Source organism: Polyodon spathula, chromosome 4 (assembly GCF_017654505.1).
Source record: "Polyodon spathula isolate WHYD16114869_AA chromosome 4, ASM1765450v1, whole genome shotgun sequence".
NCBI lineage: Eukaryota > Metazoa > Chordata > Actinopteri > Acipenseriformes > Polyodontidae > Polyodon > Polyodon spathula.
Window position 1 is genome coordinate 36,450,779 of NC_054537.1, and position 144,179 is coordinate 36,594,957.

Here is a 144,179-nt window from a genome sequence, read left to right on the forward strand (position 1 = left end):
TAAGTAATTAAAAAAAAAATGCCATTAATATCTGGATTATAGAACAAAGAGTAGTATTATGTTTGTTCTAGGGCACTTGTGTTTTCATAATAAATATCTTCCCCCTTTTTAGTCACAGACTCTGATCCACTAAGCATTTTACAATGGATGCTTTTCACAAAAACAGGTAAGAATCACAATCCCAGAACTTGCTTATTTTTTTTCTTCTAAATTATCATATTAACAGCTTTGGGATTACTGTGGATAAAAACAATTAAAAAAAAAAAAAAACATAAAAATATTTGTAAAATATTTTTAAGTCTACCAAATAATCTCATACTTTAACATGGTCACTACATTTACCAATGATGCATTCAATGCCCCAAAGGCCTCAAATCTGTACATGGGTCATGTTAATGCATTAAGTTAATATTTGAATAATGTGATGACTTTATTGTCACTGTTGCTCTAACTCATTACTTCGATATGGCCGATCTGAGACAAAAGTGACAAGCTATACAGTGTTTCTATAGTAACAACACATTGAATATTTGAGGTGCTGAGTTATAATCTCAATGCATGCGTGAAAAGCAAGGTCACTGTTCATCATGTCTCAACAAATATACATTATGAATACATGATGAACATGACTTTGTGGACATGGCCATCCTTCCGCCCACTGAAGATTCAAGTCAAGTTACTGACAAAGATTCCTACAAGTCTGATGACAAAGTTGAAGGCAATCCTACTCATCTTCCTGCCAGGATTCTTCAAGCTGGGTTGATGCAGGAAATGATAACCCAGTGTTTGATCCAGATATCCTTTTAAGTCCACGAAAGGATACAATCACCTTCCATACCGTTGCCGTTATTGGAGTCTTCAGATCTGCACAGTGACCTGGTTTCACATGCTATGAGCTGCAGATAACTTTCACATCAATAACGATCGTTTTTACAAGCTCAAAACTATGTTTGATCTTTTGAATGAAGCATTCAAACAAAATGATCCAGAAACCAATTTCAGTATTGATATGTCAGTGTTTCCATATTTTGGAAGGCATGGATCAAAAGCGTATATTAGCAGAAAGCCAATTCAAAATGGCTTTAAACTTTGGTCTATTGCATCTCCTCTTGGCTATCTGTATCATGCTGAGCAATAATGTGGTTCCAGTACACACATCCCTGACAGTGGTCTTGATAATTCAAGTAGACCAGCCAATGATGATAATGCATACATGGGAGGTGTCGACAGGCTTGACCAGAACATAGGAGCCTATCACATATGTATAAGATCCAAGAAATGGTGGTGGCCGTTGTTTGCCTGGGGTATGGCTGCTACTGTAGTGAATGGATGGTTATACTGGAGAGATGGGTAATAGGATACCACTTCTTGATTTCCACAGACAGTGTGCTGTTGTTTTGCTTACAACTGATGGAAACGGTCCTTTCCGCACCCGCTCTTACATACTTCGTGCAGTTATGACAAAAATTCAGCATGACCGCAAGAATCATCTGATCATTCACATGGGAAACAAAAACCGAAGGTGTGCACAATGTCAAGACAGGACCCCCATTTGGATGTGAAAAATGTGATATTGCATTTCTTACTTCTGAGTGCTTTAACAAATGGCACACACTTGAAGTTTAAAAACAGCCGTGAACAGCCAACCATCAAAATGAGAAATCCCTGACCTGAGAAGGATAAATAATTCAAGGCAGTTCCTGCAAACCATTATAGACACTGCCGGCAATGTGTCTACATGACAACATTTTGTAGTGTATAATACAACTTGTTGTTTTAGTGTGATATTTTACTGGAAACAAAGTTCTACTAAATTAGAAATGACATCTTAACTGATTTGATTTAGTATACTATATATATATATATATATATATATATATATATATATATATATATATATATATATATATATATATATATTAGCTTTAGTTAGTAGCTTATTGATCCCAGAATCTCATCAAGCAGCTTCTTAAAGGATCCCAGGGTGTCAGCTTCAACATAATACTTTGTGTTGACAATTTAAACTCAACTAAGTTTACTGTAGTTAAAGGCAGAAATGACTTTGATTAAAAAAAACATAAAGATGATATCTGAGCTGAGTCAATCAAACTATGCAAATTGGTGTCTTACAACCAATAAAAATAACCCATCTACCACAATTTGAAGTCACTGAAGGTCAGCTAGAGGTTATACTAAATACATATATACCTGTATTATAATTTAATTCTTAACATCAAAATTACCCATACTATATGTTTCAGATCTCCAGTGCAAGCAAGAATTTCACACCCGTCACTTTAGCAATCAGGCCAAAAAACAGGGTTATATATATACAAAGCCTCCACTAGTGTTTTCTACTATTATAACAGCCTTGACTTGCATAAAGAAGCAAAAACATTGAATCAAATAGCTGTGATGACTTGATTTTCAAGGTGTCGTATCCGAAGCATAATCAACAAGTACAGAGAAACATTATCTGTAATTGACAAACCGAGGACTGGAAGACCCAAAAAGCTGTCTAACAAGGATGAACAATACTTGAAGGTAACATCCTTAAGGAATAGAAAGACAAGTGTTGAATTGACAACAGAACTGGCAGAAGGCACAGGTGTCATTGTCCATCCATCAACAGTCCAAAGCACCTTTGACTATTGGTCCATTGTCCAGTTTCTGTGTTCTTGTGCATATTTTAGTCTTTTAGTCTTGTTCCCCTTTCTTACTGCAACACATCCTTTAAGTCCTGATTTCAAGAGTGACCTTCGTAATGTTATAGCTTAATAATTTGCTGCATTCTAAGACCTGCAAAAACCTTTGTGAGCCTGACTTAATTTCCACGCAGCACTACAGTATTAATAGGCTTATATAGCCCCAGGCTCTTCAAAGTTGCAACATTCATGCAGATTATGCATCTAGTCCAATAGAAAAGCCTGGAAACAGAGTGCTTCCTTCAGCTGAGCCTGGCTATCCCCAGGGTGCTTTTCCCATGTGTGGCAAGGTCAGCACAGGTGCAGAGTGGAGAAGCATAGAAGCAAGTGGCCTGCTGGCTGGGAGGCTGCCGGTGATGCTGGTGTCCCAGGGGTCTGCACCCCCAGCCCCATCCACCAAGTTGGCAGTGTCCCTTCCCCGATATGGGGCGAGGCAGTCCTGTGGTGGATGTTGCACTGTAGACCACCTCCCCAAACCATTCCAGGACCCAGATGAGGAAAGGTAGCCCACAGAGCTAGTGGTGGAAGTGGTTAACTGCCACTGTGAGCAGTTCTCATCATGTCGCACAGTACCGCCGCTCTGGTTTGCTCAGGTTGTCAAAAGGCACTGTGGCAAGCCTCTGTCCAGATGAATGGCTTCTTTCTGCAGCAACCTGTAGAGGGGAGCGATGATAGTGGTGAAGTAAGCAACAAAGTGGTATGAGGCGAGACCCAGGAACCCTCGCAACCCTCGGACAGTGCTGCTCTTCCCTGGCTCGGTGTGGATGCCCACTCTGTCCAGGAAGGTAACTTCTCGCTACACGAAGAGTCCGTTGACAGAATGGAACTTCAAGCCACCTGCCTTCAGCCATTTCATAATCTTGCGCAGGCAGTGGAGCGCTTCCCTGAAGGTCGTGCATGTACCAGCAGTTTCTTCTTGGGAACCAGAACAACAGGGCCTTCTGAGGACATCTGGCGGTGGCATGCTGATAAACGCGTTTTCAACCCTCACAAGATTGTCCTGGGTGGTTGTTTGTTTCCGCAGGGATAGCCAGAGTAAGGGTCAGGCCCCCCTAGAAGCTGAGGAGCTCCGAAGCGCCTTGCGAGAGCTTCAGCTAACACCTGCTTCTCCTCTGCCACAGCAAACTGCTTCCACTGCCACCCTCGTATCCCAGTTTCCTCTTGTGCTGACACCCCTATCCCCCTGTTGTTTCTCGTCAGCCAAGCCTGGCAGTTCCTGGCGATCCCAGGGTACTTGTCAGGCTTGCGCGGTAGAGAAGCATAACAGCAGAGTGGAGAGGCACAACTCTGCTGGTGCAGACAGCAACAAACAAATCATGCCGCCAGCCCTCGTTACAATACATTATATAAAATGTTATTTAAATGTTAGATTGGAGATACATTCCTTTACACTTGGAAGATCCACCAATACATATTGTTATTTGAGCCAAGCTTACTGATGAATAAATGTCTCTGCCAGTTACCTTCCCCCGAGGTACTCCAGTAGGTTGCTGTATTGTTAACCATGAGAATGGGTTCTGTGTGACACTGTGTGAAAATAAGGAGGGACCCCAGTTTCACACTTCTTCTAGATCACTGTGAAACGTATTGTTACCCCCTGCTTGGCTATTGTACTGTAAATTAGGTCAAGTAGTTAAACTCCATGCAGGAGAGATCTCAACAATGCAATGATAAAAGTCATGTGTTAACTAAAACTACCCACCCTCAGTCAGTATTAATGTACCAACCTGACACATTATTAATACATTCTAGTGATAAACAACAGGGGTCCAGTGGCTACACCCAGGTAGCATTTACCAACTTTTTTTGTGTGGACTAGAATACTTTTTGAGGATAGACAATCTTTACTTTTAGGAATAACGTATGAATCATTTTGTCTTTTCCTCCCACATTTATGATATAGAGACGTGAGACTCAAGAAACTCCCGATAATTTAGATTTACAATTGTAATGCATTATTTCTTTGTCCAATGTAGGTAGCTGTTACTGGAAACAATGACAACTCTTTGATTATTCAAGATTTTTGCTACTTAATCCCCTCATTGTCAGAACACCTTTTAATGTAAATTTCAGATTGTATATAAAGTTAAAAGACATAGTAAGTGATTCATGTCGGTTATAAAAAAAAGGTCAGCTACATAAGTAATTGCAAAATTGTGTGTTCTTTCGGTGTTGTATGTTTCTACAACAAATATATTACTGGCATACCAAACAGACATTCTAAAATTAAACGCTTAGACAAATATCTTCCTGTTTTAATAAGCAACTGTTAAAAATGAATCATATTATTATTTGACATTGTTGGCACATCAAACCAGGTGATACAGCTTATTTAAAGTACACCTTTTTACAAATTCAAATTACTTGAGTAAGCAAGTTAACATGACTGTCACTGGAAAAGCACACATTGTTCCCTTTATAGGATTAGAGTTGAGACAATTGCTTCTTGAGTGGTTTTTAAACTGTTGCTAAAATGTTATTCGGAACACCTTAGTTCAGGGCTATGTAGAGTATTTATAAAACCATTAACAAAAGAGTTACCTGTAAAAACAATGTATAGGTATTCAGTGGTAAGGTTAATATACTGTATCTTAAGGTATTCAAGTTTGGTTCATCACAAAAAAATACAAATACATTTCTGTACTCTTGTAAAAATAATGCATATACATATTTATTTTATATATTTTAGAATATTGTACTAGATACTGTACAATTCAAATTGGTATGGTGCCTTGTGGCAGAGCAAAGCTCTGCCCTTTAAATTGGCAGAGATGGGGTTAACTTCCCCTACCTGCCTGGGTTTATTATGTTCAGGTGGCTGGGGTTGATTAGTTGATTAGGTTGATTAACGATCAATCAGCGCCCAGCCACCTGATATAAAAGGAGGCCTCTGCTTCTCATTTGGGGAGAGGGAGCTGAGGAAGCAGGTTGGGTTTTTTTGGGTTGTTTAGAAAGTTTGAATCCAGTGAAGGCATCGCCCAGCCTGGAAACTGTTATTTTTGTAAGTTTTGCTTTTTATCTTTTTTGTGTTTAAATTGCTTTGTTTTGGCCCTTGTGCCCTTTCATTTTGTGTTTATTTATAATAAAATAGTTATTTTTTTGAACTGCAGTCTGTCTCTGGGCCTCTATCCACTCGCCAGCCTGCCACATTTGTGTCAAAGTGGGATAGCGCCACCTAGAGGCTCAGAGCAGTATTTTTGTTTTGTTTTGTGGAATTTTTGGGATAATTTAAAAAAAAAAAAAAAAAAAAAAATGGGAAAGAGCAGACAGCGGCAAAGGCAGGAAAAGCAGCAGCAGCTGAAGAAATGTAAGCTGCTGCAGCCACCGCTGGAGGACCCGGCCAGCCTCTTCCCCTGGTGTTCCTGGTGTGGGAAGGAGGACCATCGTTGGCGGTCCTGCCCAGACGTGCCACCGGCAAACTGGTGTGGCCGGTGTGAGGAGGACGGCCACAACTGGGCAGGATGCCCCTACAACCAGGCCCAGGAAGAGGTGCAGTGTTCACCCCGGGCATCAGGGGCCACCCCACTACCTCCAGCACCACCACCTTTCCCAGGAGATCTGGGACTGGTTGATGCACCCTGAGGCAGACCTCGTCCACGATCTCCCCATAGTTATCAACACGCTGTGGCGTCGAGATGGGGAGAGGTGGGAACAGTGGGAGGAACAACACCACCCGGCCTCCTTCCCAGAGGTTGCCCTCATGGTGGTTAATTACCTGGCGGTAGACATGGGAGATGCCCCGGTCACTCCAATAAAGAGGGGTGAGCCGCCTTCCCGAGAGCCAGAGAGGGGTGAGGAGCTGCCGTCGCTCCCAGAGCCAGAGAGGGAGGAGGAGCTGCCGTCGCTCCCAGAGCCAGAGAGGGAGGAGGAGCTGCCGTCGTCCCCAGAGCCAGAGAGGGGTGAGGAGCTGCCGTCGTCCCCAGAGCCAGAGAGGGGTGAGGAGCTGCCGTCGTCCCCAGAGCCAGAGAGGGGTGAGGAGCTGCCGTCGCTCCCCAGAGCCAGAGAGGGGTGAGGAGCCGCCGTCGCTCCCAGAGCCAGAGAGGGAGGAGGATCTGCCGTCGCTCCCAGAGCCAGAGAGGGAGGAGGAGCTGCCGTCGCTCCCAGAGCCAGAGAGGGAGGAGGATCTGCCGTCGCTCCCAGAGCCAGAGAGGGGTGAGGAGCTGCCGTCGTTCCCAGAGCCAGAGAGGGGTGAGGAGCTGCCGTCGCTCCCAGAGCCAGAGAGGGGTGAGGAGCTGCCGTCGCTCCCAGAGCCAGAGAGGGGTGAGGAGCTGCCGTCGCTCCCAGAGCCAGAGAGGGGTGAGGATCTGCTGTCGCTCCCAGAGCCAGAGAGGGAGGAGGATCTGCCGTCGCTCCCAGAGCCAGAGAGGGAGGAGGAGCCTCCGTCACTCCCAGAGCCAGAGAGGAGTGAGGAGCCGCCGTCGCTCCCAGAGCCAGAGAGGGGTGAGGAGCCGCCGTCGCTCCCAGAGCCAGAGAGGGAGGAGGATCTGCCGTCGTCCCCAGAGCCAGAGAGGGGTGAGGAGCCGCTGCCGCTCTCAGAGCCCGAGAGGGAGGAGCCGCCGCCGCCGCCGCTCTCAGAGCCCGAGAGGGAGGAGCCGCCGCCGCCGCTCTCGGAGCCCGAGAGGGAGGAGCCGCCGCCGCCGCTCTCAGAGCCCGAGAGGGAGGAGCCGCCGCCGCCGCTCTCAGAGCCCGAGAGGGAGGAGCCGCCGCCGCCGCTCCCAGAGCCCGAGAGGGAGGAGCCGCCGCCGCCGCTCTCAGAGCCCGAGAGGGAGGAGCCGCCGCCGCCGCTCTCGGAGCCCGAGGGGGGGGGGCCGCCTCCGCCACCAGAGGGAGCCGGGCCGCAGTCGCCGCCTCCGCCACCAGAGGGAGCCGGGCCGCAGTCGCCGCCTCCGCCACCAGAGGGAGCCGGGCCGCAGTCGCCGCCTCCGCCACCAGAGGGAGCCGGGCCGCCGTCGCCGTGCTACCTTGGAGATTCGGGGCCCCCTCAACCAAAGAAGGCTTGGGGGCTCCGACATCAACCCCGCCCACCACCACCCACCATAACAGCCCACCCAAGGGACATAATTGGACTCTTGGGGGGAAGGGGGGAGTTGGCCGATTGCGGCCGGTGTACATTGTACATGGGGGGAGGTGTGTGGCAGAGCAAAGCTCTGCCCTTTAAATTGGCAGAGATGGGGTTAACTTCCCCTACCTGCCTGGGTTTATTATGTTCAGGTGGCTGGGGTTGATTAGTTGATTAGGTTGATTAACGATCAATCAGCGCCCAGCCACCTGATATAAAAGGAGGCCTCTGCTTCTCATTTGGGGAGAGGGAGCTGAGGAAGCAGGTTGGTTTTTTTTGGGTTGTTTAGAAAGTTTGAATCCAGTGAAGGCATTGCCCAGCCTGGAAACTGTTATTTTTGTAAGTTTTGCTTTTTATCTTTTTTGTGTTTAAATTGCTTTGTTTTGGCCCTTGTGCCCTTTCATTTTGTGTTTATTTATAATAAAATAGTTATTTTTTTGAACTGCAGTCTGTCTCTGGGCCTCTATCCACTCGCCAGCCTGCCACATGCCTTTATAAATTAAACTGGTATATCTTTATTAAATGGCATGCACAGTGGGGAGCAATCTCATTGGCTAACAAGTGTTCCAACTTGTGCAAATAAGCCACCACACCAGCAAAATTTAGAACTATTTCATATGCTCAATAACACACTCCAGGATGTTCAAATGTTGTCCACTTGGTGTCACCTAGGCATGTGGATATTGGACTAGTTTAAATAAAAGCTGTGGCATTGCTTTGTTTATCTGTTGCCTTGTGTAGTTGTATTTCTTTATTATTATTATTAAGTGATTTAATATTCTGCTATTCTTCTGACTGCTACTCAACTAAAACTGCAAGCTGATCTATCAAGGAGAAAATGCTAACTTCTGTATTCAGCACAAAACAGGCTGCCAATCTCTGGACGTAAGTATGCATTACAAATTTCTCATTCTCATGTTAATGTTTTGAAAGGATGCCTACGTGTTTCTATATCTCTTTCTGTCTAGTTATTAAATTATTTTAACAGATTAGGTCACGCCTCAAGCTACATTGTTCTGAAAGTAAAGGCAGCTGGATGTAAGGACAGAGTAACAGAGTTGATTGAAGTTGAAGTATATTGCATATTGGAAAATTGGACCCTTTTTCAGCTGTTTAGCTGTTTCAAAATCCAGATTATATTTTGAACAAACACTTTTTTAAAAATATATATTCTACAGATCACTGAAATCCCCAAGGAATTTGGAGCAAAAGGCACTCCCTGATCAGTGCAAACAGCTCACAAAGCAATCCATTCAATGGAAATTTATCCCAGGACCACTGTGCACAAACTGCTAGTTTCAGTGTAGGATTAATGGTATCCATTTGTAAGGGTCAGCAATGTGTATTTACACTACTGTTGTGTGTAGATAGTAATAGCATTTCATTACATTACCCTGCTTGTAGCCCTAAACCTAACCTTAACTTTTCTTTATTCAAAGTTATCACTGGGAATGAGGAGCCCTGACCTTAACCTGATTATTATTAAGAGTTATTACAGGCAAAACAATTATGTATTATAAGCTTCCTTATTAAACTTGTATCATATGTAGTAGAAAGCAACATAATTTCTGATGTTTTGTGTGATACACTGATCTCCCCCATTTTACATCTAAAATGAAGTTGTTGCTGCCTTCCTTTTTCAGAATTTTTGAAAGTTACAGTTCTTTTATTTTTTGTTATGTCAGTAACATGGCAGTGGTGTATAGCTTTTTCGACAAAGGCCATTGAGGATTGGCTGAAGGTATGGGCTGGATGAATGTTGTTTTGACGTAGCTGAGAAGGTCCAGTGAAGCTACTGCTCAGACCACTACTGTGTGTTTTCCGAAACTTTAAGAGTGCTGATGGCTTCAAGAGAGAAAGAATTTTGCTAAGTGAGGATTGATAGTTATCCGGACTATCTTGTTCTTCCTATTTTTCACTTTAACCTAGGGAAGATGATGACATGTTTTTGTATTATAATGCACCTGTCCACTGGACTACATGACAATACTTTTTCACTTACTTATACCGCTAGCTTGGTACTAAATTGAGGCCTGGTTCAATCCCAGTTAGCCCATTTTATTGGCCTGAATTAAACTAATCCAAATTAATTGGTTTAACGAGACCCACTTACTAGTTTATTTTACAACAGTTTTAAACCAGTCTTATGAAAACATATGTTCAATTGAAATATTGCCCTAGTGTGTGTTTGAAATGTATGGGCTTACCTGTCTGTCTATATATATATATATATATATATATATATATATATATATACACACTCACACACACACACATATATGTATGTGTGTGTGTGTGTGTGTGTGTGTGTGTGTGTGTGTGTGTGTGTGTGTGTATGTATATATATATATATGTGTGTGTGTGTGTGTGTGTGTGTGTGTGTGTGTGTGTGTGTGTATATATATATATATATATATATATATATATATATATATATATATATATATATATATATATATATATATATATATATAGTTCATTAGAAAAGTCTGGAATGTGGTCAGGTGGGAATTTAATTATTGAAGTCAATTTCCTTTGACCATACCCTATAAATGAACAAAGGAAATGCTGTTTAGAAAGGTGGTTCAGTGAAGACAGTAGGCCCAGCCTGGATGGGAGAGTGTTAGGGTTGCCAACTGTCCGGTTTAGGACACGACATATGGTTTTAAGGGAATTACTCACTGTTCATTGCCATTTGGGTATTTTTATCAAACCAGTCCTTTCAACGCTCTACTGTGCACACGTTTTATTTTTTTAGTATCGGTCCGTTAAGTTTGAGAACTACACTGAAATATATTCTACAATATTATGCCTTTTACTGCTGAGCTAGATCTGATTACTTAGCATCTATATTTAAAAAATAATAATCATACACAGCACAAAAGAGGTGGTAACGGAACAAAATTATATATATATATTTACTATATAATAATAAATGTATGATATTTATATTTTCCCCATATCATTCTTGAATTAAATATTATATAGATAGATAGATATAAAATCAAGATATTTTCTACATTTTTAATATATATCTCTTTTCTAGATATAAAAAATATGCAAATGTGTATATATGTGAAATATATGTTTAATTTATTTAAAATATATAAAGCAACAAAGCTCTTTTTATAACACGAGAGGTGTTATAAAACACATGCACACAGGCACCTCCCCACTCTTGTTTGTGGACACGGACACGGACACACAGAGCTACCTACTTACCTCTCAGAGTGATTTCGCCAATTACTGTAATTAACAAATTACAGAAATACTCCCAAATGAACCACAAAAATGTAAAACAATAACTTGAACATACTGTCACAAAAACAGTAATCAACATCGCAGTTTCCACACAGAAATCCCAAACCTCTGCATGTAAGCAACTAATTTATATGCGTCTGCTCTGGCAATATCCACATACTGTATGACAAATACATATAAAACGAGCAGGATGGGCTGAATGGCCTCCTCTCGTTTGTAACCTTTCTTACGTTCTTATCTTATAATACTCTGTATAATAAATACATTGGTTAATGTTAAATTAAAAAGGTAAATACATGTTTCAATACAATTAAATAATTTATGTACTGTATGGTATATATTTAGTTACTGTTTAATTAATATCTAACGCCAACAACACATATTAGCATCATACATTTCTGGGAAACTTAAGTTTACAATCTTAACACTAGGACGGCTAAGCTGTCAGTTTGACTGTTTTCATTTTTAAAATTTACATTAATCAGCGTTTCTGAAAGATCTGCGGTTGTCCTTTATTGACATTTTCTAAATAAATACCCAGACGGCGTTTGAAAGGCAGGCAAAATAAATAAATAAATAAAAAGTTATAAAACACTTCTACCTAGAACCGTCAGATAAAAGACAAGTGCATTTTGATTATACAGTATTGTAGCGAAATTGGTTTACTCAGGCAGGCGCCTCACAGAGTAGATGGCGGAAAGGAGGGCGTGAACTCGGACCTCTCGCACCAAAGTATATGTTGCTGCTTTCCCCTATACACGCTTTTAAAAATGTTTTATTCATCAGTCAGGGCAGTACCGGCGATCAATTGATCATTCTGCAGCCCTTACACAAATAAAACTGTGAATCTGGCTGCCTACTGTATGTACTATTCAGGACTGTATGGTATAGAAACTATTTTTAGTTTAAATTTCGTCTTATTTGTTTACAGCGTTTTCGTTGTAGTATAGAATGTCTTCAGAAGTATTTTGTACAGATGGAAAAGCAGCGCTGAAGGTATCGACCTTTTTGCCAGCTGACAAATGCAATAGTAACTGGACATTAGTCGGGGGGGGGGGGGGGGGGGGGGGGGGGCTGATCATGAGAACAGTAACCGAATGTGAGGTGTGTGTGTGTGTGTGTGTGTGTGTGTGTGTGTGTGTGTGTGTGTGTGTGTGTGTGTGTAGAACGAGTTTTTGTATAACGGTATCGGTGATATACTTCAGTACAAGAGGTCCCGGGGTCGTACCCGCTTTCTCCCTATCTGTGGATTAACTTACCTTCTGTGATGCTCCTCTCTGCGTTGGCCATAGACACTACAATATAAAGATAACAATATATTGTAAAACAGTTTTAGTTAATTAAACCACTAAATGCGATTAGAAATAGATTCGGGGATGAACAATTCACATCATTTGCCAACTGTTTGAAATAAAATTAAGGGGACCACAATTATTAAATTAAGGGGACCACGATTGCTTTATAATTAACAGCTTTTTCTGAGCTTAATTATGAAACAGAATCAACTCAATTAGTTTACAGGGACGTCACCTGATTAAAAATAAAACCTGAAAACCTCAGGCCCTACTTGTGAGTGTGTATATGTGTGCATTTACTTGTGCCAGAATACTTGTTTTATTTATTTTGAACAATATGGACCTCTGTTAATGGGGCATAACGCCACATAGAAACAAGTTAGCCAACGCGCAATCCAAATACAAGGGATACATGTTTCATACCTATAGTGTTTAATGTAGTTAATACACCACCAAGTGGCAACAAGTTGTATTTGTTAAAAATGTTTGTTCAAGTACAATACAGTAATGACAGTAATCTTCCAAGGCTTTGTACACTTATCATGTTAGGGTTATGGTTAACTCAACCTAACCCTAACCCTAACCTGATTCTAAAGCTCAATTAATTTTATTTCACCCATTTCTCCATAAACAATTTTAAAAGGAAAATAAACATTTTAAATTTTGCGATTAAAATTATTTTATATATATATATATATATATATATATATATATATATATATATATATAAAATATATATATTATGGAAATTTATATACCTAAATAAATACATTGGGTAACCCCATTTATTTTACGATTTGAATAATGTTTTTGTAGGTGGTAGATTTTAAGACACATGCACATTGCATTAGATTAAAAAACGTATTTGTGATTCCCAAAAGACCAGTTTTCAAATATTTGCCTCAATAGTCTGCACAATCTATTCTGAGGAAATGACTCTGAAAGCCCCTTTATATACTGCATGTACCACTTTTGAGCAGGGGGGTAAGTCGTATTGAAGTGCATTGTTTCGGATGAATTGATTCCTTCAAACCAGTCATGTAAATACTCCAATTTTGTAATGCTTTCTAAGGTAAATAATATACCATCTGCAATACAGGGTGAAAATATATGACCTTGTCCCATTATGTCAGAATATTAAACAAATGTCAAATTTGTTTACTGTATTTCCTAACAAGAGTTGGAGTAAACTTAAAGTAATATGAAGGGGAGCAGTGGCTTCGCTTATATAACTGATGCTGTATGGATGATACAAAGATTTATTTTCTGGAATTTTAGATATATATATTTTTTTTAATTACAACAAATGTTTTCATTTTTCATAATCCTATTAAATATATAAGAAGACCACGATTAGTTTGTTTATGTGCATATTAAAATGTTACCATACAAGGAGTATCTAATGACATTTGTCTGTCATTTCTCAGGAGGGAGCTTGAACAGTTCAGCAATATCATATTTGTACTGCTTTCTCTGGAATGTATTACCCATGTTTCCACAACAAATACATCACCTGATCAGAAAGGAATGCTGAAGTGCAGTAAGATTCTAAATTTAATTTAGAGATCAATACAAAGTAAACATTTTAGTTTATGTTAACCCTAATACAGTAGTTTTGGTCATCGTCGAACTCACGTTAGTATGTAAATTAAAACTTCCATGTATTAATAATCTTAACGTTAAAAAGTTATTCCCCAGTTGCAGTTAAAAATAATTTGCATCACACGGTCTCTATTTGTGACCTGATTTTACACTGTTCTGTAATTTCTATGCAGCATTTGTTCTGCTCAGTTACATTTTGCTATCTTCACTTTAGACTCAGATCCTGGATTAATTACAGCATGGTAGTTCTACATCTTCATATTACTTTATAGACCATTTAAAACAGAATGTATACATTTTAATACATTTGATTTAGAGAAAATATTTGAAAATACATATATAAATAGAATTTATAACAAACTGGTAAGTGTTTTTATTTATACCATTTAAAAGATTAGAGGAGGCCAAGCTTACCCTTGTGTTCAGTGTCTTGATTGTAATTGCCTTTGTTTTAAAACCTTGGTACAATCAGAAGCATGACATGTTTAAGAAACAAATTGTGCATGTTGTAGGAGATATGGACTGGTGTGTGAGACAATACAAGCTCAAATAACTTTTATGTATGACATGAGTAGTTTAAAATATTAGTAGTAAAAATAAACACACAATATGAACACAATGTTTTTTACAATCTTATTAGTATCTATTAAAATCTGTGTACAGGATACTACTTATCCTTTGCTGAGGTCCAGTTGACTGTATGTTTCAAACATCCAGCAAGAACAAAGGTATTACTATTTCGTTGACATTGCAGTGATGATGAAGCAATGAGAGCTTAAAGAAATAAGATAGCTTGATGTGAATGCTATGTCAGTTTACATTGATTGTGAAGTTTTGTTAAAATGCAAGCAGTATGTTGTTTAAATGTATCTAACCTTTGGATAACGATACTCAAGAATGTCCTTCTCTCCTAGTCTAAATTAAAAAACACCCATATAAACCTATTCAATCTGCAGATGAAAAAATTATGACTAACTGTGCAACGGCACATGCTGCAACACGCTTGCTAGCTAGAATGCCTCAGCTGCAAAATACAAAGCTCCTAAAGCCCCTTTACATGTACTGCATAAAAAAAATACAAAAAAGTGATTGTGACATTTAATTAATTAATTTAACTATCTTGAAATTCTTTCTGTACAAATATGTATTCCACGCTTGTGAAAGAACAACAATTCAAGAATGACAATTTTAAATGTTTTAATATGATGCTTACATAATGGTTACTTTGCTGTTGCAGACAGGGCAATGTTGTGAACATTTTGGAACTGAAGCCAGGCACTTTAAATATTTTACAAATCCTCTAACTGAGAATCCATACTTCCTATTCTTGCCAGTAATGTATTTTGCATTGCCACCATCAAACGGAAAAATTAAAACCACATGAGTTGATAGCGATCTTTATTTCAGAAGTCTCAGTTTATTACAAAATGTAAAAATCCAGCTAAACCAGGAGTAAGATTGAAAAGGCTGCTTTTTGTTTTTAGAGCAATTTCCACTTTCACATTATTTTTGTATTTCTTAGCAGAATGTTCACTCCACCACCATCATTTCAAATGTAACTTACAACCTTTCAGCTTAATTACACATGTGCAAATTTACCAGAATGACTTGGAGTAGGTTTATAAATATGGTGAAAAGCAAGATTTATTTTTTTGTTTTAAAGCTAAGACATGCAACAACATGTTCTATAAGGTAAAAATCAAGAGACAAACATGATATAACATGAACAAAAAGTTAATTGCATATTTCTGCAATCCATGCTTAATCGTCTTTGTCCTTTGCGCCGTGTTTCAGGATGCGTGTAAACTCAACATAGCTAAAGTTGCCCTTTTTGTCAATCGGTGCCTCTCTGAATAGCTCATCAACCTCCTCATCTGTAAACCGGTCTCCCATTGTGGTCAAGAGCTCTCTCAAATAGTCTTCTTGGATAGCACCTGATTAAAAAAGGATAATGGCTAATCAGACTCACAGATTAATCGATTATTATACTTTACTTCACTGCATCTTGTATTTAAATACACAATAGATTTATATAATATCCAGGAACAAGTTCTTAATCCTGATAACTCTGTATCTTTACAACCTTATTCATTCCTATATAGTTACAACAACGCTACATAATTACATTAACACAAATTAGCAGTCCAACGTTTTCATCTCCAACCTTATTTCCTAATTGAATTCACCCTAATAATTGTTAAGTTAAATCAAACTAATCCAAAATTATAATTATAGTGAAGTGTTTTCATTTACAGTATATCAATTTGTTGGTTATTTGGTTGTAGTATTTTTTAAAAGATGACAATTGAACATTTATTTTGACACAGCAAGGGGAGAGACAGTCTACCCTATGGTAGCAAAACGTTTAAAATAATTTCTTACCTGTCCCTTCTTCATCAAAGCAAGCAAATGCATTTCTAATAACATCCTCAGGATCTGTTCCATTCAACTTTTCACCAAACATGGTCAGAAACATAGTGAAGTTAATGGGGCCAGGGGCCTCGTTCATCATAGCTTCCAGGTAATCCTCTGTTGGGTTCTTGCCTGTTTGCAGATAAAACAAGGTGTACAAGAAACACCAAATTATGGTAGTGGTACCACGAAATGTTACCTATGATCTTAATCCACAGTTTACAGAATAGCAGTTATAACCTACATTAACAAATGTCCATGCAGACGACATGTAAACATTTAAATAGGTCACCATGTTCTAGATTATGTCATGTGCCATAACAATTAGCAGCATTACGTCAAAATGAATGTATTTTGGTAAATCAACTATCATCTGAACAAACTGGCCCTGGTCCAATGTTCTTAAGCCAGTTCTGGCAGAATGCAAAGTTATAACTATATCTTTGTAAACTGTGTACTGCTGGTAAGAGTGTAAATTTAATACTTGTGCTTCCCAGACCTTCTTATGACAAGATGCTGTTCAGTCACAGAACTCAGAATTTCCCTTTAGCACTTACCAAGTGATGCAAGCATGTCGTGCAAGTCCTCTTTGTCGATGAAACCATCACGATTCTGATCAATCATGTTAAAAGCCTCTTTAAACTCCTGAATCTGGGACTGATCAAACATGGCGAACACATTGGAAGTTGCGCGCTGTGGGCGCTTTTTGGTGGTCTTTCCCTTAGCCCTTTTGCTTGACATTTTGGATTTTTATTGACCTGCGGAGATACAAATAATTAGTATGATAAAGTTGGCTTATATACCTGGTATAGTACCCTCTACATTCCAATCCATAAGCGTGTTGTATTCCATTTACAAAATTCAGTTTACTGTGTTTTCACTGTGCGACGTAAGGATGTACATTGAAGAAAAAAGTGGTCACATTGAAATGTATTTTGAACTTAATGCTAGGGCTGGGATTAATGAGAGAAGACAAATAACTTTTACATCTACTTTATACAGTAGCTCTCCTGCATCAATGTGAACATGAAGGCACATAGACACTTCCAGACCTCAGGCTATCCAGAAGAATCCAACTCAGCAGCTGACGCTTCTCCCATATCAACCTCATCCTAGAAACAATTTTAGATTCCAGTCCTGGTAACTCCCTTACTAGAATCAAACCAAACACCACCACCTACTTAATTAACTGGGTCAAATCCAAGAACACAGAACTATGTACACTTCAGACCTAGCTAAACTTGGCAAGTGCCAATCTAATGCTTTGTCACTACAGTATTCCCTTTGCCAGCAGTTCCAAAAAGTATAAAAGGCAATACCAATATTCAACAGTGTGTCTGTTGGATTATCACTGATATGAGAACAGGTGTCCTTTTCAGCAGCTGATGTAGTCCAGTAATACCACATAAACCCTATAAAACGCCAACACGTCATACAATCAAAAGTAGTTGTCGATCTTCCACATTGGAAATCTGGTTGTGCAGTTCTCGTTACTTAATTTCCTTTCATGCCTCACACAGCTATTAGTCTTATGCTGATTTTCACTTAAGGGTTAAGAAAGAATTTGCAGCATTATTGCCTATAACAAGATAACAAACCCGGTGACATATGACATCCTAATAGTATTGTCCTTGCCAATTTCATCTTAAAGTATAAAGATAGACAGAGAAGCTCTTGAAAATAATAATAACATGAATTCACAATAGACAGTAAGCCTATGGAGAAGTTCAACACCATAATTACCACACACCCAAATACTTACCGATCCCCACTCAATTTGACCTGGGCCTACCTGTCATCGCCCTTTTTAAATTTTTTAAATTTTTTTTTTTAACTACAGCAAACAACTTTGTGTTGCATATCAAATACTGTATAGAACAACAACACATGCTTCCCAATTAGTTATTTGTAGTTACATACACTGTTAAATACTACAAAATGCAAGATTAATGCATCTGAGTGTGTTTCTCTGCTTCCCTATTCTTCTGCTGGGCCTCATTGCACAATTCTTAATATTCACCTCGTAAATGTATTACGTATTTCTACAAAGTAGAACAGTGCGAAAAATGCATATAACAAAGGCCGTCTTCAAGGGATTGGAAAACAGTTTCTATAAAAGCAGTACGTTACCTGAAACCCGGTTAGATGATAAACACAGAAACAAAAAGCGACCTCAAAGCTGCACCACCGCCCCAAACTTCCTGATAATGATCGTCGCTTGAGGCAGGAAGCACAGAACGTACCATCAGATATGTGGAAGGGGGGCGGGGGGTATATGGGCACAGTCACTAAATTTTATGATCAACACTTTTAGAGATTTTAACTTTTATTTTTGTGAATAAAATGACATAAATTTTACTATAAATGTAACAAATTAAACTTCTATTCAAAATAATCTTTGTATGTCTTGCTAACTAAGATTCCCCACAAAAAATGTCTTTGGTATAACTCCACGCATTCCTCCGTGTCTACGTACGCACGCTGCGATAGATGCCCATATAAGGAAAAATACAGTAAGGTAACCTGTATGTCAGTAGTGAACTAGGTAATGTTGATATGCCAGTTATTTGACAGTAGTGTAGTTAAAAGATTGAGGGCATGCAAATGGTGTTCTTCAGTTAACGGCAACAAAAATAAGTGCGTCACAAGTGTCAGTTGTCAATTTGCCAACCCAGTTTATTAGGTTGGGCGAACACTTATTTGTGTCTCGTAATCATCGCATACCGATACGTAACTTGGTGCATTGTCATATTTCAGTAAAAAGAAAAAAAAACAATGCGTCTTTGCATATCCGTTTTTGTGCAATAGAAATTTCAAATAATGAACTGTCTTGTCCTTGTAGCAATACATGGTGTATTTGAGAAAATAAGGTTGGGTGCAGAATTTAAACGTGCTGCTACATGTTGTTAAATATTTGAACATCTCGCTTCCTTCCTCAGTAAACGAAAAAATGCTCTGACTGTGAAAGAGGAAGTAACAGTTATTATCACATTGCCTAGCCTACACCATGCGGTTAATTATCAGCTTAACCTTATCTTGTTTTCAGTAAGATACCGCTATTAAAATACTGTATCTGTGATAAAACTGAAAATGTTGAAAACAAAACTTTGCAGGAAACAACAAAATGGGCTAAATTCACTGTTTCCAATGCTGACTAGTTCAGACTCGTTCCAGTCTGCATCAAGCAGCAGCTTGTTTGGAGGTTGAAATCTGGAATTTGACCTGCTCCACCAAAATGAAGTCAACTATACTTTTCTCTATAGATTGACACTGATAGGGTAAATTAGGCTAATGGATGCCTCCATACAGACCCAATAGCATCGTGAAGGTTTGATGTGTAATGGTGTCTCATAAAAAGAACAGATAAGGGTTGAACTCCAAATTGCCAAATCTGCGTTATTACCACAGTGATATTAAATATTCAGAGTGCATTCTGGCCAGTAATACATGGCAGGCACCTTAACATCTCTTTGACCCTAGCTCCATATATTTTAATAGTACCTAATCCCCTTTTGCAATTCAGCTCAATACAGTATTATTCAGTCTAAAATTCTGAAATATACTTCAGTTTATAGTAGCAATACCTTATTTTTGTAGAGGTAGACAGATTCCCCCCAAAATATTGATAATTCTTATAGTTTGTAAATTGTAGAGCTCAGTTTAATGAAAGTTTAGTTCTATGTAAAGCTTCTGGACATTGACACACTTATGCTAGTAAATTATTCCTGTTTCCCCGTGCATTGCACAGTCTGGATAATGTACTACTTTATTTTTATCTCTTGCAAACACAGGAGAAGTTCTTCAAAGAATAGCAGGTATAGAAGTAAGACTCCTATTTCATAGCAGTTTCATCTATTACCGGTTTTATTATGAGCTTGATTAGCCACAGTGTATAGGTAACAAGTATTAAAACTAGGAGTGGATTAAACTTATTATTATTAAGTCTTCCATGGAATAGAGACCAGGGCGCTTATTGAAAAAAAACAAAAAAAACATGAGAGATATTCAGAAGGTGACCCCTATATTTAGAGTGTGACAGCAGCTGGTAACTTCACTACAGAATTCACATGGGGGGATTCTCTGCCATAACATAGTAACTGCAGGGGTGTCATGAAAGACATGACTCTTCTGACTAAAATGGGCTATGACAATACCTGCACATTTGCTTAGTGACTGAGTTGTGTCCAGAATAAACAGATTCAGATTGGGATTGCATCCAATTGAATAATTTACATGAAAATAGGTAACATGAGCAACTGGGGTGTGTTTAAGCAGGTTGTTCAGATTAAGAGACAGTAATGCCTATTCTATAACTGGTTATACTGGTTAAAGGATTTTTTTTTTTTAACAAGCTGACCAGCTCCTTTTATGGGTAAACTAAAAAGACACAGTAACCCTTTTCAGCCTGTAGTCTAGATTGAGGTAGACATCTGTGACATTAGCTTTCCCAGTGACCATAAATAAGCACTGGACTTACCTGTTAAACAGTATTGTGCAACCTAGACCATACAACTTTTGTACATACAAACAGCATACATACAATATTGTTAAATAGATTGGAAGTAGATGAAAAGTTAAATACAGTACCAGAAAAAAATAAATGGAGTTTTGTAGGATGTATGAAAACACCATTGTCTCGTTGTGACAGGACGGAAGCCCTGCACTTGGGTAATTGTGTGTATTGTATTTGAGATTAATTATTGTAAATATGGATTTGTGTAAAGAGATTTTGGGACCGCTGCCGGTCTGCGTGACGCAGCAGCTGAAAGCAATCAGCTGTTCCAGCAGGCAGGTGGGCGTGTCTCAGCGGAGCGTCAGTATAAAAACATAGCGAACACTAGGATCGGGGCTGCTGCCAGGCCTGCCGTTTTCAAGGAACCTCTGATTTATAGTTTGTTGTATTGTGTTTTATTTTTAGTGTTTAGTGTTTGCTGGTAACGTCACATGACATTATTGTTTACTTTTTGTTTGTGTTTATTAATTAAATCCCATGTGCCTGTGTTTGCGTAACAACGTAAATCTCCCTACCTCAGTCTCGTGCCACCAAAGCCAAGTATACCAGGACACTGCCACAATCTTGGAATATAAAAAGTCTGAAATTTTGGTATAAATAAAAAGTAAAACAAACACTGCTGTTAGTCAGTGTTCAGTAATGTACTATAAATAAATATTTGTTGCAAAGTGCTAAAATGAGGAGCGTGAAGCAGGTTTGAGATTCAAAAAAGCAACTCTTTTATTATTAGCACAATCAGGATCAGACCGTTGTACAGCGGCTTCAGTACAGCGACACCATAGGCAAATCAGCAGACAGAACTAAAAGTGACACTACACTTACTAACACTGACACCTCAGCACGCAGGGTGGCCCCCTTGATACCCCACCATCCTTACAACATTGCAACTGAATCTCTTGAATCCCCTTCAAAGTGTCATCTGGAGTTGTTTAAATACTTAAAGAAAAATAAATAATTTATCTGCTCCAATGCTTTAATTATTTTTTAGCCCGGAGACCAGTGGACCGAATTTTGTTGTTGCGTAACTCAGGCAAGTTACTGACCATCGGATGGGGGTTATTTGGTTGTGTAGAACCAAAGAGATATCTAAAAAAGAGGGTCTTTTGCAGTGACGAATAGGGGGGTGCTAGTGGTTATTATATGACATGTAATGACCCTAGACTCCTCGAGTATTTGGGGTGGGCAACAATATCAATATTTTGATATCGTTTGATATTAATAATAATTGCCACATCGCAATATCATGGGATTAAAAAATAAATAAATCACAGATGATTTTAAGTGTATATTTGATCAATTTTACTTGTGTGTGTTTACTTAACCACAACAACTAATTACATTATGAAAATTAATCCATGTGATCTTCCTTGGTATTTTCTGATAATGTTGTGTTGTATTGTTGTTGTATCTATTATGTATTTGCAATGTATTTGTAACAGCACTTATTCTGTATCTAATATGTTCTTAATAGTGTAAATTTGCTAAATAAATAATAACTTCCTCAAGATGTTGGCTGTGGTCTATCTACCCTGCAAACTAAAATGGCGCACAAAGCCTTGTTTTCTGTCTTAGAAGCATCTACTTTCCACTTCCAAGTGCACAAGTTCATTTTCCTGCCTCTCCAAATGAGCTACGCAGGCTTTAGTGAATTAAAACCCGTACATTTCAGTCAAAACACAGGGTAGCCCATTTGCAGCAGTTTTCTGCTTCTCCAAATGAGCTTCCTGGTATTGTTCAATTTTGGTAGTTCATTTGGAGGGGAGGCGCTATTCATCAGACTAGTCTGAAAACCTGTGCTACAGGAGACACGTTTTGAAGGGGAGGCTCAGATTTTCAGAACACCAGCCTGTTAAACGATAAATCTTCGTTTGAATGTTAATTTTTTAACAATACAGTGCTATTATTTTTATGTTTCAGTTCTTTATTGTTAAACCAGAATACAAACCATTGAGATGTGCTTCTCATTGAAATGAATAATTACACCCTACATGCTTGAGCCTGGTGATACTGTGTTTACAGCACAGCGAAATTGAATATTACATTTAGAAAGAAAAAAGTGTTCTATTTTTCTCCAGGAGGTGGCAGTATTTCCTTTTCTTTTAATGGACCCTGTGTTCTGGTTCTTTTTACTGTACCCATTTGCTTTGGGCATTAGTTATTATTCTTTCTCATGGTAGGAAAGCAAAGCTCAAAGTCTCAATTTTGGACAAACATGGTTAAAATGTTTTACCATTTCTGTGGAAGTTCTTTGTAGCTCACTTTATAATGCCCTGTCCGCAACACCCAGATGAAACCAATTCTCGGAATAATAAATATTCCATTCTATACTAATGCACATGGAATATTCAAAGGCAAAAAAAATAAAGATGTCTGTGTCCGTCAGAAATATTTTTTTCTGTGTGAGATTTATATATATTGTCGACGAGGCCGGCAGCGGGATTTACTATGCTGGAGCCACTGCTCGCATTCCCTTCGTTGTCACTGCTGCTGTGAGTCAGGGGCATGGCCTTCCGACTCCCCATTGGCAGGCATGGAGCAGTGGGGGTTGTTTTACTGGAGCGCTCTGACTGGCTCCCTACTAACTATGTGAAGACCATCCACTGGAAAAGAAAAAAACTTTCTTTTTAGGGGGAAACCTTTGGGGCTCCCAGTGGAAAGGTCGTCCCCACACCGGGCACACTAGCAATAGGCTGTTGTGCAGATTTTTCATTCTTAGCCTTTACAGATACAGTTTTCAAAACAATTTTTGCTATATTTTTTTATACACATTTTTTATTGTGATTATGAAACAGGGAAATACAGTATTTCAAGAATTTAACAAAATAACAACAATGTGTTTACATCTGTAGCATTATAATACTATAGATCATATATATATATATATATATATATATATATATATATATATATATATATATATATATATATATATATCGTCTACGATGCACATATAAGTGCCTGCATGCTACTCTCACAGGAGTGACAAATTTGAACTCACTTGCGCTCCGTGTGGAAATGGTGGGATAAGCAGCTGGGTGGTTTATTAGATGCTGGTTAATCTTTGCTCTTGCTGCTGAGTGGCTGCCCCGATTCTGAATGAATGAGGAGTATAGAATGGGGGGGGAAGTCCTGCTCTGGAAACCAACGTGGAGAGATGAGATATGAACTACTGTCAGGATATAATAGTCTGGCGTGAACTGATGAACGATGAGCTGGTGTTGATAGAAAAGTTGGGGAGGTAACGGATACCAAGCAAAGTTGGTATTGTATTCCTGACAGATAGGATTTGATTGTAGCTGGTGCAAGACGTAAAGAGTCCTGCGTGTGCACTATAAAAGCCATAATCCAGTCCTGGTTGCATGGGGTCGGATTAACAAGTCAAAAAGCTTTCGGTTCTAGAACCTTCATATTTTCACTGTTGGCTTAATTAGTCTAACTTCAAGTACAACGTTATGCATAAATAAATGATATGCATTCAAGCAGCCACAACATTTATAGCACAATACTTTCAGAAGTCTTTTGAAAACATATTTTCCATTTCAAAAGCATCATAGTAGCTAAAGTTGCAGAAAACAATTTTGTTATGGGATTAACTGGTTCTAGACAAAAAAGTGCAATTTCCAGAAAACTAAAATTCAAGCTCACTCACAGAATTATATGTAATGGTTTGTAAGTAACGGACAGACTAGTAACCAAATCATATGAAACTTGAAAGGCAATTTACATGGATTTTTTAATATTGTTATTTTACAAAATGCAACATGTTTAAAAAAGAAAACAAAAACACATCTGTATTGGTATCATTTAAAGGGCACAGAATAATGTCAGCCCCTCAGGCAGAGAGACATGGTGAGACTTCAAACAGAAGGAATGGCAGTAATTGTTTGGATTAAAACAGAAGTCAATGACCTTTAACTGTCCCTCTTTAATTTAGTTCAGAGTGTGATGGAATGAAGTCATTAAGTCACCATGTTGTCACATTCCCTGCCTGATAGGATGTTACACGTCCTGTCAGGCAGGATGTCATGTAATAAACTGTTGCTCACTAATGATATGATCATTTGTAGACTGTCCCTTGTTGACATGTTGAATGTATTTGTGAGTTTATAGAGGAGCCCTGGATTGGAAGAGGGGAACTAAAAGATGCCTTCCAGAGTTTACGTTAGTATGTGTTACAGCGTGTTACTAAGAAATTAATAAAATTACTTTCCTTTCATTCCTCGTGGAGTTGTTCATGAACCCAAGAATTATAAACACATAAGGAACAACACATGGTGTCAGAAGTGCCGAATGGAAAGGAAAACCGAGCTGTAAGTGATGAATCACAGTAAGTAGTAAACGCGAAAAAAAATGGATGGATAAATTGCAGCCTCCACCTAGCTTACAGTTAATGTGAAATCTTAAAATTTTAAAAGATTGAAAAGATTTAAACAACGCTTTGAAGTGTATATCTACGATAGAAGCGGACGAAGAGTGAGAAAATGAAAGCAGACAATTTACTGCACATAGTAGGGAAAGAAGTGTTGGATATTTACAGCACATTCAAATTCGAGGTGGGCAAAGAAATGGAAATAGATGCATACCTGCCAAGTCTCCTGATTTTATCAGGAGACTCCTTCTATAGAGGTGTGATGTCCCGTCTCCCAGTGAGACTCAAGAAACTCCTGATAATTTAGACTGCCAATTGTAATGCATTATTACCTTAAATTTTCTCTAACAAGCCCCCGATCCCTTGTGCACAGTCAGCATTGTCGCTCTACAGGGGAAACAGTAACTGAATTAGGAACACGTAGCAAGACCTGTGTGAATTTGATGAGTTAACAAAGTCACTCTTTTTTTTCTTTTTAAATTTAGTCGTTGCCAATTATTTTTGTCATTTTTCTCCTAATCTGAAATGACCAATTATTATTTAGGCTCAGCTCACCACTACCACCCCTGCGCTGACTCGGGAGCGACGAAGAAAAACACACACTGTCCTCCAAAGCGTGTGCCGTCAGCCGACCGCTTCTTTTCACACTGCGGATTCACCATGCAGCCGCCCAGGAGCTACAGCGCAGGAGGACAACGCAGCTCCCGGGCAGCGAACAGGCAAGCCCGCAGGCGTCCAGCCAGACTACAGGGGTAGCTGGTGCATGGTGAGCCGAGGAGGCGAGCCGATTATATACCAGCAGTTTCCACTAAAAAAGATTAATTCATTTAAGCTTGGTTTCCCTGTTATTATAAACAAATACATACTTACAAACATATATTGTACAATATGTTTGAAATAAATATTGTTTTAAAATGTTTTAACCCTTCAGTTGCTACTGTAGGCTTATACACTTTGATGCATATGAACTTGTCAAATAGTCTATTCTAAACATGCACCTATCCCACATGCTTGGGTCACACACACTTTTTGAGCAGCTGTCACTGACAGTGGAACAGTCGTGTTATAAACTAAGAACACTTTAGCAGATGGAGGGTTGACACTATTCTCAAATACTTTGTTTTAGCACTAGGATCAGCCCTTGTTACTATTACAAACAGAAAAGTAAACTGCCTTATGATATGATTCATGTTTGTCTTAATCTTTTGTCAAATAGATTAACTACTGTTAATAATAATAATAATAATAATAATAATAATAATAATAATAATAATAATAATAATAATAATAATAATACATATGGCCATTCGATTTTCTATCAAAATATACTATTGACTTGCGAAGAATAATTAAGTAGCTGGAAGTTTGAATAGAATAGAATAGAATTTAAATAGAAGTGTAGTGTGGAGATTGTGTGGATTGTAATGGTACTTCAGTGCTGAATTACACCCCATCACAAAAAGCCAAAACACAATCAACCAATGCCTTTGTCTTGAAATTTCATACAACTTTGTGTGCAATGGTTGAGCTTGCTCTGTTCATTAAAGTGGCTGAGCCAAGATAGCCTTCTGCTACCCTGCATCTATATTTATCAACACTTCCTGGCCATAAAAGGTCCGGACTGTGGCTCCGACATTCCACTGACTGCAAGAATTATTTTTGTTCTGGACCCTGGGAGTCCAGTCCACAGCCTGTTCCTATCCACCACTTTGCTTGGATTCATTGCTAGTCTCTGGGGTTTTTATTTCTCACTTTTCCATCATTTGTTTATATTTTAGCTTTGGTAAGTGCTGCTATTATTTTTCTTTTCTATCGTCTGTAGTTTTTGTCTGTTACAAAGTTGTGACAGAATTTTAACTGATCAATGTTTAATGACAATCCAAAATGTTGACTAGGCATTTTGCTAATGCATGGCTTTTGGGATTAACCTCTAATTTGTTTTAAAATGTTTTTATATTAACATTTTACTCTTACACTAGAACATAATCAGTAAGACTGTATCAATATCAGCATCTTGATATTTTTTGCACATGACCATTGAGCAGAAAATAAAATCCTGCTTCATGACAACATGATTATTTATATACTTCTGAAAAGGGTTTCTGATGATAGAAGATGTTTCTGTGCAAATCAATACTATTTGAGAGTAAATAAAATAAGACTTGTGTTTATAACATAGTATATTGATAATGTTTCTCTCTCCTAATGTTTGAATAGTGCTTTCCACGAAAGTCACTACTGCAACAGAAGAGTCAAACTAAATAAAGATCATTGACTGGAGCCGCTCAGGATGTCCTTACCTTTCTACCAGAAACACCACAAGCACTATGATCGCGGGTACCGCAGCACGGAGGTGCAGTCTGCGCTCAGCCAGTACCACCTGGATGAAAAAAGCAGCACTACATCCCGCAGCAAAGGGTAAGGGAGGAATCTTTGAACTCAGTGGGCTGTAGTGCAGTGGTGTTTGGTGCTCGAGGCCAGGCAGTGGCATGGTAGGAATGTTTTTTTTTGTTTGTTTTTTTTGTTTTTTTGTTTTTTATTTTTTTTATTTTTTCGGTTTGGAGGACATCAGGGGCAAAAATGAAATCCATTAAAATGCATTTCTGCCACTCAGTTCCACAGGGACAGTGAGAACATTGTTTTAAGAATGATTTCCATTTTGTAAATAGCACAAACTAAAGAGGAGTCTCCAAGGCAAACCAAATACAGGCAAACCAATACACCCCCCCCCCCCCCCAAATTAGTTGTTATTCAGAACTGTAACAGGGGGTTTTGTTACCTGCTACGTCAATTGTGGGTGTCCGCTGAATGACAAGGACTTATTTCAGGACACCGGTCCTATTTCTGGAGGATTTATGATTGAACTGGCATGGTTTATTCACAACACATGCTAAACTAGCAGCGACACAAGTGTTACCTAACTCAAGAATTTTGTTCTGGGAAAATGTGCATCATACCAGGCCATCTTTTAAAAATAAACACTAAAGTAGCACAGCCTTTTTCAGACTATGATAATCCTTATAATCCATGTTGTAAGTATCCACTGCACAATGGCCAAGCATTCAGTAAGCCAACAACAACTAACTAGGTTGTGCAGCTCCAGCGTTATCAGTTGTCTCGTTAAGTTGTATGACATAGAATTGGCTCGTCTTGATGTAGTTCAACATTTGATCTTTCAATGGCGAGTTCTGAAAATCGGCGACTCACTGGCCCTGAATATCAAAGCTTTTCCAACCGACGGGAAGGGCTTTTGTGACAAGGTTTTAACTTTCCGACTGTTTTTTGTGTTCCGAGCAAAAATCAAAAATGGCCAGGAAGGACGAGAACAGTCGCAAAACCTCAATTCTGACAGTATGAGGAACGTTATGCAAATGAAGTGGGTACCTAATTAACATACCCCTGCGCAAAAATCTAATGGATTGATGTGGTCAGATAAAGTATTTGCCATCTAAAACGGTTCCGCCTGTTTCACAGAGTGCTAATGGAGATGAGAACCTATTTCAAACAGGCTCCGTCTAAAATGCCTGATGTTGGTGCTGTGACAATGGTGACGGAGCCCAATGTGCTGCTAGAGATTTTTGCGATTTTAGAGGATGAAAGGGACAATGTAGCTGTTATGCCAAAATGAAAAATAGATAAATAAACAAATACATACATGAATATATAAATACATACATGTTTATATATAATATGTGTTTTTTTATTTCTATATTTATTTATGTATTCATTTATTTATTTATTTTTCATTTTGGCATAAAATATCCCCCATAACCGGGTTCATGAAAATATCATTTAAAAAATGTGGCTACGTTAAAATTAGTTCTATATTATATATCATATTTGCTTTATTATTATGTTCTATTAAATATATCTTCACTTGTTTTTCCATATTTCCTGAACTGTCATATAATACATTTAAATACTTTTTACTTACTATTTTGCCCATTACAACAGAGTTTATTATATTTTCATGTTTGTGCTTATAGTACAATAGCAGCATATTTGCTTACTCTTGCTAGTCTGCTCCAGTAGCTGAATATGTTGTATCTTCTGTACTTTGGCTGTTTACATCCAGTCCCTCTGAACACCTTCAACAGCCACCTCCTGTAACCTCCAGAACCATTTTTTCTTCTTCAATTATTTATTTTGTCTGCCCTCCACCTCCTGTCTTTCTTGCCTCCCTTCTTCGTTTCGCCTCCTTCAGTTTTTGACAAGGTCTGTCCATTTCTTCCTCATATCTCCAACAGTTCTCTGATGTTCTCCAACAGCATTTATCCTGCTTATGACCGACTGACATATTTTTTTCTTGTCTTCGTTTGTTAAGTTAATGGTAAGTTTTCCAAATAAGGTTGATTTGTTTTGTCTTACCATAGGAATTAAAACTTCTGTCTCGTCCTTCGAAAAGTTGCTCTTTCTGGTTACGGTGGCCATGTTTGCTATCACACTTTCTAGCCAATCTCGCTTCTTTAAAAACCCTCGTAGATTGCAGACAGAGCAGTCCCAAGCGACTGTGATGTGCTTCATGAAACACAAGCATCTAAGTCAACATTGATGAAATGGGCCACAGGATAGCTTGTCTCCAAATAGCGTCGCAGTTTGCAAGCTAGCCAGTAAATCGCCACGGACGAGGAGGAGGCTCATCTGCAGTTCCAACAAAGGTAAATCCAAATTTTAAGCAACATTTTTTTCATATTTTTGAAGTTTTTTTGTTTTTTACTTGATGATGCACCTGCACAAACACTCTTTTTATTTCACGCACCACAAACTGATCCATTTTTGTACTGGAAACGTGTACAATGTGGCGAGAACAGAACTCTCAGTGATTCTTATTATAATAACAATCGTTCTTAAACACAAAATTACCCATGATTGGGGCTCTGCTTTGTTAATTGAGGTTTTCCAGACTAAATAAGTTCACGAGTTCTTTTTAATATAATTTTTTCACAATTCAGAAATGTATGTGACTTTAACATACATGCCAACAGTCCCTATATGGCTGGGATAGTCCCAATTTCTGAGCAAATGTCCCACGTCCCGATGCATAGGAAGAAAGTCCTGATATTTACCCATAGTTGGGGGATACGTCTATTATATGATAATAAGTGGGGTTTTTTTTTTGCGAGTGACCCCTCCCATGTATGATACATGAAGTTCAACAGGGGGTCAACATGTTGATTAGGCTTCATAAAGTGAACGATCCTGAAAAGATCAAGAGGGGGGTGGGGTAATTTGATTTGGTGTTAAATTTTGATGACTCCCCTCAGTCACCTTTATGACAATCTCATCTGAGGGGAGTCAGGACATATACCCACTAAACTTCCCTGATGAAAAACAAATGGCAATTCATCGCACTAAATGACACTCTTATACCATTAGACCAAGAGTCAACTGTACATATTAACATTGCTTACATTTACGTGGTGACATTCCTATATAGAGTGAATAGGTATACTACAAACACTGTTTTATCTCCAAACTTTATTATCTAGCTATAGCCAACGTAACATATCCAGTGTTGAGTCCTTGGTATACAGTACACACAGGCAGAATCAATATACACCTCAGTTAATACGAGGTTTATTATATATTCTATCCATCTGTTTAAATGAGGGAACACAATCACGTGTAAAAAAAATGTAATAATGTTAATTCCACAAATCTACATATTGTTTTAACACAATGTTATGGCCTGTAGCAACTTCTGAACACAACCAATGGTTCTGAAATGTATATATTTAAAGCAAGCATACATCAATATTTTCTTGCTTCGCATTGTACTGTGGGCTATACCGCTATCAGTATATATATTGAAACGTGAAAAAAAAGAACTGGCACATGCATTAAAAGACTTGAAATACAAACATACCACTTTTTGACAACATACCATTTTCCGACCTTACAGGGGTCACATTTTAGTAAGCGTACCACATTCTGGCGATGTAGCACTTTCTGGCCCATCACCAGTGTCAGAGGTAAACTAAAAACATTAAAAAAATAAATAAAAATCATTTGAAAGTTTGTAAAATTCACATTTAAAGTTGGCAAAATTCATATTTTCTTTTAATTTTCTTTTTTTTTTTTAATTATTGCTATAATTACTACGCTATTAAATGCTCACAAACACTGAATCGAAAAACCAGTGCTGTTTAATTCAGTAACACAGGACCCTTCATGTTATTTACATACAGAAGTGCATTAAATAGATTTATAAGGTTTAAGAATTTCAGAGTTGGCAGGATATACACGTAATTCAACACTATTTATTTCACCCCTTGGTTTGAATTTTGTTTATTTTGTTTTTCTATTTTTACATGAAGAATATAACTACACAGTTAAATGGCGGAAGATTTGGTTCCAAAGATTGGGTATCTGTTAATTTACACATGTCTTGTCTGAATATTATACAGTAGAGTATATTTGAACTCCAAGAACTCAGATACTTGTATATTAGCTTTCTGAAAGGCCCCCACTAGAAACCAATCACAGGAATTGTACGAGATTATTTTGTGTAATTTTGGCCAGCTTCCTGTTAAGCAAGGAAGGTTTCACTTGTAGGGTGGTGTAAATTGTAGTCTTATTACAGGATGTCAGTTAAGATAATAATTTGGATACTGATACGCTGCGCAGTGACCTGCGTTTAATGATTATTGGCTGTGACTTTATCACAGAAATTAAGAGGTGGCAGTCAACATAAACTAAAACTTCAAAAAGAAACAAAAACTAAAAATAGTGATTGACAGGCCATGGCTTTATTATTGGGATCCTCTTGCATCGAAGGCGGGTAAAAGCAAGAAGTAGATTGGGACAGAAGTTTTGTTTCTTCTTATATACAGTTTTATGCATGTTATGTAATAATTAGTTGTTTTATTACAAAACTGAAACTCGACTTTAATTTATATCTTTCAGTAGAACAATTAGAAATTATGGAAATCACTTTCTTTGTGGTTTTTCAAATTTTTAACTGCCCAAATGCTTTTGTCTGTGAATGTTTATATACACTGTAAAGACATGAAAAACATTGATTGTATTTTTAAGATCAATATAGGATCGAAATGAAGATTATAATGACGTTTGGGACATACTGATAAGCTGTTGCCTCTTTTCTCAAACTCAACTGATGGTTAAAAAACAGCATGACCACTACAGCTGTGGCTTGTGAAATGTTACTGCCTCCTGCTGTTTTCCCCGAGAGGGACATTTATTTTGACCGAAACATAAAGTTCAAATTTGTCCTAGATCTCGTTGATACAAATATCAAAACAATCTCAAACACTTGTGTATAAAGCAGAATGGATTTTAGAAACACAATGTTTTTAACCTGCATGCGGTGAACCTGTTTTTATAATAACCATAACAAACGAAATTATAACAATGGCAACGTATTGAAATCCTTCAGCAATCTTACATTGGTGAAACTTGTGGTTGACAGGCTCAGTTTTCTGCAGTGAAAATTACGAATTACAAAGCCAGAGTTTGATTTTGTAAAGAGATGAGTTTTTGTCTTGTGGCATTTTTGTAAATTCTTTATTGTAGTTTGTCTCTACAATAGTTCTAGAAAAGAAATTCAGACCAGTGGATTGAAGGAAGGTGAAGTGCTGCCAGCAGTTAACCATTGGCCATGTTGTTTTCATTGCAGATCTAGAACTGCCCTCTATTCAGACGAGGTGCTGGTGGAGAGCTCCTCCAAACTGAGCCCACTACCCAAGAGACCAAAACCGACCTACGCTGCTCTGGATCATGAGATCATTGGATATGTGGTGCCAGTGTTCAGAGGCCGGTATGTAATCTGTGGCGTGGAGTATCTGAACATTTAGAGTTGCTCTGAAATGGACCTAGAGGCCAATATATCAAGGACATCATAATTACGGTAATCATAATTAATGGTGTACAGGCTTTAACTTTTAAGGGGCTTATCACTTAATTCCATGGTTAAGGAGAACATGTGTACTGTGCCACTATACTGTGCATTCATCCATAAAATCCATATAAACACAACCTAGATCTGCCAGTTTTAAGTGTTTATGACCTTAATAAAACATATGCTTTTTATAGCCTTTCTTTGCCATATTCTGATTTGTTTCAGGCAAGGTCCTTTATTGTTTTTTTTTTTCTTCACTACAATACTGGGCCTTGATATATTTTAAATGATTATCATCCCCCTGGAGATGCATATACCAGAAGACAAGGATATAGTGGCGAGTTATATCTAGGTAACTGCTTTCCGATTCTGATCATTTTTAGGCCCTTCGTGATCTGAAGTCATTAAGAGATATCAGAAAGAAAGTAAAAATGCAGGAATATGTCTGTCAAGTGGTTTGCAATGCGCAGGTGTAGTGGTGATGCAAGTGCTGGCTCGTAGCGACAGCTTCCAGGTTCATGTTAGCCGTCTAACAATGACAAAACGCAGACAGTTAGCAACAAACAAATAAAACACTTAACACTCACGATATGTAATGGTCAATTCCTTTCTCGTCCCTTGCAATAACCATAACAAAGGAATAGATTACAGCATCACAGCCCCAGATATTCACTCCCCCTGCGATAGCTAGTTCGATAACATCTCCTCCAATCCATGACTGACACATTGCGTACCGCATTAGGGTATGATTTCGGGCATTGTGACTCCACCCCCTTCCTGGAATGAACTGCCAGACCATCCAGTACAAGGCACACTGTTCCTGTTATACAGCGCCCTCACAGATCAGGGAGTAGATTTCTGACTAGGATTCATTCGTTCTCTGTCACACCCTCACACTTATATTGGTCTGTATTTTCATGATTCTGAAGGTGTTGATGGGTTATGAATGTTAGTAATATTCTTGCTATTTAAACAGAATGCAAATTGGTTAATGTTAAACATAAATAAACACAATCCCATGTTAGAACACAATCTGTGCATGTTAGAGTCAATAACAGAGATCAGCTGGCCAGGTGCAATAAATCTGATTTTGATCTAATAGTTTAGCTAATTTCTGAAGAAGAAACCAAGGGTCAGTAAGTCTGTCAGTAAATATACAAGGTTGTCTTACATATATTGGCACAGAAATGTTTTATTAATATCGACCCAAATGTTGAAATATTTTTAAAATACATGAAGGGAAAAACATGTTGTTCCAATAAGTATTTGGGAAAACATCACCCTAAATAATACAGGTCCATGATTACATTATGCCTATCTGATGAGCACTTATTTTCCTCTGTAGAAACTAGCTGTTTATAACTGAAACAAAATAGGGCTCTGTTTTGGCACTACAGTTTTTTAAACTAGTTCTTTTGCCACAGAAATTCTGCCTCTAATCCTCATGGTATGCATCTCAACAAACCACTAAATCCTTGACAATCTCTGTCATTCTCAGTATGGGCATTGGGTCTGACTTTGCACACATAACCACATAGGCTTTGATCTCCTGACTGCGTAAAATCCTTGCCTCCAGGGAGAAGCTTTTGATTACCTATTTTCACATGTCAATTCCAATTACCTGAATGACATTGCATTTTTCTGTTCAGTCGAGAATATGTTAGTGGAATAACAGATACAGAAGAGGAGAGGATCAAGGAGACGGCAGGATACCTGGCTAGAAGGAACCTTTTCACTACCGGTGAAGGTGTCATGGCTATCAGCAAATCCACGGTGGACACTGTGGGGGAAAAGATGTTTGAGAAGAAGTCTAGAAAGGTTGCAATGCGAGAGTCAGCCGAGCACATCAACTTAAACAAGAAGGTAAGGGGGTTGAGCCCTAAAGGCACATCAATTTCTTGTGACTGAGCACATCTGTGCAGTGCAAGGGTGGAATGAGATAATTAGCTGCTAGGACCTGGTGTGAGGTTTAATTGAATTAAACAATTCATGACATGGCTGTAACAAAGCCCCGGTCTACCTAGGCCAGAGCTCTCTATTCCTGGTGTAGTGTAACAACATGGAATTTTGTGCTGTGCTGGAATCGTGCACTTCCCAAACGAGTGTCTTAAACACATGAACCTATTGTACATGGGTCAAAGTTCATACTGGCAGTATATCACAAGACACTGCCTGTTACATTAAATAGTATAATTTAAGTCTAGGCTAGAGTAAGGTACAGTTATTTTCAATACAAGACCATATAGTCTTACTGTAACATCAGGACTGTAATAAACTGACTAGCAAAGAGACAATTTTTCTCTGCCAGCACCATTAAAATGAAAACTGTCTAGGTAGAAAATGGCTGATGCTTCCAAAACTTCCCAGCTTTTATTTCTAGTAAAAGTTAATTAACCCAGCTAAACCAGTAGCTTTTTAATATAATGTAGTTATGTTTTATAACAGCATATTACTATAACATGTTATTATTTAGAATAACTGTCTAATATTTCTAACATCTTTTGTAAAACAGAAAAAAACAAAAAATTTTAGCATTCCGTAATATTGTTATGGCCACCATTATAGAATCCAATAAAGTTTTAATGAGTCCCAGTAACTTCCACCTAATGAAACCTAATCTAATATTATCAGGTATTACCTGAAACGCAAATTGATTTAAACAGTGGGATCTTAATACTGTCACTACTGAAATCATCATTAACAAAAAATAAAAAAAATACATAATAATAATAATAAAAAATTCTCTAATGACAATTAACAATTATAAAAGAGCAAGTAAGCTGATTAAGTGCAGTTATTTCTGTTAAAACATTGACTTGAATGGCATTACAATCTGCCACTCTTGAGGTGAGTCCTATAAACCCTGTTGTGTTGATTTACTTTTCAGATCCACGAGACCATGGAATTTCACAGGAAGCTGAATAAGGACAGTCTATTGCATGCTCCTGAGTTTGTCATTAAGCCCCGGTCCCAAACTGTCTGGGAGAAACAGAACATCAAACTGCACTGCACTGTCTCTGGCTGGCCTGAGCCCCGCGTAACTTGGTGAGCGCACAGGCCACAAACCCTGTTTTGAACTAACCGCTGAAGTGAACTGTATAATTGGTGATGCTTCCTATACTGAAAATATTGATTTGCTTGGGGAAAAGACAATAAATTGGTAATGTTACAAAAGTGATCATAAGTAATTCAGAAAGGTTATTTAAAAGTGCTCAAAAGTGTGCCACATTATTTGTTGTTCGTTTTGTAACATTAACAGTTAACAAATTATGGTTAAAATCTAATTTTGGGCCAGTATAATTTAACATTTGTAGAAAGTTCTAGGCTATTGTCATTGCAACCTAAGTAAAGAGTAAATATAGCCAGAAAGGTATTCCAAAGCTTTTGTGTATGCCTGCGCCCCTTATACATTTCCATTCTAATGGAGGTGTTATTTAAATCCTAATAGTCTGACAGGGATACTGGACTGGAGAAGGAGTTCACAGCTGACCTTGTCATTAGGGAACTTGCTGTCTAACTTTACCATCTGACTCTGCCTGATTGGAATGTGGCTTGCCAGAAATAACAAATGTGTCGCAGAAGTATCTCTCTTAACACCTGTCTGTAAAAGAAAAACTACAACATTTTCTTTTTTGCATTGGGCACTCAACTGGTCATGTGGTCATGTGGATGGGAAGTTTTTATAAGGGCTTGAGAGTGTATAAACTCCAAACCTTCTGTATAAACAGTGTATATGAACTGTGTTTGCAATCTTTCTGGGTGGTTATTTTTGCATCTTTATAGCTTCTATAGTCTTTAGGTGTTAACGTGTGTTGATCTGAGTAAGTAGCAGTAACATCTAGGGAACAGCCAAGATTGCATTTTGCTGACTATTAAGGGTGTGCAGATACTCACATTTTCCCAGTTATTCCATTGGACGTGTTTTAAGTTGTTAGGTGCTGTTTAAAATGATACAAAACGTGGCAATTTTACAACACAAAACAAAGCTTTCCTTTATTTGCCCTTTTCTACATATGTATTGACCACCAATCGTTAAAAATCTGACAGAGTGATTTAATACAGAACCTGTTGTATCAAACCAGCTAAAACCATTCATATTTTGATCTGACATAAAATCCTTCTGATTTCGCTTCCTGATTTTTTTCACTTTTCTCGTCTCCATAGAAACACATCATTTCTACACGTCATTTTGGGATTGTAGTCCTGGACAAGATTTAATCTCTGATTAAACTTGACAAATGACTACATCTCCCAGTATAGAAGATCGATCGATGATTCAGTCAGAGTAATTAGCAAATCCGTGGCTGGCAAGAAATATTGAATAACTAAATCTTCTGAACTATAACACAAATTTAAAAGTGCAATAATTACCACTTAAAATAACTGCAAACATCACAAAGGGTAAGCGGGCTATAAAAGAAAAAAAAAATGCAAATGTATTTTGAAGCTACTTACTCTTATATTAACTGTGTATTCTTTTGATTTAATCATGTCTTTATGTCCCTCAGAGCTTTCCCCCAGCTCTTTAAACCTTCACCTATGCTTCTATCTTCCAACTCTTTATTCTTGTCTTTTGAAATCTTTGAAATGATCTGTACAACTGTTCTGTCAATTATTTCTCATCTCCTCTGTCCCTTTCCTTTTTGTCTCTCTCTCTCAGGTACAAAAACAACGTCCCTATTGAAGTTGATGCGTACCCTGACAAGTATAAAATAGAGAGCCGGTACAGCGTGCATTCACTGGAGATCTACAAGTACAAAGGCTTTTTCACTCTTGTTTTATTAATGCATATGCAGTGTTTTCTTTGCTTAAGATAGTGGTTTGTTATTCATTCTGCAAAAAAAAAAAAATCTTTGCATAATTACATCTATCTCATTTGTGCAATGCAATTACTATCTAGTGCTGCATTCTGCTTTTTGTGTATTGATGCAATTTCCTTTTAAACATCACATGTCCCAGGATATTGTTCTGCGAGGGCTTTGCTCCCAAACAACTTCAATAGATTACCACCTATTGTGGGTGCATGTATTGAGACCAAATTAGGTATAGATATGGCACTGTAGTTCACCGCTTAGTTTAATGATTCATGCAAAAGCCTAGTAAATTTAGATTGTTGTCTTGTGTGGCAGTCTGTTTATTCTGAACAAAAAATGTATAGTTTATATTACAACATAAACTATACAAATGTTACAAACATTAATTAATGAGTTGTTGTTGCTGATAAAGGATGATTTGTGTCTTTAACTGAATATACTGAGAAAGTTGCCCACCAGCTGTTTTTCAAGTTTAAACAAAGGCTTCCATACAAAATTTAGCTGCACAATAAACTAGCCAATGATATTGGGTATGGTATAAGGCCACTTGACACTTGCCTCAAGGATTTGGATCTCGGTACACTGCTGACTGGAATGAGCAAAGGTTTGACTTATTCACTACTTTTCCATAGCTGAAGATAATGGTGCAAATGCGGTTTCTTTCCGGCCAATGAGAAAGCAGTTCAGCTTCACTTTTCAATGTTTTTACCTCTGCATGGAAACCTTTTAATTGAAGCTAATAGTGCCGTTCAGGTGTAGGCTATTTAATAACATATCTATTAAAATCCATGGCACAATAATAATAAATAATAATAATAATAATAATAATAATAATAATAATAATATAATAATAATAATAATAAGAATAATTGAAAAAGGAGTATACATATATAAAGTATGGCGAATCTGATGCAATGTTTCATGCAGGTGGTATGAAAATGGATAGTAGCCTACATACATCCCCTCAGAAATAAATGTATTATTCAGTGGCCATGTACTGTATCTACTGTAGAAATGCTTGTTTGCAATTTCATTTTTTTGTCTCTCATTCCATGCATCAGAGGGATTAAAAGCATTGCACAGTAAGTCCCTGTGGGAATTGACCTATAGTGCCTATGTAAAGTCTACACCCCCTTGAACTTTTTCACATCTTGTTGTGTCAGTGCCTCAGAGTTTCATGCATTTAAATGAGGATTTTTTCCATTTATCTACAAACCATACTCCACACTGTTAAGGGGAAAAAAAAGGTTTTTATTGAGAAAATAATTATATATTAAAAATACAAAACTGAAAGATCATAATTGGATAAGTCTCCACCCCCCCTGAGTTAATACTTGGTGGAAGCACCTCTGGCAGCAATTACAGCTGTGAGTTTGTTGGGATAGGTCTCTACCAACTTTTGCACACTTAGATTTGGTAATATTTGACCACTCTTCTTTACAAAACTGTTCAAGCTCTGTCAAGTTCCTTGGGGAGTGTTGATGTACAGCAATCTTCAAGTCATGCCACACATTTTCGGTTGGATTTAGGTCGGGGCTCTGAGTGGGCCATTCAAGGACATTTACCTTTTTGTTCCTTAGCCACTCCAGTGTAGCTTTGGCTGTGTGCTTTGGGTCGTTGTCATGCTGAAAGGTGAACTTCCGTCCCAGTTTCAGATTTCTTGCAGAGGGCAGCAGGTTTTCCTCAAGGACTTCTCTGTACTTTGCTCCATTCATTTTAGCTTCTATCCTGACAAGTGTCCCAGTCCCTGCCAATGAGAAACATCCCTGTAACACGATGCTGCCACCACCATGCTTCACAGTAGGGAAGGTGTTCTTTGGGTGATGCGCTGTGTTGGGTTTGCGTAAAACATAACGCTTTGCATTTAGGCCAAAAAGTTCCGTTTTAGTTTCGTCAGACCACAAAACTTTTTGCTACATGGCTACAGAATACAATGTTTTTTTGCATCCTTCAAATGGGATTCAAAGTGGGCTTTCTTGAGTAATGGCTTCCTTCTTACCACCCTACTATACAGGCCAGATTTGTGGAGTGCTTGGGATATTGTTGTCACATGCACACTTTGACCAGTCTTGGCCATAAAAGCCGGCAGCTCTTGTAAAGTTGCCATTGGCCTCTTGGTAGCCTCTCTGATCAGTATCCTTCTTACTCGGTCATCCAGTTTGGAGGGACGGCCTGATCTAGGCAGGGTCTTGTGGTGCCCTACACCTTCCACTTCTTAATAATTGTCTTGATCGTGCTAAAGGGATATTCAAGGCCTTTAATATTTTTTTATACCCATCTCCTGCCTTTCAACAACTTTGTCCCAGAGTGCTTTTGAAAGTATTTGGTGCTCATGGCTTAAGTCTTTGCTTTGAAATGCACTACCCAGCAGAGGGAAACTACAAGAACTGCAGAATTTATCCTGAAATCATGTGACTCACTACAATTTAACACAGGTGGAGTGATTTTGAAGGCGATTGGTTACGCCTGAGCTAATTTAGAATTGCTATTACAAGGGGGGTGGACACTTATCCAACCAAGCTATTTCAGTTTTTATTTTTAATTAATTTTCTACAAATTTCTAGAATATTTTTTTTTGAAGTTGTGGGGTAGGATGTATAGATACATGAAAAACAATAATGCATTTTAATTCCAGGCTATAAGGCAACAAAAGGTGAACATTTTGAAAGGGGGTGTAGACTTTTTATAGGCACTGTATAGTCAGCTAGCCTGTCTCAAGAGTAGATCATTGTACATTTGAGTGTGTGTGTGTGTGTGTGTGTGTGTGTGTGTGTGTATATATATATATATATATATATATATCTATATATATATTATATATATCTATATATATATATACATCATAGTACATCTGAGTAGTACATCTGTACATTGGTCTGCCAGTTATTCGTGGTATTAAAACTTTGCCAACTTGTTGTGACTGTTTGCACGGAAGCTTTGAACATCTGTATTAAATTAAAGTGTTTCCAGCATCTGTTTAATGTCTCAAAACATAAAGTCCTAATGCTTTCTTGTTTCAGATGCGACTTTGAAGACACAGCGCAGTATCGTGCTTCTGCCATGAACGTCAAAGGGGAACTCTCTACCATCTTCTCAATTGTGGTGAAGAGTAGGTTTGCAAGATATTCAGTTTACGTATAGACATTCCTGTGGCAAACTTGAGTATCTGTGTATGTGTGGGCTTTGTTTTCCTGCTACAAACAGTTCCGTTTTGATAGGAATTGGCAAACTGCTGAATGACTGAACCACAGTAATGGATGATTAGCAGCACCGTGGTACAAATACGGTACTAATAGTCAACACTTTAGTACCATTGGTATGTCAAAATACAAAAATATATATGTTAGAATATGTGCTATTGAAACATTTGAAATAATGTGAGATCATACACTGTGAAGGTAAATACTATTTGCAATACAGTGATATCTCCATGTTTAACTGCAGTACCCCTACTGAAATAGTGAAACAGTGGTTTTAACAATCAGTTCTTGAGCAGAGCTCAGTATGTGTGGAAGCAGCTCAGTGTCATTTCCTAGTAGGGAAATGCTAGAAACTCTGGATTAGGAGAACACCAGTAAAATAGGAGAAAATAGGGCATATATTTATGACTCATGTTAGGCATGTACATGCTAACCTTTACAAACATTAATTAATTATGACCAGTCATTTACTGAATAATGTTTCTGCCTATTCATCCCCTGTAACTTCTGCAATGTGCTATTTTATATTTTGTTGCTATTGCTTTGCATAGTATATCTAAAACATAAATGTTTTTCCCTTTTATAGGATACAAAGCGGAGATTGATTATTCTTCTCTTGACACTGTTTCAGTGCCTTTATCATGTAAGTAATGCACTCCATGAAATGTGTGTTTAACTCTACAAGTACAGAGGTTCCCTGCATTCTTTTTTTGTTTTCTGGACCCCTCTTCTTAAAATGATTTTGCATATGGACCCCCAGCTGAAAACTGAAGCAAAGGCAAATTGCAACAAGAAACTGTACTTCAGTGAAAGTAAATGTTTAATGACCTGATTCTCACCTCAACAATGGCTATATTTACATTACAAAAGGAGTAGTATGATATGATCCTAGTGCTATAATTAATGAAAAAAATCCACTTGACCCTGACATTTTTTAATTTACAAGAAACTACTGCTCCACTGAGTGTCATTTTCTGGTAATTAAGGGGCTATGCTATATTTGTGGCGCATCATAAGAACCGCCCTATGAATTAAAAGTGCATTGCATTACAAAGGGTATTTACAACGACTTTGTAAGAATTTAGAATATTAGAAGATATTACAAAAAAATTCCAGTTCTACATCCAGGTATACAGAGATATACATCAGAGTCAGACAAATGTATTGGCACCCTACACTGATTATACTATAATTCAAGGTGACAGATTAGGACAAGTTTGGTAAACCAATATTTAATATAACAAAAGTCAAAATATGTCTTTTGCTGTATATAAGCCCGTCAGACAGTTATGATAATTCTTAACGAGCATGTTATATCAGGTTGGGGAAATCTGGACCCATTCTGTCTTGCGTATTCCCTTCAGCTCAAACAGATTGGATGGATACACAATGCTTGGCTACAGCTTTTCAGATCAGTCAAAAGCATTTCTATTGGATTGAGATCAGGTGATTGTGAAGGCCATTCCAGAACTTTTATCTTTGTTGTCTTCGGAATTCCAGAGTTTACTTAGCCATATGCTTTGGGTCATTGTCGTGTTAGAAGATAAACTGCCTGCCAATCAGCCTACGAGCAGATGGTATCATTGCACTAAGTAGAATGTTTTGATGCAAGACGGTATTTGTTTGATCTTCCATCACACGGATGTCTCCAGTCTGAATTACATGTACATGTTCAGTTATACTAAAACTTACAAAATGTCATGTCTTTGTCATCTCGTCTTACCTTTTTCTAAAATAACCTCATTTTTTCAGATGGTCTTTCAACCACTGATTATGGCACAAAGTTTAATATCCACATTGTCGAGAAATTTGCTGTGTCATTTGGTAGAGAGGGGGAGACTATGAGCTTGGGCTGCACAGTGATTGTCTACCCCAATATAAAACGCATACAGCCGGAGATCCAGTGGTACAGAGATGGTAAGTGGAAAAATGTTAGCACCATAAATGTACTGTGTTTATCTATACTGATGTAACAGTTAGATCCCCCATTCTTTTTTAACATAAGTAGATTTATTAAACTCATTTTAAAGGGTACTTGCTTTATTTTTCTATACTTTATTAGCTTTAATATAATTTTCACATTTCCTGCTTTCCTGTTATGAGAGCCGCAGCACATAGCAGAGTTCTTTGTAGAACTTGTGGAGACTTTTGTATGTATGCTCATCACATGTCGAAGTTCTAAAGAACTGTTTATCTTATTGTGATAAATCTTGGTTTCAACATTCTTTACTACACATAATGGAAAATCTGTGGGGATACGATGGAACCTGTCCATCTTTATGCCACACTTACACTTTCAAATTATACATGCGGTGGATGTAGTTCATCGTTACTGACATTTTCACAAAGCTGTTATTTTGTATTGCCAGCGGTGGCAGGGGGTTATTATAGAAACATACCAGCTGGCGCTTATTTATGCAAACACATGTCATTTTGTTACCAGGCGTTCTTCTGCAGCCTTCCAAATGGGTACAGATGCAATGGAGTGGGGACCGTGCGACACTGACCCTTACCCACCTCAATAAGGAGGATGAGGGCCTCTACACCATGCGCGTGGTCACCAAATCAGACTATGAAACCCACAGCGCTTACGTGTTTGTTAGAGGTAAGATGGCACAGAACTACCATTTTAAACAAGGCATTTTGGAAACCAAGGCTGATGAACTTCGTAAGACCCAAAATGAATGTAACTTCAGAACTTCAGAGATTGGTTCACATTTATCAAAGCAGGGTGTCATTGATATGCTAGAATCCGATAATAGTTTAATCCTTAAATTAAAGTCTAAAATATAAACAAAAAAACTTGCCATTGAGATTTTTTGTTTGCAGTTATGGGAGGTACATACGTACATAGCTAGGGAAAAGCCTACTACACAAAAGCAAAAGACAATTAAGAATGAATAGTTAACATTGCACAATGGCACCTTTGTGATTTTATATTTATCATTGTTACTTTCTAAAACACTAATTAGGCACTTACACTCTTCATAATGATTTTCATTGGTGTGTCCTGTTTTTAAAAAAAATGGTCAGGTGAATAGTGCTGTGTTTATTATTTTACAAAAAGTAATAATAACTATTGATGTCATGTGTATTTATTTGCCAGGAGAATATTGGATTAATTATTAAGAACAGTTGCTAAAAATATGATTGCAGTAATGTTATTGAAAGAGGACGGGGCAGATGTTTGTGTTGAGGGAGGAGTTAGTCTCGGCTTTTTTGCTCCGGGTCATTTCCAGTGTGGATGAAGGACCATTTCAATTTGGGATGCCTTATGTTTTGTGACCTGTTATGGACATTACTTACTGTGGTTCAAGCACATCTTTGGCGAGTATATGAACAGCAGTAATGTCAAATCTTATTGAATGATATGTATGTCTATTTGATAGCCACGCTGCTTTGCTCAGCTTCAACATCATTGAACTAAAGTAATTTATTCTCATTAGCTCCGGTGAGTAGATGATTTTGTGGGAGGCGGTGTGAAATTTATATGAATTAGTGGAAAATATGATTGACCAATCAGAGAGCAGCATCTCTGCCTGCTGTACAGTACAGTTTTATACTTATTTTACAGGTACTGTTTCTTTAAGAGGCATCTTTCCTATCAAATTTCATTGGGATGAGTTATGAATCTATTTCTGTCCCGGTTGCTGAAGGCAGCTTAAGTTTGTAATATTAACCTAAAGACCAGTAGGATTCTTAGCTAGTCGAACATGCTGAGAACCGTGTCACTTTGCACAATTCAGCAGAACCATGGCCCAGCGCAAAACAACATTGGAACTGGAATCTTTTGTACATTGAAACGATTCAAGCAGGATTTCTTTTACATTTTTCAAGCCGGAATTTTGTGGCAGATTGTATTTGTACCATAATTTAGTTGGAATTGAAACCATAAAAGCCACCAATGTATGTCTTTTCAAGTGTCCTCATCTAAAATGTACACTTAAACACTAATTGCTAATATCAGTTTTTAATTTAGACATTTTCTTTTAATTATACAATCTTGAAATCTGGCCATCCACAGTGTATTTTATGAGCCCTGTTAATCAGGAAGCGTATTCTCACTGCCTTGTGCCACTGCCCCTAACAACACAGAGCAGCAACTTTAGGGCTTTCTTCTGAATGGTATGGTCACATTACGCTCTGTTGAACTCAAAACGGACACACACATGCACAAGTATAAACATTTCAAAATAAATCCCAGTCCAAAATTCTGAAAATCCTTCTGCTGTATAGCATATTTTTGTAGATCCAGCATCAAGGCTATTAATACAGCGCTGGGTTTGCTCATGTTTCAGATGCTGAGGCCGAGGTTGCTGGAGCTCCTGCTGCTCCATTGGATGTGGAGTGTCTGGATGCCAACAAGGATTATGTCATTGTCACCTGGAAACAGCCTGCTGTAGACGGAGCCAGCCCCATCCTGGGATACTTTGTGGACAGGTCAATGCCAAGTTAATTTGTTCAGTGCTTTCAGAATGCCTGGCCTTTTTTAATGCCAGTAAAATCAAATAAGTATGCAAGGACTTAGGGAAGCATCGTTTTAACTATTGCAAACATTCTGAGATTTGCTCCTGAGGAAAGCAGAGGAATGTTTTTGTCATAGTTAAAAGTAATGATCTTTGTCTCCAAGGGATGTTCAAACACTGTATATGTTGGCATACTATGTGTTTTTTTCATATACTATATTTGGTAATGTATTGCAATATAAGAGTCCATATACTTTAATATAGTTTCATTATATTGCAACATATTTAACTTCTGTAAGGGAAGAGAGTAGCAGCATTAAACTCTTTCTGATTTCGTCAGGTGTGAGGTGGGCACCACTCACTGGAGCCAGTGCAATGACACCCCATTCAAGTTTGCTCGTTTCCCTGTCACCGGCCTGGTGGAGGGCCGCTCCTATATCTTCCGTGTCCGGGCTGTAAATAAAAATGGCATAAGCAGACCATCCAGAGTATCCAATCCCATCGCTGCAATGGACCCTGCTGACAGGGCGAGAATAAAAGGTGAACACATTTACTTTGCCATCTGTTACGGGGACTCAGAACCTGACAAGAGGGGAAATAAGTGATTCTAGATGTGGCACAGATGGTGGTATGGCTGGCTCCCAGCTCCCTTGCTTAACGATAATTTATACGTCCACAAAAATATTGTCTTCACTTTGCTTTTTGTACACTTTTTCCCAACAGATACAATTACGAATAACTATAAGCAAATAAGCTACCCACTCCTTTCTTCCTGCCATAACAAACAACATTTATACATAAATTGTAATTATAATACAAATTAAACAGTATTAACTGGCTTACTCAGTACTTTTAGTGAATTGAACATTTTCTTGTGGCTGTTACCTGTATCAGTGCTTTTCTGATGGTACTGTACCTGAAACATGTGGATTGTCTTACAAGTGATATGCACTGATGCCATCTATTTTAAAATATGATCTATAGCTTGACATTCTCAAACATCAAAAAATCTGAATTTTACTAAAGAAACTTCAGCGTTCTGCCTTTTCAGGTGTAATGGATTAAGATGTTTGTTTAGTTTTAATTAGATTATAACAATATTCTGCTTAAAACCACTGTGTCCATCATAACTGGTTATAGTTCTGTCAGACAAGCCTCCTCAAGTGTTTTATTTCTTAGGTCATCCTTCTGCACCATGGACAGGGCAGATCATTGTAACTGAGGAGGAGCCTGCAGGTACAAATAATTCACTTTTTATTATTTTTACAGTTATTTTTATTTAATTGCTTTCTCAAGATCCAACAATTTAAAGACAACACTAAAATAAGGTAACATGAAATTAAAACTATTAAATGTATGGTTTCAAAGAACCTGATTAGCACTAACCTTGAACTATCTAATGTTACCTTGGGTAAGGTAGTCTAACATATGTGCTAATCGGGGGTCTGTAAAATCAGCTGGAAAATGTATAAACATATCAGTAACTGAGCTATTTTGTGGTTTACATGTACAATATGCAAATAATTCCAATAAAAATGTTGTGCTTTTTAAGTGCAGAAGCTAATTGTAAGTATAAAGCTAGTAAGAAAGTAGTTTATGACTAGCTGCATAATGTTACAAGGTTTTTTTCCTCTCTGCTTTTCTTTTGCCTTTGCTTCAAAACAGGCAATGAGATAACAGTTTTCCAGATGCCCAGTTTCCACTATCTCCCTGTAATACTCGTTTAGTGTGAACTGTATATGATTGATCGCCTCTTGCATTCCTGTTTTATTCAGCAAAACAAGCCATGTTATTATTTGTGCCTGTACAGAGGGAGTGGTTCCTGGGAAACCCTGCCAACTGGCAGTTACTGAAGCCACCAAGAACTATGTTGTCCTGAGCTGGAAACCCCCTGGCCAGAGAGGCCATGAGGGCATCATGTACTATGTGGAAAAGGTGAGCTGGAGTGACTGGAAACCATACAGAATATCTCACTGCAGAGTTTGCTTCTGGTTTATTAGAAAACTACAGTGTACCAACCCTTTAAATTCCCTACAGGCTATTAAAATAATCTGATAGTGGTTTATATATAGAAATGCATACTTTTTTACCTTTGTTTTTTTGTTTGTTTAAAAGCCATGCTGGGCAAATAATACGAAGTTACTCTTAGGTTGATAGCTTTAGATTTGTTTTTAATATATAGTGCTTATAAAGTTTACACGGTTAATATCTTCGAATTATTCCCTGTAAAATATGAAGTAATGAAATGGTTAATACAACAGCTAAATGTTAACGTATGGGTAAGTGCTCTCAAAACTATGTTAGGAATGGCATTGTTTATGAATAGCACTTGCTATGCAGCTTCTAAAATGTGCAAACTTTAAGACTGCATCAACCTTAACATTAAAAGGAAGAAAAAAAACCCAAACTGTACCTGTACCTTGCCATCATTATTAAAGTCTGTAGTATAAAAGTCAATGTAACAACACAAAACTGACTGAGATGACTGGGGTCCAAATTCAGCCTTTACATCCAGAGTTATTTGGGAATAAAGTCATGTGTAACTAACACACATGAGCAAATAAAGAACCACCATTAGTCTTTTAGTATCCTACAAACCACTGTATAAGAAAGAGTTAACTGATCTAAAGAAATGTCTTTGACTGGCCACCTCCAAAACTGAATCAATGGACTCAGTATTTATTTTTTTTATTTTTTTTACTGAACAGTTAATTGTAGAGATGGCCAGTATGATTCACTGCTAAATATTTATTGGTGATTGCATGCAGGTATATTTTGTAATGCGTCTTATTTTATACAAGCCTTACATTGTTTTGCATTTTATTTACAGCTAACTTACCTCTGAATGCAAGTTATCTACCGTGACATATTTTAGGCACGTTTTAATTGAGCATATCTTAAATAATTCTTAAACACTGCTAACCACATCTTCTTAGTGTTACTATAATGCATGGAGCATCAATTGTAAATAATATGGTATTTTTTAGCAAAAACAAAACAAAACATTGCACAATAATACAGCTGCTTATTGCTCATTGGTTGCAGAAATTTCTATATGGTCTCATTGATTAAATATTGTGTTCCACTCCCAGCAGCTTTAACTCCTTTTTCAGGAACCCTGTATATTTCAATATTGTTCAAGTTTTAGAAAAACAACCATGCTTCACTCCACGCCCACCACTTCACCATCGCCAATAAAAAATGGGTACGCGTTTACCGCAAAAACTACGGTATATGCTGTGGTAAATAGGTTCGTAGTACAATCCAAAGTGGGTCAGTATGCTATGCAATAGATTCTTATTTCCATTCCTGCTTTAATACCTAATAGTTACATGAATTGCTCTGCAGTTACTAAAATACATATTGCAATAGCTGTAATACGTTCCCTGGGCTGTAACGTGTTGTTTTTCTCTCTCTCTCTCTCTACTTTATTTGCTGGTTTTCGCAGTGCGTCGCAGGCACAGATAGCTGGCAGAGAGTGAACACGGAGATCCCAGTGAAGTCTCCCCGCTTTGCTCTCTTTGACCTGGCGGAGGGCAAGTCCTACTGCTTCCGTGTGCGCTGCTGCAACTCCGCTGGAGTGGGAGAACCGTCTGAGCCAACCGAGGCTACAGTCGTGGGAGACAAACTCGGTAAGAGTGCTGAGCACAAAATAGTGTTTCATTGACTCAGAAACATAGGGGGGGGGCTTTTTGTGCTTTGCAAATATTATGAGATTTTGCTTGTAAACTCAATGCCGATCTAATAGCGCATATTATTTTAATTAATGTGCATGATACTTAAATTTTATACGGAACAGGGTCTTCGTTTTTTCGTTCACATAAAAATCATATATATATATATAATATATATATATATATATATATATATATATATATATATATATATATATATATATTTTTTTTTTTTAACCATTTCTGTACAGATATCCCTAAGCCACCCGGCCATGTTTTGCCAACTAGGAACACTGACACATGTGTGGTCCTGACCTGGGGGGAATCCAAGGAAGCAAAGGAGCTGGTTGGCTATTACATTGAAGCCACTGTTGTGGGCTCAGGAATCTGGGAACCCTGCAACAACAAGCCAGTAAAGGGCACCAGGTACTGCAGACCGCATCTGAATATTTGATTTTGTAAATGTTGTTCAAAAGAGGTATACATAGTTATAACAGACAAATAGAATTAGTTTTTTTTTCAATTAACTGTTTGCTTCCAAGAAGCATCCCAAAATCACATACAGTGCATGTGTTAAATTGCTAGTGAGCTATTTAATGCCCTCTAGTGGCAATGATGTATTATAACAGTAGCAGCTGCTCTACACCAGTACACCACGCTTGCTGGTTGAAATACACAGATATATTGTGAGGTAATGTTTTGTTTTATTTTGGTTTTTTTTTTGCACAGGTTTTTCTGCCATGGACTTTCAACTGGTCAGACGTACGTCTTCCGAGTCAGTGCTGTGAACGCAGCGGGCCGCAGTGAATTTTCACAGGAATCTGAGGCTATTGAAGTCAAGGCAGCAATTGGTAAGCAAGCAGTCATATCCTTTTAAACTGTTCATAAAATCATAAGGTCATTTTTTAAAATGTGTTTGAACATCTACATGAAGTTTATTAAATATATTGTTTTATTGTTCCATTAAGTTTTTTATTGCCATGCACCATAAGCATTTGTTTTCCCACCAGCAATCTCTGTAACTGTCCTCTTGTACCTGTAGTAACGGGATAGAGTAATTCTGTGCACCGTCCCATCCCACAATTGATATAACAGTAGTAGATTACTCTGGTTTGGCCCATCACTATCCAATATGAGAGGTTCCAAACTAGCCTACCAACTGCACAATCACGTTCCCTCTGGCCAATGGCTACCAGCCAGTCCCTGGTGTGTAAGGTATCACTTCCTTCAACCTCACCATATGCTGTATCTGTTTCCTTTAGTCTTGCTTCGTTTCATTCCATACCTGGGATCCTAGGATTACTAACACTGGACTGCAGTCATAAGATTTCAACAGTGCACGTAAAATTAAACTCCAGCTAACCAACTGCTCAGTTTTTAGCATTTGTTTGTTGTTGTGTGGTACCAAGCAGCATGATTCCTTTTGAAAACACCCTTTGGGAAATGTGCCATTGTAACTGAATTCACATGCACACCATGAAGAACTGTGTTTGAAACTCGGTCCCACAGATGCTGCTGAAGCTCTGCATAGCTAGAATTTAGACACAGTGTTGGGCTTAAATTCAAGTGGTTTAATTTCCATGGAGTGTTATTTTCAAAAAGGGTTGGTTCAAAGTCCAGTATGTGTGTTTGTGTGTTTAATAAAAGAAGGATTCGCTAATGTATTTAATATTTCTTCTTTTGGTTGTTTTGCTCTGTATACTGTATGTGCTTGAATAAAGTACTCTCCTATTCTCTGCTAACTCTAGGAGGAGGTGTTCCTCATGGTGCGTGTCCTGAAACAAGTATAAAACTGGTGGACTAACCGAGTGTTCGTCACGCTGGGAAGGCAAGCATGAGTCCTGTCAGCCAGCTCCTGACACCTTGCTAAAGTGTGACGCTCAGGTTAACAGGCAGATGCTGCCCGCTAGCTCGGAGTCTTTAGCTCCAAGTCCCAAAGTAAGTAAGGACAAAGAGGCCAAATGGGGCAGTCTGCCAACTGTACCCATTGTCTCAGAGAAAGTAGGTGTTGAGCAGTCAAGTAAGTCAGAAGGTTCCGTTCAAACAAGAAGATAAAAATTAAGCAGCAGAAAGATTCAGGTGAGATTTAAAGAAAACACAAATAAATCATGTTTAACATGCATCTTCAAATAGATTATTACGTATTTATAAATTATCATTTGAATCCATAATTTTTTGAGTCCTGTGCTACATTTTTTTTTTTTTAATTTAGTTGTCGCCAATTATTTTTATTATTTTCTCCCAATTTGAAATGCCCAATTATTATTTAGGCTCAGCTCACCACTACCACCCTGCACTGACTTGGGAGAGGCGAAGACAAACACACGCTGTCCTCAGAAGCTTGTGCTGTCAGCACACGGCTTCTTTTTCCACTGCAGACTCACCATGCAGCCACCCAGAGCTACAGCGTTGGAGGACAACGCAGCTCTAGACAGCTTACAGGCAAGCCCACAGGTTCCCAACCTGACCACAGGGGTCTGTGGTGCGCGTTGAGCTGAGGACACCCTGGCTCCCGTGGGCGGCACTCGGCCAATTGTGTGCTGCCCCCTGGGAGCGCCCTTCCACGGTCAGCAGTGGAATAGCCTGGATTCAAACTGGTGACGTCCAGGCTATAGGGCACATCCTGCACTCCACGGGGAGCGCCTTTACCAGATGCGCCACTCGAGAGCCCCCCTATGCTACATTTTCATGGGCGCACTTTTACAGACCACTTGCATAATGAGAAAGTTTACAAACGAACCATTTGGCCCATTTTGCTCGTTTGGTTGTTAGTAACTTATTGATCCGAGAATCTCATCAAGCAACTTCTTGAAGGATCCCAGGGTGTCAGCTTCAACAACATTACTGGGGATTTGCTTCCACACTCCCACAATTCTCTGTGCAAAAAAGTGCCTCCTATTTTCTATTCTGAATGCCCGTTTATTTAATCTCCATTTGTGGCCCCTAGTCGTTGTTTGTTTTAGGTCGAAAAAGTACCTTGGGTTGACACTGTCAATACCTTTTAGAATTTTGAATGCTTGAATCAGATTTTAGCGTAGTCTTCTTTGTTCAAGACTGAACAGATTCATTTTTTTTAGCCTGCTGTATATGACATGCCTTTTAAACCTGGAATAATTCTGGTTGCTCTTCTTTGTACTCTTTCTAGGGCAGCAATGTTCTTTTGTTAGCAAGGTGACCAGAACTGAACACAGTATTCAAGATGAGGTTTTACTAATGTATTGTAAAGTTTTAACATTACTTTAAATTCAACACTTTTCACATGTGAGATCTCTATAGAGGTAACAGGATTTTAACTTCTGAATCTAAAATGTCACCAGGAAAATGACGCACATAGTGAATTTAAACAAGAAGAATACATTATTCAAGATAACTGACTTCTTTCATGTCCCAAGTTGCTCTTTAATGTGCGGTAGTACAGTGCTGGGTGCTGCAGCAGGAGGGCTGATCTCAAAGCCACATGTAGCTTTTAAGCTGGTTAGAAATGTCAATAGCTGGAAATTTCAAATTCCCACTACCCTCCGATCACTTTAATTCTGACATCTGGTTATTGTGTTTTTTCTATTTTCTTTTTTCTTTCTTATCAAATCATAGTGTATAGCTATGCCAGAAGTGTAATGACAAAAGAAAATACAGCATTGCCACAAGCTCCTAAACTACAGTATTTGTGTTGCATGTGTTTTGAGACCATAACAAATACTCAATTGGAAAGACCATGAGTTTCAGCATGTAGAAGAGGCTGCATTACAAGTTGTAGGTCTGGCGCTCTTTGGTCGCTGGTCTGCATGTGGTAAATATTAAAACAGGATTCCAGGTGGGAAAGCAGTAAACTGAGTATTGCTTCCAGGCAGTAAAGTAAGTGTAAGTTGTTGTGCCACAGGAGAGGTTAGCAGGAAAGTTTCTTTGTGGAAGGTAAGTGTTGATATCGGACAGCACGATAAATAGAGGGTGCAATGGCAGGCAGCATCGACATGCTGCTCAGTCCTTTAAATATGGACTTATTATAGAAATCACTTTTCTTCATGTTTGAAATCTTTCATAATACACAGTGGCGTATCTGCCACCATTTAGTTTTTGACTTATTGGATCATTCAACAAAAACAATTGCATTTAACAATTTAAATGTGCAGCAGTTTCTTTAAAGGGGTCACTGGTTAAAAAGTCTGTGATTTTTCAATTTAAAAACAAAAAAGCATTGCATCTCTATATTAACGGCTTTGCTCTGGTTCCAGAGCAGGTTACTGTGGTATTGCAGTATTAACTCACTGAGACACTTATGCACAGCCAGTGCAGTGCACTTCCCCACACTGGTTATTAAGCACATCCACGTGGTCAATATGAGATTTTAAACACTTAACAAAAATGATGGGTTTTTTTTGTGTGTAATGTAGTGATTTGCTGTATGTTTGTATTTTATGCTTTACACCCAGACCTCTAAATTTTTTGAGAAGTGCTCTGGGGTCGTTCACTTAGTAACACTATCTGCCAATTGAAACAGCTTCCCCTGCCCCACCCTATGGAATCAGTGTTCTTGAAGGCGTTCGCGACTCCATGGTGCTTGGATGGAGACAGCCAAAATTCATTGGCGGAGCTGAGATTACTGGATACTTTGTGGACTACCGTGAAGTGATCGATGGCGTGGTGGGGAAGTGGCACGAGGCCCACATAAAGCCCATCAGCGAAAGGGCATACAGGGTAGGTTGCCTATTTCAAGCAAATCAATCAATCAAATTTATTTTATATAGCATCTTTTCTGCCAAGGCATCCCAAACGCTTCACAGTAAAAACACGTGTACAATATAAAAATAAAAACATCAATACTAAAATATTCAAAATAAGTACTTAAAAAAACAAAAACATAATAATGAAAACAAACTAAAAACAATTTAATACACAATATAACAGAGCATGTAACAGTCTAATACACAAAACACTCAAATAGGCCACCCCAGTCTACAAATAGGCCTTTGTGTAAAAATGCGTATTAAGTTTAGATTTAAATGTATTTAATGAATCAGCATTATAAATTTCGAAAGGAAGCGTATTCAACAACGTGGGTGCATAATGACTAAAGGCTCGTCCACCAAGAGAACTAAGCTTAACCACTGTAGGTACCAGAAGTCTGCTGATCTCAACTGGCGTACAGGGACATAGTGGCATAAACATGTGTGGCAAAGTGGTTTGCAGTGCACAGGTGTAGAGGTGATGTGATTACGAAACATAAGACGGACAACAAAGTTCACGATCCAAACAGATTATTTATTTATCTATTATTTTTTTGTAATCCCGGTTTTCTGGCGACCGCAAAGAATAATCCCCGGCAATACATAACAATGTATTTTGCACTGTTCGAAACAACAGGTTACAGTCCTGAAGTAATAAACACAGTATGACCCACAAAGATGACACACACGCTATCACAAGTCCAGAGTGAGTGCTAACGTGCAAGTGGTGAAAATCTATTTATTAGTGAACAGTAGTGCAGTGCTGTCCCGGTTGATGCTGGCCTTAAGCGACAGCTGCCGGTACGTGTTAGCCATCTAATAAGAACAAACAAGTACAATGAAAGCGATTGATAAACTTACAGGGCAGACCAGCCAGGAGGGCATTACAATAGTTCAAATGGGACGAAACAAACCCATTAATTAAAATTTCAGCATCAGATTCAGAAAGATACGAACAGACTTGAGCAATGTTCCGCAGATGGTAATAAGCAGACTTAACTTGAGACATGAGGCTGGAAGCTAGCGGTGCAATGCGACAAAACTAGTCTGCGAATCCTAGACTTTTGACTGTTTGTGAAGGGCTGATAGGGGGAATGCTTAGGGTCAGTTATAGTGGAGTTTTGTTTAGTATTGTTTTAGAGCCAGTCATAGCAATTCATTTTTAGTTTTAGCTGCAAAAAACTTTCAGATTTCCTTTTTTCCTATGTCCTTCCTGTGTTCTAAAGACAACAACCAATTTAAGTCATTTAAAACCTTGGTGTGGGGGTGGAGGTTAATTCCATACTTTCCTAATAACAACATATTTGCTCTTTCTGTCTCTTATCATTTTATTAAAAGGATGAGTATATATAAGGCATTATTATGGCCTTTAGCTGTGGAACGAGTACAGCAAAGTGAATGGATGAACTGATATATTACTGCTGCAGCTAGAAAACCTATTATTAGTTGACTCACAATTAGAACTAGGGGTGAAATTGTTGTGGAAGTTAAGTTTTAAACCAAGCTGTGTTTTTTTCTGCAGGTAAATGACCTAAAGGAGAACATGACCTACCAGTTCCAGGTGCGTGCTGCTAACATAGCTGGGGTTGGAATCCCATCCCTTCCAAGCCCATCCTTCAAGTGTGAAGAATGGACCATTGCAGTGCCAGGTGAGAGTCAAAAGTACAGTAGCAGGTGTTTTTTTTAATGAGGAGTGAATTAAATTATGAGTTGTTTATAGTAACATACTGTATATGTGATAGGAATAACCGCACAAATCCATAAGGAATTTCAAATAAAGGAATAACCTTCACAAATTTGCTGAACCTTATACAGAGTCATGTGTTCAAGTGGCTATTTTAAATGAGGGCTTATACATTGCTGTCTTTGCACAGGACCTCCTCATGACCTCAGGTGCACTGAAGTGAGGAAAAACTCCCTGGTGCTGCTCTGGAATCCCCCTGTATATACCGGCCGTAGTGAGGTCAATGGGTACTACCTGGACATCAAAGAGGCCGAGGCAGATGAAGGTCAATGGAGGTCTGTCAATGAGAAGGCAACACAAAAGAAATACATGAAGGTGAGAGGAGACAAAACATTTATTGTATGGGGGATTCATATTCCACAGTATTGCTTGAAATGGAAGCCAACATAAAACAAAACTTTACTTAACATCTTTTTATTATAACTTTTATTTCAATCAACTCTTGGACGCCCAAGCACAGCACTCCCAGTCCTGCTGTCCTTTTCTGTTTATTTCTTTTAGCACAGTTACACAGTAATTACATATGCAATTACATGACTGTTAATACCACTAAACAGTAAAGTGTTACTTTCTAAATCCTTTTTTGTGAACAGATTAAAGACCTGATGGAAGGCACTGCCTATGTCTTCCGTGTGCGAGCACAGAACAGAGCTGGAGTTGGAAAACCCTCAGACGAGACAGAGCCTGTCCTTGCTGAGACTCGCCCAGGTGTGTAACTTAGTCCAGGTTAACTGCTCTTGAAACATGTTATATACAAGGTATTCAGTATTCTGTCTATCTACAGGGATGACAGATGTAAAGGATGCTCTTTGACCCGTCTACACGTGTGAAGTTCGTTCCTTATTCTGCTTCTTGTGTTTTCTTTATTTGAACTATTACATACAAACCTACTATCTCCCCTATATACCCTCTCTAGTTTTTTTTTTTTTTTTAGCTTTCCTTTAATTTAGGTGGTATACAATACACTATTTTCAAATGTAATTACATTGTAGATGCACACTGTAAGCCTAGCTACATGTGTAATTACAACGTGATTAATACTGCCTGAAATAATGTTCAACATTTGCAAGGTACTTTTGTAGTTTACCATTCTGTTACTTTGCTTGCAAATACTTTGCTGTGCTGTAACTATGCTGTATTAAACTTTGATAGATTTTTTAAAAAAATGGTAACTTTAATATACTCACTGTAACCAACAATTGAAGTAGGTTAGGGAATGTTAGCTCACCTGTACTGCAGTTACTAACCTGTACTGCGGTTACATAATCTCAATTCAGATTTCAGAGCTTCATTACGTCATAAGTCATAAATTGCCAACTCTGAATTGATTCAGTTTGCTAAAGACATTGCCTGTTTTGGCTACAGATAGAAGGTGATGAAGTGGTCAGTTTACAGGAGATATAAATATGAGCAGCTTGGGCAGATAGAGAGTCAAACAGTGGCTAGCTGGACACCGCAATGTCAAGAGAGAGGCTCAGAGAAACTGGGTATGTAGAACAATCCTAAGACCCCAGGCTTTCCAGAGATACATGGATGTAAAGTGTAGCTGCATATGCATAGTATTATATTGAAATGAACCTGACAGGATAATGAAAACCTTTCCATTTTTCTTCAGGAACCAAGGAGGTGGTTGTGGATGTTGATGATGATGGTGTGATTTCATTGATCTATGAGTGCTCTGAGATGACTGCAGATTCTAAATTTAACTGGTCAAAGAATTATGAAAATATCTCTGATTCGTCCCGTCTTTCTATGGAGACCAAAGGCGACAGGTAAATCATACCTCTTCAGTTTATTTGTAGTCAGCAAGGAGCTGTTACTGTTATCTGTGAACTGTAGATCTAAGTAACGCTAATGCGATTTAAGAAAATGAACGTAAAAAACTGTATTTGTATCTTCACCCTTGTTTCCTTAGGTCAAGAGTTATCTTCAAGGACCTATCAATTGAAGATGAGGGCATTTACTCATGTGTTGTTACAGAAACAGAGGGCGTATCTGCTAGCTATACCTTAGATGAAGACGGTAAGTGTTTTACTGTAACAAAACTGGTTATATTTGATGGGTAATTTCAGTTTTGAAAGGATGTTCATTTTTATTTGGACTTGACAAACTGTCTTGTGGCTGTATTTTGCAGAAAAATGTAAATGTTATTTGTTAAATATGTATAACATGTTAACTGTTATGAATACTAGAGCTGACTAGTACAAACAAAAGGAACGTTCTCTTTGTGCATCCTTTGGTTCATTATGAGAGATCATCACCAGCAGGGAGACAGGCACACCATCAGCATCTGATAAGGAGCTCATTTTATGTTTTGATAGTCATGAGTTTCAAAACAATGTTTATTTTGAACCTTGCCTATATTAAATGTGGTTTTATAGGTATATAAGTTAGTGAGCAAATCAAAGTTGAGCAGAATGACTAATTGTTGCCTTGTCTCTTCACATAGAACTGAAACGTCTGCTACAGATCAGCCATGATCATAAATTCCCCAGTAAGTAAAATAAAACAAAAAAAACCCCAGCTTTTTATTAATTTATGGCCAAAACTACATTAATTAAGATACAAAAAGTGTTGTTTGAAAAAGTCTTAGAATGTTACTGTTTCTGGAACCAACATATCAGATTATAATGTATCAGACATGGGAATAAGTTTGACATTTTAAAACAGTTGCTAAAGTGCCAGTGGCATTTTGTCATGGTACTCAGCTGACCAGATCTGACACAGGTTAATCTATACGTGTTGTTAAACTTAAGTAATTTTGAAGTGTAATCACAGTATGTGATGTATTTAACTTCAAGCCGGTGTACAATTACTGTATGCAAGAGGGGATTTATATAGAGTATGTCTCCCCACAATACCTTGCTGTATAGTGTAAGCAGTGTTTTGACTGGTGCAAACAACCAAATAATATATAACTATCCAAAACTGGGAAACACAACTAAGCCATTTCCTTTCCTTTTTTTTCTAGTCGTCCCTCTCAAATCAGATCTGGCTGTTGAACTTCTGGAGAAGGGACGCGTTCGCTTCTGGCTGCAAGCAGAAAAGCTCTCTGCCAATGCTAAAAATAACTTTGTCTTTAATGATACAGAGGTGATCCATGGAGAGGTACGTCCTTTTTTATTATTATTTACCCAATTTATTTTATAGTACACTTTCACAGCTTTTACATTAGTTCAAAAGTGTTGGTGTTAAATCTGCACTGTAACATACTCTTAACATAATCTTATAAACCTGTGGATATTTCACCCATCAGGATAATTGTAAACAACCCTTCTGGGTTATTCAGCCATCCTCATCAGCAGAGCGTTCATGTGTCCTCTATATACTGTATAACGCCAGACTGGTTATTGCGAGTAGTAAAAAGTGCTGTTGATTTTGTTTTACAGAAATATAAAATGAGTGTTGACAAAAACACTGGTATTATTGAAATGATAATGGAAAAATTGGAAGATGAAGATGAAGGCACTTTCACTTTCCAGCTAAAGGATGGGAAAGCAGTCAATCAGTCCAGCTTGGTTCTGATTGGGGATGGTAAGGCATTGGAATAAAAGATCTGGCGCCTTCAAAACATTCATACTCACAGCAGTTGTTTTATTACATGCTTTTAAAAGGTACATACACTGATAAGTATAGTTGTAATGTCTTTATGTCGAAACAATTTCATTAATGAAGAGAGCTTGTTGTTGCATATTCTAAACATATTTGCAAAAACATGTTCCTGGCACAATATTAATTCTAGTGGAGATGTGTGATGCACTCCTCAACATATATACAGTAATACGATTCAATGCAGTTGTTGTAAATAATTTTTTTTTCTATTTGCAGTGTTCAAGAAGCTACAGAAAGAATCAGAATTCCAGAGGCAAGAATGGCTGAGAAAACAAGGTAACCACAAACATTTTATAAATGTGATAACACACTGCAGATAATCTGTGTGACACTACATACAAGCACACTTCTGTTGCCTTTGTTATGATACATGGGTTGTGATCCACAATTAGGCATTACTCCTTATCTAAAAAATACCACACATTTCAGCAATATTTGTCGTATCTTCTTGAGGACTGGGGTGGGTTGGCAGGGCTATAAGGCATCTCACTTGGTGTCTCTTGGCACTATTGACTATTTTTCACAATGGCAAATCACAGGCAAACGGCCTCTTCCATAGTATTGTGTATTACATGGGCAATTTTTCGACAGTAACTTTGTCCCTCACTGTTTACAGACATTAAAGTTACAAAAAAGAAATATTAGTAAAAATGAGAAAAGTCCACCCCTTCTCATTATATACTGTTATAATATTTTGAAGAAAAGAAAAAAATAAGATCATCATTCAGTTATTAATGTGAATATAAATCAATGTGTTTAATTCCATTTTTATACAGGTCCACACTTTGTGGAGTATCTTGGATGGGAGGTTACTCCACAATGTGATGTTCTGCTGAAATGCAAGGCAAGAAAATAAATCAATTATTATAGAACGTTTATGGTGGTGTAGTTCTCCTTTAATGTAACTAAGATGAATTAAATGTTTGTGACTGAACATTGTAATTGCTAATGTGTTTGTAACGTTTTATATTTGGCTTTCATATTACGTTATATATATGGCTAATAATTATTTTAACTACAATTAATGTATTCTGTCACCCATAAACAACATTGCATAGAGCAAAAGTCCATTTTGGTTGTGCTTCAAAATGACAGCCTAATACAAACCATAGAAGCTGGATTAAATTATGTTTCTAAAAATGAACATACAGTAAGATTATTCTGTTTTGTTGTTTAATCAACAAAATTCGTACAATATACTGGTCAGTATATTGTTAGTTTATTATCATAACCCTGGTTCCCCAAAATAGAAATGTAACCATTACCGTACAGGTATTTACCTTCTAAAGACCCAAAACCTGAATAAGATATAACAAAGCTGCTCAGCCGAGCCTGTGGCGCAGTCATACCCCGCCCCGAGGGCATAAGGGTCTGCCTCATTTTTTCTTCAAGCCTGCTGCAATCATGGACGTAGCAACCTTGAAGGTTAATGGTTACATTTCTATTTCAGACAACCAGGGTTATAATAATAGCATAATGTTCCCTTCAAGTACAAAATGCAACTGTTACCCTATGGATGAGTGTACCAAAGCCATTGCAAGGGCAATATAACGAATGGCTGCTTTGTGTGTTACCATACGGAACCCTAGTAACAATAGGTCATCCCAGGAAGTCTAGATTTTAAAAAGAAAATCCAGGTGCTCAGGGGGGGGTTTCGCCTTCTGTAGGCCAGGACACATTCCAAGACTAAGGAATGTCACTACATTGCCAGTTCATATTCCTCTTGGAACAGCAGGGCAAATGACTCATGGTTGACACTCTGGAACCCTCGTGATTTAAGATTTTCTTCTGCCTTCAGGTGGCAAATATTCTGAAGGAGACTACAATTATCTGGTACAAAGATGAGAGAGAGATAATGTTTGATGACAAACACGACTTCAAGGAGGGAGTGTGCACTCTGCTGATTTCACAGGTAAACCAGCAATACAGGGGATATAGTGGAGGTGGTGTTACATAATGTATGTACATATATATGTATGTAGGCATGTCAAAATAATGTTAAAATGCTTATACAATTGTGATGAAACTTGGTGTTAATATTATTTGCATTGTTTTGAGTATTAGATTCTGGAGCTACAGAGGGGTGTCTGCCTGTCCGTACGTTCGTCCATCTATATATCACTCTTACATATTTTAATGCATTTTGAGAACACAAGAAGTTTTTCCACATAAAACAATCATTTTACTAATATACTATGATATTTAACACCCCATTTGCTAACCCAATGACATCTGGGTCTTAAATACTTCTTATTAGCAGTCTATGATATTTTGTACATACATACTGTTGATTTTTGTCATTGTCATCAACTTTTTCGTCACACTCGTAACTCTTTTTGAATTTACCGCCGTAGCGGGGCATCTATGCTACTCACATAATTGTTTCAACTTTTTTTTTTCACACCAAAAAAGGTCTTCCTTGCATGAAAATCTCAGTTTAGGCGGTAGACTGACATTTTGATCAGTGATTAAGGATATGGATCAAGCTCTTTCCTCTTCAAGTGGCTTTCTCTCAAAGACCCTTCACACCGTCAGAAGATTTAGAACAAAAGTAAATTGTAGCAACTACAACAATGGACACATTTAATCAATCACGGGATACATTTAAAAATTACCAGAGGCATAAATTTGGTAGATTAAAATGTACCATCCTACCAAGCTCTAAAACCATTTATTCCAATAATCTTGTTTTTATTTTACCTTTTATTCAAGATTTCAAAGAAAGATGCTGGTATTTATGAAGTTATACTGAGGGATGACAGGGGAAAGGATAAGAGTTTGTTGAAATTAGTTGACCAAGGTAAGGACTTTTTCTTTATGATGAAATTAGATTACCTGAGTTTCACCTTTTCTGCCTGATTAATATAAACTAAAAGCATTACTTGAATGACTGCAATGTTTCCTTTATCTCTATCCACTGGTTTCTCAGACCCCAGTTACATAATTGTATTTGATATAATAGTGTATAATGATTATTTGAAATAATTTAGCAGGAAATAACAAAATTATCCAGAGAATAATATTTACAGTGCAGCACCAATGTAACACAAGTTGTATGTATTGAAACGATTATATCAGGAATGCTGAGATTTACTGCGCTTGCCATATAAAAAGGTGTTTAAAAGAGAATAGACTTGTAACATAGAAACAACAAACGGGTATGTTACAGGTTGTTCTGTATTGAAAGCCCATTAGACTGAATTATTTGCATCAATACCCTGTAAACGCTCAACATTTTAAGGTGTTTTGATTAGCTCTGTTTCTAATGGCAAAGCCATGAAAACAGCTTGTATGGTATTTATGATCAAAAAATATCTGTTTTCCAGGTTTTACTGATCTAATGAATGATGTATTCAGAGTCATTGGTAAGTAGCAATGCCTGTGCTGTAACCGCATGTGGAATTCATTTTTCCAGATTCAGATAATCAAAACAAAACAAACCCTTCAGTAGCCAATGTTTGTTCATTACAGCTGAGTCTGCCACAGATCTGAAAATCCAGAGCACTGAAGATGGAATCAGGCTGTATTCCTTTGTCACTTATTACACTGAGGAACTTCGAGTCAGCTGGCATCATAAGTACGGAGTTTACTTATTAATTGAAATGGTACAGAATTTGCTGTAAGAGCTAGTAAAGAGACACAACAGCATTGCAGAGGCCTACAGGTAGAAAGAGGGAATAGATTAAAAGCTTTTTCAGATCACGTGGTTCCTAAGAGAAAGTTCACATTTAAGACAATTAAGGGTAATTACGGGTAAATGGACCATCTTTATAAAGATATTACATTTTTGTAACTTCAAAAAATCAGTAATGTAGAGTTTAAAACATATTTCATGTGAAAAAAGAGTGAAGAATAATGAAATTGTGTTTTATATTTGTTTTTTTTTTTTCTGCAGAGAATCAAAGATTTCTTACACAGACAGAGTTAAGTGTGGTGTGACTGGCGAGCAGCTGTGGTTACAGATTAATGAGCCCACTGAGAAAGATAAGGGCAAATACGCAATTGAAATCTTTGATGGTAAAGGCGGACTCCAGAAAGCAGTGGATGTGTCTGGACAAGGTGAGAATACTTTATGCCCACCCGCCTCCTGCTGTGTAAAGATAATGATAAATTATGTCAGAAAACCTTAAAATATTTTTTGTGAGTTTTCAAAATCTGAATACAACTTGCATCTATGAAGTGAATGTAGTTCTAAAGGTTTAAAATATAAAACATTTTTTTTCTTGTAGTGTTTCAGTCTTTATAATAATAATATTTATCAATTTCATTGCAGCATTTGATGACGCTTATGCAGAATTCCAAAGGCTTAAGTAAGTGTGCAATCATTTTAAAACTATTTTTACCATTTCTCTTGTTTAAATAATACTTGCCTTTCTAATTGCATACATTTAGTTTCCACCAACAAAATGTAATGCAAAATTTTACAAAATCTAAATACAGTTAAGATGGCTGCCATTGATTTCTGGATGATAACACCTACAGATACTGGCTTCATACTCGGCAAACATATTTATTCTGTGATTCCCCAAGTCAAGCACGATTGTTGGTGTTGTACAAGAGAAATGTAACTTTTCATTTTTTGCAAAGTTCAGAAACCATTGAAGGTAGTGCTTCTAATGATCATGGTCATATCTGACCTCTGACCTAACATCGCTGCCAAGGGACATCTGCAAAGAGACAGTACACTTGGAGTTACTTTATTCATGTTTATCACACAGTTGCATTATTTCAGAGTGTAATCGATCCCAGAATCTGTAACGGCAGTGCATCACACAACACTGCCTGTTACACTTTTTAAAAACTCTGTTAAATTAGTAAATTATTCAAACATTGTAACTTTCATGAACGCTGCACATGATTACATGTGCAGTACTATTTTATAATGCAAATGATTACAACAAAGCTTTCACACTTTTTAAGGCACCAGTTTTCATCGAGTCAAGCAACCACCCAAACAAGAAAACATATGGAAATACTTAAGGCATACCATAGAGTTGTATATTGAAACTGGTCCAAATTGGTCTCCAGGAAATGTCTCTGGAGAGTAGAGTAGTTACTTTACACTTTGATGTATGACTTGTTTCCTGAAAAAAGGTTTATTGGTTGAAAGGTCACATTTCTCTAAAACGGTGCTGGTGTTTTGTTTACATCGTCAGCTTCCTTAAATTCTGAAGATTTCAAACAAAGTTTTTTTGTTTAAAGCAGAATTCCAAGGTTATAATCTCAAAGTAATCTGTAACTAACTTACTGTTTAAAAAAGCAGTGTTTCAAAGAAAGCTATTTTTATGCAAGCTTGTAATTTTAAATATATTTTGTATACAATAAGACATTTTTGTATCTGGTTATAACTTTGACCTTTTCCTTTCCCCCACAGGCAAGCTGCAATTGCAGAAAGAAGTAAGTACATCTGTTAAACATTTTTGTTACTAATAGTTAATGCATTTAGAGTAATGTACCAACACACTGCGTTAGTCACAGACTTAATTTAAAACATGCATGCTTTCATTTTACAGCCACTCATTCACAATTCATAGCTGATAAGGCCTTGTCTTACACAGCAAATTGCATTTCCTGAGTAGATTATTTATTGTGCCTTTCTTTTCAGACCGTGCTCGAGTGGTTGGTGGTCTGCCTGATGTGGTCACAATCCAGGAGGGCAAGGTAAACTATAAGTGTCACAAACCAGTATTTTCCTCTTCTTTACAGGAAATTTGGGAACAGCAGAAGTTGGCATGCTTAATATATTACAGTGCCTCAGTTTTATATTCTGTAAGAAGTAATCTATCTATCTATCTCTGTCTATCTATCTATCTATCTATCTATCTATCTTATTTATTTAAAACCCCCAAATCCCCTGCACTATTTCTTTATCAGTTATTGTGTAAGTAAAGTAACTAATCTTGACAGTTTTGGGGCTTGTGTACACTGTTAAGACAAGAAAAAAAGAGTGTGGGTTGTATCAGTTAAACTACACTGATGCATTAACAATAGAAAATCAATTGATTCTGTCTCTAGAACAGGACAGTACTGTAGGTACTCAATTACTCAGACTACTGAGGCAAACACTCTACTCTCATAATGTGTTGTTTGCACTGAGGTTGCATTGAATATACTTGCACATCTGGTTTCATAGACCCTGATTAGCATTAATCTTAGTACCGGTAGCAAGCTTCTGTGAAACTGTAGCAGGGTAGCGTTGTGGTCAAGGCTGGTCAATGGCAGGAAAGCAAACCCAGAGGGAGTTTAAGCGCTGATGAGCACGTTTATTAAACACAAAAAAAAAAACAGGAACAAATAAACAAGAGCCAAAATAAAATATTAAAATAAAACAATACACACTTGTAGGCTGAGCATTCACAACACACTCTTCAAAAGGCCTTTTCTCTCCCTTATATACATGTGGACATTCCCCAGTTAGCACCCATTTACCTAACTGGGGAATGGCCACACATGTGATTGTTGGCAGATTTAACCCCATCCCTGCCAACCTTACATTTCCACCAGTATTTCCACTGGGAAGGCTTACGCCAACCAGAAAAACCCATATAACAAAATTCTACAGCAGTTTTTATCTTATGATATAAATTACATTTATTATGATAATTGATGAGCATCTGTGCTTTTGTTTGGGTATTATATCTATATTACAGTTAAGATTTAAACCAAAAGGTAGTTTTTCTGTAAATGAAATCGTAGTTACATGTATAAACAGAACATCTGTAATGTGCTGCATCGTTAACATCATTTATTCATTTATTTTTTTAAAGTCCCTTAACCTTACTTGCAACATCTGGGGTGACCCTGTTCCCGAGGTCACATGGCTGAAGAATGAGCGTCAGATGGTGGGAGATGACCACTGCATCCTGAAATTTGAGTCCGGGAAATTCGCCAGCTTCACTATTACCTCTGTCAGCTCGGCAGACTCCGGAAAATACAGCATTCTGGTGAAAAACAAGTATGGAACTGAGACCGGTGACTTCACTGTAAGTGTGTTCATACCAGATGGTGAAGAGGAGAAAGCTGCTCCCGAGGCTAAGAAGGGAGACAAGAAAAAATAAAAGTCTAGAGAAAGAGTAGCGAGTAGTCAAGCATAATATAAAACATAATGGTGTGTAGCCTACCTTTTATTTTATTTGTTTTATTTTTTGCCTCTACAGGCTAAGAATCTGTGTTATCTAATGCTTTCACTCACCAGGGGCTGTATTTATAAAACAAAAGCATGTTGGTAGATGTATTGGACTACTGTGCAATGCACTTGCCTTCTTGCTTGTGTTTCAGAAAAAACTGCCCCATGTCCCTTCAATACAGATGGTCTGAGAATGACAACATATTCTTTAATCCGAATCTGGTACTTTTCTGTAAAATCTTTCATTAAAATTAGAAACCATTAATGTGGTAGAAACACAAACTATAAATTGGTCTGAGGAAGGCCTCTATGTTGGGTTTGGACTTACCTGGCATTTCTTGTCAGGTAAAATTGTGCTTCTGATCCTTTTGTGGATGGTTAAAAATGGCAATTGATATAATCTCATTGAAAAATTTTATTTCATCCCCGATCTTCCATTTACACCTGAAATCTGTTTTAATATTCAGTGGATTCACAGGCCTGATCATAAACATGCAGTGGGTTGTTGGGCCTGGTCATGTTTAGTTTGGTGTGACTAAAACACTGTTACAAGTCAAGGCAAGGAATTATTGTGCCTGCTGGGTATTCAGTTGAAGGTGAGTGAAAGTTTTAATGATTTCAAGGTGGAAGACAAACTATGTTTTGTGCTGTAGTTTTAAATTTAAAAAGACTCTGTTAAATTAAACATTTAGAGTGTATTAGAAATCTACAATGTAGGCAATTTTAGTTCATGTAGAGTTGACGTTAACCAGTCATTATGTTGTATGTGTTACAGTTAATTTACAATCACATCAACTCTGAAAAACATCACAATAATAACATTGCCACTGTATTAGGAGCCACCTTTAAATTGACTAATAAATGGTGCACATCTCCTTCATCGCTACCTCCATTTGGTTTCCCTGTGTCTTTCTTCACTTTGTCACAGCTTGACACCTTTAACCATCACAATGAGTTACACTTGGTTCTAGCAACTACAGATTCACTTTTTTTTTCCAGATTCAGCTGAATGTCAAACTATTGCAATCTGGTTCCTTTTCTCCCTCCCTCCCACTCTTAATCTGTCTAATCTTCCCTTACAAGTTATTCCTCCTCCAACATACACAGCTTTAGTTTTAAAATGCCTCCTTGGATTATGTTATTTGCAGCCAAGAGCTTATGATAAACTATCCACACTGGGAACACATTAGCAAGCACACTAGCTCTTTAAAGAAAGGCAATTAAGTTGTTCAAAATCAATGCTTTTCAAAAGTACTGGGATACATCAAAAGATTGTTATCCTGATTCAAGGACTGTTCGTGCTCACACCATGTGGCTTTTGATTTAGATTCTATTCTAAATAGAAAATGAAAGCACAGAATTTTCACATTCACATCACCCTGAACAGCTTTAAAGCATTTAAAGGGATGGTCTCATGTTCAAAGTTGTGTTGCCCCAAATGGAAAAGTATAATTATATCACAGCGGTCTATTGTCAGTCAGAAACATTATGCAGTTGGGAAAGGTCATTGGTTTTGTACGTTGTGGAATGTAAAGCAGCAGAATGGATTATTTCCAGATATCTTGTGAAGTTTTTTGTGGATGGTATGTTGGCTGATTTTATAGTACTTTACTAGGATCTATCCTGCAAAATGCTGTGCTTGTGTGAGGACCACATTTAACATGTCTGACTCAAGGTCTGACCATAATTACTTTGGTTTCCACATTTATTAGAGCTTCTAAAAGCTTAATCCACATTAACAACCTGATGGTAAAACAGAAATACCAGCCCTTACTACAGTCAAATATTTCAAATTCAGGAGACTTAATGCAGCTGTTTAATTCTGTGCCAATCTCCTCACATTAATTCCTTTGACCTATTTAACACCCTGGTGTGTGGCATGTTTATTTTCTAATTACTTGCAGCCCTTTTAAAACGGAACCAGCTGGAAACAGTTTGGCTTCCTACTTCTCTCGAGTATCAAAAAGTCAACATCATTCAGAAGAGATACATTTATTTTCTGCTTATTCTATTCATGCATCCAGTAATTATCAGTTAAAAAAAAAAAAAAATCACTAATGCTCGCATGTTCACAATGTTCAGTATAGAGAACTCATTTAGTTTTCAGGGTCACCCCAGAAGGCAGCTAGAATACCCTTACTCATAACCTTACTCAAATGATGTGTAAGCAACACATGTTGAAAACGTGATTGTCATTGACTTGATTCATTATCACAATATAAAAATGTGTTGATTGTATATTATTTAGGTAGATTGGCTGTTAGTCACAAATGGGTTAATAATGTGACAAAACGAAGCTCAGTTGTAGAACTTTTATAATCTAAATTAAACAGTGTGGTGATTTTTAAATTTCTCTCCACTCATAAAACACAGCAATTTATTTAATTGGAATACAGTATGCTCTGGAAAGTGTAAAGATTATCAGTTTTACACTTGCTGAATAAATAAATTGAGATTGTATGATAGATAAAGATAGGACACCACCCTACATTCCCAAATCAATATTCAATAAAACACCTTCTGCAGGTCTTCCCACTAACTTCACATTGCTGAATACAAATGTATTTGTCATCTACCAACTAACAAGTCATTGCCCTATATCTAGTACAATTCTTCATCTTTCAGTTCGCAAAGCACTGACAGCTTTGAGGTTATAAACCCTAAAGTCAGTTTTAAAGAGTAAGTAGCGGGGTTAGGAAAAATATAGCATAATACGTCCCCATGTGTTGCTAAATACTGTACCTATAATTTATCTTCTCATTATTAATATACTGACAATTTTTTACACTTAGAACTTTGAAGTCTGTTTCAAAGCTATTTTCAAAATGGCCGCTCTTGTGCACTGGGGTTTGAGATCTGTCCACTAAGTCTAAATCACTGCAAGAAAGGCAATTAAAAAAAAAAAAAAAAGTGCTCTGGCTTTTCTTTTCCGTACCACATCATGGATCGTTATTGCTTTGTTACCTGTTTGACAGTGTGGGCAATAATCCTTACACTATCAGTGCACTAGAGCAACCGTTTCGAAAAGAGCTTTGAAACAGTCTTCAAAGTTATACAGTGGCTTTCAAAAGTATTCATCCCCCTTGGATTTTTCCACATTTTATTGTGTTACAACATGGAATCAAAATGGATTTAATTAGGAGTCTTTGCCACTGATCAACACAAAAAATCCATAATGTCAAAGTGAAAAATAAAATCTACAGATTGTTCTAAATTAATTACAAATACAAAACAGAAAATAATTGATTGCATAAGTATTCACCCCCTTGAGTCAATATTTGGTAGAGGCACTACCAAATATTTGGCAGCAATTACAGCCATGAATCTATCTGGATAAGTCTCTGCCAGCTTTGCACATCTGGACACTACAATTTTTGCCCATTCTTCTTTGCAAAATTGTTCAAGCTCCGTAAAGTTGGATGGGGACCTTTGGTGAACAGCAATTTTCAACTCTTTCCACATATTCTCAATTAGATTGAGATCTGGCCTTTGACTGGGCCACTCCAGAACATTGACCTTTTTGTTTTTAAAGCCACTCCAGTGTGGCTTTGGCTGTATGTTTGGGGTCATTGTCCTGCTGGAAGATTAACATTGCTTTGCTTAAGCATTGCATGGTAAGTTCGATTTGAAGAGCTTTTTGGCCGTCAGAGACGTTGCTCAGGGGTCACTACAGGAAGTAGCTCTTCTTGACCCCCAGCTTATTATGTGACTTCTAAAGACAATTGGTTGCACCAGAGGTTATTTAGGTGTGTCATAGCAAAGGGGATGAATACTGATGCAATCAATCATTTTCTGTTTACATTTGTAATTAATTTAGAACAATTTGTAGATTTTATTTTTCACTTTGACATTATGGACTCTTTTGTGTTGATCAGTGGCAAAAACTCCTAATTAAATCCATTCTGATTCCATGTTGTAACACCATAAAATGTGGAAAAGTCCAAGGGGGGTGAATACTTTTGAGAGCCAATGTAAGTGTAAAAAGCTGTCAGGATGTTAACAATGAAAAGAAAAATTACAGGTATGTTATTTAAACAGTTGTAGCAACACCTGGGAACGTGTAATGCTATATTTTTCGGAACCCCGCTACTTACTCTTTAATAGGTCTACTATCTGAATTTTTTTTTATATTATTATTTTAACTATTTCCATGCTTTACTTACCTTCCACACATCATCAGGACATTATTTTCTAGAGTAATTTGTGTAAAAGTCATAAATTACTGTACATTTACAGTCCTGATATTATCATAAAGATTAGTTGATTATTCAGCCTAGCATTAAAGTCATGTTTTCATTTACCCTCCACCTACATACCTTTTAAGAGATAAAACCTGTATTTTAACCTCTGTGTTATATACTTCCTAATTAAACTTGACACACTGTTCTGCATTATTCACTACATTGCCACTTCAACACCATCTCATTTTTGCTAAAACAGTTGGGTTCACAGCATTCTGTGTGTGTATGTAATGTGTTGTGACGAGGCGAGAAGGAATCTGAGCTGCAAGTCTATCTCCTGACCAGGAAGGGCACAAGTAAGGTTGATGGTACGCTTTCACAGAGACGGCCCGACTCGATGGTAAGAACCGGAACTTGGACATTTTGGAGAAAGTGCGTAGTTGCAAGACTGCTAAACAAATCCATAGTATGGTACCATATTAGGACATCTTTGTACATCAGGCAAAATACATCAGGCAAAAATTAGTCATTATGTGCTCCCTCCTCTGTAACTCCCTCGACTGAAACTCCCCCGAGAGCTGAAGCGGTTCGCCAGATTTTTTAGTTACAAAAAAAAAAAAAAATCTCATTGAACCTACTAAAAATATACACATAAAGTTAGTAGCAAAAATTGTGTTTGTTCACTATATAATATATATATATATATATATATCTATATTATATATATATATATATATATACGAAAAAACGTTTTTTTTGTAAAATTCATTACATAGAAAGTATTCCTTTTATAAAAAATTTGTTCCTACACATAAAAAAATTTTTTTACGAAAAAACCCGAACGAAACTTGCTGTGCCTACATGTTAACGTACAGTAATGGAGTCATTTTGCTATAGATAAAACGATAATGTCAGCTTTACCTTATTATTATTATTATTATTATTATTATTATTATTATTATTATTATTATTACTTTTTTCAGCTCTCAAACATTCTCAGGTGAATGTGTTTAGTTAGCTATGCTCCATTCAATTACATAGCTGGTCTCCCAACCAATGAAAACGCGGAAAAGTCGGAAACAGTTCTTTATTGGCTGATCCCTCCATACCAGCAAAAATGATGTGGGAAGGAGAATGACGCATGATGGAGGGAGGAGGGAGTTTTAGAGGAGGATTCAGAGGAGGGAGTTACAGAGGAGGGAGCACATAATGACTCCTTTTTTACCTGATGTATGAAGATGTCCTAACATGGACACCCTACCATTGTGTGGGGCACATAAAGATTGGATAGAGCATGGCGCCGGGCTGGTCAAGGGAGGAGTTTGGAAATACAAAGTGAACACAGCTACGTGAGTACAGCCTTTTATGCTGAGGCACTAACGTGCTGGAGCGCTGTGTTTGTTATTGTTTTGTGTTTACAGATGAGTTGAAGCAAGGCAGCTGCAGCCATGGAGCCGGCATGAATCCCAGAGCACAACTACCACTACACCTGTACAGCACAGAATAACACTGCACCGCACAAAACCACCACCTGTATTGTAGCACTTTTCCATGCACCATTGGATTTACAGCATGTGAATGTTGTTTGTTTGGTATTTGTGTTTGGGACTGTAACCTGCCATGTAACTCCCACACCATTGCTGGTATAGGGGGTGAAGATTCTTCTTCTACTTCTTCTTCTGCTTTTAAGAAGTTTATACAACTGTATTACTGTCCGGACATTTCACTTCCTTCTACATGACTCACATCCTGACACGTATGTATTAATCTTTGTCTAAATATTTACACGTGTCTGTCTATATATTTGTATGTGAATAAGTAGCAAGAGTGCAAAGGTATTCAGATTATGGGGTATTTTGCCAGTGCCTGGTGGTGTTTTGAACATCTATAATTATTTTAGACATCATGAAGAGCTTCATGCTGTGAAATGTTAACCTTATTTTTTACCCTTCAGCATCCCTAAAGCAGCTGCTCCAGTATATCCTGGCCTACTTAATGGAATGTTCTGGAATGCTCTAATGTGAATGTACTCTAGTAATACCAATCATAACCATTTTACAGGAAGTTGGATGGCTGGATATGGCAGTTATGTTTTATTATGTTGAATTTTGCTCACAACATGGCTGCTTTCAATTAGAAGACATAGATGAACAAGTGTAGCATAATAAATGCTTTAAGTTTCTATTAGCCATTAAATAAAATAGCATTTACCCACACTTCCATATTAGAACAGTTTCCCCCAGGAACAAAAGAAGTTGCATCTATTGTAGTTTAATTTCAGCCTCCATTTGAAGTCTAATATTTTCACGATTTCTTTGTTGTTTTTTTCTTTGTTATTATTTCCTCCAGGAACATTAATACACAACTCTTGATTTAAACTATAGCATTTAAATATTTTAAACTGATATGTACAAGGTTTATACAAGATTCATAGACATTAGATCATTTAAAATTCTTTTAACATTCCAGTACCTTTTTTGTTCTGTATTTCATTCTTCATAGTTCACATTCAAATAAAAATGTTGTACTCATAGCATTTCAATATAATCAGACTAAACACAGCATAGCATAAGACATATTATAAAACGAGTTAGACAACAGACAAAAACAAAAAGTGAAAGGGTCCATATATTATTTAAGGAATGGGAAAGATGCCAATAGTCAGAAACCACTTGATGCATTTCTGTTATTTAACTTGTTCATAACTTGAGTGATGTTTCTGTTTTGCTAGCTCATAGTTACCCAGGCTATTGGAGAAATGTGCATGGCAATGTATGTAGCTGATGCTGCTGGCCACGTTCTGGAAACTATTACTACCGATGGCAAGAGCAAACCTGACACTCCAGCCAGCTCTAAAAAGGGAAACAAATATAAAGGTAAGTTTCCTAGATCTGGGTGCCCAACACAAGTATTAAAATCCTGAGTTTGATATTATTCATCATGGAATCTATTTAGTTGATATAAACAGTGGCAAACCTTTATACCACCACCATTCAAATCAACAGAATGCTACTCCCTGAAGATGTATATGTTGTTACTGAAATACACTTCAAACTTGCTGGAAGCTTCGAGTGTTGGAGATGTTAGTTAGTTGCAGTTGTGGCTTTATTAAGATACAATTCTATTTTGATCAATGAAATACTCCCCATTGTATTGTTGCTATTTTATTATATGTTGTAATATGTATAGCTCCTAAACTGTGTATGAATGACACAGAAGACAGGTGATATATAAATAAATATCCACAAGGGGAGGACACCCCATTACACAGTCCTGTTCTTTTGTTTGATTGCTAAAATCTGTTTTTTCCCCAATGATTAGTCTTTGTTTTGCTTTCAAGCTTCGGTTGTCTTCAACAGTTTTTTCTACCAAGCACAGTTGAATGACAGTATATTCTCAATAATGAGCTTTCTTACTGTCTTGCAGAGCTCAATGTATTCAATCTTTGACTTCAGAGCTGCTGTTTGTTTAAATTCCCTTCTTTTCCTTATGAGGTCTTTTGTCTCTTACGTGATTTTCTGGTCGCATTTTGTACTCTGTGTTCCAGTGATGTTTTTTGCTGTTTCTTCAATTACTGGCATCACCTCCTCATAGATTATGTTTACCTTGATTGCTTCATCTTGAAGAGCACTGAATCTATTCTTCAGTTCCAGTTGAAACACCAGGCATTGCTTCGGGATCATTTTTACGCTGATTGTGTTGGATTTCGTCATTGTGAGTTTCGTTCTCTCTGTTTAGGTGCATTTTGCATCTTACAAGTCTGTGGTCATTTCCTATGTTAAAATGCTTTAGTACTTGTACGGTGTACTTCTTGTTGGTGAGTTTGTAATCAATTTCATTCTTCACTCCACTGGGTCTTCTCCATGTCCATTTCCTGATAGGTTTCTTCTGGAAGAAGGTGTTCATTATGAATAAGTTCTTGTTCTCTTCAAATTCCACTAGTCGCCCCTCTTGTTCCTGTCGCCATGTCCAAATTTGCAGACCAAATTCTCGTATTCTTGCTGGTCTCCTGTTTTGGCATTTAAGTCACAGATGATGAAACTATAGTGGCTCTTCCCATTTTCGTGTAGTTCTTGTACTTCATAAAAATCTTTGACTTCTTCATCCAATAGCTTGTTCTTGGTGCATATACTTGGATGACCTGAAGTTCATACTTCCTTGAAACGTTCACTATCAGTCTTGTGGACCTCTCTGGCGTGCTATCAATCTCTACAATGTTATTCCTGACTCTCTTGTGATCAATTAATACAATTTCTCCTGTTCATCCTTCTATAGTGCCTCGGTAGAAGAGAAGATGTCCACTCTTGAGTTTTAGTAGTCCTTCGTCTTTTCTCCGTACTTCGCTTAGTCCTACGATGTCTAACTTGATTCTTCCAAGTTCTTCTTCCAACTCTTGAAGTCTTGCTTCACCTGAAAGAGATCTGCAGTTGTATGTGGTCAAGGTCAATGTTCTGTGATAGCCTAAAATCGTAACCCTGTGATTCTTAGCACCCTCTGCCTTCATGCCTAACTGGCCCCTACCTTGGTCGCCAGCAATCCAGCCTCCGGGAAATGAGGACCGTGTTTTTGTCTGTGCTTTCATCATGGGGGGGGGTTGGCCATAACACACCACGCTGGCCAGGTGGGTTGGTGAGTGTCCCCTTCACTTTCGCCTTGCTATAGATTTTGTGGCTGACTCAAATAGGTTTTCCTCAAGGCTTCTTCTGTACTTTGCACCATCCAGTCTCTGCAAACTTCTGCAAACAACTTTGTGTGTGTGTGTGTGTGTGTGTGTGTGTGTGTGTGTATATATATATATATATATATATATATATATATATATATATATATATATATATATATATACACACACACACACACACAGTTCCTATAGAAAGTCTATACCCCCTTGAACTTTTTTCACATTTTGTTGTGTCAGTGCCTCAGAGTTTCATGCATTAAGATGAGGATTTTTTCCACTTATCTACACACCATACTCCACACTGTTAAGGGCAAAAAAAGTTTTTTTATTGAGAAAAAAATTATATATTAAAAATACAAAACTGAAAGATCATAATTGGATAAGTCTCCACCCCCCTGAGTTAATATTTGGTGGAAGCACCTTTAGCATCAATTACATCTGTGAGGCTGTTGGGATAGGTCTCTACCAACTTTATACACATAAATTTGGCAATATTTGACCATTCTTTTTTACAAAACTGTTCAATCTCTGTCAAGTTCCTTGGTGAGCGTTGATGGACAGCAATCTTCAAGTCATGCCACAAATATTTGATAGGATTTAGGTCGGGGCTCTGACTGGGCCACTCAAGGACATTTACCATAAAACAGTATGTAGCAGCAGGGTAAACTGTTGAACAAAGTTTATTTATCAAACCGACCATTTAAAAAATGTGAAAGCAGAACACATAGAAATGCATGCAGTCAGCTGGCTTGCATTCCCTTCCCTTCTCCCCTACTCCAGCTATGACGTAAACGAACTTCTAACTGGATTATTTCGACTTGCAGCCACAAACATGTGTGAATTAGTTTGTAGTGCTCTAGGGGCAAAAATGATGTAATTAACCTTTTCCAGGAATCGGTTAACCCGGTTCCTAGAAGGCCTAGAACCGACCTAGAATTCTTCTACCCAATGTCATTTTATATATATATATATATATATATATATATATATATATATATATATATATATATATATATATATATATATATATAACATAACAAATTAATGGATTTACCTGTCACACGCGATTTCCAACTACGTCACCAGTTTTCTGATACAAAGCCCATCTCTTCAATGTTACAATGTTTAACCATCACAGCCTGCATTTTTTTTTTTCTGGGATGGCAAATCAGTCTGTCTTTATTGTGCACTGCAGTTACACAACGCTGCCTCCAAAAACAAAGCGAATGAAACAAGACTGTGTAATGTAAAAGTTAATCATTAAACAGTTTTAGATAATGTGGTGCATTTTTATTTTTCAAGCTGCAATCTTTAGTTGTTTAGGGCCTTATCGAGAACTACATTCTGCAATTATGAATACTAACTGGATAGGGTTTTAATTCTGGAGACTTGTTGTTTTTTAATATTTTGCTAAATTGCACTGCGTTTCTGTTTTAAGCAGTTCTGTGCATCGGTAACATTTAGATTTAACTTGCTGTCGGGTCGTTAATGGGGAATTTTACATACTGCTACAAGACTTACCGCATTTAAAAGTATGTACTGTATTACAGTTCACGTGCACAGTCATCTCTTGACAAGTGAAATTTTCAGAATCATTGTTCTGAATTAAAATACTACTTCTGTTGAAAATATAGTACTGTACCAACAAAACCAACTACAGTACATCTAAATGGAAGCCTATTTATTTTAAAACACAGTCCTTTCAGCTATGTAATTTTGACATTGTTTCTTTTTTGTGTTCCCTAAAAAAACTGACACGTTTTTTACTTTTACTGCTGTGTTACTCTTCCCCCAACTAGTTCACTAACAAATTTCAATGAAAGAATCAACATCTCCCTGTACAATTTCTCAAATGCAAGTCATATTTTTTTTTTGTAGGAAATGTGTGTGCAGGGCAGGGGGGGTGGTAGGGGTCAGGTTGCAACGTGCTCACCTACATACACATCAAATCAGATGAAATAATCAGGTATACATCACACTCATTAACAGTTTTTTTACAGCCACACAAGTTGCAATATTCTTTTGCACCAACAGAGGGCACTCTACTATGTACTGTGAAATATATTTTGGATTACACATTACTTTTTTTCATACTTGTATTGTGCAATGTGGAAATATATGGGAATGTCTTTTGCAGCCCCTCCATTCATATGAAGTGTCTCTTACAGCCACATCGCAAGTCAAGCCTCACGTGGAAGAGATTGTGGCAACAGAAGAGACACCAAATGAGGAGTTGTCTGTCACTGAGGAGAAGGGAGCCGTGCCACCAGAAGAGGGTTTCTGTGCCAAACGTCAGGCACACTAAGCCTAAATCTGCAGCAGGAGAAGAAGCATCACAAAAAGAGACGAAGGCACATGCAGCAAAAAAAATGAATTTAGCCAAAATGAAATCATAGGAAAGTTTATTCATATCCAATTACTGTTATTCGCTTCTGTAGTACCACATTGTTCTACTAAATTACTTTTAGTTCATCTGTGCTGGCCTTTTGAATACAGAGACACAAAGCATATTAAGATATCATAACCTACATAAAGTTTAAACTCAGTTCCGCTAAAGGTCCATTCATTCATATATAACTTAGCATGATTGCATAGAATAAAACACAGGAGTAACTTGTATTTTAATTCCATTTCACGGTATTTTAAAATAATATTGCTATAGATGAATTGCAAAGTTTGTCATACATCTGATGTGGTCATTTTACAGTATTCTGCTAGCAAAACAGAACAATCTCTACAAGTTACGATCCTGCTGCATTTTTAAATCAAAAACTATTCCCTTTACTCTTTAACCAATACAAAACCCATCCCTTTATTGAATCATCTGCTTAATGTGATCAAAATGAATAGTGAAAGAGCTTTTAAATGCTGTATTTCTTATGCACAACATACTATATTCTGTATTGTATCACTGTTATGTCATGATTTTATTGTGTATTATTCCAGGTTTTTTGAAAGGAGCATGATACCAAAAAATAAAAAAAAGGTAAAAACTAAATTAATTTACAAAAGGCAATTTTGTTCAGTTTGATTGTTTAATCACCAACACGTACATGAATAAGTACTGTTGCAGTTTAATATAAACTGATAAAAGTTGATGAGAAGAATTTGCCACAACATTTAAAATAACTGTTTTAATTAAGAGTCTGAATGCATGGTTTGGTTATTGAAAGACTACTTTAACACAGATTACAATATCATTGTAAAAGGTTTGTATCAAAGTCCTGCAATTCACAAGCGAAGGCTAACATCTACATTATACTGTATTGTGGCGAACAACGGTTCCTGCAAGCAGGGGTTTCTCACAGGCAGAGGTGGGACTCGAACCCAGGGCCTCCTGCTCTGAAGCATAGCACCGATGGCACTGTACAAAATTGCGGGCTCCCTTGCAGGCGCTGGTATCCGGCTTATGTCTTCATATTTGATTGTGTCACCTACCAACTCTGACCCCTACTCCTGTAGCACTCTACACTCTCCCATGCCAGCCTCAAGTCTGCCCTCGGACTGGCTCACCAGGTTAGACTTTCAACTGCATGTCGGAGTACCTGCATCCACTGCTGACACCAACGTGACATGACTTGTGTGGTGATGTCAGACAAGTTAGTAATTGACACTCAGAGAAGAGCAGAACAAAGTCAGAAGGTGTGATTCAATCTGTTACAAATGGTCATAAAAGATAAGCTTGCAATATTGCACAGAGCTGAGCACCTACAGAAACGCTAAAAAAAGGAGCGTGTGAGAACTAACTTTTATAAAGACCCATTCAAATTTGTAAAGAAGTTATTCATCAGTGAGAAAAAGGCAGACTAAAAGCATCTAACACATACAGACTAAAAAAGGCAGGAGACTGTCAGTTCCTTCAGACATCCCACCTACCAATCAGCAATTTACTGAGCAAACTAAAACTCTGGTGCTTTCAGTTTGGTCTACTGTCGAGGCTGCTGTGGCCACTGACTGTGTATGAGGTTTCTTTGACAACAGTAGAGAAGCTGTAAGCTTTAATCAGTTCAGGTACGTCAGGAAATGGTTGGGAATTCCACGCTGCTTTAGCAGAGTGGGACTTTATGGTAAAGCAATACTGAAGCTACCAGTCTCTACTCTAACCGAGGAGTTTAAGTGTGCTAAGGTCCAACTGGAAATTACATTAGTAGAGTCATGTGACAAATGCATAAGGGAAGCAGCACCTGTCTTGAAAACTGGAAGAAAGTGGGTGGCAAAGATAGCTTTGGAAGATGCAACGGCTGCCCTTCGAATCAGTGGTAAGTTCAGCATGGAAGAGGGGTTCTTGGTCTCAGCTCCTCCTACAAGGCACAAGGCATGTAGGAGGTTCGTAAAGGCTATTCCCCAGGTCAAGCAGGGAGAATGGATGAGATGGCAGAGCGTGGAACAATGCAAGATCAGCTGGCAAGACCTATGAACAATGGAACAGAGCAGGATCAGTTTCCTCATCAGGTTAACATATGATGTTCTCCCATCACCACAGAACCTAAACCTCTGGGTATGAGAGGATCCCTCATGTTCTTTGTGTTCATCACCTGCAACAATAAGGCACATTTTGACAGGATGTAAGGTGGGTCTTGGACAAAGACGGTTTACTTGGTGCCATGACCAGGTGTTGCGATGTTTGGCCTTAGCATTGGAAGACAAGCATAACATGACCAATAAGTTGCCACCAGTGAAGTAGTCAACACCATAATTTTGAGACCAAGACCAAGACCGAGACATATGTAAACTATATAGAAAGTAATATTCAATGGCTCATAGGTTTCAATAATTCTATTCTCATGTTTTCACATACACAAATAGGATTGTGTTTAAAAAAATTACTTAATCTTTCACATTAGACTTTTAGAAATAAAGCAATACAAGACATTCACTTTAAAAATTATTATTATTATCACTACTACTATTAATATAAGCATGATATAAAATTATGCATTGGCTGAATAATTGTGTTTACATGATACAATTTTCACAGTGGATTAGCAGAAGACGCTGGTATAACCAGATTACAGTATTGTATACATTCTGCTTGAAATGAACTATTAGAATTGCTGCTTTAAACATTTCATTGCTCAAAAATTGAATGTATTGGTCATATATATATATAAATAAAGATATAAATAAAAGTGATGTCACATATAGAACACCATTACATCATGTAAGGAATAAATCATGGATTTGAATAGAAACAATAACAAGTAGTTGTCATGCTGTCAAACACCTATAAATACCTCCAATGTTTTGATTCAAACACAGGCTCCCTTGAGAAAGATATGTACAACATATCAAAACGTTGGGCAGCTGGCTCTTTGAGCTAAATATATATATATATATATATATATATATATATATATATATATATATATATATATATATATATATATATATATATTCTATAACAGTGTGAATGCCGGCGCTACAAAATTATTCAAAAAAACTTTTTAAGCACGGGGTGCTTCATCTTGGGACAACTGCATACAAAAATCTCCTCCAGTGGAAAACCACAGAAACCACAGCGAAGGGGAAAGAAGACAGCAACTCCCATTAAAAGTCCATATCCACAGAGTTCTCAATAAAAGCAATAAAAGCTTTGTGACAAAAAAAAAAAAAACATATTGGGCTGATGTTTCTCTACATTTATTTCTGAGATTGACCACTGAGCTTGTCTAAAACTCTAAACTGTAAATATTGCCTTCACTAGCTTTACATACAAGCTGTACACATGTAAAAAGGAAGAAGTTCCGCACACTTCTGAGACCTTTATGTGGCAATGCTTGCACTTTGCCTTCCATTTATTAGTTTTCTCATCAATTTCGAAATTGAGAAGTCAAATTTACTACAGAAACCGAAACTAAACTGCATTTTTTTTAGATTTGCTGTAAATTTTTTACGTGACTACATCGGTAATTTCGTAGCAAAATATTACTGAAAAATAAATAAACAGAAAAGGAAATGTCCCCCTTATATTCACTTTTGCTAGTACGGGATTGGCATGTCTTCTAATCTCTCATCTCTCTAGCCAATCAGTGGCTCGTTGCTATGGTTTTACCCATGATAACTTAGCGTGTGATCTATGATGACAGGATGTTAAATACTGGCAGTGTATTTTACATTTTTGTAATTAAACCATATTTGTTATTAATAAATGTTTATGTCCATGAGTGTGTGTGAATTTGGGTGAAAATGAGTATATAAGATAATCAAGCGTAATGTCAAGACCAACATGTCGAGACCGAGATCAAGACCAAGACCAGACATGCAGAGATCGAGATCAAGACCAAGACCTCAAAATATGATCTCGAGACCTAGACCAGGTCTCGAGACTCCATCTCTGGTTCCATTAAAACATTACACACAAAGACAACATTCCTCTGCCCAGGAGAGCAACCGCCAAGAAAAGGTGTTAAATCCAAGCCTCGCCCAGGACAACTGGAAGCTGCTAGAGATTGGAAAATGCTGGCAGATGTTGATCAACAGCTTATTTTTCCACTTGAGTTTGCCACCACTAACCTTCGATCAGATATTGTCTTGTGGTCTGTATCAGCACGCCTTGTTCACCTAGTAAGAGTTGACAGTGCCATGGGGGATTCTGTGGATTAGGTGTACGAATAGATGAAACTTTGGTACGTTCAACTAGCTGCTAAAGCAGAACAGCGAGGATGGAGAGTCCAGGTTTACCCAGTACAGGTGGGTCGTCGAGGATTTGTGGTACACTCTACAACTTGGTTTCTCAGATATGTCGGATTCAGTGGCCAAGAGTTGCGTCGCACAGTAAAGAACTTATCTGAAGCAGCAGAGAGGAGCAGCAAATAGCTGTGGTTGAAACTGAAAGATTCTACATGGGGATCTCAAGCACTATAGAAAGAAAGAAACGCTGATGTACGGGTAAGTAAGCTGGGTTGAGTTGAGTGGGGGATGGAGGTGGGTGATGCCGGGATGCCAGAATCACCGTCGAGCCCTCTTGAGGTGTCGTGGGCTAGTCATCGAAACACAGAGGATGGAAGGTGCCCACTTGTAGACCCCAGAGATGTATCGTACTTAGCTCAATCCAGACAGTTGTCATGATGATGCGCTGGGGAGACCGCACTGTGGTTGATCCCCAGAGCCAGCATCACAGCTGGGGAGGCAAAATAAGCTGATCCCTGGAGCCAGCATTACACTTAAGCCACCAACACCAGGCAGAAGGATATCTACATCATTAGATGGAAGGAAAAGCAAATGGATGGAGATGCAGATGCACATTAGTTTACTGTAAAGCTACGTCTTAGTTGGTGCTTATTTTGGCGAAAGCTAAGTACAAATCAGCATGAAGTTTTAACATATACTCTCATGTAATGGAAATCATAAACCTATCCATGCTGTAAAATAATGAATAAAACATTGTGTTTTTACACACTAAACCATACAGTGAAACAATAATGATACAAATTAATACAAAATACACCCAGGGGAAGAGTGTCACTAAATAGGTATCAGAATCAATAGCAAGCATATTCAATAATGACACACCTAAAAACGTTTACCAGGGTAAATCTGCACAAAAGTTTTGCAGCTTTCTCATGCTTTTCCAATGCTTATGCTACACATTTAACATAGTTTACCTCTGTTTCCTATGTTTTGTAATATTCTTTACCATATACCTCTCTGGGTTTTACACCGCTTACCATGCTCTGTGTTTTATTGCACTTTGCTATGCTTTTACTATGGTAACCTTTTAGAAAGTTATCTTTCTATTCATGCTTATGAATGTATCTATACATTCATAAGCATGAATAGAAACGGCTGTGTGAAGCTAGCAACAGCTGCTGGCAACACTAAGCAACTTCTAATAACAGCAGTGCACATTAACTTCAAAATGGACGTCCCTTGTGGAAAGCATTTGTACATACATTAAACATAAAAAACACACAAGTAGTTTAGGTATATGAATAATATGTACTTTCTCATCTGCTCAAAAATAATCAAAGATTTTTTTTTTTTTTTAAATATATAACAAATAACTCAGAATAACAAAAACAAATAACAAAGAATCTGAGGAGTAACGCAATAAAAAGGTGGTGAAATGTAAACTACAGAAATAGGGGGTATAGAAAAAGTTTTTTATATCAGATTTACGTCATTGTAAATGTTGCTGGGCTTTTAGTATGGAGTGGAGAGCCGAAAACAGGCAAAATTAGCCTATACACAATACATACTTCCCATTTCTGAAAAATCTAAAGATAGTAGCTTAATAAAAGGGTGGGTGGCATGTGAACTAGAGTTAGTTTCTAAATAGAAAACACTTTTGGTTGCATCAGATTTACGTTACTGTAAATGTTGCCAGGTTTTTAGTATGGAGTGTGGAGCTGAAAACAGGCAAAATTCACCTATGGAGCATACATACTGCCCATTTCTGAAGAATTTAAGGATTGTAACTCACTCAAAGGGGTGTGAAATGTAAAGTAGAGACCCAAACAGATTAGGAAATAATATGGGTTGGATCACTGTTACGTCACTGTAGAAAATACACCACATTACTTAATGTGTTGTTTCTAATAGTGGAGGGGGGGGGGTTACTCATATCGTCATTTTTCAGGAGCACAAACTATAACATCCTCAGTTTTTAATTAAAATAATATTGTTTCCCTCGTTTTATCAGAGCACTGAACAAGATGGTTTCCTCCAAATAACAAATGTTTAGAAAATAAGCAGATGTAAAGTCCACAGCTACTATGATCTGTTCATCTGTAACACCACCAGTTTCTTTCTAACTTTGGGGGTTTAGGAAACACTTACAGTAAAGGCTGTTTAATTGCTGACTCATAGAAAGTTGAAGGAACTGGTAATGCAATTTTGTTCTGGTATTTTACTGACTAAAAAACAGAGATATTAATCGATTTTTCTGAAATGGGCATTATGTGTGTTGCATTGGTGAACTTTGCCTGTTTTCAGCTTCCTGCTCCATACTAAAAGCCCAGGAACATTTACAATGACTAAAATCTGATATAAAAAATGATATTTTCTATTCCCCCTATGTCTCTAGTTTATATTTCACCCCCCTTTTACTGAGTTACAATCGTTAGATTTTCAGAAATTGGCAGTATGTATGCGTAGGCGAATTTTGACTGGTTTGAGCTCCCTGCTCCATACTAAAAACCCAGCAACATCTACAATGACATAAATCTAATGCAACCAAAAGTGACTCACTGTACTCAAACTGGTTTTAGAGTGTCTTTGCTGACCATTTCCCTTCTTGTCACTCCCTGCTCTCAGCCCTTCCTCCTCATCACTCTGCCTGCTCTCAGCCCTTCCTCCTCCTTGTCACTCTACCTGCTCTCAGCCCTTCCTCCTTGTCACTCTCCCTGCTCTCAGCCCTTCCTCCTCCTTGTCACTCTCCCTGCTCTCAGCCCTTCCTCCTCGTCACTCTACCTGCTCTCAGCCCTTCTTCCTCTCATCACCTTACCTGCTATCAGCCCTTCCTCCTCACGTTACCTGTTCTCAGACCATTTGCTTTATCTGTCAGCATAACTGCTCCTGGAGTAATATGTATAGCTGCCTCGCTCTTAGTAAATGACTGACTTATCTTATTAGCTTTTTCCTTTCTTTTGTCAGCCTTTGTCTCCTTCTCCCTTATTTCTGTTCTTGACTCTTCCCTGCCTTTCTGAACTGCTCCATATGCCTTAGGGTACACACGACTGTTGACTCAAGGATGTGGTAAACACGACCACCACTCAAACCCTACAATTAGGCAACAATATGTTAAGATAATATTATTTAAATAGGATAATAAAACTGGGATTACAAAAGTAGTTGGATAAAATAATGAATTGTATGAGGGAATATGAGTGAGATTACAATTAAGTATAACTAGCCAGTGCAGAGAGAGAGAGAGAGAGAGAGAGAGAGAGAGAGAGAGAGAGAGAGAGTGTTCTGCACAAGGTTCTTTATCAGCTCTGTGGCACATTTTTGTGGTTTGACACCAACTCTGGAAATAATTACATTATTTGGGTCCTATATTTAACATTTAATTCTTCATCTCAGTTAACTTGTTAAAATGTACAACACCGTGGAATAGCTTACAAGCTCACAACACAGCGAAATAAAATAAGGGCATACATACATTAGAAAATATAAAACTGTGTAGTTTAATATTATAGGCACCTTTCTTACTGCAATTGCGATGTGGTGGTTCCAGTTTCTTCTGTTTCTCACGCCAGTCTTCGCGTTTCAACCAAATGCCGTCAGCGCCGACAATGAATTGCTTTCAGATATTCTTAATTCTTACTCAGATTGGCTGTAAAAGGTAACAAGGCGACCCATAGATTGGATAATGCTTTGTTGGGTGGAGTTTTCTCGTGTACTTCAGCCTAGTAACTGAAGACATGGTATTCTCGGAGATGTGGTTTTTAGTGGCTATGAACGCTACATCTTGGCAACCACTTCACAGAATTTGATTAAACATAAGGAAAATAAAGACAGATACTGTTCTACAATATAATTCTCTAAATTAGATATGGTACAAATAAAACTAAAAATAATATTTTGTTTATAATATGTGCCACCTTTACGCACAAGGTGCTTTGCTGTGGTGCAATTGTTTGAAGCACTGTGCTTTGTCAAAGGAGATTTACAGTTTTGCTTGTTTTCAAAGCAACAATTTCATTACCACAATGTAAAGTCTGGGTTGACTTTTAAAAAAGCCGGTTGGAAAAACAAAATACTGTGTGTTAAACAAGGTGATCGTTTTGTACCTGGTTTTAAACAGCTGGCTGCTGTCTGTATACAATTGGCTGAGCCAGTTGCTGGATTAGCATTTTCTTAGTTTTGTCCGATCAACAATTGACGAATTCAATTGTCTTGCCGTAGCCGTACACACAGCAGCAGCCATATTTAAATGCCTGGTAGAGTTGGAGCAAGCAGGGATTGGGAGTTTCCCGGTTAATCACGTGAATGTGCTGTTTGTATGTCACATGATTAGCCATTGCTCTCCGGCAACAGTCAGTCAGTCAGTCAGTCAGGCTGGCAGAGAGAAAGCTGTTAATTGCTATCACGAGTCTGTTCTCACACGCGGAGGATCCGTAGAATATTTTTCTGTGTGTCACATTAAAACGCAAGATGTCAAGGTGAAGTGAAGGGGCGCATCATCCACTAATATAGCCAACAACATCCTACAATCTGAGATACAGTTACTCTGAGGTAAGGTGATGACAACGCGTCTTCTCTAACTGTTTAATTCGTTCTCATGCGGTATATCAGGCAGCTTCATACAAGTTGGTCTTGGGTATGCTTTATTGTCATTTTACAGTGTTTTTTTTTTTTTTTTTTTTTTTTAGTGACTTACAGAATTGTCTTTAAAAGTGAAACTCACTTTTATTTTGACAAAATAACCGTTTCCACTGCTAATATATATTATGTGATACCACATCTTCACCCATCACAAATACGGATACTGCTCAGTAGTGTGACAAAAAATAATGTTGTCAAAATAACATATATTTTTGTGAATTGTAATAGTATTGCAATGCTAAGGTGATGCAGTACGTTTATAACATTTAAACTTCTTTAAGGTAATTCTGCTTATTTTTATTTATTTATTTTTTGTTGCATAACCATAGTGCAAGGGTTGCTAAACCTAAAAGAACAAGCAGAACATTTGTGCTTTTATGCGGATTAGCATCCCAGTCAAGGCTAGAATAGATTATGAAGTCTGTTACATACAAAGTAATGTGTTATTTAGGTGAGAGCTCTGCTTACAGTTTTCTTTGTGGTCATAACTTGCTAAATATATCTGTTCAAGATTTGTAAATTTCTGTGCCAGTGTCAGCACCACCAGTTATTTAAAAAAAAAGAAAAGCTTATGTATTTCTGTCAGCTGATTTTTTTTTTTTTTTTCTGGCTGTAATGCATTGTTTCCCAGTCATATCCTGCAAGTGTGTAGCTACAGTAAATCACATCTATATATATATATATATATATAACTCTGTAATCCACTTTAAAGCCCTGTGACTGATTACGTAATTACACAATGGCAGCGGTGCAAAGGAAAACCAAAGAAGAAATTCATACATTTAGAGAGATGATGGGCCAACACCAATCTGATCTGTTTGGCAAGTTGTCCGGAAGTTTAACTAACAAAGACAAGAAAAAATTGGTAGACAGAGATGCCAACATTTGAAAATGAAAAATCTACCATCTGCTGAGCGAATCACTGAGAAAACCCAGGCAACCCCTAACACTGCCCCCTTGGTGACAGTCCCTTCCAAATGATCAGTTTCACACACTCTTAAGGAGTATATCAATCAGTATCAAACAATAATTAATTATGCTTATATAGAAATGTATTTTTGAGCTAATTATTTAACTGTAATAATACTAAATAAGTCTTATTAAAATTATACTTTTATTGTCTTTGTCCCAGTAAGAATGACCTCTTTCTTGCCTATTAATCTGTGCCTCAAATGACTTTTTTTCTAATTAAAAACAAAGATATTTGAATGAGATTCAGTATAACATTTTTATGTGCAGAGTATTTATTGTTTATACATGCAAGTATATGCAGTTAGTATCATTGTACCCATAAATACATTTCTTACTAATTTATATTACATAAAGACATACCTGATACAGTCATTTAAAGTTGAACTAAAGTATAGGCCTGTAAGCTGAAGTCCTGCCCATTCACCAATCTTGAAACTAAGCAAAAAAGGCATTCAGTTTGAGCCAAGAAACATTTTGATAGCTTTTTACCATTAAAGCTTATTATGCAAAAGGTAGGATACAAAATGTATAGAACAAGACTAAGTAAAGTACACATTCAGTGATATCAGATCGATGTAATGACTTATTCACATATGTAACTTAGCGTAAGTGGCACTCCTGCATTTCATCAGTACACTTATTGTACACAGCTTCATAGCAGTTCTTTTCCACAGACAAGAGTTTCAGCTTCTGTACACAAAGAGCTTCTAGGGTTTTCCTAGACAAATTTGGACGGAACTCTGTGTGAACTTTACACACAATGCTGAATAATCGTTCAGTCTCTGCATTACTGTGGGGTATTATCAGTATGTTTAGCATCACCATGACAGATAATGCAAACTTTGGTTAGCCTGTTGCTGAATATGAGATCCTCCCTATATTGTACCACGCATATTTCTAACCTGTATGACTGAAGTATATCTTCTGGGTTGTTCTCTACTTGGTATGCAGCACTCATTTTCAGTCACCTGATACCAAGTCAAATCTTCTGACAACCTACATCACAGATTGAGATTTGGCACTTGCCTTCTAACTGATGTCAGCCACTTCTGCATGTTTTAAGACCTCATCATGCACTTGCAATTTGCTGGCAATGTAGTAACTTGCCTCTGCATAATATTCTAAAATTCATCTTTTGTTAGCTTTTCACCCTCCTTTCATTCCTCCAAATAGCCCCTTGTTTTGGCACCAATCACTAAATCTTCTCTGTCCTTTTGATTTTTTTCTGTCCCTCACATCTACGATGAATGTGGAACTCTGTGGCAAAGTGCCCCGCCCCTTGGCTATTTATTTATGTTGTATGTTATGTGTTTGTTTGTCTGTTAGTCCACTATTCATTTAGTGTTAGTCCGTTTTGTTTCATCTCTTTGTTTTGGCTACCAGTGCCGTGTCCTGTGTTTTGTTTGTCTTGCAAGCTTTTATTTTCTGCTCTGTTTAATTATTAAATGCTGAGCGAAAACATTCGCTCATCTTCACCAAACTCCACGTCTCTGTATCTCTTCTTGTTAGTTCCTGTTTCTGGTCTGATGTCACCCACTGCAGCCGTCTTTATGACAACCTCACGCTAGTGATTACTGATGGCTTGATAAACTTGCTGAGAAGGACCACATGGAAGGAATCCAGTTCTCACTTTAGAACATGAATGAATTGCTCTTCTCTCTGTAGAAGTGCATTCATACCCTCAAAACATGGCAAGGAGGCTTAGAGCAACAGAGAACTTCACTAGGAGTTTTTCTAAGATGTGCTGTATTCTACAGAACTTAGTAACTTCACCTACATGCTCCAACAGGTGTTTTTACAGTACAGTGGTTTTATGCTAGCAGACTGTAATGATTTTTGATAGTTTTTCATAAGATCTTACTTAATGTCAACCATCTCATTCAAATGTTGGCAGTTGCAAGTGTTTTACAACAGGGCTTATATGCTGGTGAATCCAGATTTTTAGCAAGTGTTCTACACAGTAGCATAGATCTACTGTCAACACATTGTGATTACAAAACTTCCTTTTGTATGGGAGCATATCTATTCTTCACCCTGTCCTGCTGTTATTTACTGTAAGCTGCAGTATACAGTACACAGATCAGTGTGTGTTTTATTTCAGGATAGCCATCAGTTTTTATTGCCTGGTTTATGCCTCAATTCTTCATGTGAGAATGTCCTTCAGAATGTGCTTAGTCGTATTTGAACTCCCTAACTGTTAAGTGTTTATGCAGTTAAATACTGTGATAAGATGAACCAAGATGAGAGCTGTTTATTAGCAGGGGAAAAAGTTAATATGCTAGCTTAGAATAGCTGGAAATAACTGTGGTGCTCGATAGTTCAAGAAAGAAAATATAACGGCAAACTTTAGGAGGGCAGATGAATGCTTTGGATATATTTCCATTTTAAATATGTTTAAGATGTGTTCCGGATCAGTAAGGTTTCTCTAAATACAACTACATTAGTAGGCATAAACAATCATAAATATTACTAATACTAATAATTTTAGTAATACAAAAAATGGAATTCTCTGTAGTACAGGGTTACAGTGAAATGTGAATGTTCCTGTTCCTGGTAAGTCAGCTGTTTCTATCGGAACACTGTACAGTATTCAACAAAAAATCTGAAAAATATGTATATGTGTTGTTTCATGGAAATGTTGACTTTTTTATTTACAATATTATTTTTGTTTCTGCTTTTTATATTGAGTGTGCAGTACGCAGGTTAAGGGATTTTCTTGTAAAACCACGACATGAGAGGTGCATAAGCAAATGTTGAGTGTATAACCCAAAATATTTTAACAAATAATTTTGCACATTCAAATTCTTAAAAGCTGTGTACAATAACTGATTTTCTTTCTTGCTAAGTGATTAAATAAACCAGTTTGAATGAGTTTATAAACCTGCTGCAGGCACATTTCACTTTGAATAGGGGAAGCAACTGATTTATTGAAAGGGTAGGGAAAATTTCAACATCCAGGTGAAATGACACAAGTGCAAGACTGTCTAAAAACATGGCTTGCAGGAGATTTAATTATCTTTGTGTAGTACCATATTTCCTATTTCAAAATAACAAAACATGTTTACTGAAACATATGTTTCAATAAGCTGCAAAAATAAGAATTAGTGTTGTAGTTAAAAACTCAATATGAATATGTATAAGAACTAGTAAAAAATCTAACATTTTGTCAACAGCTTCAGTATGAAGTCTAAATTCACTTAAAAAAACAGCTTCTGTCTTTTCATCGAAAAAAAAAAAAGCCAGTGTGCAAAGATAACTTGCTTACATAACTCTATCTGTCGAAAAATAAAAAAAGAATACCAATCCAAATAGAGCTGTTATCAAAGTTTCAAAGTCCTGTAAACTGAGACACATTTAATCCTAATTGCCTGTCGTCTCTGCAGGCATTGATTCTACAAGTCAACGGGGGCTGTGCAATAGTGAATAAGTAGGCTACTGTAAAGAATGCAGTAATCAGATTCAGCGCAGGAAACGTATGTATTATAGATGAGAATTATAATATAGGAGGTTGACATACGGCTAAAAAAAATATTAATCTTAGAAGCATAAAATATGTTCTACATCTATCTCTGCTCCTCTGCAACTGTCAGCACTCTATCCTGCAAGCAAACAGGAGCTACGGGTGGTTCCCTATATTCAGTAGTACTGTACATGAGACATGTCTTTTGCTCACTGATGATTGGGGGGAAAAAAAATATAAAATCATATTTTTTTCAACAATGTAACTGTACTGTATGAGGTGATAAGGAGATACTGTAAAGATTGCAGTTATCAAATACAGTGCTAGAAACAAATGTATTATACACACAGAGACACATTGTTTCATGAAAATGACTATTGGTTAAACAAATAAATCCCCTTCAGCTCTCCCGCAGCTCGCAACTTTCTGCCAGTAAGCAGGAGCTGTGATTGTGGTATATGAAAAAATTTAATTTTTTTGTAGCCCACGGAAGCTTTTTGAAAGATTACTCCCATTTCCCAGAACATTCTTGATTTCAGAATTAGTTAAACAATTAAAATGTAATCACATGTAAGGACATCCACTGGTCTGCGTGTTAAATTTAAACATGCTGGGGTGCTTTTTAACCCTTAGCTACTGATGAAGGGTTAAAGGAATGACAGTGTGATAACTAGTGGCAATTTCTTGTGTTCAGAGGCCTATGTGGTGTAATGGAAAAGATTTCTGTGTCTGGGTTTTCATCAAATTTTTACAAATAAAATTTGCATATTTTGTTTTTCCACCAATTATTATTGTCTTCATGCCTTGGCAAGTTTATTTCGCACATATCTCTATCGACAGTCCGGGTTTGGGTTTAGAGAATGCCTGAGAGTGCAGGAAGTTACAGTATCTCTGGAGACAGACAGTCCTGCCGGTTTGCTAAAAGCATGCTGCTTAATTCTTACACCAACATTTTAATTGTCCTTTGAGACGTAATCTAAATGTGTCAAAATAAACAGTTCAGGTTTTATCTATTTATTTATTATTTTCTATTGCTTGTTGCTTGTAAAATATATAACCTAGATAAACTGACCTTGTTGTTTTAGTGGATCTTCTGTGTCTTTCTTGTTATCTTGTAAACTAATCAGGTTTCTGCATTGAGTAATTCAATTACAGTGAAGTGCTTATGTTGCAGCTGTTTGTCAAGGTACAGCAGTAATGAAGGAGCAAGCTGTGATTGATGTAATATTTGGCATGGGCCATAATGTTATTAGTTGGATAATGCTTTCTGTGCAGAATTTGAAAGCATTATCTTGGATTCTGACACATTTACATTTTAGACATTATTGCAAAGAAGAATATCTTCAAGTGTTAAGATTTCAGAGGCAGTGTCTGGGTATAAGAACAACCCACTTTATTGGTAGAGAGACTTGTATTTATCATGAGAACAGAGTGCAGCATGCTTTTTATCCACAGTTGTGATATTCTCTGTAATCTAACTTGTTCAGTGTTGTCTTTTTATAGAACTATTTTAGGACATGGTCTGTGGTTTGAAAAACTTTGAGTATGAAACTATTAAACACATACTGTACCAACAGAAAATGGATTCTAGAGTTAACTGGTTAAAGGCTGCCAAGGAAGTCATAATAAGCTCCCTAGTAAACAACATGTGACATTCTGTTCTATTAGGCTTTCCTGGAACTTTGGAAAACAGCACATCAACACAGTCTGTGAGTCAAACAAAGGGACTGCTAAATGTTCATCACGTTTTACGAGTGACTCGTTTATTTTAATTAACACATTGCAAGTAATGTAAACCTGTAAATTAGCTTATCAAAGCATTTTGTCTGACGGTACACGCTTCGGAGGACAGCGTGTGTTCATCTTCGCCGCTCCCGAGTCAGCGCAGGGGTGGTAGCGGTGTGCTGAGCCTAAATAATAATTGGACACTATAAATTAGGAGAAAAATAATTGACGACTACTAAATAAAAAAATTAAAAAAATGTTTGTAACTCATGAATCATTTTACCTTTTCTGTGTTGCTTTCGATGCAGCAGTATTTTTGTTGTCAGTGATTCACACTTCTTTTGTCTGTTTTTTAAATTTTGGTTTGCAGGTCCAAACAATGAACTATGTAGGACAGCTGGCTGGACAAGTCCTGGTTACAGTAAAGGAACTGTACAAAGGAATCAACCAAGCCACCCTCTCGGGCTGCATTGATGTCATAGTGGTACGACAGGAAGATGGGACCTATCAGTGCTCACCGTTTCATGTACGATTTGGAAAGCTGGGAGTGCTGCGCTCAAAAGAAAAAGTGGTGGGTATCTTGAGATCAAGTGCTTTGTAGATGCCTTCTTTTAGAAAGGGGGTTATGTTGCTGTGTTAACGCACCACATAGCATATACTGTAAGAAAAAAAAAATATTCGCCTCATCGAGATTAGCCTCCACTGTGTACAAAAACTCAAAAAAGGTGTGTAGAGACATCCTTTTCAGCTAGCTGTACTGTAGGTTTTGTTTTTGTTATCATGGTAACTGGCTGTTTTAGCAGATTTAAAGATCTGTAGCTGCAGTGTTGTAAAATAAGGATACAGTCTGATCACGCAAGGTATTTACATAAGAAAGTTTACAAACGAGAGGAGGTCATTCGGCCCATCTTGCTTGTTTGGTTATTAGTAGCTTATTGATCCCAGAATCTCATCAAGCAGCTTCTTGAAGTTTCCCAGGGTGTCAGCTTCAACAGCATTACTGGGGAGTTGGCTCTAGACCCTCACAATTCTCTGTGTTCTGAATGCCCCTTTGTTTAATCTCCATTTGTGACCCCTGGTCCTTGTTTCTTTTTTCAGGTCGAAAAAGTCCCTTGGGTCGACATTGTCAATACCTTTTAGAATTTTGAATGCTTTAATCAGGTCACCGCATAATCTTCTTTGTTCAAGACTGAATAGATTAAATTCTTTTAGCCTGTCTCCATAGGACATGCCTTTTAAACCTGGAATAATTCTGGTCGCTCTTCTTTGCACTCTCTCTAGAGCAGCAACAGCTTTTCTGCAGTGCTCTGTAATTAGGCCATATCAAGATCAGGTAGGGCTCTCAGAACCTTGACCGGGTTGGATACCTTTAGTCTATTTTCATGCCTTCAGTTTTGTATGCCTAAAATATTCAATAACCAAGAAGTAATCAAGGAACCCCTTTAATATTGAAACATAATGGCTTGGCTGTCAAATATTTTAACTCTAAATTGTCATTAGCAAAAAGAAATTAACAAACCAAAGTATGTATTCTTAGGTTGTGTCTTAATCATTCTAAAATTATAATGGCACGCTTTTTTTTTTTTTTTTTTTTAGAAAGGGGAGTAATTCTACCAATTGTGTTCTGGCATTATTAACATTCATGTACAGTCTGTCTGCTTATATTGTGTGTTGTTTAGGAACCAGCTTAGTATGAAGATTAAAACACTGCTTTAGAATGTAAATGTGTTTAGGCAAAGAAGTGTTGAGTGTGTTTTTTTTCTGTCAAATATATTTTGTAGTTTTATATTCAAGGGCACTCATTGTAATGCATTGGGTGCTTGGCAAACACAAGACATAATACACAACAGTACACAGACATATGTGTTGCACTTGCATTCTTCACTTTCATCTGCATTCCACAAACAGTCTAATCTGTGTTGATTTTAAGCATTTTAGTTGTGTTTGTGTTTTATACACAGAACTAATTGGATTTTATTTTATATTCTGTAATGTGATACATTAACATGGTGTTTATTCTCTCGCAGTCATTGTAACCATTTTATAATTTGTAAGACAAGTCTAAATTTTATCCCTGCAGTTTTGTTTTCCTGTATGTAAAGGCATCAGTTTGGTATAACCTCACGGTGCGGTTAAGGGGAGCCTGGGTTGTTTTTCCACTGCAGAGCAGAGCCATGCTACTGACGTCACACACAATGAAAGACAGTTGTTATTAATTATTGTTATCAGTTAACTCAGTTTGCCAAAAGATGTGCAAACAAATGGTGTTCAAAAATTAATAGACCAACGGTACAGTTGTATCTTGTATTGCTATATTTTGTAAATATATGATAATCCACACATTTTACTGATTCATGTTGACTTACTATAGTTCAGTTAGTTCTGTTGAAGGGGGGAAAAAGGTTTTAAAAGTATGATTTGCCGAAGATGTCACATTTTAAGGAGGATAGGCCTAGTTGTTTTGTTTAGCTCCTAAAAAAAAAAAGCTGCACAAGCGCAACGAGGGTTGTAATTGTAAGTTTGGTAAACTTTCTCATTTCTGCATGCGACTCCAGATCTTCCGGAACACTTCCATCTGCCCACAGAGAAACTACAGCCTCAGCGTCCCAAGGCTGTACTTTTCTTTCATCAGTCACTGTCCACCATGTTTGTTGTTCTTCTTTCTGGAGTGTACTGACTGATACAATGTAATTACGAAAATCCTTAAACCCGCCCCTGGCTCAGCTCGGCTCACAGCCGGATTCAGATGTCTTGTCTCGACAAATAGCCAGTGGAGAATAACCTGTACCCGTACTGAGCTGCAATAGCCAAGTGTTGCAGCCAAAGAGACAGTTGATTTTATTATGCAGAAACTTGCCCTTCTAGAATTCACAAAAACTTCTCTCACATGGTCAGTGCTCCTCCATACACCAGTGGGATTAATGTAGAATTAAAGTGTTGTGGTATGTACATCTACCAGTTTAGATCAAAGACCAGAGTAGACCTCAGTGGTGGTAGCTGCTTCATGCCCAGTTTCTGTCAGTTACAATGAGCAATTTTACCAACATGGTAAAGGATGTGAAGGTTTAAATGTGTGTATATATATATATATATATATATATTTTAAATACCTATCAGTAATGATGATTGACTTGTATTGTTACGTGCTGACACCATGCATCATTTTTATCTGTCTAGAGCTTAAGTTTTCAGCCTTTTAAACTGGGACACAGTTAGGTATTATTTTTGTGCGTTAAAAACTGGACGTTTACAATTCAGCAGAAGTGCATGTGTGCAGGGTTTTTTGTAAGAGTATACTGCTCCAGGAAAAGGGGGCATGTCTGATGTTACAGTAGACAGTAGCTGGCCATTTTAAAAACAGTGACAGTATCCTATTTGCTTACAGAATCAGTTTCAACTGTGTCATTTTAAAGGGAACACAGTCAGTTTTTTAATTATTTAATTAAGTTAAGGAAGATGCAAATTAGCAACTAGTATTAAAAATATATTATAAAGTTAAACTCATAAGTTTTATTCTTTACAATGATACAGTCAATACAATTGAAAGGTCACAGTATTGCATGATTTTCAGGAAGCAAACAAATATGGGAAACCACCCAACACTGGAAGAAAGATGACAGCCAGCTGGATAATCAGGGGTGTAGGATAGGGATTAGAGATCAGAACTGGAAGTTATGTTCAGCTGGTTGCTGGAAATTCATCTCACCTTTGTGTGCTTCACTTCAGCCATTTAAATGGATACACAGGGAATGAGATACTTTGTGGTGCAGTGCTGTGTTTCAGGTTTATTTGCTTTCAAGTACTACATGGTAGTGCCTGCCATGAAGTTACTGTATCATCTATCATGAAAAAAATTTGCCTGCACTGATGTCATTTATTCTGACCCACTGCAGCAATGAGAATTTAAGTAGACAGCACATTCAAATTGCTTCATTAATCTTAATTTATAAGGGAACAGCATCAGTGTGAACCAAACCTGTATAGGATTTAATGGCGTTTTAGTTGTCTGCTTCTGGTTTTTGTTTTTCTGCTGTTTTGGACACCCTAAATTATTAAATTAGTAATGAAACAAAAACGCATATTGGACTATTAAAGGTGCAATGTCTTCTTTCAATAAAAGAACTGCTGCACTGTTGCCATTATCCAAATTAGGTCTGCATGAGATGTGCTGTTGTGCTCGTTCCTCTTGAAATCTTTCCACGACCCCAATGGGGTCCCAACCCCGACCTTTGAGAACCACTTGCATGCATATTCTTTAATGCAGACACCACACTTTTTTCTTTTGTTTTAACTATAAATGTTCCTTATAAGAAAGGAGAAATTATTTGTTATAATTAATTGTTTTGCAGAGCAGATTTTTGTAGATTTTGCATGTAGTCATATATTTTAAATCTAGTTTTTAAAATGTTATTTGCAATATCAAATTAACTTACTTTTTTCCCAATTTACAGATTGACATAGAGATTAATGGGGAGCCAGTGGAACTTCACATGAAACTGGGGGACAACGGAGAAGCTTTCTTTGTACAAGAAACTGAAGAGAAAAATGTAAGCTTTAGCAAATATTCATCTGTTTTTTATTTATTTTATTGAAAGCTAAAAAGATATCCCTTTAGATAGTATGAAATTTATCAGTTCACTAAGGAATCCTGTCATTGGAAAACAAAATAAATAGCAATGCCTTAAAGGACTGAGTATTGTGCTAATGTGTGTTGAGAGAATAAGTTTAGAGACTTTATTACTCCAATAAATATCATTTACCATGACATTGGTGCTGTTTGAAAATAACCTGTTATCTTGCAGGTACTCAGTTTTACTGCACTATGTAAAGTAACTTTTGAAAACGTTATCAGATGTTCACATGTTCTGTATTGCTACTTTTATCTTGTTTAAGTATGTAAGGTTTACCAGTAATCTTTAGTCAATCTGCCCCTTACATAATTCAAGGACAGATTGTATGGCATACAGTGGTTGGTATTGTAGTACACCAGGATGGCTGAAACAGAAAATGATACAAAGAGAATATAAACAACAATGATAATACATTATTTAAGACAACTTTAATGCTTTTCAAAGTTGCCCTTCAAAGTTTGAACTGAAATTAACTATAAGACTTAAATAACTCTGCTTTACTAGTATTTAGGATTAATTATGTGTACCAAGTCAAAATCCCTGCTATCAATAGCACATATATAACACCAGCTCAACAAGACAAAGGCGTACCACATTGTCCCACCAACTTTGTTAATTGTACAAACAGGGGTCTCCTCTATCCTCCTTTCTAAATGTGTTTGTTTCTCTTTGCTGTGTAGGAGATTGTTCCTGCCCACCTGGCTACTTCACCTATTCCTACAGAGGTCCAGATGTTCTGGAACCTCGACCCCAACGAACCCAAGGGAGTGGAGGACAGAGTAGCACAGGGCCCTGTGGCAGCAGATCCTGAGAGTGTGGTGCACAGCATGGGCTTGGTGAGGAAGAAAAAGCGAAGAAGAAAGAAGCATAAAGCAGACAACAGGAAAGAGGAGCAGCCGCCCTGTCCTGGGAGTGAAGAGATCTTTGAAATGGATATGAGCTCTGATGAGGAACAAGCAATACATGCTGCAAGGTAAAGTTATAATTTAAAAAAAAAAAAAACACACACAGCCTGTCAAAGTGACAGTTCAAATGTGTTTTTTTTTTTTTTTTTTTTTTTTTTTTTTTTTTAAGAGGTAGTTTGTAATGTACTTTTAGTTGTGTCTTTGTGGATAGCTATGGTACTTGAAGACACAGCTACCATGGCACAGGGTTAAGTAAAAGTACACCATAAATCCAATGCCTTTTTAATGCTCTGATTAACTGTTCTTTACTCCAAATCTAGGTGTATATAGTTACACATAGGAAGTAAAATATACATGTATGTATATATACAATCTACGAAGCAAGAGGAAATGTACATCTTTAAAAAAAAAAAAAAAAGTGATGTTGAAGTTTTTTGTTGTTTTAAAGCATGTTTTGTTTATATTTAGACAGTGTTTCTATAGTCATTATTTACAGTAATAATTTATTTAGAGAATGTAGCTGGAAGTTCTTTATGTACCTCCTTCACCTGGCTGTGCATCTTTAGTAAGTGCAATAATCTATTTGGGAGAAACAAGGAAAACTTTGGCTTACTCCTAGTCTAGCACTGATCATTTGGAAATATAACTCTTGCCACAGTGCCACCAGCTGCAAAGTCTATTTGCAATTACGAAAGCTTCTGGAATGTCATCTCAAAATGCTGTGGGTTTCCGTTAAAGCAGTTTTTCATTGGGTTTGTCTTTCTCCAGGGGTTCTTCCTTTACTCCTGTAAAAGATGTCGAGTATAAGCAGCCGTTGGTCCCACACACCCGGGGTCATTACCCTTTTTCTGATGGAGACTGGTCCCCCTCTGATAAGTAAGCATTGCCTGTTTCAATAACTTTTTTTGTATTAGATACTGTTATTTTTTGTCAAGCAGTGTATCTGAATAATAATTGATAATGTAAAATTAGTTTATTGTATTTTTCATGAATACAATCAATTGTATTTAATTTTTATTTCTGTGTAAAATTGTAGCAAAGAACAAATAGAGGGAAATATGAAACAACTTTAGCTTTTAATATTGTATACCACAAAGTATGCTACAAAACAGAAAGCCAGACTATAAATTATTTAAACAGGTTACTAAATACCATGCTCCCCCTTTATAAGGCGACCCTTTATACTGTGGAACAGGTTTTAAGGTGGTACGGTCATGGCTCCCATTTGCCCTATAATGCTATTACACTAACACTATTATTCTCATTATAAGGCAGAACACAAACACTAGTATTCTTGTTATAAGGCGGAACACAAACAGCATAGTCTCTTAAGTATGGCTCCCGATTACAACTTTGTAAAGGGGGAGCACGGAATGTTTTCTTTGACGTTAAACTTCATTAAAGATTGCTAGCCTTACTGTATGTAAACACTGAGCAGGATTACAAGTCTTACTGCCTGAATCGTAAGCAAACAGCTGATAATAGAGGAAACTGCTCATTGCCTGTACAGAGAAGGTTTGGTTTCTTTTTTGGTTTAGAGCTTTGGGGTTTAGCCAGTTTTTTTTTTTTGTTTTACTATAATAAAAAGTCCTGCATTAAACACACCCATTCAACATTATAGTCATAGAAATTGTGTAGTGAGCAGAGTGGAGCAGGACCAATTTGCTTGGAGCTGAAGTTGAGAGGATAAAGTGATTGAGTAGTGGAAGCGAGAATTTGCACATTGACGTTGATGGTCAGGATACATCACTTAAAAAAATGTTAATATAAAGCCCTGTGCAGTAAGTCTTCGCAAGAACTTTTTCAATCAGCGATTGAGTGACATAAACGCTGTCCCTCCCACAGCGTCTTTCCTGTTTGCACTACATGTAGCGCGAGTGCCGAGACCTTGGAAAAACTGCTTTTTCTGAGGGTTACTGGAGTAGAGGTTATTTTTAGGGGTCGGTATGGGTAGAACATTTTAAACCAGCCAGACCCGCTGTGAAAACTAATAATAATAAAAAAAAACAACAACAAATACCCTGAATTAATCACAAATAGTATTCTTTTTACACACATAACGCATATGAATACTGTATATAGTTAAATACAAAATAAAAATAAAATTAAAAAATCCCAGATTGATTTACTTTTCATTTTGCATTTTTTGTGGTTTGGTTTCGTATAAAGCAGAGATTTAATAAAGATGGTTACACATTTCTTCAATCTTGTCTTTAATTGCTGTATTGCTTTTAAATTTTAGATAATACATTTCAGTAATCACTAAAGAGAGTCTCTCTCTGTCTATGACACTGTGTCAGTGTCACATAGAAAGCGAGTGACTCCCTCCCTTGATTACTAAAATTTACTGACATTGACACCCCCCCTCATTGACACACAATTAAATGTGTAATTAAACGTGGTAATTAAAAGTAGCGGAGCGAACTGAGGAATTAAAAGCTGTGGAGCTGAGCAAATTCAAATATGATTGACCTGGTCTGGAGTACAGAGATCCCTTTCCCAATATTAAATGTAGCACACACTTGTCTCTTAGACCAAATAGTTTTCATCATCCATTAGCATTGACACATAGGACAATTCATAAGCAATAAAAAACTTGAATACAATTTGCTAAACTGACCTTTTGTATGTTTTCCAGCATGGTTATGTCCCAGCCGTTTTCTCCTAAGAGTGACTCTGAGTTGATGGTGAAGCCTTCAGATAGCCTGCTGAGAACGGAGTCCCACATGCAGTGGACATGGGGAGAGTTCCCTGAATCCACAAGGGTAAATAATGCACACTTACAACAAAAGCTCCAACTGGTGCTGATGAGTGCTTGTTAGTGGGTATTTTTGGAAATGCTAGGAATAATGTATGTGAACAAACTTGAAAGTAAGAATTCTAGATTAAGTGTCACTGTTCATTGTTGTATTTTTTATACTTTTCAGGTCAGTAAAAAGGAAAAATCTGAGCCGCTGAAAACGGTCAATATCACTCCTTCAGAAAACACACACTTCCGTGTCATCCTTAGCTCTGATGCCATGCAAGAGGAGATGGATGACCAGATGACAGTTGCGGATAATGTTTGTACAATCGTAAAGCCAGAGCCCAGAACCCATGCAGACAGTGTCCAGCAGCAGGCTTCTAATGACTCTCCTGCTACTACTGCTACAGCGATGATTGCCAGCGGAAGTGTTACAGTGAATGTGCCTGAAGAGTCTCCAGATTCTGCTACTACTTTTCACCAGCCTGTGGAGCTAGTGGATGTTATATCATGCATTAAGCCAAGTTCAAAAACGGACTCCCCCTCCAAAATGAAAGGTATCGGTAAACATGTATCTTGCATAAAAATACCTTTGCTGTGCAGCAACTGGTATAATTAGTTTGCATTCAGGAGACCTCTATTTTGTATGAAGTTAAAGGTACTTGGTCTGAAAAATTTAGAATTGCAGGAAAAGGTTTAACAAGCCATTTCTGTTTGTTTTATCAAATATTTTAAAAAGAAAACAACACAAGGAAATAAGACTCAAACAGCTAGCCTCCCTTCAGCCACACCATAACCCTTAAATACCCTTATAAAAGTTTACCACAGTAATTTTGCAGTTTCCAGCGATTATACTATGAATGTACCATAGTTTGCCATGTTTTCAAATTTATTTGCTTTATTTATGCTAATTCTTATCTATGCTTTACTACAGTCGCAGACAAAATTATTGGCACCCTATGCATATTATATATGTACCGTAATTCAAGGTAACAGATTAAGGACAAACATTTAGTCAACTTTAACCACTTTTTAATGAAACAAAAAGGAAAGTACACAATTTCTAGTAATTTAACACATAATCTTTATCAAACAACATACAAGCTTATTTCATTTAAAGTATTTGTTCATGGAAAAAGTATTGGCACCCCTGCTTTAGTATTTCACGTGACCACCTTTTGCTTTTATTACGGCTTTCAGACCTTTATAATAACACTATGTAACACAATTTTTGTTCCTGGGTAGTAAGTGTTATTTCCTAATTGCTTATGCCTCAAAAGTATAGAAAATGGCTGTTATTCCCCACAAACTTTGCTTTTGTGACCAGGACAGTGATATTTCAAAATATCAGTATTTCCAATGGGAAAACTGGCAAGTGTGTGTCTTTTCGTTCACATAGTCAGAAAAAAACAACATATGAATCCAAATTAACATGTATTTATACTAAAGTAATACAAAAATGACTACAAAAGATTTAGAAGTGAGTAGTTTTTCGAGATTTACGATTATACTGTATTTACAGTATAATCGTAAATCTCGAAAAACTACTCACTTCTAAATCTTTTGTAGTCATTTTTGTATTACTTTAGTATAAATACATGTTAATTTGGATTCATATGTTGTTGCATTAACTCCTTCCTTCAGCTCAGACAGATTGGATACACAATGCTGGCTACAGCTTTTTTCACATCAGTCCAAAGCATTTCTATTTGATTGATAGCTGGTGATTGCGAAGGCCATTTCTGAACTTAATCTTTGTTTTCTTCAAGAATTCCAGAGTTGACTTACACTGAACAAAAATATAAACGCAACATGCAACAATTTCAAAGATTTTACTGAGTTACAGTTCATATAAGGAAATAAGTCAATTGAAATAAATTCATTAGGCCCTAAGCTATGGATTTCACATGACTGGGAATACAGATATGCATCTGTTGGTCACAGATACCTTTAAAAAAAAAAAAAAAAAAAAAAAAAAGGTGGATCAGAAAACCAGTCAGTATCTGGTGTGACCACCATTTGCCTCATGCAGCGCGACACATCTCCTTCGCATAGAGTTGATCAGGCTGTTGATTGTGGCCTGTGGAATGTTGTCCCACTCCTCTTCAATGGCTGTGCGAAGTTGCTGGATATTGGTGGGAACTGGAACACTCTGTTGTACACGTTGATCCAGAGCATCCCAAACATGCTCAATGGGTGACATGTCTGGTGAGTATGCAGGCCATGGAAGAACTGGGACATTTTCAGCTTCCAGGAATTGTGTACAGATCCTTGCGACATGGGGCCGTGCATTATCATGCTGAAACATGAGGTGATGGTGGCGGATGAATGGCGTGACAGTGGGCCTCAGGATCTCGTCACGGTATCTCTGTGCATTCAAATTGCCATCGATAAAATGCAATTGTGTTCGTTGTCCGTAGCTTATGCCTGCCCATACCATAACCCCACTGCCACCATGGGGCACTCTGTTCACAACGTTGACATCCTCAAACCGCTTGCCCACACGACGCCATACACGCTGTCTGCCATCTGCCCGGTACAGTTGAAAACCGAGATTCATCCGTGAAGAGCACACTTCTCCAGGGTGCCAATGGCCATCGAAGGTGAGCATTTGCCCACTGAAGTCAGTTACGATGCCGAACTGCAGTCAGGTCAAGACCCTGGTGAGGATGACGAGTATGCAGATGAGCTTCTCTGAGACGGTTTCTGACAGTTTGTGCAGAAATTCTTTGGTTGTGCAAAACCACGGTTTCATCAGTTTCCGGGTGGCTGGTCTCAGACGATCCCGCAGGTGAAGAAGCTGGATGTGGAGATCCTGGGCTGGCGTGGTTATATGTGGTCTGCAGTTATGAGGCTGGTTGGACGTACTGCCAAATTCTCTAAAACGACGTTGGAGGCGACATATGTTAGAGAAATTAACATTCATTTCTCTGGCAACAGCTCTGGTGGACATTCCTACAGTCAGCATGCCAATAGCACGCTCCCTCAAAACTTGAGACATCTATGGCACTGTTGTGTGACAAAACTGCACATTTTAGAGTGGCTTTTTATTGTCCCACAGCACCTGTGTAATAATCATACTGTTTAATCAGCTTCTTGATATGCCACACCTGTCAGGTAGATAGATGATCTTGGCAAAGGAGAAATGCTAACTAACAGGGATGTAAACAAATTTGTGCACAAAGTGAGAGAAATAAGCTTTCTGTGCGTATGGAAAATTTCTGGGATCTTTTATTTCAGCTCATGAAACATGGGACCAACACTTTACATGTTGCATTTATGTTTTTGTTCAGTGTAGTTGTATGCTTTGGGTTGTTGTCTTGTTGGTAGATAAACTGTATCACATATTTATTTTCTCATTATATTTTCCTGTTTTCACAGAGACTATTAGCAGGTTTGTCTGCATTGCGTGCTGTGGCACATGTATGATTTATGAGTATATGATAAAGTACAGCTACGAAACTTGAAACAAAGTTTGCTTTTACTTACTTGTTGTGTGATTTGTATGTAGCTGGTGCGCTGTAAGGGTGTGGGGCAAGTGCACACGTCATGTGTGCCATTTCACAGAGTAGCAGGGATGTGCCTAATGTTAGTCTATGGAGAGGGAAGCAGAAATGCTCAGAAGTATTGTTAGTTGCCTAAAGAGTACCTATTTTTGGACAGTTTGAATGCAGATATTCTGTATATTTGTAAATGGTGCGTTTTTGAAAGTTGATGGTTTTAAATCTGTATACCTGGTCCTAGAACTCACTTGAGAGCAAAATGGAAAAAGAAAGGGAGAGCTAGAGGAAGCTAGCACTTATTAGCGGAAGGGACTGGGTGCGGTAAAATACCTATAGCAGTCGCCAGCTATTTTAATGATTACTGTTATTACTATTTTTGTTTTGTTTGAGCCAAGCTTGCTGTATATAGTTGAACTGTTCCTGCACTGTTCCTGTTGGTATGCTGGGTTAAACATAGCTCCTTTATCATTGCTTCCTCCTTGCACTGCACCATCTTGTCGCTCACACGAAGTCTACATGCATATAACTTTTCTGTGTTCATGTGCCTTTGTACAGTTCTGTAAAAAAAAATATAATCTTTATTAAAGAACCATTTTCGTTTACTGCACAGCAAAGGGTTTATATAAAATCCATAAGAGTGTAGGATTATTTTATATTTCTACTCACTTGTGTGTCAGAAGCGAGTATAGTTTGGACAATATTCAGTCTATTCTGATGCTTCTAAATCTTTCTTTAAGTCCTTGGCTGCTCGGATGATTCTCCTACTTGCTGTATCTGAATTTTCTTTGGACGTCCACTTCTTTTCCAGTGTTTCACTTAAATTTGTTCTGTGGTACTTCTTGATTGTTGATCTGATTGTGGATTTTGGTATTCCATATTTCTTTAATACTGTTCTGTTGCTATTTCCTTTGTTGTCGTTTGCTACCAGTGCTTTTCTCAAATGTGGCTCCATCTCCTTTGTCTTGACCATCGTATGCTTTGTTGCCAAAACATTCTCTAATAGATGTTGGAAATAATTGCCTCTTTTCTGGTTGTTGACTTTATAATGCAGCTTAATTACTGTGCACTGGTTTTCAATCATTGAAGATATTTATTTATTTATTTTCATTTCTTTTAACAGGTTTGCACAAGAGAAGCCAACACCAGGGTCCTGAAGACATCTATTTGGATGATCTAAATGTACTGGAGCCAGAAATTGCTGCACGTTACTTCCCTAAAAGGTATTTTAAAACGTGTCACTCTTGGTTAGAATTATATAGGAAATGGTTTAGTTGTTTGTTTGTTAGCCAAAAAAGGAAAGAGTAAAGTTATTTGTAGGGTTCCCTGGCTTACTCAGTTTTTAAATGAACCGTCTCCTGGTGAATGTCTCTGTGTGTTGCAGTGAATCAGACCCTGGTCACAAATACTGGATGGAGTCAGAAACACACTCTGGCTCACAGTCTCCACAGTCAGTAGAAAGTGCCGCTGCAGACAGTGGTACTGAGTGTCTGTCAGATTCTGCCACTGACCTGCCAGATGTCACTCTGTCTCTTTGTGGAGGACTTGGTGAAAACTCTGAGATTTCTAAAGGTGTGATTTATTTACCCTTTCCAAATGTAAATAATGCAGTTATAAAGCTGATATTTTTCACTCATAATCTTTGTGATATTTTAGTATACCCTACCCACCCCTTCTGCTCCACACACATTGCAAATGTAATAAAAATACTTTAGAACTTTTAATTAGCTAGTCTTGCTTTGTTTCACTGATAACAAAACAGCCACTTTGATTAAACCTTAATTTTCCATATTATAAAGAAATATATCTTTAGAATAAATCCCTGTCCAGGGTTTCTATTATACCGGTAGAGAGAACCTTTTCAGTAATACAGATAACATTATCAGTGACCTCTAACTTTGATTACATGTTGAATTATCTAAAAAGAATTTCACAGAAAACATTCCGGTCCGTTTTAGTGGTAGAATCCAAAATGGGGTGGAGATACTAGTTAAAAAAAAAAAAAAATTAAGTGAGTCAGAATCTAAAATCTTTTTATGCCTTGCAGAAAAATTCATGGAACATATCATAACTTATCAGGAATTTGCTGAAAATCCAGGCCTTATTGACAACCCGAATTTAGTCATAAGGATAGCAAACAGGTAAACAATTATGTTTTGTTTTTTTATGTATGTTTCTTTACTGTATATGGAGGAAATGTTCAGTTTATAAATAATGTTTTATTTTTGTTTTTTTTATGTAAAAAATATTACTTGTAAAAACAGCTTTTTTTTATTAATAAAATGCAGAATTACTTTCAGTGACAGAGTGAGAATTCTATATGACAAGTGTTGTGTTTTTTTTGTTGTTTTTTGTTTTTGTTTTGTTTCAGGTATTACAACTGGATGCTGGCAGCTCCCATGATACTGAGCTTACAGACTTTTCAGAAGAGCCTACCTAAGGTATGTGTCAACAATATTAAGTCAAATAGATTGAAATTACTATTTTTCATGTGTTCCAATAAACTGTTTTCTGGTGTTTTAGACCACAGTGGAGGCCTGGGTACAAGAAAAGATGCCAAAGAAGTCTGGAAGGTGGTGGTTCTGGCGCAAGAGGGCCGACAGCACTGCCAAACAGGTACAACTTTTGTAATTCTCTTAAATATGTGTTTGTCTGCATAAATATTTAACAACTGTATGTATGTAGATAAATCCGACTCTGCTCATGATGTGCCTTTTTTTTTTTCTTTTTTAAGCAGTCCGATCAAAAACTTGAGACCCAGAGATCACTGAGTGGCAGTGATCCTCCTCATGGCCAGGATAATACCAGTATGAGGCATGTTTCTATAACCTGAGATGTTGCATATATGCAGTATTATTAAACATTAGCTAAATACACTACCAAACCAGATTTCTGTGAACTGACAGCTGAAACAACTAAGTAGCACCACTTGGCAAATGAATAAAGCTACCTCAATTGTGTGGCAGCAGCGCCTACTGTACTGTGGGTGCATAGCTTTATAACAGATTACAGCTGTCCACTTCTGTACTCTTGGAGTAATAACATAACTACATTGCATTTCTGAAGCAAGTTACTGTAAACACAACACAACATTAGTACACATTTTTTGTTTACTTAAATTGCTTTTTAAACACAATATGCCTTTAATGTGTGTGGGGTGTTTTTTTTTTTTTTCTTTTTAATTCACAAAGGTTATTTCATTTAACCCTCTAACTGTTAAGATATCTGTGGATACCAGAACCATGTCAACAACTGTAAATGCAGGAACTGAGTTCCTGACCATACAAATGCTAAATAACCTTTAACAGCCCATTTCATTTTAAGAGCTATAGTTTTTGATGCATAACACTGTTTCAATAAAGGTCAAAGGAAGGGAACTCTTCAAGCGATGAGGAGTCAAACAAGATTAACAAATCAGCTCACAATGACATCATTCAAACTGAAAACCTCTGCCAAGGAAATACTTATAAGAAGTCACTTCGGCTATCTTCAGATCAAATTGTAAGATGATTTTTTATTTTTTTTAAAAAACATGTATTTTCTATGGTAACATTTGCAGTAACATAATCCCCAACCTTACTGGCAGTGCTGCCTTGGGATGTAGCTACTCGAAAGTTATATTGTGTTCTTTCCAGACTGTCGTGTCCTATAAACAAAGTGACAGATGAACTAGGAGAATTACATTTGGCACCTCCAGAGTGAATATCTGGAGACTACAACTGTGGTACTAGCCTTGTTATAAACACAGGTCCATTGGTATGCTGATCTGCAGCCTTGTTTTCTTTGTTTGCAGGCAAGTTTGAAGTTGAAAGAAGGTCCAAATGATGTTGTGTTCAGCATCACAACCCAATATCAAGGCACATGTCGGTGTGAAGGAACCATCTACCTCTGGAACTGGGATGACAAGGTCATTATTTCTGACATTGACGGGACAATTACCAAGTAAGTTAGCAAGCCAACCAAACTTGGTGTGTTTGCCAGATGTACCGAGACCATCTGAGGTGGACTAGGTACGGTTCATTTCCCAAGCGGACTTTGTTGTTCACACTTCACAACAAACGTGTCGAACCATACTGGGTGCAGACCAAACCCTCTAAACGGACCCAGGGCGAACACAGCCTAACATATTGGGAATGTGTGTAAAGACATCCATCACTGTGCATACATTGCATTTGTGTATAAGATTAGATGTTTACAACATTTAATTGTCTATGGAAAAGATTGAAAAGAAATATTCAATATGAAAATTAATTGGCTGACTCTGTAAGTTTACTACTATGTAAACATGAAGGCCAACACTTGGCCTGCACTTTTTCCTTTATAATAGTTAAATCTTTAAGCAAAATTCTAAATGTTTCACGCTTGGTTGATTTTCAGACGATTAAACTCTAAACTACTCACATAAAAACTGAGAAGTAATTATATAAAAAATGTGTTTTAATGATGACATTCTTCCTTTACTGTTTTTCAGATCTGATGCACTTGGGCAAATTCTCCCCCAGCTTGGCAAGGACTGGACACATCAAGGCATTGCTAAGCTGTACCATTCAGTACACGAGTAACTATCTTTTTTATCCTCAGTAGTAACATGTACACAGAGAATGGCATGTTAGTTTTTTCTAGTACTTTGCACTAATTATATTCTTGAAAGATTTCAGTTTTTAAATTGCCATTTACATTTTTGTAGGCATGATCCTTGAGGTTTTCATATCATTTAATGGGGTTTATACAAACATGCTGTACAGTGTTAGTATGAAAATGTAAATACTAAAAAGTATTTTTCCTCTGTTTGCTCTGTAGGAATGGTTACAAGTTCTTGTACTGTTCGGCTCGAGCCATTGGTATGGCTGATATGACAAGAGGTTATCTACACTGGGTCAACGACAGAGGGACAATTCTTCCATGTGGTCCTCTTATGCTGTCCCCAAGCAGCCTGTTCTCTGCATTTCACAGGTAGGTTTTTTTGTATCCTGGTTTGTGCTTTAGTACACAACTTTAAAAAATACATTTTAAGTGTGGTACAAGAAAAATGAACCCCCGCTGCACAATCAGAGCCTCTTATCTCAGAACACATTTGAAGAAGTGACCTCATATTATCAGTTACATAAACCGTGCATGATTAATGTGTGACATTGTCCTCTGATTTAATATGACTGCCATATTGAGGTCATGTGACTTTTAAAATTGCAGTTGCATAGAGATTTGTTTTAAACTTCCATTACTAATGCTGTCTAATAAAAGTTAACTCTCACTGCTGGTTTTGCTTTAACCTCCTGGGCCATTTCAGTGATACAGACCAGATTATTTTACATAGGGGTTTTTATAGTAGTCGGTACAGAGTTGCATTTTATAATTTTTTTAATGATTGACGATTGTGTAAATTATAGAAGTAGTGCTATTTGGAGCGGTTGCAAATCAGGACTTTTAAGGTTTTGGGAAAAATGTTGGCACACCATAACAGTTGATGGGATATGGGGATGGTCCCGGTTAAACCGGGAAGTATGGTCACCCTAAATATTAATGCTTATATGACATACACCTTAGATTATGCCGCTGAAGACTTGTTTTTGTTCGCAAAAACTCACATTTCTAGTTTACATGGTTATAGTCACTGGCCTTAATCTTGACTTTCAATCTAATAAGGCTGCCATAGTTATGTTCTATTTTTGGATTCCAGCTTAGACAAAAAGCTCTGAGAGACTGGCTTTGTTTCATACACCAATTATCTAATTTTTGCAGGGAGGTTATTGAGAAGAAACCTGAGAAATTTAAGATTGAATGCCTTACTGATATCAAGAATTTATTTCAGCTAAATAAACATCCATTCTACGCTGCCTTTGGGAACAGGCCTAATGTAAGTATGCATTTTTTTATTTTGTTTGTGAAGTAATTGGTCTGATATTGGTTTCTTTGTTATTGGTGCCCTTACTAACAATTGGAACTAATACCAGATAATTTCGAATACTCGAGCTTCATATACAATATCAATTCAGTTGCATGGTAACAAGAAACTTTTTTTCCTGAAACAGGATGTTTTTGCTTATAAGCAAGTGGGAGTTCCAGTCTGTAGAATTTTTACAGTGAATCCAAAAGGTGAATTAATACAAGAACAAACTAAAGGAAATAAGTCCTCGTAAGTATATTAATTTATATTCACCACTATTATAACCACCAGTGAAAACTTGCCTTGCTTGGAGTGGTGTATTATTATTATTATAAAAGAAATGTAAACCAGACTAATACAGCTTTCACACCAGGCTTTAACATGAAAACAAGAGTGCACTAAATAGCTACTGTGCATTGAGTCCCTTCACATGTCGGGGGTACCAGTTTTGCTGCTCTTTTATTTACTTATCTCAACTATATTTACCATTCAGATTACATTATTGATTAATATGGCAAGCATATTTTTATACATTTCGACTGAATATGATTTAAATTGCAGATAGTATCTGTCCAAGTGTTTTAAAGGTTTTATTTAATAATTGCTTTATTAAACATGTATAATCTGTTTAATGTTTAAACAGGTACAGCAGACTGAGTGTGCTGGTTGAACACGTTTTCCCGTTGCTAAACAAAGAACAGAGCTCGGCTTTTCCTTTCCCAGAATTCAGCTCTTTCTGCTACTGGAGGGAACCAATTCTGTCAATTGACATGGAAGACTTGGCCTAAGTACGACTGATGCTGTTACTGAAGTTGGTGGATAAAATGAATATTCTCTTACCAAGGATTATTTCAGCTGGTTCGTGGCAGTAAAGTTAGATCTTGTATTTAGTAAGTAATAAGTAATAATAAGTGATAATCATAAAGGTCTTTTCACAAATGGATAAAGACAAAAAGAATACCGGGTGTCAGTAAGTAAAATGTTTTTGTCTCTTAGTACTGATTTTAAAACATTTTCAATCCAGTAATTTATACTATGCTGGTAATATCAATTTTGAACTACAAAATGACGCAATAATAGTAAACACTGTAGTGGTTTCTGTCAAATTACTAAAAAAAAAAAAAAATAAAAAAAAAAAAGAAAGTAATATAATTGACAGCCAGCAGCTCCTGCAGAGATAGATTAACCACAAACTGTCATTAAAAAAAAAAAAAAAAAAAAAAAAAAAAAGCTGCATTTTGGTATTCTCCATTATCATAATACAATATATAAAATACATATGTTGTAGTATCAGGTAAGGTATACTAGCTTGAGATAGTTTTGTTATTTTGCACTGCTGTAGTGAAAATAAGTCACAGTGAAGAAAAGCACTTTTGTGAAAGCAAATTCATATTTACTTTTCACCCCCTATTAAAAAAGCATCAATTCAATTTTACTGTGAACTGCTTGACTGCGTCATATCTTAAATATGGAGTCCATTTGAGTCTTTGCACTTACTAATTATTGTTCAAAATAAAGCACAATCATGGTATTTGTAATCAACAACTGCATTATTGGAAACCGTAAGTGTATATCATTTTGTAATTGTTATAAGACTTTCCTGTAAACAGTGTATACTGTATTTATGCCTCTGTCAGTGTTCTGTGTAATTTAAATATGAAGAACTTATATGAAGCAAAGTGAACTTGTTCTTTCTATGAAAGTAATATTCATGTGTGATGACAACACACCAGTTATATTTACTGTGTCTTTACTGTGTATTAAATTTCTATTAAACTTTAAAGTGCTGTTGATTACTTCGGTTGTGCAATTGGTTATAAACTTTGATGTATTATCTTGAGTTATTATTAAATGCCTTTTGTTTAAAATTACTTATTTTCATACAAGAGATTTGTATGTTTTTCCTTTCAATGTAAGTCTTTGCTTGACAGCATTGTATTGCAGTGTTTACAATGTAAGGGGAGGGGGGGTGATGGGGGGGGTACGCAGGACATTTCAGAAATGCAAAAATAAAAATTAAATAATATTGTCTCGAATTTTTTTTTCAACTCTATGTATTATCTCTAAATCACTGTGCATAAATAGTTCATTTTTGTTTAGGAGCGCAAAGGTTATTATAGTATAGTTTCAAAATGATCATCCACTTGTATGCATGCATGCTTTTGACTGAACAGCTTTCCACTCTGATATTAGGGTGGGCGAAGCAGGCATCGGACGATTCTGCCTATGTAGAGCTCTGCTCAGAGCACTCTATGCTGCTCATGAACTTTACAGTTTTCAACTCGTTGTATAATTGAATACTAAGCAGTGAAGCACAGTCTTTCTGCTTTTTATAGAAGTATAAGTGCTTCTGTAAACATAAATAGTAATCACAATACTCATACTTTGTTTTTATTCTATTTATTAGACGCAGCTCAATTTTTTAGTAACAGCAATAGTGGCTGGTTGAATTTGTTTTCAGTGTTTGATAGAGAACGTCTAGATTATCTTGTGTATCACTTTGAGTCAAAAATTGATACTTTTTTTTTTTTTTTTTTTTTTTACTTGCAAAAGAAAGTCTACAGATAGTGCAAAGCGACAGAAACTTATACCCAGTCCCTTTAAATCATTTTATGTTGGCTTTAATAAAAAGTTTATCATTGTTAGTTTGTTATAGTCTTATCTTAAGGTTAATGTTGTAAATTATTTTTTTATTATTATTATTTTTAATTTAGTAGTAGCCAAGTGATTTTACCCCGTTTTTCTCCTAATTTAAAATGGCCAATTGTATTTAGGCTTAGCTCACCGCTACCACCCCTGCGCTGATTCGGGAGCGGCGAAGATGAACACACGCCATTAGCCAACTGCCGCTTTTCACTGCAAGCCTGCCATGCAGCCAACCTAGAGCTATTGTGTCACAGGACAACACAGCTTAAAGGCAAACCCACAGGCTATGCAGTGAGCCCACCTAAGCGCCCTTTTTTACCGGATGCGCCACTTGAGAGCTCCTGTAGTAAACATTTTAACTGGCACACATAATTATGCTGAGATGGGAAGTAAATATTAATGTTGTTCCAAAAGCACGCTAAGAATTATTTTTTTTTTTTTTTTTTAATTAGGCCTACTGTTGGTATTCTGCCCTTAACCAGCAGTTTGCCAGTTGTAAACTGTTGTGGCATAAATTACAAACTGGGGAAAAAATGTAAGTTGTTAATCAGATTATTCTGCCTTTGATTGCAACTGTGGTACCATTCAGTAGAGAAAAAATTGTTTAGAGGTACTTGAACTGAAACCTCCAGACAGAAGGGGTTAATTAATTTTTTTATTTTTTTTATTAAACCACTGATATAAGCCAACAAATTAGTTGAGGCTATGTTTACAAAAAATACTAAAACATAAGTAAAATCATTTATTTCTTTTACATGTTTTTTTCTGTAATTGATAAAAATATATATAAATATATAAATGCATTATTAAAAATACCAGCAAACACTGTCATTACACATTTCATAGCATACAGTACTATACATAGGGAAAATATGGCTATTGAACAATTAAAGCACCCTAAGCAAAAATTGTACAACCCCACAGCCCATGTATGTTTGCTCTGAATTCAATTACCAAAATACTACTGTATTACATTTTTACATATAGTAGAGCCCAAAAGTACTGACACCCTTTATGTTTTTCAATTCAAAATGTCATGTTGATATTTTATTATTACTACTTAGCATATGTGGGTATTTATGTACTACAGTATTAACATGCTCAGCATTTGTAGTTTTCAGTTATGTTAAGACCTATTGTGTAATGAGCAAAATATGAATGAAAAAAAAAAAAACATTCAATTTGCAATCGTGATGGTTTTTTTGTCTCCCAGTTCTAAACCTAACAAAAAAAAGTAAAAGAAAATATTTGATGTTTTTCAAAAGTTAAGATTCATTTTACATTGATGTTTTAAACAATAGTTTAAGATAATCGAAATGTTACAAGTGCTGAGAAGAATTTTCATGTGTACCTCAAACTTACAGTATACTTCAAGTGGTAGTGTCAATGTGAGCTTGAAAAGATAGGAAGGGGTCAATACTTTTGGGCTCCACTGTAAAAATCATTAATCATACACTGTTTTGAAAAGGCCAGATCAGTTCTTACGTTCTATTCTTGTATTGTCATTGTACTGTTAAATTACTCCCCTTATGTTTACATCATGAATTCTACACAGTTCTGCATAAGACTAAAATATCTGCCAGGTAGGCCTTGTACAGTATAAGTGGTATTCGGGTATGCCAGGCTAAAAGAGTACATTCATTTTACACATTTTTGTTGCTAAATATTAATAATCCACACACACCTTAATGTCAACATTTATTCACAAGCCTAAATGATACTGTAATAAATAAAGCTTTGCCACAGTAAAAATTCTAAATTAAAAAAAAAACTGCAGTTAACAAACAGTTCAAGTGCAGAGGACGTTGTAAGCAAGTCTGACTAGCCTCCTCTCTGCATGGTAAAAGGAGGGATTGAAAATGACAAGTGGCACATTATTGCAAAGCTTAAAAGAGTAAGTAGCAGGGTTCTGAAGTATATAGCGTGGTGTCCCCACATGTTGGTACAACCAGCTTTTTTACACTTACAACTTTAAAGTCCGTTTCAAAGGTATTTGTGAAATGGCCACTAGTGCACTGGGGTTTGAGATCTGTCTTCTAAATCAATATAGGAAGGAAAAAAAAAACACATTAAGTGCTCTAGTTTTTCTTTCCGTACCACATCATGGATTGTTGTTGCTGTGTTACCTGCTTGACAATGTGGGCAATAATCCTTACACTATCAGTGCACTGGAGCAACCATTATGAAAAGCTTTGAAAACAGACTTTAAAGTTATAAGTGCGAAAAGTTGTCAGGGTGTTAACAATGAAAATAAAAATGACAGGTTGGTTATTTAAACAGTTGTAGCAACACGTGGGGATGTGTAACATTTATATTTCTCGGGCCCCAATACTTACTTTTTACTGGAGAGTGAGAATTTATTTACCAAAAACACATTTTTAAGCAGTAATAACTGCACTAATATGCTTGAACACTGCTTAACATACACAAACATCCATAACCCAAAGCATAGCTTATATATATATATATATATATATATATATATATATATATATATATATATTATATATATATATATTATATATATATATATATATATATACACACACACACACACACACAATCAGTGACACGATTTTCAATTCGAAAGGATACAATTTTTTCTTTCAAATAAATGTAATAGTGACATGTATAATTTACAATAAATTATAAAACATGGCCTTTTGAAATATAAAAATGTTACAGTACATTTGTAACAAAGTGAACAAATGGACATCTTGCTTTTATGCATTTATTTGAAATCAGAATAGTCTAAATATATTTTAATGTAAGAAACAAACATGTCTGTGTTTAAGTTATATATACATGCTGCTTCAGTTCACGAGTCGTCCCTGCCATGGAAACCACTTGATTGAAACAGTCAAAACTGCAGTTTAGAAAGCTGCTGCTTTTGCAGCCACGTGGTCTCTTCCAAACACAGTACAGTAATCCGTCGCATATCCAACTGTGGTGGGACCAGAGTAAGGGCGGATATGTCAAAAGATGGATGAATGAAGCGGTTTTAAATACCATTATACACAGCTGTAACAATTACTATATTCACAAAATTATTGTTTTGGGATTCAGCTTTTATTAGAGTGTTCTCCTAAATCCCTTCTTTAGAAAGATACAGGGTATTAATGCATGTGACAGGGTATCCATCAGCAGTGTGAATGCATGCACTGGCTGCTGAGTGACAGGCGAACAGGATTATTTACATATCAACTGAATTGAACAGCGCATGGAGCACATGCAACACAGTGCACGAAAACTTTGGTAGAATCTACAATCTCTGAACTAATCCCTGTTCAGTAATAAACTAATGTTGCTGAAGAATTGGCGGATAAATGGCTAGGGCAGATATGTGACGGATTACTGTATGTACGACACTAAACAAGTGCACAACATAACACTAAGCAGTACAGCAGTTCTTGGAAACTATGGGGTTGCTTACAATCCATTGTCACGAGCATGGCAACAAAACTCTGCGGCTAACTTTCAACATGTAAACAACCTGTGTGTTTTGGCAAAACAGGATTAAGTGATAAAGTGAAAGACACACACATATAGGTTATATAGAAATCTATTAAGGCTCTGAAAAAAATTCTTAGGTTTTTTTTTTTTGTCTAAAGTTTTAGTCCACTGCTTTCTGCTTATTTGTGGGAGGGGCCTGGATACAGAAACACTCCACTATAAGTGGATAAGATTTCATTTGACCCTGTGTAAGCCAGTTTGCCTGCTGTCACTACAAGACTCACTTCATCCCCCTGTTTCAGATTAAGAATCACATTGAACGTGCCGCTCCCTCCACATCCCTTGTGCCCCAGGCTGGGTTTGTTGTATTCACGCAGTTCCTTTCTGTAGCCAGATGTGTCCAGACGAACAACACTCTCATGTGAAACGGACAGTATAGCTTCCACACGTTCATCCCGCTCTGGTACTAGAACTGCACTGATCAGGTACCGACCCCTATAGGGGGCAGTGAGGATACCTGCAATAAAAAAAAAAGAGTTTATACCTTAATTGTACAAATCCTAAGTGAGTACAGTGGTAGCCGAAAGCAGCTATAAATGGCAAAATATGACGCGTAAATCTCCGCAATAAAACTGAAGTCAATGCCATATGCAGTTTAGCATACTAGAGGGTGTTATCTGACTTGAGTGAGCACACCTAAGCAATTTGAAAGTGATCTCTTCTACTTTAGAAGGAGCATGCACTTAAATCACTCAGGAATTCGACAATTGGACAATTTTTCAATGTTAAGCCCCCAGCAACGCTATCCGTACAGAAGCATTCATAGGGCTACTGCCATCCTAAATATCATTTCAATCACTCCAAAATGAGATACACCACAAAAGGAGGTGTAGCTCAGCAAATCTTCATCACTGAGCTTAGATATCTGGCCTGGTTTCATACCTGACCTGTATCTTCCACTACACCAAACATACGCAAAAGCAAAATAAAAATCTTGAGGCAAGGATTTTCCTGGATTTTGGTTGATCTGACATGTAAATACCCTATATCTAAAGCCTCTTGCAGGATATCCTGATAGGTAAACATTACTCAACAAGGTATTATTCTTAGGGAAACAAGGACTTGGTGCCATAAAAGTTTAATAGTCTAGATAGACATAGGGAAAAAAAAGAAAAAAGTGTCATCTTTCTCACAGCTTGATCTAAGCTTGTTGCATTCATTCAAAGTAAACAGTGAGCATAGCCGTATGAGTAATGTATTTTAACCTTCACCATATCTTTCACTGTTACAATCAACCCCTTTCCTCTTCAGGTGCATTGTTACCTGTGCGTGGGTTGTAATGGCCTCCATCATTCACAAGGACCTTGTTGAAGCGGATCACTCCCACGTCCCCAGGGAACGGCTTCCGAGTGAGACCCGCAGAAAAGGAGAAAGGCTCTTCTACGTCAAAGCTGCTGACTGCAAATAGAGAAAGCATGTTCATTCAAGAGACATTCAATAAAACTGCAGTGCATGTTGTTCAATGAATAGACTATAGACACAAAATCAGGTAGTTGTAATTCTTACAAAATCTTTTTAAAGCATATTTTGAGAATCTGTCTTAGCCCATGCAATTCTGTTGTGTAAATGGACCTTGTCTGATACTGCTGAAGGGATTATACAGAATTATAACAACAAGGGTGATCTTAGCTTTTTACTGTCATCTGGGAGACATCCCACCAGAGTCCTTTTTTCTAACTTGCAGCTTAGTTTAGTGTTTATCTTTCAATTGAGGGAGGGGTATCTGCTTTCGTAATATATTTCAAAACTACAGAGCTGTGCTTTAACAGTTTAGTAGGACAGTAGCAGAGGTAAAAATGCTTCAGACTTTACCTGGAATTACATTAGGTTTAAAAGACGTGGGCTTAAGAGGAGGACGGCCTACAGAAAAATAAAGAATTGATCAAAGTTATTTAACATTTTTAAATCAAAGGGTAAATTCTGAATCTAATTGACAAGAAAATGCAAGCATTACCTGGAATAACATCAGGCTTATAAAATGTGGGAGTAAGAAGATAACCTATGGGGAAAAGAGAGTTGATTAAATGTATAGTAATATGAAGAAAGAAATAAGAAAGCAATAACACTCCAGTGTTTAAATATGGTCCAAGCCTAGCACTGTTTTTCAAAAGCCTAGATATTAGGATAATGCACCATACTTGAACACTCTTCAGTGTGCTAGATCACGTAAAATAGGGGCCCCAACCCCACATCACCTCTCAAAAGTAACTTGGTTGTCAAGTGCATTGGTTTTAAAAGGTCCAAGCTATGCTGGTATGGTGACTCATTTGCACAGGTTGGAATACTTGCAAGTCAAAGAGATTGCTTTTTCTTTCCTTGTCATTTTAAAAAAAATAGTAATAATGTGATTTGGTGAAGAATGTGTAACGAAAGCCTCTTTCACTAACTGAAATACTAAGGCCAAATCAAGAAATCGTTAGGTTAATATTATAACACTGGTTCCCTGAAACAGAAATGTAACCATTACCGGATGGGTATTTACCTCCTAAAGACCTGAAATTGTATTACAAAGCTGCAATTTGATCCTGTGATGCAGTAATGGCCCCACCCTCGAGGACATAAAAATACTGCGCTCACAGATCTGGGTGCCATTTTTCATTCAAGCCTGCTGCAATCATGGACCAAGCGATCTTGACGGTTAATGGTTACATTTCTAGGGAACCAGGGTTTTGATAATAACATAACGTTCCCTTTCAAGTACGAAATGTACCGAATGGGTGAACATATCAAAGCCGTCGCAAAGGCAAGATAGCAGAACGACCAGAATGCTACAAGGCTAAGCCAAGGATATTACCATTGAGAACTCCAATAACAAGTAGCTAGGGAGAAAAAATTGTGGGATATTTTCACCTCTATGCCTGTATTGTAAGGGTCCACTGTAAAGCTACCCTTAACACACGAGTTCCAAAACCAGTGTTTTGAGGACCACGATATTAAGTCTGTAGAACCTAGTGAAGGTATTTGGAGTAGCCCACCCTGCTGCATTACACATGTATTTGACAGATGCACCCTGGAATAAAGCCCAGGAAGTTGCCATGCCACTGGTGGAATGGGCAGTGAGCTTTTCTGGAGGGGGCAAGCAGTCCTGACCGTGTCTGCTATCCACTTGGACAGCCGCTGCGCAGACAGGGCTTGACCATGGGCCCCACAACAAACAAAATAAATTTCGGACTTCCTCCAACTTTTCGTCCTGGCAAAATAGTATGCCAGAGCCCAAACTTGGCAGAGCATATGGAGCTGTCACTTTCTGTCAGACTGGAAAGGAGGTGGATGGAGCCTCCAATTCCACAGACTGGTTGGCACGGAACACCGAGAAAAGGATCGGTATGGACCGTGACCTTTGTCCTGGCCTCTGTAAAAATTAAGCAGGCTTTTGCAATAGAGAATGCCTGCATCTCACTCACCTGCTTTGCAGAGGCGACAGCAAGCAAGAAAGATGCTATTAAATGATAAAAATGTCAGCTCAGCTGAATGCAGGGCCTCAAATGGAGGCTTCATGAGTGCATTAAGCACCACATTTAGCCTCCAGCGAGTCAAATAGGTCCTGCAAAAATTGCAGTATTACTGAGGTCATGAGGTTGACACCACTTCTGAAAGATGCGTCATTTGTACACGTACTGGGAACCTGCCCTGGCATTTTGTAGGGTGTCAATAACCCTGATGGACAGAGCCAGCTGGCTCAAATGCAGCCATTTAGGGCCTGGGCTAGACCCATAGCTGCAGGCTCGGTATGTCAGGATGCCATAAGATCCCCTGTGCCTGACTGAGCAGGTCACGGTGCGTTGGCAGTCTCCACGGCTGGCCGCTCAGGAGCTGCATCAGGGGCGCTGTGTAGAATTGGAGTGTTGCACAAGGTGTGTGGAACCTCCCTAGTCAGGGTCTCCACATTGTCCGTGCTGACGACCTCTCTTCTGGTGGCACTGCCCAGCACCAGGCCTAGGCATAGATGGGCCAGCTGTTTCCACCAAGAGCGTGCCTTTAGACATGTGGAAAAAGGCATCTTTACGGTCCACCGTGATGAACCAGTCGCCTGGCTTGATTGACTGCAACAGCTTGTTGCATTGTCAACATTTTGAACCTTCTTCGGCCCAGATACAGGTTGACCTGTCTTAAGTCGAGGATCGGTTTGCTTTGGCACTAGGAAGTACCTGGAGTAGAACCCTTCAACTGGATGGGGTTTATCATGAGAATAGACTATTTTTGCAGCAGCTGCTACCTCTTGAGACACCATTGCAGCATCCTGTGGGTCCGTGACTGATTGAACTGCAGCAAATAGCCAGTCTAAACGGTAGTAAGCACTAAGAAGTCTGTGGTGCACTGGCGCCAATAGTCCAGATGGCTCTCTGAGAAGGGGCCCTGGGCCTGTGGCAGCAAATTCCTAAGGTTCCTGCTCAGCCTGCGGCTTCTGTCACTTCACAAACATTAGTTTTTGTTTACAAGAGTAAATGGCAAGTGCATTTGCCTGATTTGTGGTGCGGGAGTTGAAACTGGAAAAAAATTGAAATGTTGACATTTCAGGCAGGAAGCAATCTCCGAGTCACAAAAGTAAGTTAACTAAAGCCGACTTTGCAGAAACAGCAGTTTTTTTTTTTTTTTTTTTTTTTTTTAACCAAACCAGTAAAAAAAAAGCATGCAACAGAAGCCTCTTTCCAAACTGCTTACTTTCTAGCAAAAAATAAGATGCCGTTTACAGACGGTGCATTGGTAAAGGCAGCAATGACTTTCATGGCTAAATCATTATTCAAAGATTTAAAAACCAGAAAATAATGTGTGAAATAATGTGTGCCATAACTGACATGCAACTGGGAGCGGTGTATCGGCATTACCCGAAGACGTCTGTGAACAGACAGACCGGGATTTATGTTGTTGTCAGTGGTTTTCAATACAGTGTGATAGATCTGTTGACTCAAGCGACACTGATCAATCAGCTGGCTGTATTTGTTCGAATGGTGTTCAAGGACTTTAGCGTGAAAAGCTTGTGTCAGTAACATCACATGGAGCTCCCACAATGACAATGTCACATGGGCTTCATAGTATGTTTAACCAGTTTCCCTCAACTACCACTGTATTTTACATCAACAGGTACTTTGCATCAAAGCAATGGGATTTGACCACGTTATGATTTTTGTTGTAAAAATATTTAACTAAATTGGAGCTACAGCCCTACAACACCGTCAGTTTTAAACACTACTCAGCGTTTCCGCAGAGCACGCAGATCTTTTGCTTCACTCTGAAATAAGGAGGCTTAGCAGAGGGAGAGAGTACTGCGCCGATTTTGTTCTCCTGCTTCAGAAATTACAACTTTTTTGGAGTCAAGAAACAACAGTTGTGCAGTTGACTGACAGTGTGGTGGCTGCTTGACTTGGCATCTTTAACTGATGTCACAGAGAAATGAAACAGCCTGAACTGTGACTTGCAATGAAAAAAAATAAATAAAAAAAAACCCAACAACATCTGCAGACATGACTAGTGCTGTGAAGGCTTTCAAATCAACGTTGGATTACTGGGAACAACAGCTGCAGAAGTAAAAAATCCAGCATTTTCTGCAAGAAACAGTGAAGGGAAATGAAGTCGCTATAGAACTTTTGGACACAGTAAATATTGTGATCTCTTGCCAGACTTTAATGCTAGATTTCAATTACAAGCCAGATTTTGCTGGGCTGGTAGACAGCATGCAGTGTCTCACACTGAAATCTAGGTAAGAATAACATTTTTTATTTTTAGCTTGGAGTTCTTTGAAGAGTGGCTCACAAATGTTTTTGCAAATCAGAAGTAGCTCTCCATAGTAAAAAGGTTGGAGACCCCTGTATTAAAGCCTCCACGATGAGCAGCTGTGGGCCAGTTCCGAACATCACCTCTGGCAGCGGGCACAGCTGGCTGCAGAAGCACCAGTTTGATGCTGGTTTACGTACTGGAGATGCGGGAAGTGGTAGGCTTATCGTCAAAAATCGGCTGCCTTGTTTCCCCTGCTATTGGCCAGGGCACTTGCAAAATTGCAGTGGCCCTTTTGATCAGGGGTAGATGCTCTGCTGACAGGGAGAGCTTAACCACAGGGGACGTGCAGTCAGACTCCACATCCTGAGACAGGAATGCCAGCTCCTGTTCACCCACCTCCTCAGAGGCAGTGATGGACAGTGTGTCCTCCTGCGACCAATCTGTGCTTGTAGAGCCCTGAGGCCCCAAGGGGACTGGCTGGACAGGTGGCGCCGAATGTTCCTGCAGTAATTTTGCAGGAACAGTTCCTTGGTGGGAAACAGCTGCCTAGAGCTTTTCTATCGGAGGACTGTTTCCAGCCTGGGCTACTTTCCAGGGTGCGTTGTCCACTCTCCCTTTGCACAGAGCCATGGGGTGAGGATGCAGCCACCTCTCTAAGAGAGGGTGATGGGGAAGACCTTGGCACCGGTCAGTAGCGTGCTAGAATCAGGTTGTAACTGGGCAGTTCGGTGACCGGGTCTGTACAGGTATGGTACTGGGTCGGAACTGGGTTTGGCACCAGGTCAGTACAGGGACGACGCCAGGTTGTTACCAATTTAGTGGCTTTACCAGTAACCTCGGTCCTGGTTCTGTACCGCTATGGTTCGACCGGTTCGCAGCCACCGCAACGTACAGGGAAAGCCACTGGCAAAACCACTCAGTCAGTACCACATACGGGACTGAGGAACTGAGACTGAGTGATGCTAAAAAGCGGTCTTCAAAACAACATCAAGATACTGTGGTTGAGTCTGCAAGCAACCACAACCGAAGTGAGTATCTTGGTCTTGCGCAGTGCTGCTGAGCCCAACAGCTGCTTGTGTGCTGAGCATATCGGTGCAGAGAGGCCAGTGCATAGTATCTGTAAAAAACAGAAAAAATACTTCCTCAACAAAAAAACAGTTACAGAAATAATATAAAATGTCTCGTATTGTGCAAATTAGCAAAACGAGAAATCAGATAAACTCCAGTCAGCAATATGCAGCCTGGGACGGGGGGAGCACAAAGTCACCCGACTTATGTTGCTGGATCCCTGGGAAGGAGCGACTCGAGTGCTGGCTGCAGCGGGACGCAACCATCAGCAGGCTGCAATGCACACAATATGTATAATTAGTAAAAAAAAAAATATATATATATATTGCAGTGATGAGTTTAATATCACATATCACTTGTGTAAAAACACAATAATTGTGAATATATAGAGATAGAAGCAACTAAGTACTTAATACTGAACAAGGCTCTGCGAGTGCAGGCTTTTTGTGCCCTCGGGGATGAGGCCATCACTGTGTCAGACTCAAAGAGAAGCTTTGGTATACAATTTTCAGGATTCGGTAAATACCCATTCAGTACTTGTTTCGTATTTGAAAAGGAACATCGCTTTACAACTTCCTATCTCAAGGGAGAATACACATTATTAGTGTTTTTCTGCTTAATTGGTTTGAATGTGCATGAAGCTTTAATTTGCAGTAGTGGTCCTATTTTGAGGAAAAAACAATGGCATTTTTTCTGAGGGGTGTGGGGAATATTGGGTTGGCAGGGAGGGGGTTAAGGGTTAGTTTAGAATTAATTATGGTGTTGTTTAGTGTGGGGTTTTGTATTGTAAATAAAATGCGCATGAGCACTTAAACTGCAGCTTTCTGGTCTCGTACTCTCATTGTAAATGCTACCCGACCACAAGGGTATAAAACAATTTAAACAATATATAACTAGGCATAATCTATAGCACTCATAACAATAAATATACTGAACCTTGAGTAAATTATTTAACATGTGTTTTATTGTTAAAACTTATACTGTTCCTTCTGCAGCCTTATTATATAATACTAGCACACTATCAACTGTGAACTAAAATGTAGGTCATTTTTTTCACTTACCTGGTGCTCCTGCAAACCCCTTCAAGTCTGGCATGAATCTATTAGTGCCTTCAGGGAGAACGGACACCTTTTTTAGAGCTGTCCCCGGAGGGCCTGCTTCCCCAGTCTCCATCACCACCTCACGCTGTCTCGGAACCACAGGCACATGTGGCCAAGCGGTCACTGGCACATGTGGCCTGGAAATGACAGGCACACGTTGTCTGGGAAGGACATGTAGTTCGGGAGTAATGGGACGAACTGGTGCTCTTGGCACTGTTGGGAGGCCTGTATCCCCTTTTTCTGCAAGTGGTGAAAAAAAGTGTTAAACCTAGCTGTGAAGCAAAGCGCTGGTATTATGCTGCAATTAAAAACATTTTTGCAACTTATTATACATTTATTGACACACAGATTATGAAAATTAGTGCTCAGAGCAAAATAAAGTGCAAAAAAAAAAAATCTGCCCATAAAGTAGGAGACAGTATTCATATGATATACATAATGTAACAGTGTTAGTTTTCAACTGAAGTTTACAATGGTTTCAATAATGTTTTCTTAAGTCCACCCTAGTCAAATATTTTTGTTTTACAACGGGTCTTGACTTTTGTTCAGAAAAAAATGTCTTTTTAAACTTTGATTTGGATGTGTCACAACATTGCAAGCAATTGGCTACTCCACTTTAATTTCGTAACATTATCAGCAATGTTTTACAAATTAAAATACAATACATTTCCCAACTTTGTTTTGTATAATCTTATGCATAGACATAGCTCCAAGGGGTTTGTGTGTTTAGTGTTGGTAGTGGGTTTAATTCTAAGTCTGCTTTTATAGAAAATTAGATACCCTAGTTCCTAAACTAACTCAGATATAAACCGATAACTGGTAGTGGGACATGAAACTGGCCAAGGCTTCAAAAAAGCAACTCTAGAAGCCTGTAGGCCTCACAAGGACTTCAGACTTCAAAGTGTGGGGCTTCCCTGTACTGAAACTGGCAGAAATTAAAGGAAAATGGTAGCTGCTTTTGACACAGAATGCAAATACAGGATGTTTCCAGTTATCTTTCTTCAAACCAGAGAAGAGCTGGGTTGCTTGAGTCACAGGGCTGCCTGCTGGCTCTTAGACAATAAAGAAAATACATTAAAAACCATGGCTATAAATCTAGTGTTAGTAATTACATGTATCCACTGCCTTGAGTAACCCATTAACTAAGAATCAAAATCACACAAGACTTTTACCTAGTGTTACCTTTGGTAAGGTCCTAAATTAGTGCTAATTGTGGTCTGTGACACCAGCTTAGGGTATACTGGAATGCTATTAAAAGTACCAAACAATAAAAAGGTTTATTGCTGTATAGCATGCTTAAAGCATAGCAATGTGTCGTAAAGCAAAGATTAGTAGATTAGTAGATTATAAAACATATGGTAAAAATATTGGTGTGGTAAAGCATGACACATACTGAAGGATGCTTAATTCAATCTCGTAAACTACCTTACATAAGAGTCCTACTGCTTTCAGGAGTAACTGCATTCATTACCAAAAGATAAGGCAATCCTTTTGGCTGATAAAAACCCAACGATCACATGGACTTGATTAAGCAGCTCAGCCAGAAGACAGGCCCTGCTGGCAGTCTGAGGACTGGGCCCCACTGCAACCTTACACCATGGGACATATGTTCACTTTGAGCCTACAGTATTTCACTTTTTCTTTTAGACTTATCACGCAGATAACTGACATCCCACTCAGATATCTGTGTTCAGCATGCTTATCAGGTAAGCATTTGAAAATTTAAAATTCCTGGCTAAAGTTACATCATTGACAGTAATAGGTCATTTTTAATTTTTTTTTTTTAAATAAAAATCTGAACTACAAATAAAAACCATTAAACATGCATTTCCAACTTTAGCAGTATTCCTGGTTTGTTTGTTTGTTTGGTAATTATGCAGAGTGTCATATTCTGTCATGTCTACTTTATACGTTAATATTTGAAGCCTTGACTTTCCAGATTTGCACTTCTTCCTGTCTGTTACTTATGCCAAAGAACCACAATTACTGCAGCAGGTCCCCTTCATAAAACAAAAAGAAAATCAAACAGAGCAACATGGTGGAAAGGACACATCAGTCACAAATCTCAACAAGAATGTGCTCCGATATCGAAGACATTACTTATTTATTTAAATACATTTACGTGCCAAAGTCTGTAAAGTGAACATCTGCTTGCTTAGAGACTGGAAACAGCCCTCAGTTGGAAATTACTGGCAATATCAAGTAGGTGGGGTGTTTTCATTCCCCAGCTGTGCTGACATAAACTGTATTGTAATGCAAGGCACCCCAGGGAAATTAGTGATCATGACGTAATCTGTAGCTATAACCAAAAGTTTAGCATGACCTAGAATTTTAGCATTGAGATATACAGAAACAAAACTATATGAACATAATTTAGATCTTTTATTCAACATTAAGTAATTAAAGAAGCTCCTAAATGATATCGCAAAAGTCTACCAGAAGCCATTATAGTAGTACAGTATTTCAGGTTAGACCTCGAAATGTAATTTTTTTTTTTAAATTTCAGTTTTTATATGGAAACCTGCAAAGCAGTATGCAATTCAGTATGTTAACGTAACATTATTCAGCATGCTTCATTTGAGTTTAAAAGCCAAATTAGTTAATGCTATAAGATGATGCAAAACTTTTGGCTACAGCTGTAGAAGTGAGGGGAGATTTCTCATTAACTTTATAACCCTTGACAGAAAACAGAGCTCTAATTATAAATTCCTCCTTCAGCACAACAGTTTCCTTCAAGCCCCCCAATATTATAGAAAATGATCACATTTTACCGAACTGCTTTTAAGTTTATGGGTTGACTTTTTGAAGAGCTGCATGTTATCACTTTGTTGTATGTTGATCTTGTTTAACTATATTAAAATCCTTTTTGAACTGTTCTGGTGATGCTGATGACACCTTGGTCGACAATAAGCTTTTCCTAAATGTCTTGGGGTATAATACATAGACAAACTACTTCAGATTGAATATTAATAGGGTATTGTATACATTAGAAATTTCTACTAATGATGCTTCTAGCCATTATGAATCATACAAGTATGATTTATATGACTGACAGTCAATAATGACTTGGCATTGTTTCAACATGACTTTATAGTCAAACTTCTTCAGGGAAAAAAAAAACCTACAAATGAGGCCTAAAGTGTGTATTTTTGACCAATTATGCATATGAGTTAAACATTAACCATGTCACTAAGGGGTCTCTATACTGACCTGTGTTCTCTCGAAGCTTTTTAGATGCTGAGAAACTTGCCATTTTCATTGAGAGGGTAAATTACCAGTGAGAAAGCTTCGGCCACTCATTAGCCCATTTAATATATTTGTGTTGCATTATACAATTCTGGAACAATATTCCAACACAACTATCTCAACAATTTTACAATTTACTTAAATTTTAAACAAGACTTTTATTGTGGCTCGGCCTCTGATTTTGAATCATCCTCTGATCCTATGCAGCCCTGTCGGTTGTTATCATAGATACAGACTGCACGCTTAACTGGTGGCCTGCATAAAATTGCTTTACACTACTGCATAAAACACTGGCGTCTGCACTGCCTTCAATTGTAACCATCTTTAGGGCTACTATTTGTTTCATTCTTGGGAATACAAATTCCGTTTTTCAAAAATGGTCAGTTACATTTGTTCCCACTTTTTATAAATATATTAATAATTAAATATGGCATTTGAACATAAATATAATGTTGGTAGTTAAAATAAGTAAATTTAATAAATATTACCACAATTCTTTTTTTTTTTTTTTCAATCAGACTCTTGTTGCTGTAAGCAACGGAAGACACTTCAAACCTGTCAATGTTTATAGACATCACTTGGCTCATTGCTGGCATTAAAATAAGCAGGCAAACCTAAGAATTATATTACAACAGTTCAGAAAACCAAAATGTCCAGCACAGGTGTGAGAATCATATTTACAATCTTCCACTAACTCTACAAATAAAGGTGTTTTGAAAAGACTTGCTTAGCTTATTGCTGGCATTTACAATAACAATAAAAAATATGAAACAGTTTACTAAGTCCAGCAATGTCATGTAAGAGTAGCAATATGTACAGTACTGTGTGCAAAATTTGTATTTTCGACTAATGTACTGATTACATTTTTACCAGTTTCAAGACGCTTGAGATGATATTTCTGATGATAGATCACGTATCGTTTTTTAAAAGGGAAACAAAACAAAAACTGTGAGTATTGTGATTTTTATTAATGTTTACCGGAGTATTTATCTTCTAAATAATGCAGGAAGATTGTGCTTCACTCTATTTTAGTATTCAATTACATGACGAGTTAAAAACTGTAAAGTTGATGAGCAGCACTCTCCATAAAAACAGAATCACCAGATATCAACTTCTCCTACCTTGCACCAGTAGATTCGCTGGTGCCCGAGTGAGCTGTGTACTAATGTGAGAATCAGCTGCAAGGCAGACGCAAATATGCTTAAGTTAATACTTTGTAAGAATGCTCTCAAAATAATAGCTTTACCCTGAGAGGCTGGAGTCTCGATTGAGGTTGATATTTATGATAATAACTTGCGAAGGTTTGTAAACGGAGTGCGAAGGTTGTTGCCAGTTACTGCGAAAAATGAGTACATTTTAGCCTTAGAGGGAATGCTGATACTGACAATGAAATCTATGAAAGATGAAGCCTGGATTCAATTAAGCCAACTCCAGCCTCAGTATGTAACCCCATTACATACTTTTTCCAAGCATGTGATGCTTTAACTTTATCCACCCTGTTTATGAAATACCAGTGACCCCCAGCCACCCTTCGCACATGCTTCCTTCTTAGTTATAAGCTGGAAGATAGTTAAATATTGTATTACCTTTCAGGTTGAATAAATGCTGAACTGTAGGAAGAGGTCACACTCATATTTGGGTAGGTTTGTTTTCAATTAACACACAAAAACAATAAGCTTCTTTGTTGGCCAGGTGAATCACATCAGTAATATTAAGAAAATCTAGAGAAGTGTGTACAAAAGTGCTAATTGATTTGTATAAGACATTTTTGTCTTATCTACCATAGTATTTGCTGTACAATATAAGGAAATACATAATAAATTGTAAGCAGTAATCACATTTAAATATAACTTGGTTAAATAATTACATAAATACTGAATATTAAATAACATGATTTGTGCCTTCAACATGTATTGGAACACAAGTTGCCACAGTTGGGATGTACTGCATGCTCCCCCCCCCAAAGAGAACACATTGTCCTTTAAAATGAATTTGGACAGCCTGTAGCTGTTTGTTAGTTGGCTATAAACAAGATTTATCAGAACCTGAAAGGTTCTAGTTGGTGCCCAATAAACCCAATACCTACTTCAAGCTGTTACCAAGCTGTGTCAAGCAGAACACAGCGTTACTGCAAGCAATAAGGATGAATAAACTGGCCGCACCCTGCATATGCAACATCGGTTTTCCACATGGGTGTCACATGTTACATAGCAGAAAACGTCGTCTTCAGTTATATTCAGCTTATTTCAAGTTTCTGCCACTTCTTTCTCATGTCTGACTGATAAAATAGATTGATTTCCTATTGTAGCAGGGTGGTAGGAAAGCCCTGCTGTTTAATCGTATTGTTTGTTTATTTTTAGAACGGGGTCTCCCCCTCCACCCCTGTGTTATTTTGTATTTGTTTATTTGTTTATTGTATTGTGTTTTATTTTGTATATAGGTAACGGTGAAGCACCGTCTGTTTTGTTTATTGTTTTATATTTGTAAATATGACGGGATAGCCGTGAGGTTTTGTTTTTGTGTTTGTTTTGTTTTTGCGTGGACGGGAAGCCCATCCACGTCGATTTAAAACCTTGTGTAGAAGGTGGCCATCTCCCGAATTAATTAAGTGATTAATTTGTAGTGTTTTGTATTTGTGATTATTTTATTTCGCTCTGTGCGCAAGTGTTTATTTTTGTTTAAATATTTTATTTATTTTTGTGTTCTGTAATAAATGGCGCCACAGCACGTTTTTTTGAACTGCAGATACCTTTGTTGTGTGCTTCCTTCTTCTGGTCTGACGTCACTGCTCAGCCATTTCCTGCCACACCTATATATGTAGTTTTCTACGTACTGAAGAATTACATTTTATACCAGGCCAAAGACAAGGAATGTGGAAACCACCAAGACAATTAGTTTTGTGTTTTATCGAATGGATTTAATTGGCCTTACTCTGACCACATAATGTTTACCATAGTGTATAATGTTTGTAGAATTCCCAAAACGTGTATTTGTCCAAAAACAAATAAATGAGCTACTTTGTCCCTACTATGAACAATATGCTCCTGCTCACCAACAATTCTACAATTACTTTACAAAAGTAATTGTAGAATTTCTTGTTAGCTCTGCTTGCGATTTAAATAGCAACATCACAAATGAAGACTTGGCTTAATTGACATGCGAGAAGAAAGCATAAACAGTGGTAAATGCAGGACCTACCTGGAATGACCTGGGTCTGCACTAGTTCCTTAATGTTGTTAGCGATGTCAGAGACCTGAGTCTGGAATTTCTGTACAGAATCCTTCAGTCCAACAATGTCCTTGGAATGAGACCTTATGGTTCCATTGATCTGGTGAACGCAGTTCCACAAGCTAGTAACATGTTTGTTGAGGCCATCTTTGATCCTCTGCAGGCTGCCAGACATAGTATCCAGCTTGCTGCACACATTCTCAATGTTGCTCACTCTGCCATCTACATTGGAGACCTCCTTCTGGATGCCTTGGGTGCTTTCTTTGCACTGGCTGAGATCTTCGGTAACCTGAGTTCTTAGCTGGTCCAGCTTTTTCTTCAGGTCGCTGACCTCACTACTATTTAAGGCATTTTGGGAGAACAGGTTATCCAGTGCCTCCTGCATTTTGCTAACCTCTCCAGTTAGGATGTGCTCCTTCTGTCCACATGTAGAGTTAATGTGCAATAGATCTACTGTGTATTTACTCAAGGTGTCCCCTAGGCCTTTCACAACACCATCCAAACCACTGACATTATCCTTCAGGGAACTGATTTCTCTCTCAATTGACCCAATGTTATGGCGGTTGTGATGGACTGTCCTGATCTCTTTCTGAACAGTGCTGTCCAGTGTTCTGAGCTTTGATGAATTTTCATCTACTTTCAATTGCAAGTTGTTTAGGATATTTTCCATATCGTCCGTATTGGTTTTACATTCTGCAGCAGAGCAGAGTTTCTCCACTCCTTTTAGCCTGTCCTCTAGACGTTCAATCTCATTGTTAAACAGTTTCTTATTGGATCCCAGTTCACTCTGTATTGCAGATACCAAGTCAATATCTAATCCATTGGAAGAGCCATTGCTTAACTCAAGAATATTGCCATACTGGTCTTCTATAGACTTCAGCCTCTCATCCAGAAATTCCCTCAGACCATCCACCTCTTCTGCAATATGTGTGCTGAGTTTCTCTTCTATGTAAAAGCAGTGCACTTCAGAGTTCTTCTCAGTGATATTCATTTTAGCCTCAAGGTCTTCAAGGCGCTCAGCAAAGATATCTTCCAGCTGAAGTGTTGTGAAACGCGCCACTTCATTGTCCAACCTTGCGTTGAGTGCCATGTTGGCTTCAGCAATACGCTGGACCTTTCTATCAAGGTCATTTGTCTGGTCTTTAACTAGGGAACCAGAATTACAGCAATTAGTCTTTTCAGTCCCTTGTGATTCCTCCATTTTAGACCTGAGGTCACTGACTTCTTTCCTCAGATCAGCCTCCTTAGTCTCTAAGAGCTCCGTTAATCCAAGATACTTGGTTTCTTGTTCTTCGCACTCCTGTTGCACAGATAATATTTTGTGGTCGCAGGAATTCTTCAGTTGGACCATCCTTGCCTCAATTCCTTCGAGCATCTCGGCTCTCAGCGTGTCAAACTTGCTGTCTATGTATGCCTGATGAATTTCGAAAGATGATGCAGTAGCAGGAGGACCACGGACAGCCTCCATGAGCTGTCTCAACTGCCCATCGTGGCCATTCACTTTCCCATTCAGGTCTTCCAGCATGACACTTTTGCTTGTCAAGGTGTCCGAAACATCATTAAGCTTAGACTTGATCGCTTCCATCCCATCCTGCTCTCTGCCATACCCAAAGCCTGGTAAGTGAATGCTTTCAGTCTCCCCTCCAAGGGCACTGTCAGGCACGTTTAGATTGTTCAACAGTGTCACCAGCATTTTGCTGGTGTCCTCCTGGATGTTCACTCTTAGGTTATCATTCATCCCCGTAATGGCAGACTGCAAGTCAAGCACCGTCTGGGAAAGACGCTGCACCTCATCCTCCAGTTGCTCGATTTTCTCTCCTTGATTATCCTTGGGTGCCACTTTTGTTTCTGGTACTGCAAGCAAAAATAAATTAAATAATTGTTAACACTGAAACACTGTACATAAACTAATCATTAGTGTATTTGTGTTTTTAAGTGGGCATAAGCTCTGTTGTCATGAATACTTCAACGGACACATATAAACACATAGCTGCAGTCAATCAGACCATGAAAAAAGAGGTCTCAAAGGAAGCAACTCCCACAATACAACATAATATGACCCTAGTCTCTAAATCATGTTGACGTCAATAGAAATGTGTGCTGTGAAGTACTGCAATAAAAAAAAAAACATATGGGGGGGGGGGGGGGGGGGGGGGGGATTATTTAAGATGCATAGAACTGTATATACCCAGTGGGGGGGGGGTTATCCAGCTTGTAGAACCACAGTAATTGCATTAAATTGATCAATCAATTATAGTATGTAACAGTTGGGCACACAAAGCTTCAAGATACGTCATGGACCAGTGCCTAACTTAGCCAAACCACTGACTTGCCAGAACCAGGCCATCCGGATCCTAACAGGAACTTTCACAAACTGTTAGTGACACCCTAATTGGATGGCTTTGAAACCTGTGCAGTGGGAGTGCTTCACAAAACCAGACCTGTCTACCACTTGGAATATTTTTGTATTATTTACATATTATTTGTAAGCAACCATGTACTCTGTTTTACTGAAGCAACAGTGCCTACCGTGTGGCTGGCGTTGTACCCCAAGCCAAAGGCAAGGGCGCTAATGAAAGCCAAGGACATGTACCACATGGTAACGCCCTCATCGAGTGGCACTACCGCTATTGGAAAAATATTTTTCTCATTGTTTTCTTAAAAAACATACATGCATGTAAATTGTATGTTGCTGATTTCTAAGGCTGAGGTGATGCATCGACTTACCAATGCATTCTATCGTTTGACAACTGCAATATCTGTGAGTGTTTGCCGATGGGATTGCATCTGTGCAGGAGTCTTCAAAGTAACAGAGCAAGTTAAGAGCATTATGCTAGAATTACAAATACAGACTCGACAAGCTACAATGCCTTCCAATTATTTTCTAAAGTAAGATGGCAAGAAAGTAAAGCAAAGAATTTTGGGGTACTCCAATAACACAACATATCTGCGTGACCATTTAATGAGATGGCACCCTGCAAAACTTAAAACAAAATCTGCATTTATTCATCTGAACTACCCTGGAGTAAAAATGATGAAAAACAACCAAGAACATTCCAAAAGTTACATGTTTGGTCAGAAGTATTAAGCATCCTGGCAATGACAGTCCCTAGTGAGCTGGTATTCAGTAATGCTGGGCAGATTGTAAACAAGTGCCAGTCATCGCTTAAATTAAAACAAAATGTGGACACTATCATATTCCTTAACACAATTCAAATATAAGTCATGGACAACACTTGTTACTAAACTGCTGTGGACAGTGATAACTAAGTTTTTTTTTTTCTTCCTCTTGATTGGGTGTTACTCTTACTTTATGTTAAACAGATGTAATCAATTTAATATGCATAACAGTTACTAGCAATGTTACACAGTAATCCACAGCTCCACAAGTATTACTGCGTTTTTTTTATTTTTATTCATCCTTTCATAACATTGATTTATCGATGCATCTGCTTTTTTTGGAGAACGATATATCGATAGTGAAAAATTAGGCATCGCGTCGCCTGTGTTCGCCATCAGAATAAACACATTAAAATACATCATTAAAAATGTAACCATCATGCCATGGTGATGGCAGTGCTGTAATATTTCTTCCTGACTTTTTCCATGTGAATAATTCCAGTAAGATAATATTTTACTAGGTTGTAGAAATGCCTTACTTGAGTCATGTTGTACTGGTATGGGAGCTGTATTTGGTCCCAGGGAGGTTTGTTTTGGTGGACCTTCTTTGACCTCTTTACAGTCACCACCTCTAAAGCCAGGACAACATTTCCATTCCAGTTCTGTAACTGTCTTGTACGCAATCTTGTATGTGGGGCGGAGATTAGTATGATACCTAAAAAGAAAGAGAGACATTTTCCCATGACACCATATTAACTGACAAGACACAATGTTAAAAGATGGCTTTCAGCGTGCTTAACCAGCACTACACTCCTTTTGGTTCTGCTAATGCATGGTTGTTATAGCAGACTGGCTTTAAATCACAAAACTGTCAAAAAAATGTTGTATATTAAAAAAACGAATTGTAGGTGTCAGCACTTTATAAAGACTACAAGTCCTCATCAGTAGCATCAAAGCGATCCGGTGCCCATTGTTGAACTACAGCCTCTCCCATTTCCTGACTGATAGCCTTCTGATTTGAGGCCAGTCAAGCGTCTGTCCATATCTCCTCTCCACTTTCTTTTGCCTTCCTCCATTTTGTAGTCAGTTGCTTGGTTACCTCTCCGTGATTTATCTTGCCCTAACTGGTCTGTTCTTCATGTAACACGACCTCAAGATTTTTTTTCAATGTTATTTGCTTTGTATAAAGCACACAATACCATAGTTTATATACCGCATATTGTATAAGTAATTCAACCTTTTTCTACAGTTTTATACATCACCTAAATAGACTGAAGAGTAAAACGTAATAAAACATAACTGTTACGTAATACAATATTAAAGCCAGAAAATTAAGCTCAATTAAAAAATAAATGTTTGTTACTCCTAACAGCGGTTAGCTATTTGATTAACAAAAGTTGAAATGTAAAGCAGCAAACAATATGTATACTTTTTTTAAAGGCTCAGATGGCTGGGAAACTAAATCTGCAACTGAAAGAAGATTGGAAATTCCCCATTCCACTGGGGCTGGTTACTCGAGTTTGTTACTGGAAATGTAATTTCCAAAATTAGATCAATGTGTTTTTTCTATACGTCTAAAGAAATAAATAAAAATAGTGTCCTTATAAATATGTCTGTGCTAGCGTTCCTCTCGAACAACATAAATGACATCATGAGCAAACGAGTAATAAATGTTTCTTTTAAACAGTGAAATAAATAATTTGAACACTAATGCATATCTTAAAAAAGCACGTCCACAATTTAAAAGTGTGTAATATACAACTACAAAGAGGGAAGAGGGGCGGTTACCAGGGTGTCCCAGCTATAAAACTCAATATTTAAACAAACTCCAGAAAGCCCAACTTACAGAACTTTTTAATTTTTTTTTTATTCTGTTCATGTCCATAGTATACATATAAGAAGCAATACAATAGCTTAACATTTAATGTTAGTAAAAAAAATGAAGGAAATGCATTACCAAGGCCCTGGAAATTCGATTTTACAGAGGTGTAATTAGTTGTCAGTCCACTTTAACTAAGCTGTTGGCTTGAAATTAACCTCCCACAAGTCATAGTAAGTGATTAGCTACTAGGATGCAGTGCACCTTTACTCTATAATGTTGAATTTAATTAAAATATATCATTATCTCCTCTTAAAGTATAAGAAACCAGCAAAGAGGGACCTTGTGATGCTAGTGCTGTACAAGGGCAGTTAGACCATGCCTTTCAGTACCTTGGTTAACACACAGTTTCTGTATAGGTTTAAACTGTATATCCTTTTTTTTTTTTAAAACATCTATATAATATAAGACCCATAAGCAAGTTTCTGACTCCTTGGAAGAACTGAACTAATGAATGTGCTGATTGCATATAAAGTAAAATGTGTCATATTTCAGTTAGACATAGAGGTGACAAAAGACACAGTACAACAACAGCAATAAGTCAGGAAGTGCTTTTCCTTCCCACACCCTCATTCTGTATCCCATGAGTGAGTCATGCAGCTCTCCAGTGTTTCCCTAACCAATATAATAAAAATACAAAACGGCAAAACAAGACATCTCCACCCAGTATTCTCAAAGGATACTTACTCTTCCTGCATATAACTTCCAAGTATATCCAGCACAGCACAGCTTACATTCTTATATACTATATGTGCACACCAGTTCCTTAAAGAAGAAAAAACAACGTGCACATTATTATACAGAAGAAGAAAAAAACACACACAGTGAGGTCTGTTTCACAATAGCATTCAATTCACACAATCCATAGCAATAAACGTCAAACTAAGCTAAATCAAATTTTGTCTGTCGAGGCTATCATTGACTGCTGGACAAACTAATCAGGAATGGCTAAAACGCCTTTATCTGGCCTCTCTGTGCTGATTACATTTTCGAAATTGTGTTAGTTGTAAAATCCTCCAATGCAGGCTGCAATTTCCGCAGATGCATGCATTCGTTTAATTCCTTTTGCTAAATCGTGCTGAATTGAAATGAAGCATCAGTTCAGAATACATTATAAACTTACTGATACAGGCGATTTTAAATTAGTAGCCTAAATCATATTCTCGTGCATTATAGGTACTGTATTAATGCGTGACGAACATTGCTGATACTAACCACCGTTATCCATTTGAATTAATTCATCGCCTGGGTCCCAAGGAAGCTAGAATTGGGTAACTCACAACACTTGTTCAGAGATTATTATTTTCAAACGGTACCGGTAGAATAAAACTCAAATTGTTCAAATACGTTGTTATTACTTCATCATGAGTTGCCTGGTTCTAATGGTCTCCTTATACCGACCAGCGTGACAAACACAACCAGAAAATAAGCACCCAAAGCACTGTAAAATCCCGGTACCTTAAAAATAGCTCCTGGCGTATATGAGTATTACTTACATTACAATAGACACGGGCATTGTTACATCGCCCACTACTTGTATTGCAATGCTGCATTTCAGTGCTTCTTCAACTAATTAAACAAGAAGATGTTTCAGCAACGTACTTACTTGTTTCTATTGCTGGGTCTGCTCGCAGAACCAGAATAAGCAGCTCCTGGCGAAAATATGTTATATCTTGAAGAGGACGGGGTCGCATAAATCAACGAACAGCTAATCAGGATACACAAGACGAGTAGATTCAGTCCTGCTCCAGTCTGCATTTGTTTCATTTTAGAAGTTGAGTCTTTACATACATAAATATTAACTGGAAATAAATATAAGTTTTGGCTTTGCTATTCCCACAGTGGTGTACTCAAGAACTAAGTTATGCAGGAATTCAGAGGAGAGATGAGATCCTAACAAGGATACAAACTGAATTACTTTCTGGGTTCCGGAGTAATTACTGAATATTTAGATGTGACGTGACACTCCAGTCCGCAGGGGGTAAGACCACCCCACGCCAGCCCCTTAAAAAAACAAAATGAAAATAATAAATACAATCACATTGTCTCTGCAGAATTCGAAATATATGTTTTGGACATAGCTTCATCAGATCTTTAGATTCCTTTTGGTTGTTAAAAAAATAAAGAAAGCATCTGCGACATAATATAGGCGTTACGGTATACTATACTGCTGTACAGTTACACATAACATTTAAAAACTAAATGCTCATCTTTTTTTTTTTCCTTGAATCTTTTTCGTTTAATTTTAAATACACGTGTTTTTGTTTTTTCGGAATCATTTAAAGTTGTCGCTTAATGTCTTAACAGACCTGGATTACAGTATGACAACATTCACAGGAAGATCCCTTAATGTTTTACAGGCAGTTACATTTTGCCTAAACATAACAAATCAAAGAATCATTGTCATAAACAAGTATATCACTTTTGTTGGACATTATTTATTTTTTTCTGATTATACATGCAAATTATGTATATCCCAACAGATCATAAAATGAGGAATGCTAAAAATATAAAACCATAAGTTTAAAAAAAAAAAAAAAAAATGCTGTAGAAATCAATGAAAAACCAACATATGTTATTGTATATGTAGCAGGGTTAAAAACCTTTTGTTAAGCCAAAATATGTCAAGAAAAAGTGATTCAAAAGACACAATTTCCAGAGGAAAAGGAGGGGGGGGGAGGGGGAGGGGAGGGGGGGGGAGGTCAAAAAAGGTTGGAAAAAGTCCTACATGACTAACTTGGGAAAGAGATTGTGTTGGCAGATAGTCCTACCGGAGTCTGGCTCTAAATTAGTTTTGGTCAACCACATTAATATGTCTCATCATACTAACACATAACCACAACAGCAGGATATTGACACTATTGCTCTGGTCATGATGGTATCATTAGTGTTTGGTTTAGATTTAATAGCACTTACAGTGGGACAAACCATCTGCTGCTTTTTTTTTCAAGCACTTTGTGAGGTCAACTAATAAGTGTTCTAAGTCATGACCTTGGAAAATTGTGTGCCTTGTTGAGAAATGCATTCCTGTTGTCTTAGCAATTTGATCGAAAGCCGATAGCTTCCAAGTAGGATGCAGGGGTATTTAGAAACAGTGACATAGTCCCTGAATGAAAAAAAAAACTACATCTGAAGGAGGTGGGGTATTAGGAGAAACAATCTGCAACAGATTTCATGGAATCTATTCCATCTTTTATTTGGCTGCAGTATCAGATAGTAGCCCTGTCATATGGTAGTTTATGAGTGAAACACTACAATTACAAAAGAAGTACTGTGTAGTATTTCCTTTCCAGCAATCGGCATTGATCAGTGGGCATAAATACCAGTAAATAGAGAAATCACACTTGTCTTCTTCAATAAATCATAGCCTTTAAGTTCCTTGTATAATAAAGACAATAAGTATACAGGGATGGGCAACACTTGAATCTCACTATATCCCAATATTACCAGACTTTAGACCACCAAGGTAGAAATGGCAGACAACAAACTATACAAAAGCACTGAAAGCTCTCTTTCCCCATAAAACATGCTACACTCTTCAAACATCTTAGGCTTCATCAACTGAAAATAAATCATTTTTAAAAAGTATTACCTTCCACATACCCCAAAAGGTTAATATCAGATACTGTGCTCTGTAATGAGTCCTTGTAAGTCTGCACAATCACCTGTAAAGAAACCTTTATATACATATTAAGATGATGGTATCTGAACCATTTTTTATAAATCTGTACTACAATGAACACATTTTTGATTTACTAGTTACAGCTCTGTTTATTTGATTTTTTCTTAATGCATAACTGTCAATTTTCCAAAAACTAATACAAAATAAATCAGGCATAGACACAGCAGAAGCCCTCAAAAAAACTCAAACTGTTCATTTATATTTTTTAAATGTTCATAGTTGCCGATCTTTACTACATTGTCCTTGCACTCCTGTGAGTTAGGTAAGAAGAAAACACTTCCAACTGGTTACCACCAGAGAGACCCTTACTGACCAGGTGCCCGAAAGGGAGTAGCTAAGGTGAGGCAGCATTCAAAATGGATGAAAAACAGGGGTACTGTTTATTTAAAAAGTTGATCAAACATCTTAATTAAAACACAACATTAGAGCAATCTGTTTTTATTTATTTTTTTATCCTCCTCCTTTGGAAAATGTCCCAGACATAAATATGGAGACAATGTGAACCACTGTTCAAAGAAAATTATAAATCTGAATAAACCAGACGACTTAAATCAGACACTGGCTGACTAGTGCTTTGCTCCAAGATTAGTTATTCCTAGTAATTAAAAGATTCCGAAATGCTTTATGATTTCACAATTATGTTCCGTTGGGGGAAACATCGAGATAATAAGTGAACTGGAGTCATCTCTTTTATTTAGATTTTTTTCCTAAAAAAGGGTAGAATCATTACTTTAAAAGCTTATAAAAACTGAATCGCAATCCTCATCATAAAACCATCCTGTGAATACTGCACATGAGGCCATGATCACTTAATCAGTGAATTAATAATACTTCTGTAAGCCAGAAACATAATGAGTACCGTAGGTCACCAAGTGCGAGGGGTGATTATATGAAGAATTTGCCTACAAAGGATGGTCAAAAATGGTGGTCTTGTCTTTATAAAAGGGGTTACTTCTACATACAAAAAAAATAAGTGGATACATACAAACAAATATCCAGTACTGAATTGAAATTTAAAAGGCATATTTTACTACAATCGGAAATATATGATGCACCATTTATAAATTAATGAGTATTTGTCCCCAACACTGTATACATTTGCAGTCCATACAGTACATTATTTGATATCCTAGCACTATAACAATAATACTACATTATAACTTTAGACATCCACATTATTGCAACCACTGTTGGCACATTTACACAAACATTACAAAAAATGACATATAAAAATGGGCATTTACATGTAGCAGCATTAAAAAAATACATCCAATATAAAACTATGAATATTGTTTTAATGCTGAAGACCAAAGTCAGACATCGGGTGCTTCTCTTGTTGTTCAGTCTTTTGCTTAACCAGGGAGTAGAAAATGTTGACCAAACCGTGTGTGTGTGTGTGTCTATATCAAACCGTGTCTATATCTATCTATCTATCTATCTATCTATATATCTATATATATATATATATATATATATATATATATATATATATATATATATATATATATATATATATATATATATATATATCTATATAGAATGTATATAATATATATTATATATATATATATATATATATATATATATATTATATATATATATATATATAATTGCTTCACCAAACAGAAAACACTGGCGTGACAATTTTAATTATGTTTCACAATTTAAAAATGGTTCATAACCTGGTTATAGTGTGCAGCTTTGGGTGTGCACAACACATTGAATGAAAAACAAAAGTACACTGACTGTATGTACAATCTTCAAATGACAACCTCACTCACATGCCTTTCACCACTCCACTGTAGAGGGCAGAACTTTCCATCAGGAAGAAACCACCTTTTCCAAAACAATAGATAAGATACCAAAACAAAGTTTATTTTATTTATTTAAGAACATCTGTAGCCTAAAATAAGCTGGACAACTTTGAAAAAAAAAATGTTTTGAATAAAAAATTATAGTTGTTACTGATAAGTGTAAAACAAATAATACAATCAAATAATAATAATGCAATCCTTTCTGTAAATGTATTCACATGTTTTGTTTTGCAATATATATATATTTTTTAAGGGAGTGTGAGATTTATTTTTTACATGTTTTTTACACATCATGCTATGGGGATGCTTCTCTGCGTCAGGGCCTGGAAAGCTTGTGAAGATAGAGGGCAAAATGGATGCAGCAAAGTATAGAGAAATCCTGTAGGAAAACCTGCTGAAGTCTGAAAGAGACCTGGGACTTAGGAGAAGATTCATCTTCCAGCAGGACAATGACCCCAGACATACAGCCAAAGCCACACTGGAGTGGCTTAAAAACAAAAAGGTCAATATTCTGGAGTGGCCCAGTCAAAGGCCAGATCTCAATCCAATTGAGAATATGTGGAAAGAGTTGAAAATTGCTGTTCACCTAAGGTCCCCATCTAACTTTCCGGAGCTTGAACAATTTTGCAAAGAATGGGCAAAAATTGCAGTGTCCAGATAGTGCCTCTACCAAATATTGACTCAAGGGGGTGAATACTTATGCAATCAATTATTTTCTGTTTTGTATTTGTAATGAATTTAGAACAATTTGTAGATTTTATTTTTCACTTTGACATTATGGACTTTTTTTGTGTTGATCAGTGGCAAAAACTCCTAATTAAATCCATTTTGATTCCATGTTGTAACACAATAAAATGTGGAAAAGTTCAAGGGGGGTGAATACTGTTGAGAGCCACTGTATTATTAGTTGAAGAATACATAACCTTTGTTTCAGGAAGGAAAGTCTTCCTGAAAATTTTTTCTGTTTTAGTAATTTGAGCTTGCACACTCTTCCTCTTTTATGGTTAACAGTTTCACAGCATAGGCAGTATTTCAACCTCACTGGTCTGAAAATATTAACAACACTGCAAAAAAATTCTCAAGCATATAAAGACAACATAATTGCCTTTCTGCATGCTCTGAGTCATACTTTCTGAATGTCTGCAAAACTGTCCGTCTGAGACATGAACAACAGCCTATAGAAACACATTCAACAAACTGGTGTCTGCACATGATGCTAGACTCAAACATACCCTGCCATGGCAGTAAGTGAACAGTAACATGACCAGCACACACTTTATGCACATTGTATAATGCATGTGTGACACACCGAAACACTTGATTTTTGTTTAATTATTATATTTTTGTTGTTGTTCAACACTCACAAGACATGACCCCTTCATAATCCAGGGAACAAGTGTGAGGCACACTGTGCAGTAATATTTGGTTTGTATCAGCATAAGACCATGAGGAAAGGAGTGGCATGGTAGGAACATTAACCGAAAACAAGTTTTGGTTGCTAAACATAATCCACATAGGCAGAATTTGTTTAAAAAAGTACAAATACAAAACAAGTTTTACTAACAATTCCATTTAATAAAAAAATAACCGATTTCCTCACACAGGACACACACAGAGGGATACCACTATTAAAACACAAAGGCATTCAAAAGTATCCTCTTTTTTGCCATTGCTCTTTATGGGAAAAACAAATCCACTACTAAATTATGTACACCAGATGTAATCTGTTTCTTCCAGGCATGGTCTTTTTCTAAGAACAAAACAAGACCAAAACATAAGAAACTTTATTCCTGGTATAAAGAGAACATGTGTCTTACTTTAGAACTATAAAATGACACTAGAATAACACTACTTATAACACACAGCCACTGGTTTAAAACGTCTTGAAACAAGGATATGACGACATCTTAAGATGACTTAAAACATGTCTTTGAAATACCAAGGCACGTCTATAGACACATCTTAAAGAGACTGTAAGACACAGATGTCTTAAGATACAGCCTTACCATATGTGAATTCTGACAATGTATAAAAATACAATAAGCATTTTGCTATTTTTTTTTTTTTAAATATGGTTGTTTTCATATTGCAGAACGATTACTGTTTATCAGATTTCTAATACTGAGTATAATATAACATAAGACAACCCAAAGACAAGATTTTTCCAAACGAAATCAAAGGTTTATTCAAAATAACAGTAGACAGTAAAATAAACAGGAGTTTTGGTGGCTAAAATGAAATAAAATGAAATAACAATAACTTTAAAAAAAAGAAAAACATCCACAGCTCTGCTGCACGCTACACTCTCTCCTACCAGCCTCAAGTCCGCCCCGGACTTGCTCACCAGGCTACAGTCCAATGAGTGCGTGCCAGGGTACCTGCGTCCACTTCTGACATCAATGTAACGTTCTCGGTTCCCGCAGGCAGGCGCATCGTACAGGGCGAGGTAATCCAAACACAGGCGGAGGGCGGGGGGCGAACATCCGCGAACTCTCGCACTGAAGCATAGCGCCGATACCGCTGTACAAAAGAGCAGACTCCTTTGCAAGGAGCGTATATCAGCCTTATGTCTTTACATGTGATTACAACACCTACCAGCCCTGCTGGTGCCTTCCCCCATGCACGCTACAATATGTAAAACACAGGTACATGGATTTGTGATTATGAATTGTTCAGTTACAAAAGTTGTGAATACATTTTGGGATTTTTCACATTTGTTCCACTTAGTACGGTACTATAAATCGTTAGTCTATAGAAAAGGTTAGACTAATTTAGTCTCGTACTTAG

The 144,179-nt window shown here is 37.5% G+C and overlaps 4 protein-coding genes across 7 annotated transcripts; 2 read left to right on the top strand and 2 right to left on the bottom strand.

The window, feature by feature from the left end:
• Positions 1 to 15,102: 15,102 nt before the first annotated feature.
• LOC121314491 (myosin regulatory light polypeptide 9-like) lies at positions 15,103 to 18,573 on the bottom strand. Its single transcript, XM_041247845.1, has 4 exons — positions 18,465 to 18,573; positions 16,892 to 17,092; positions 16,305 to 16,466; positions 15,103 to 15,856 (listed from the first exon to the last, which is right to left on the bottom strand). Exons 2-4 carry the CDS (start codon positions 17,073 to 17,075, stop codon positions 15,684 to 15,686), a joined length of 519 nt encoding a protein of 172 aa, XP_041103779.1. The 5' UTR covers positions 17,076 to 17,092; positions 18,465 to 18,573; the 3' UTR covers positions 15,103 to 15,683.
• Positions 18,574 to 26,865: 8,292 nt separating this feature from the next.
• Positions 26,866 to 78,291, top strand: LOC121314488 (myomesin-2-like). 4 transcript variants are annotated; one of them, XM_041247836.1, is made up of 40 exons: positions 26,866 to 26,999; positions 27,434 to 27,634; positions 32,853 to 32,993; positions 34,724 to 34,937; positions 35,962 to 36,119; positions 37,735 to 37,827; positions 40,909 to 40,997; positions 41,675 to 41,731; positions 42,841 to 43,005; positions 43,532 to 43,693; positions 45,387 to 45,528; positions 45,895 to 46,094; positions 46,734 to 46,790; positions 47,365 to 47,489; positions 49,003 to 49,186; positions 49,480 to 49,654; positions 49,958 to 50,079; positions 50,977 to 50,994; positions 53,724 to 53,920; positions 55,472 to 55,598; positions 55,824 to 56,008; positions 56,287 to 56,401; positions 57,309 to 57,465; positions 57,609 to 57,715; positions 58,143 to 58,187; positions 58,665 to 58,801; positions 59,083 to 59,227; positions 59,522 to 59,581; positions 60,082 to 60,149; positions 61,104 to 61,217; positions 62,018 to 62,105; positions 62,632 to 62,670; positions 62,777 to 62,882; positions 63,201 to 63,364; positions 63,579 to 63,615; positions 64,680 to 64,702; positions 64,911 to 64,966; positions 66,073 to 66,288; positions 73,344 to 73,488; positions 77,462 to 78,291. In XM_041247836.1, the coding sequence occupies exons 2-40, from the start codon at positions 27,507 to 27,509 to the stop codon at positions 77,596 to 77,598; spliced, it is 4,698 nt and encodes a 1,565-aa protein (XP_041103770.1). In that variant the 5' UTR covers positions 26,866 to 26,999; positions 27,434 to 27,506; the 3' UTR covers positions 77,599 to 78,291. The 4 variants fall into 4 exon arrangements, with proteins under 4 accessions (XP_041103770.1, XP_041103771.1, XP_041103772.1 ...); XM_041247837.1 differs by lacking the exon at positions 50,977 to 50,994; XM_041247838.1 differs by lacking the exons at positions 73,344 to 73,488; positions 77,462 to 78,291 and having other exon boundaries at positions 66,073 to 67,323.
• A 7,969-nt stretch (positions 78,292 to 86,260) lies between these two features.
• Positions 86,261 to 112,354, top strand: LOC121314492 (phosphatidate phosphatase LPIN2-like). Its single transcript, XM_041247846.1, has 20 exons — positions 86,261 to 86,471; positions 93,089 to 93,289; positions 97,170 to 97,265; positions 98,030 to 98,322; positions 99,023 to 99,130; positions 100,893 to 101,019; positions 101,182 to 101,554; positions 105,621 to 105,720; positions 105,882 to 106,069; positions 106,545 to 106,638; positions 106,869 to 106,938; positions 107,021 to 107,113; positions 107,232 to 107,311; positions 107,860 to 107,998; positions 108,291 to 108,439; positions 108,969 to 109,055; positions 109,298 to 109,450; positions 110,237 to 110,351; positions 110,527 to 110,630; positions 111,025 to 112,354. The coding sequence occupies exons 2-20, from the start codon at positions 93,098 to 93,100 to the stop codon at positions 111,167 to 111,169; spliced, it is 2,706 nt and encodes a 901-aa protein (XP_041103780.1). The 5' UTR covers positions 86,261 to 86,471; positions 93,089 to 93,097; the 3' UTR covers positions 111,170 to 112,354.
• Positions 112,355 to 115,551: 3,197 nt separating this feature from the next.
• LOC121314493 (EMILIN-2-like) lies at positions 115,552 to 137,839 on the bottom strand. Its single transcript, XM_041247847.1, has 9 exons — positions 137,503 to 137,839; positions 136,584 to 136,661; positions 134,557 to 134,732; positions 130,868 to 132,751; positions 124,385 to 124,663; positions 118,495 to 118,539; positions 118,353 to 118,400; positions 117,804 to 117,938; positions 115,552 to 116,997 (listed from the first exon to the last, which is right to left on the bottom strand). Exons 1-9 carry the CDS (start codon positions 137,661 to 137,663, stop codon positions 116,660 to 116,662), a joined length of 3,144 nt encoding a protein of 1,047 aa, XP_041103781.1. The 5' UTR covers positions 137,664 to 137,839; the 3' UTR covers positions 115,552 to 116,659.
• Between the last annotated feature and the right edge of the window lie 6,340 nt (positions 137,840 to 144,179).

What these genes read in the sequence shown, in the direction of transcription:
- LOC121314491 (XM_041247845.1), bottom strand. Translation starts at nt 17,075, where the DNA reads ATGTCAAGCAAAAGGGCTAAGGGAAAGACCACCAAAAAGCGCCCACAG. An exon ending in CGACATGCTTGCATCACTTG is followed by an intron (nt 16,467 to 16,891) that starts GTAAGTGCTAAA and finishes ATCTGCAAACAG; the next exon opens with GCAAGAACCCAACAGAGGAT. An exon ending in CTTTGATGAAGAAGGGACAG is followed by an intron (nt 15,857 to 16,304) that starts GTAAGAAATTAT and finishes TTTTTTAATCAG; the next exon opens with GTGCTATCCAAGAAGACTAT.
- LOC121314492 (XM_041247846.1), top strand. Translation starts at nt 93,098, where the DNA reads ATGAACTATGTAGGACAGCTGGCTGGACAAGTCCTGGTTACAGTAAAG. An exon ending in GCACGTTACTTCCCTAAAAG is followed by an intron (nt 105,721 to 105,881) that starts GTATTTTAAAAC and finishes TGTGTGTTGCAG; the next exon opens with TGAATCAGACCCTGGTCACA. An exon ending in CAGGATAATACCAGTATGAG is followed by an intron (nt 107,312 to 107,859) that starts GCATGTTTCTAT and finishes GTTTCAATAAAG; the next exon opens with GTCAAAGGAAGGGAACTCTT.
- LOC121314493 (XM_041247847.1), bottom strand. Translation starts at nt 137,663, where the DNA reads ATGAAACAAATGCAGACTGGAGCAGGACTGAATCTACTCGTCTTGTGT. An exon ending in GCAGACCCAGGTCATTCCAG is followed by an intron (nt 124,664 to 130,867) that starts GTAGGTCCTGCA and finishes CACCACTTGCAG; the next exon opens with AAAAAGGGGATACAGGCCTC. An exon ending in TAAGCCTGATGTTATTCCAG is followed by an intron (nt 118,401 to 118,494) that starts GTAATGCTTGCA and finishes ATTTTTCTGTAG; the next exon opens with GCCGTCCTCCTCTTAAGCCC.
- LOC121314488 (XM_041247836.1), top strand. Translation starts at nt 27,507, where the DNA reads ATGTCCTTACCTTTCTACCAGAAACACCACAAGCACTATGATCGCGGG. An exon ending in TCAGCGAAAGGGCATACAGG is followed by an intron (nt 53,921 to 55,471) that starts GTAGGTTGCCTA and finishes TTTTTTCTGCAG; the next exon opens with GTAAATGACCTAAAGGAGAA. An exon ending in AGTGGATGTGTCTGGACAAG is followed by an intron (nt 63,365 to 63,578) that starts GTGAGAATACTT and finishes ATTTCATTGCAG; the next exon opens with CATTTGATGACGCTTATGCA.